Source organism: Haliotis cracherodii, unplaced genomic scaffold (genome assembly GCF_022045235.1).
Source record: "Haliotis cracherodii isolate W230 unplaced genomic scaffold, xgHalCrac1.p SCAF_4, whole genome shotgun sequence".
NCBI classification, from domain to species: domain Eukaryota; kingdom Metazoa; phylum Mollusca; class Gastropoda; order Lepetellida; family Haliotidae; genus Haliotis; species Haliotis cracherodii.
This window is the reverse complement of record NW_027266297.1, coordinates 42677428-42821606: the sequence shown is the minus strand read 5'-3', so window position 1 is coordinate 42821606 and position 144179 is coordinate 42677428. Positions and strand designations below refer to the sequence as shown.

Here is a 144179-nt window from a genome sequence, read left to right as displayed (position 1 = left end):
GAAGATTTATGAGTTTTATTTGGATGTTTTAAACTCTCTATTTCTTACAGCTTTTTAGACAACAGAATTTTGTAATGTACATACATACATGTCCCTTATATAGATTAAACTATAAGAAATAATACAATGTGGTGCGGTATGAATGGGTTTTTTTAATGTTCTTTTGACCACTACCTTAGCTAGTGTCCTACCTTGTTTTTTAATACTCCTCAAGCTTCATCAAATTACAGTGCTTCAGATTGCCAGGAAGGCGTGGGTGAGTGAGTGACCCGTCAAACAAGAAATCACCCTCCATTCTTAGCAATTTGGACATATATTTCTTTCCATCATTTCAATGATACTGGGACTTTGATGAATAAGGTATTCAAGGCAATCTGAAGCACTGAAATGTAGATCATTATTTGTCAAAAAGTTTGATCATCAATTGTACATCTAATTCAAATAATGACCAGATGTTATCCAGTTTGTTCTTGAAACATGTTTTCATGTCTCAAGTTATTTTCAAGTGAAATATATTTTATCACTTTGAAGTCTAAGATTTTTTCTTTACTTTCGCTGATGATCAAACTTTCACGTTGTTTTATTTTGTTTGTAGTCTTTTGATTTCTTTTGTTGCATGTTGATGTTTGTGTGTCTGTTTTCACCCAATCAGGTGGCAGAGGGCAAGATTTTCAACGATGTGTCGGCATCTGTTGTAAACTTTACCGACAAAGTAAGTTATCATGTTCATGTTCTACACTTGTCTTTGACCCTGCTTCTTTTTGTCTGTTGTAAGTGTTGTGAGCTTTCTTATGTATACCATGCTTGTTGGAGGAACTGACTAATGGGGATCAGATGGATACGAGGGCTGGCCAAAAAAACCTGACTATCTTTCAACTATGGGCCATAACAAAGTGAACTAGTCAATGTAGTACATTGTTTGAGTAGTTCATTGCAAGTGTATTTTGTCTGTTGAGGCCGTTTGTGTATTAGTGACAACCAGTTGAACGTGATAGGAGTCCAAATGGACACAGAAATGAAACAGAACGAGTACCGAGCAGTGATCAAGTTTTTTACTTTAGAGTAAAGTACTCCCTAAGCATTTCATGACCGCATGTCACAAGTGTATGGTCTGGGGATAAGTACCCTAGCTATTCGGATGTTAAATGTTGGACAGCTATGTTTAAAGCTTGGAGAACAAGCCTTGATGATGACCCTAGGTCTGGACGTCCCTCAACTTCAATCAATGAAGATTCAATCAAGGAGATAGGAAAACTTATACTGTTAGCTAGACATATTACCATTGCTGAACTTGAGGAAGAAACAGGTCTTAGCTATGGATCCATTGAAACTATTATTCATGAACATTTACAGATGAATATGATGTCTGCTTGTGGGGTGCCAAAGTTTCTAAATTCTGATCTTAAGGAAAAAACTACTGTCATTGCCTGGGGAAATTCAGAGCTAATTGAGGAGGATTTCGTCAAATTCAAAAAGAAATTACTTAAGTGGGTGATGAAACATGGGTCTACAACTCTGATCCCAAGTCAAAACGTAGGCACCATTCCACTTCTCCGGCACCAAAGAAATTCAAGTCTTCAAGATCAGTGAAGAAAGTTGTGGCCACTGTATTCTGGTGTGGAATGTGACGTTAAACCCAATTTCACCTCACCTATGAAGTGTCCAGCGGGAAAGTGATCAGAATTGTCCTGACTGTCCAGATTATTCTAACGTGTTATCCTATCCTGATAAAGTCCTCCTCCCTTTATGGAAAAATTTGGCATGAAGTGTCTGCTCACGAATTCAATATCCTATTTCAGCATTCAAAATCTTAATCTAAGATATGTTCAGCCCCCATAAAGAAAGCCATTTGTCTCTGAAATGTCTCAATCACACAAGCAGAGTCAAGCTCTTAGATTGTTCACACTTGAGGTTAGGGTCATATTGACCCATCTCAGGGCACAAACCGTCATCTTGAAAGTCGTATTACTTCCAAGGATTAAATCATCAAATTCCAATCTCTTCCTAAAGTGATTACACACATGATGGTTCTGTTATCAGGAGAACAGCATAGCCTGTGAATCCGAATTGTCGGGAGACCTTAGCAAGCAATCCATATCACAGCAGAAATGGACGGCACTAACATGATTATATTCTTTGATGACAGTGAACAGTTGCCATGGTTCAGATCTCATGGTGCCATGGTTCAGAGGCAAATTGTGGTAGAACAGCAACCTTCAGAGTATTAATGGACCAAGTACACCTTCATCTGAATAATGTTGTCATGAAGCCATATGCATGGTAGCACACTGGTTACAGCTTCTCAGGCCCAACACTTTGGTTTGAATCCCATAATGGTACATGTAGTGTGTTCCCAACCAATACTTCAAGGTAGAGGACGTATTAGTTGAGACTTTTTCTTATACTTATAGTTGTATGCAGTCATATTTCACATGTTGTTTCATGATAGGTGGTAAGTAACACTAGCATGACTAATTTTTTTAAATTTGCGGTACAAGTAGCCGGGTCATTCGGAGCATCATATCTGATTTCTGTATCTCAAACACAAATGAATTGAGAATCACACACTCTAACATGTATGGGTGCCATTCTATCTGAATCCAAAAGGGTGTACTTAAAAGGGAAATTTGTGTCTGTGTGTGACAGAGATACAGTGTTCCCTCGCTATTGCACTCTTCAATATAGCGCTAATTCGGTTATAGGCGGTAAAGCATGGCTCCCCAAATTGACTAACATTTTTAATAAACTCAAGTTTTCCAACGACACAATGTTTTCTCCCATCTCAAAAAACATCAGCTGATCACCGCGTTTAGGTGAACACCGGAAATACCAGTCAACAAATCCAAACTGAAGTACACAATTTAATCCTATTATTATAATACCTAGGTATAAAAAAATTGTTCATTGTTTATCTGGACTAATGTTTACAATAATTTTATTAATTTTATTCAAAATTTCATTCAATAATTACAATAATGTTTTTTTGTAATTTGTGCAAAATCGTATACGAAGTGATCGGTAGGTCACACAACTTACTGTTGTTTACAGCAACCACAGTCAGATTACCGCTATTGATGCCTTGAAATGAACTTAAGTTGCAAGAGAATGGATACACATATCATAAATGCCTTACCATGACTCGCTAAAAGTCATATTTGAGGCAGTTTAACTATTAAATGTCAACATAAGGTTTTCTCAATCGAAATACATGTAGCGCGGGAAGTCCCTACGGTGACAAATTGTTCAGTACGTAAAAATATCCTGCATACCACCTGTACCAAAGTGCTACTCTTATGGTTCTTATAATTTTAAATATATATAGTGAAAGCTGCAACTAAAATAACACGATATTGGAATATATTATTCCTGATAAGATAATAATTTCAGATACAATTTCTTCCGACCATTGCATCAAAATTCTTTGAAGTTATATCATTGGGTACTTTTTAACTGAATCACTGGTAGATTGGGAGGAAACACGTGGACAGCTGATTGCTATTTCCGGCTTAGTTTACGAGAAAATACACACGGTAATCTCTGCATATAAAACAAAGCCTTTCAGAGCAGGAAACACAATTTAAATGGTAAATCATCATGTCTAGTGATGTTTTATATCAAATTTCATATTTTTATTGACCAAGTTTGTTATACCTGTTTATTCACTGGAATTCGCTGAAGGAATACGATGTGTCTTTTTGAAAGCGCACATTAATACTCGATAAATCTTTTTTTTACACAATGATTCATAAACGTGCAACGTAGATCGTGTTAGGTAGGCAGAGCATGTAAACTGTTTTGTTGGTCATCTACCACCTATGACTCAGCAGATCATCTATAACGCTCATTAATTATTTGGACCTTGAAGGTAGCATTGTAGCGAGGGATCACTGTATTGTGCAAATATACCCATATTGAATAGAGATCACTGACATCTCATTTGCTCATCCTTCATTTTGATTGGGTCACATGACATGTTCTTCTACAGGCAGTTGTCATATCTTGACGGAGAGTCAGGTATCAAGTCGAAAAAATCAAATCAAATCAAAGTGTCAAATCTGATTTTAATGAAATTGCCAGTAACTTATGTGTGGCTGGATGTATACATGTTTGTCATGCTTGAAATATGAAAGACTATACATTCACATGCATTTGTATTAAAACTTAATATCATATCTACCGCCTCAGTGGTCTAGTGGTTACATAGAGTGTCCGCCTAGGAAATTGAAGGTCTAAGGGTTCGATCCCTGGCTGTGTCTTACAAAAAGACGTTAAAAAATGGTACCTCCTGGCACCCTATCAATAAGGGGCTAAAACAAGGACTGGTCGGCTCTGAGTCAGTATACTGTGCCTAAGTGGGTATTCAGTGTTGCATGGTATCTCAGTGAGTGAGTCAGTCAGTCATTCAGATAGTTGGGTTAACGCCGCTTTTAACAGTATTCCAGTTATATCACGGTGTCATAATAGCTCAGTGGGCTAGCACTATAATATCAGCATTAGCACACACACACACACACACACACACACACACACACACACACACACACACACACACACACACTTCACCTCACAACTAACATCACAGCAGTGCCATTTTGAAACTGATATTTACAGTTTTTTGCTTCATCTATCTGTAATGATCTGTTTTGGAAGCATATTATGTACAACTAAAGGTTAAGGATATATTTGGATGCTTTATCTATCTCTCTCTTTCTATACTAGGTTTAAGTCTTATGATTCAACAATACCAATTTTAGGGGTCACAGACATCATTTATAATATCATCAGTTCTGTTAGTATCATAATCAGTTATTTTTGTATAATATATTTACTGTTGTCCTACAATTGAGATGACCTACAGATAATGTTACCAAGAGAAATTTCATTACTTATGTCCGTCTGTTCTGAATAAGACTTTTATAAATTAAATCAAAAGATGTTTTTTTCCTCTTTTCACATGATAAAGCCATATCACTATGGGGTACATCAAAATGGGAGATCTACATCATTCCCATATGGGGAATGAAAACAAGGTGTTCAGCATGATGAGGCAATGCTTTCGCCATGTAAAGAACTTGTTATTATACACTGAGTAGGTGGTGATTGTCACTCCAATAGTTGTATTATGGCAGATAGAAGTCGTTAAATCTGGACAAGACAAATCAGTGGTTGATAGCATGAGCAGCATTTACACACAATCAGCAATATTCAAGCTATAGGACGGCGGTCTGTAAATAATCAATTCTGGACCAGACAATCCAGTGATTAATATCATGAGCATCGATCCACGCACTTGGGATCAATCAGACATGCATCAACCAAGTCAGCGAGCCTGACCGTGACCACCCAATCCTATTTTAGTCGCCGTTTACGACAAGCATAGTCACCTTTTACGGCAAGCATGGGTTACTGAAGACCTATTCTGAATCTTCATGGGTCACACACAATCAGGAGACACATTGTAACATACTGATACCTGTTTTAGTCAGTTAAATTTAACCAACAAACATGGGTGCTGGGTATGTTTCCAGCCCCTACGTGCCAAACGGGAATGAGTTTTCAGAATACTCTTTGTGATGTGGCACTGTAACCAAGATTTAGCAACAACAGAAAGTACAGGTGGACCAGTCATCGAGACTGGCCCTGCACTGACTGTATGTGACAAATTATAGGTGAACCCTGATTATGATAGCTCTCTTGGGAGTTGTGATGATGGTCAATTTAGACTGCCGTCCGTAATAATCAAGCTGTTTCATGGCAAACCAGTGGTTGATAGCATGAACAACAATCCACACCATCTGACCATGATGACACACAATCAGCCAGGTCACACATGGAAGATCTTAGATAATCAGTTCTTGGACAGGCAAACCAGTGGTTGATAGCATGAACAACAATCCACATCATCTGACCATGTTCACACATTGTAACCTCTTTAAATTATAAGCACCTGGTGCATAAATTGTGACCTTTTCTATCTTGGAATCTCCAGAGGCACCTGTGTAATTTTCTGTGATTTTTGTTGACTCATTATGGCCTCCAACATGACAAAACAACTGACTCCTGTGATGTGATAAAAACACTTTCAAGGGCAGCATCATGGGCCACAAGTCACTCTGTCACTCACCTTGTTAAATAATGAATGCATTCCATTTAAAATCCCAATCTTCAGATACCAATTGATTTAGCTTTGTTATACAGTTTTGTAAATAATGTATAAATCAACATATCTTTGTTTTAACAACTGGGGATAAAAAGGATCTGAAAACACTGACTGTTAAGGAGTTGGCAGCTGGTACATAGTTGCATCTCCATGCTGAGATGCAGCAATCCATGTACAGAATGATATGTTCGGTGTCCTTGTTATCTTACACCCCTGGTTGCTGTGTCATGTCAGTGTTTCCATATCATATTTAACATCTGCAGGCTTGATAATCTCATTAATAACACCTGACAACTTGTCCTTCTTACGATCTATAGGTCCTTCATTTTTTGTCATCTCTATGATTTACCGTATGTAATGTATATATACCAGTCTGCTTATTTAACATCTCCAGAGCATTTCCATAGCATGTTATTTTCCAATTTGTTCTTGCCTTGGAAACTCTGGTGAGACGTAGCAGACAAAATATTAGTTTCTTTTATCCATGTGAGAGTTGCAAGACCGTCATTACTCATGCACATGCTGGTTGTGTGGCTGGCCAAGGTAACTTAGTAGGTGAGGTGAAATTGGGTTTAAGTTCAAGATAATTGCACTTGTATAGTGACTTGCATGTACGTGTGTGTGTGTGTATGTGTATGGCTGCTTGTACTAGACCGGACTGATGCCGATTTATAGTGCTAGCCCACTGAGATACCATGACGCAGTTTAACATGAATACCCCACTCAGACACAGTATACTGACTATGAGCCAACCAGTCCTTGTTTTAGCCCCTTAATGCCGAGCGGCAGACAGGGTAACAACAAGTACCATCTTTTAACGTCTTTTGGTATGACGCGGCCGGGGATCGAACCCAGACCTTACGCTCTCCGGGCGGACTCTCTATGAATAGACCACGGAGGCGGTCTTAGTACCGCAGCTGGCTGTGCAGAGTTGCATCCATCAGTCCTTCATAAAAAATATTTTGTATATGTTCCTCCATCTCCCATGAATACATATGGTCAGTATGTTCTGTTACGTAGTAGTGATGCGTGTCTACATTGAGTCAAGTAATGAAATTCGTATGCATGAATTTTGTCTAACTCTTCAGTTGCCTGAAATTGAAGCAGTGTGTAGAGTGGATGACCACAAACATTTGTGTAATGTAATCTGAACGCTCATTGGTCAGAGCTCTTGCTGGTTTCCCCCTTGCTGAAACCAGGTAGACTAACAATTAGCATTTATATAAAATAATTGTAAATTATTTTCTTCTAAAGGACCATTCCTTGTCTGCTGTGATATCAAGGTTTAGTTTGATCTAGACTTGCCTAGCTTTTAGTAAAAACAAATATCTATATATAAATTGCACAGTCGTGACGAAGGACTAGAGACCAGGCTGTGGCTTGATTTGTTGGTTACAAGTAGTAACAACACTACAAAGCTGCTGTACCTTTTTCTGATGAAGGGTTCTAATATTAACCTGTTAATAAAATACCCTGGTCATCGTAGTGTATACAAACTTGTGAAGATTAACGAGGAGTTGCATCCCATAGCTGAAAGAATGGAATCAAAGGCTGTGGGTTTGGACCCTGATTACCCTGATTATGACCCTTGGCTTATGTCAAGGACTGTGACAGCACTCACTTGAATAATGATGACAGACAGACAGACTATCCAAATATTGAATACCCACTCACCCAAGGATAGTGTCAATACTGTCTTGTTCACTTCAGACAAGTGGATGAGTGCCTCTTTTTTATTTTTAAAATATCACTGTTTTGTTTGTTTTGGACATCACCGAAGCGTTCAATGTTTGAAACTCACATCACGATTGACTTGACTGTTGTATTTACGTGAAGTGGCATGATTAACCACTTTTAATTCACAATTAACTCAATGTCACTAACAGTTCAGTTCTGTGGACAGACGGGCAAAAAATACGTTTAATACGGTAGTTACACAAATAACCTCCTGAATGTAGTATGTCTAAGTTTGACCCCTGATAGATTAAATGATTATGAGTATATAGTGTACATCCTCAAACATCTCGAAGCTCTGTTCTGACTGTAGTGGGATCAACTGTGAATGATAATGCTAATTTTACTGTTTGTTCTCTCACAGGTGAAGGACGGCTCCTTGATGAATGACGTCGGCAGCTCAATGAGTGGATTTGCTTCCAAGGTATGTATTTTATTAAGGGCCGGGTCAGCTATAGCTAGTGATTTCTCCTGATTTAAATGGATAAGTCACTAGCTGTAACATTTTCCCTGACTAGGGCACAGACACAAAAGGAATGAGTAAGGCCTGGGTCTCTTGTAAAGCCAGCCTCTGATATATAAGCCATGTCTAAAAGTAAACAAGTTAATAAATAACCGGGCACTAATTAGTAGAGGAAGTATGGTATTTCTGTAGGCCTTTGTTGGAGCATCAAATGAGGTTTTCTGTTCTGTACAAATGAGATAATGACACATGTTTGATTTGTTTATATATAGGCTGAGTATTACTTCATACACAGTTCTTGTACATAAAGTGCACTTATCCATTGGGCTAAGACCTTAAAAACAATGCATTCTCAGGCAATGATCTTTTTTCCTGAGTACTAAGATATGTTTGCAGGGGACATTTTTCCTACTAATGATATAGTGTTATAATGCATGAGTTAGTTGCAATACATTTTGTGTGATACTTTATAACTTTGGTTTTGTGATCGAGTTTGTTATTTAACGCTGCACTCAGCAATATTCCGGCTTTATGACGGCGGTCTGTAAATAATCGAGTCTGGACCAGACAATCGAGTGATTGACATAATGGGCATCAATCCACGCAATTGATATGCGATGACATGCACCAACCAAGTCAGCGAGCCTGACTACGAAGTACAAAAAGTTACAAATATTGAGACCCTAAACAAGTCATTATGAACTTGTACTTGATTATGTATATGAGCGTGTATTATTGTGTAGAAAGGTGATATACTAGAGAAGTAAACTCACACCTTCATTGTGTGCACCTTGAGCGTGGGTTCACTAAAGTAGCATTACATCCATCACATAAGGGTTTCCACCCATGAAGATCCGGGTAGTGAACAGGTCTTCAGCAACCCATGCTTGCTGTAAAAGGCAACTATGCTTGTTGTAAGAGGCGACTGACGGGATTGGGTGCTCAGATTCGCTGACTTAGTTGATGCATGTCATCGTAACCCAATTTTGTAGATCGATGCTCATGATATCAATCACTGGATTGTCTAGTCCAGACACTATTATTTACAGACCACCGTCATATTGCTAGCATATTCCTGAGTGCAGCATAAAACAACAAGCAAAACTTGTGGCTTTTCTCCCTCATCAAGCTGATGTTCCATGAATTTGGGCCTACCGCAAATTCTGTTCAAAGATGTGTTAAACCAAACTCACACATTCATTATTAACATTTATGCATATAGGATGAAAGAATCTGTCACCTCTTGCCTCAAAAATATTGATCGTGATGAGTTTTATTGAAATCCATAGACACCGGCAAGAGTTATGTCCCTTTAGCTGTCCAAGTTTTGTGGGTGTCAGCTGTGTGACCTACTGATGACTGAGTGCTTTGCATGATGTTATGTCACATACCTACATTGTAGAAGACTCAATAGAACAATTTGTTTGTATTGTTGACAAGTAATGCATATTGTGAATTTCACTCATGGCTTCACGATATCCGTGTCCTAATGGTCGGAATTATTGATTATGTATGATTATTGCAATAAAGATGTAATGTGTAGCATGAATTTGTAGAAGCCATAAGGATATTCATTACCATTATTTAGTGCTTAAAAACTTAAATATGTTCAGTAAAACTGGCTGAATTATTTTGTCCATATTTCTGCTTCTTCTTTTTTTAGATTGAGAGGTATTTTATTGACATTTTAAACATTGTCTGCAATAATGTAAAACTAAGTATCAAGCCATTGTCCTCTTTGTTCATCCTGTTATGAAATACAAGTCATGTTAAGTTTCTGGGACATTTCTACGCCCCGTCATCACAGGAGATAAGTGATTGTAAATTCTTGGCGAAAATTGTTCAATATGTAATAAAGCTTATGCTAAATGAATTAATTTGCTTGATATTGACCTCATTATGCAGATAATTTAACAATGTCAAAGATTTAATACAGCCTTGTGTATAAAAAAATTTGGGGGACAGTTTTTTAACTTCAACATTGTATGTAGTAATCTTATAATGACTAGCTTTGCTTAGGATAACAAAATACCCAAACAACAGCTCCTTGATGGAAGTAAGTTGTTGAGATTATTTAATACATGTATAACTCAAGTCCAGAATATTGATATCTACACAGCTACAACCAATACATCAAACCAGTCACTTCAGTGATCCGATATTGCATGCAATACCTCCATAGGATTTCTGGAGCTTGAATTTCAGCTCCCTCTTATTAACTGTCAGCAGTAACATGGACCCAAAACAGCTCAAATTTATTACTTTTCTCCACACAAGCCCATCAGTTATGCATAACTATATATGTGACGTCAACAGTGTGAGCATGTCATGGCTACCGACAGAGTTTTTTGACTTACATCAAGGAAAGAAACTGATTATCAGCTTGCGACCAACAATGTTTATTTCCTGTGTTGATGTATCTTTTCAAATGTTAAGGGCAGTCTTCAAAGAAAGCTACTCATTGTTAAAAGGGATGGCTTCAATATATTTCTTCTCATATTTGAATGGTACAAGTCATGTGTCACCAGGCTGACTTTTCCAAATCAGGATCTGGACATGTGACTTTCACAAGTAGATAAGCGCCTTTATAGTCTGCAACGTCTGACAGAAAGTCAAATGAGCTTGTTTTGATGCACAACATGATCAGTCATATGACATTACACGCAGGAAGTTTACAAACAGCAGCCGATTGTTCTGATGCAAAATAATTATCAGATTAAGTATTTTAATGTGCATTAGTGAAAAAGTAAGTTTTGAGGTATGTTTTCATTACTTTTTGAATATATTACCTCGTGTAGCTCATTCATAACATAACTTCAGCGACAAGTCGCGATTACTTTGTTGTCTTCAGTGAAGTTTCTACCTTGATTACGTTATCGAGCAGCTTAGTGGCTTGAAAAGTGATGAGGCTAAGAAACAAGTTCATGACAATATTGACAGTAAAATATCAACTAATAATGATGCCAAAAGAAAAATTCAGGATTTTTGACTAGGCCACCAATTGGAACTAAGTACCTTCCATTTTGGTGTATTTTAGGTCTACTGGCTCAATTTGTCTGCATGACCGATGATCAGGCATTCAACCCCCATAGGAGTTCATATCAGTCTGAATGTAAATCGTGTTTAAGTTTTGAGCCAGTTTGATGTAAATCATTCAATACTCACTTTGTCTGTGAGGTCATGATAATTTAATTACATGTGTATGTTATACATTTTATCCCACCCACCTCACTACAAACACCCTTCCCCACATCACATTATTGCTCCAAGTACATGTACCTGCAAAATAAATTGCAGCATGTGTTTCCTTCTATCATTACTTGATGAAATACATACCGTATTCGATGTAATAAGCGCCCAGGGCGCTCTCAAAATTAGGAATAGCTTATTAGAATATTATTTTGGTGAAAAAAACCACAGAGTTGAAAGATAAATTTCTGTGGGCGCTTATTAGAGTGGGGCGCTTATTACGTTGAATACATACATACATACATACATACATACATACATACATACATACATACATACATACATACATACATACATACATGTGAATCACAGCTGCTGACAATTATTGTAGACGGATGATTACAAAAAAAATAGGAATAACAAAATCCCTCTCTGACCTCACATTAAGAAAAGAATTGGATGTGATCAAAAGTATAATTGTAGGATGTTCATTCTTGGAGTTAATGGCTACTCTAATTACACAGGGATTCTAGGGGCACTAATGACAACATCGAGACCTGCACTCATAGCCCCTCTAAATTGTTGTATGTTATAGATTTGATCAATCAATGTCTGCTTAACTGATTAGTACCAAATGCTTTTTAAAGCTATTTTTTATAGGCATTGATCTGTTCATGTACATGTACTTGATTTCCCCAATTATATTGGGCCAAGTTGTTAAAGGTGCTGCAATTTGTTGTGCAAAGTTGTGTCCCTTAGGGGAGCCAGGATTCTATGATCCTGTATTCCAAAAGTAAATGTCAAAGACCTGCATCAATTCAGGCTTTCCTCCCACTATAAGCTTAGACACTATGATAAAACTAGATATAAGGAAGAGAATTTATGGATGTCAATTTCTTTATTATGAGGAACACAATGTTTCAGAGTATATACTTACTCCTTCATCAGGTGAATGACTGCTATGAGGCAGAGAACATATATATGTACATGTAAGAACAACAAAAGTATATAACATAACAAAAGGTGGAAGAAATTCTCTTCCTTATGTATATCACTTCTAAATGCCTTTCAAAGACTTGAAAACTAGACGTATATTTAAATCAAGGAAGGAATTTGTTGACAAACTTGACAAGCATTTAAGCTATACTCACTCAGACCTCTATATGTTTCATTTTGAAAGTTTTGTTAATATGTGACATGTAATAATTGTTAAGGCGCAGTGTATTTATGTCCAGAATTTACCAATCTTATACTTTATAAAACCTGATGAAAGTAGGCCTTGTTGAGATCTGTAGCAGCTGCGCTTTTCTACAGTAATTCAGAATAAGTTTTTGAATTTGTGATATCATTTTTAGTCACACTGTATTTTATCAGTTATGAACAGCCCAAAGTCTTCATACATTCTCAGGAAAAAAATAATTTTGAAAACTTAACCGTTAGTAGTTTGGTCACAATAAATAGGAACTTGTCAATGTCATAGAATGCACATTATCCAGACATACAACAGAAGGTAAAAAATGTGAAATGACTTTCCAATGAAGCACGGTCCTGATGTGATTCACCCAATACCTGAAAATATACCAGGATAAGCGCCTATGGCAGATTACATATTCCCATGTTACTGACAGTTAAAAAGGCTATGTCAATTTCAAGATTGCATGCAATATCACTCATCTGTGGTACTCGATTTCACTGTGATTGATAGATGCAGTAATGTACATGCCCCATGTGTGTGTAATTGACTGTAGTTTGTATCATTTGTCTTCCACTGACTAATGTGGTCTTGCAATCTGATACTGTGGATGACTGATCAGTCCTAAGGCCAGGCATTTTATATTTTTCCAATTACGGACCCACCGACTCTAATTTTTGAGAAAATGTAAAAAAAATAAATCAGATTTCCATATATATTTTTCCCCACCAAAAGCCGCGTATTCAGTTATTTTATTTGTTATCATCATATTTTAGTAAAAAAACATGAATTTACTGTTGTAAACTTGTAAACTGATACATAATTGATCTTTGTTGATCTCGAAGCCGAACATGAATAGCCTCCCTTGACAATTGTCCTTGTAAGTTGTAGAATTTTTATTGTTACAAGGGGCTTTTATTGTCAGAAATGGCGGTCTTTTGAGCACAGAATATGTTCGTAAAGTATGCCAGAGGCATTCTGCATTTTAAAAAAATGCATCTGGCTTCTTCTTTTTTATTCCCTCTTCCAACCCTGGACTTTGGGCCGAAAAATCTGTAATCCTAAAAATAAAAAAAGCCTGGCCTAACCAGTCCCATCTCTGACCTGCCTGCACCATGAATCACGTGGGTCAGTAAGCATCATCTATCATACTTCGTACATTGCTCACCATGCCTCGTTCATTACATGTCACAACACATTTGACATACCACTGTCGTCATCAGGGCCTGGATCATTAACCCTATGTCATTAGCTTCCTCTTTGCTAAATGAACAGTGCTAAATAGGCAATTTCCTTTATTGATGTTTGATTGTGATGAGATTTTTATTGTTTGACTTTACTGAAGCCAGGGATTTCCGACAGTTATGATTGGAAAGAGAAATTACATTTGAAAAAAAGAGAGTCAAATACGAGAAATTAGATTATCCAGTATAATGTTTTAATCTGTGGAAGGATAAAATTGAATCTTTGTTTAATTGTGCAGCTAATTTTGATTATTGATGTTTGTGATTTTAAGCCTTTTTTGCAAATCAATAACTTTTCTTGAAAATGTGTCTCCAATTCAACATCTGCATTGTTCATATTTGTGGGGTTCTTAAGTTCACATTTTTAGCATTTTAAGGATACTGTGTTCGATTCCTTGAGGATTCATGATTTAACTGATACGCTGATCATGGTCCAAGTCCCAAATTCCACTCAATTATCACCTTGATCTGTCAGCGCCATACCTGTGCTTTCAAGAGAGTGGATTAACACTGTGTCACGATGCGCTTACCTTCCACATTAAGCTGACATGGTGTGGTTTAACGGAAATACGTTTTAAAGCAGTTTTAAACCCAGATCTGTCAAACACATGTTCATACTCTCGCTCTCACTCCATCACTCTGACGCTCACGCTCATCCCCACCCCAACACTCAGCTGGGTAGTAGCCCAGTGGTTCTTGGTTCATCGACTGTCATCGTTACCCATCCACGTGGGTTGTTGCTCATAATGTCAATCACAGGCTGCCGTCATTTAGCTGGAATATTGCTGAGTGCAGCGTTAAACATCAAACACACAATTAAACGGACCCAAGACTATTCCTTGATTCAGAAGATATGACATGAAGAAGGGATATGTAATATTGATATGATATGACGCCAGGCTTTGCTTGCCAAGAAGACTATAATGTCCCTCTCACATTGCCCATAAAACATTTACATTCTTTAATCAGCCCTTCCTCTACAACATGTCAGTATGATATGTAATTAATTAACTTTCCTTACTGCTCCTCAGAAATACGTACAACCTTGGCCCCTGTGCCAATCCTGAGGGTTAATGAATTTCACTTCACTGTAAACAGGCCAGGGGGAATATTTGAAAGCTCAGTGTTATGCATACTCTGTCATACCAGGAGCTAGACTACTGATAGTGTGAACCAACCCTGACCAGACTACAATGAAATTAGTACCATCAGAGTGAAGGGATATCATTTGCTACGTGATGAATTACCAAATTATGGGCCAAAGTCGGTGGAGGTGTAAAATGGTTTGTGGTTTTCTCTCTATTTCCAGATGTAATATTAGCAAGCTACTTTATCATTCCAACCAGATTTTCCAACACAACTGCCTGGCTTTGAATTCTGTTTCATCCACAATTTGTATGATTCAACTGGTGCCTGTCGAGCTTAAGACTGCTGTGCAGGCTAACTGTTGAGAATAATGACATTTCTCTTGAAACAGATGAGGACAGAAAAAACGCTGAAGCAATTTTTTTAACTGACGTGTAGATTTACTCTTAGTCAGCCACAAATTATTCCTAGTTTAAAGTTTTTGACTGTATAGTTAAATGAAAAACTGTGTAATGTTTCTAACTTTCTAGGTTTGTTTGTTGTTTAACGCCGCACTCAGCAATATTCCAGCTATATGAAAGCGGTCTGTAAGTAATCTGGACTAGACAATCTAGTGATTGAAAACATGAGCATCGATCCAGGCCATTGGGATCGATGACATGAATCAACCAAGTCAGCGAGTCTGACCACCCAATACCGTTAGTCGCCTCTTATAAATAGTCGCTTTTTACGGCAAGCATGGGTTGCTAAGGAACTATTCTACCCTGGATCTTCTAACTTTTTAACTTTTAAGAATTTGAATCTCAATTTTTGCTTTTTTAATTTTTTTTCCAAACATATTTAATTTCAAATGAGCTCGCGTTTGGATATATAGGTTTTTATTAACATATCCTCTAGATTCAGTATTCAGTTGTTGATTTATTTGTTTTTCTAGATTTTGTTTGATCTCATTTAGGCCCAGGGTCCCATTCCACAAAGGTCTTAGTGCTAAGATGATTGTACTCCTATACTTCAACATAGGTTTACAATAGTCGATAACAGATCGATTTGTGGAAAAGGACCTTGGTGAGTAATTTCTACTGTTGGGGTTGGGTTACCAGGGTTGGACTGTACCATACACTGGGTTGGACATTGCAATTTTCTGTGCAGAGTTGCATCCCTAGGATGAGCCAGGATCTGATTGTCATTAGTTCATTTCCCAAGATTGCCACGACAATGATTCTTAGTTAATGAGCACCATACACATGCTTGTGGGTTTCACCAAAGTGGTGAACGTCTACGACTTGGATCACTTTGGGTGTTCCTCCCATATAAAGCTGAATTACTTTTCAAAACGGCGTTAAATCCAACTTATTGATGAATAATAAATCACTTAGTGTGATTTCTCTGCAGTTCAGCTATAACAGACGCTTAGCAGTCTATCACCCATGCAGACATTGAAAAACAAGTCATTCGGTTTCATATTAGCTGTGCAAATGTAACAGTTTTGTAGTTTGTAATGTGAGAAGACAAGGATGATTGTTATCATCCATATTTCTTGTCACGTCTGCTTTTCCTCAAGTCCATTGTGTGAACTTACTTGCAGCTCCTTCCATAAGATTCATGATGCCACCCTCTGCGATGCAGTTCCTGCATAAATATAGGATTTAATTAGGAGATAAAATATGTTTTCTGCGGGGTTTATTGAGTAATCGATGCCTGTGAATTTCATTGGGAACTGATGGCGTCAGCACAGACAGATCTAAAAAGACATAATGTTTTTTGACATTGTAATTTCTACACTCCGACAAAAGAAACGTGAGTACCATACATGTTGGTAAATATAATATGAAGAATTACTCATATTATGAGATATGAGATTGGTTTGATGCACAGACGAAAATAGTGGTATTTTGTGCAAACCGACGCTCACTTGTGACGTCATAGATCCACGACTCGTGAAGCACCATTTGTCTCATGCAGGGTAAGCGTGTAAAGTTTTGGAAATCATGTGCAGCATATAGTGATAAGAAAAATGACACTCTGTGGTAACACTTGACCGATTGTTAGTTTTGTCATTAACATGTACACATTGGAAACATACTTCATTATATGTTTCTATGGATGTTTCTTTTGGCAGTGAGTGTATATAAGATATCAGTCATTTTCTGAAGCATGCACTGTCTATGTGAACTATCACAGCTGGGAGAGACATGACTCTGGAATGATATGACATTACTCTTCAATACGATCATGTCATGAGACAATGAATGACATTACTGGCTCCCATTATAACTGAATCCATCAGGTTTGCAGCATATTGAGAGTAAAACTAAATATAAAGTTGTTCTGAAAAATATTTATCACACTCAATATTCAATTTATGTTGTATAGCTACTTTGCCAAGTTGAATGAAACAAATGCAGTGAAAAGTCAGAAACTTTTTAAGGACCCAATCTCATTTGATTTAACAACAATTTTTAACCAATCAGATTGCAGCTCACATTCACACTGCTCTCCATTTTTGAAATGTGTGTTCTAACAGACATCAGTGGAATAGTAGTTCATCAGTATCAGTCTCGTCACTGTGATTGATGGATTGGGGGGGTTGTTTTTTATTCTATTTGATGAAGCTGGTAAACTGAAGTCTGATGAATGCTTCTTACTTAATGTGCTGATCAAGAAATATGTGAATTCTGTGAACCGCTGTGACAGAAGCAGGGCTCGTTTCCCTACATGGGTACAATATTTGAATCCCATTTCTGGTATCTCCTGTTTGTGATATTGATGGAATAGTGCTAAAACCTTTGTAAAGCTCTCTTGTAGTACCTGTGCCGACAACAACCCATTCAGTGTTATGGATTTATTATGTCTCCCCATAAATGGGGGTTTGGCTTGGTGCCTGTTGGCATCAACATCTCCCAGCCATAACTTGAAAACCCTTCAGTGTTTTTAGGTGAATGCTTCATCAGCTTAATTGATGCCTTTTGCTATTTTGAAATTTTTCTAAATGATATTTTCTTATGTTTCTCTCAATTTGACTACTTGACTCAATTTGACAATTTGACTTTCTCTCAAACGAGGGTAAGGTTGGTTTCCAGGCCATCACTTGATAAATATTTAACAGACGTCAATGAAACTTGGCATATGCATTGCTCATCAGCTTAACTGGAGCCTTTTGCAATTTTGAATCTTTTCTAAATTATATTTTCTTGTGTTTCCATTGAAACGATTTTAATTTAGTCTCACTCAAACAAGGGTAGGGTTTGTTTCTGTGTCATAACTTGAAAACCTTTCAACAGTTTTCACCGAAACTTGTCATATGCATTGCTGATGAGCTTAACACACAGTAATGTTGTATGTTGCAGTTGACTGCAGCCAGTACCAAGGGCTGGAGAGACCTGCAGTCACTATGGGGTGAGCCCAAGACCACCCTCGCCACTGCAGACACCAGCCCAGGGGAGAAGACGTCACTCCTAGGAGCAAAGGGGTATGGCAGCAATGCGTATGTATCATAGCTGTGGCGCTTGATAGAGGACCAATTTCTAGTTGTAAATTTAGAAAGGGATACAGATGTTAAGCTACTCCCATGTTTCATCATTTTTTGAAGCTTTCAGAGCTCACCTTAAGCATGAATGTCGATTTAGACCTTATTTGTCATTTCTGGGTTTACAGATAGATTTTTGGAAATAGAAATATAATTAAAATTGGAAATCAGTATGTCTTTTAAGCAGTCATGTATAGTTTAGTGGGTAGGGTAAACTAATTCAAATGCATGACCTATTAAAGCAAACAATTGTTACACACATATCCCCTTTTATACCATTTAGGTTACAGGAATCAAATATTGCTCTATGCTTACAACACTTTCATAAAAATTCTTTTTATGAAATATAGTTGCATACTTGGCAGTAATATACAATGACTCATGATTTTATTTGTGTTCCACATTTGTTAAATTTTGCAAGAGCCATAAACCAAGTAATATTAGCAAAACTCTGGATAGCAACTAGTGCTAATTTCTATCTCTGATGTTAGTTTGAAAGAAATGCTAAAAAGACCATTACAGAAGCATATAATGGTGCTTTACTGTGAGATTTGTTTAGGACATGTTGTTCTGTTAATATCTAGACTACAATCATGAAACATTTTCATTTTCCATAATTCAATTAGGCCACCAGAGCAGCACTTGCAAGGAATGTGATATCAGTAAGCAAATGAAGCATTCGTAATATATCAGAGCAACTGTGGCTTCAAATAAATTGCTTTATATTTTAACTATCAAAAATATTGTGACAATGTTTGTGACGGTAGGACCTGGCCAGTGTTTAAAATACAAAAAATTGCCAGGCTGCCATCAGGACCCACTGACTTTGGAAGCTGCAGGCCCTGACTAAACTCTTCAGGCCACTGCAGCTTATCATGACAAATAAATTAAAAAGTAAATTTTCTGAACGTCATAAGGACCCATACAAATTTGAAATCTAGCAAGTACCAATAGGTTGAAATAAGTGACATTCATATTTCATGCAATATCGAGGTGTGATTCGATTCGAGTGTGCAATCTTGAATAAGGACCAAGATGGTTGGTGTCCTTCCTTGTCTATATGTATATGGAGGGGTGTGGGTTTTTTTCTATATGAATATATCATGCTATACACGCTATCATCGAGTTCCTGTGATTAATCAGCATTCATTCACTCTTTCACCATGGGGATACTGGGTTAGATTATGTCCCCAGCCTGTCGTACAAGGCGACTAAGTGGATCAGGTGGTCAGGCGCGGTGACTTGGCTGATTGTGTGTCATCATACCCTGATGGTGTGGGTTGATGCTCATGATGTCAGTTACAGGATTGTCTGGTGAGGGACTTAAATATTTACAGGTTGCCGTTATATAGTTGGAATATTGCTGAGTGCAGCCTTAAACACCAAAGTTAAGAACACTCTCTCACTCATTCATCCATGGTTCCTGATTTCATTGCTACTCTCACTGTTGCAGTGACCCAAGCAAGAACCGTCTCCTGTCAGATGATGATGATTCCTGGGGAGAGAGCTGGGGATCCGAGTGGGACGAGAAGAAGAAAAAGAAACCAGGGCAAGCCGATTGGTCAGCAGGCGACGATGACGAACTTGAGGCGTGGCTAAACAACGATGAGACCCCATTGTCCTCCACCTCCTCTTCAAAACAGAAGTCTAAAAACGACAACTGGGACGACTGGGGCAATGACACAGGGGGGAATTCCACAGCTAAAAAGACAAAGGAAATTAAAAAAGCTTCCAAAAACAAAGAAGAAGGTTGGAAAGATGTAGACTGGGACAGTGGGTTTACATCCCCAGCCAAGCAGAAGGAGCCCTTGGTGGGCAATCTCCTGGACCTCGGGGAGGCCTCTGCTGGCAATGACAATGGGGGTTGGGACAATGACGTGTGGGCTAATGATGATGATGATGCGTGGCAGAGTTTAGAAGTGGACTCCAACAAGGGCAAGAAGGCCAGCTAGACTTGCCAAAGTTGTTGATATGCGATTCATTTATGTGAAAAATATTGTTCTTTGGCTCCTGCTGTGAGACCAGTTATCAAGGATTTAACTTAATCGTCTGTTGTCGAGATCCACTGTGTCCCTATTTGGCAATGGGTACTCCAGGGTCGTCAGGCCAAGAACCTTGTGGACGATGTTGTTCGATGTTTTCCCAAATCTTCCAGGATGTTATCTGTATGCTGTACAGTATTTGAAGACACTGTGTTGCTGTACTGTGATCAGTGTTAGCATGCCAAGCATTCAGTAGCTAATGGGACTCATTACCAAGCATCTCACAAACATCAGAGCTAGTCTGGTGTTGCCATGGTTGCACTATAGTAAACCTCAGTTGCCAAGGTTACACTTCAGTAAGCCCTTTGGTGTCCAAGGTAACTGACTATTTAATTTCAGTCGGCTAACAACTGTAGTGATGGTAGGTCAAACCATACATTAGTGTAATCAAGTTCTCATAATACCATGGTTACAAGGTCAAAGTTCACTTTAAGCACTGGTCAGATAAAGTTGCTTGCCAGTTCAAGAAAAGTTGACTTTCAACAAGACGTATTCTTCAGGAAAATGTACTGCGATTCCCTTTCCTTTGTTTACTTGGGAGGGGCCGCATTTTGTGATGATTCCTCATACACTGTTATTGGTGTTTAACACGAAACAAATGTTTCACAAGTTCAGGATTCTCCTGTCATTTTAAAATGTTTTCTTTGAAATATATTAGGAGTATCACAGATGGATAGCATGGATTATCAAATCTGACTTTGAATAATTCAGATTTTGACATATATATATTACATGTATTTTGAATCACCAAATGTATCCATGGTATGCAGTAGCAGTGGGGTAGCCTAGTGGTTAAAGTGTTTGCTTGTCATGCTGAAGACCCGGGATTAATTCCTCACATTGATGCTGTGTGTCAAGAACATTACTGGTGTCCCCCACTGTCATATTGCTGGCATATTGCTAAAAGCGGTGTAAACCCAACTCACTCCCTCACTCCATGGTATGCAAGCAGTTAATGTGAAAACTGAAGAACAAGTTACCTGTAAAGTCTAGTCAAAAAGCAAACACAGCTGGTTGACAATTGCAAGGAAACCATCTTTGATAGACTATTTACTACCACATGTTCCGTCAGTGGTCAAAATTAAGTATGAAAGGGAAGAGTTTTTGTCATAACCCAAATGTTAAAACATTAAAAATGTAAGGAGTCCCTAGATTCCAATACTACAGGAGGAAATCACAGGGCATTATGAACACTGTCTATGACTTTTAACTGGAAAGTTTCGACTGCTGAGCAGTTAAAGTCTGTACATAAGAGGTATACATCGACTTATATACCACTCAACTTTTGATAGGGATAATCAGATGTTATTCTTGTTAGATGTATACACATGGCATATTATAAGAATCAGCCTTGTGTTGTGTTTCATGGAAAGGTAAATATCCTTATCAAAGGTGGGGCAGTATAGCTGGCACGCGAATGAAGACCTTGCAACATATATCAAGTTATTCTAAATGATATCAGGTGATTATGAATTATATCTAGCCATGATGATTGATATCAAGCGATTTAGAAGATGTCCTCTAATACTTTGATGTATCAATGAACTCTTTTAAAACTAAACCCTTGTAGCTTCCATATGAGAGGGAATGAAATCTCGTTACCGTGGTAATGTCACGTGTTATCCCCCTATGGTGTTTGCATGCATCGATATGAGGATGTCTGCTGGTCTGTGGAGAACTAGGCGAGGGCAAACTGGCACCATATCATTCCTTTGTCTGCAAATATAATGTTATGCATCCTAGTATACAATTAAGATAATATTTACCATTAACTATGTACAACAATAAGTGCGATAATATTTTCATAAATATCTAGTGACATCATAGTGAAAAATCATTTGGGCATTACTCACACTCATCTTCGTCATGAGCATTTAGCTACTTTATATAATGGCCAGCAGACACCCTTAAGCCAGTGGCCAACACAGCCAACATCGCCAGTACTTCAAGGTCTTGTCTACACTACTTTATTCCATCACTCGTGAATACGTATGGCAGCTATGTTGTGTTTTCACTATTTTTGACTATCGAATCATGTATAGGCCTGGTTCTGATGAGAAGGAAGCTTGCAAGTCCTACAACCACTGCTCTAAAAGCTTACAGTAGCAATGTTTGCTTGACATGGGTTCATCATGTGCCATGTAGCCTTGTGGCTGCCGGGGAGCTTATTACGTTGAATACGGTATTGACTTACTAAAACTTGACAAACGTCACTTTTTCACTGCTTAGTGGCTGTAGGTATCTAGGGTGATGGAAGAATTAGTGCATACAAACCTGTGAATTATATTGACGTTGCACAGCAAACTCTAAAGTTTTGAAAAGCTTCTCATAGTTTCTTCATCCAACCTTGTGTGTTTCTTAAGCAATTGTTCACATTATTGTATTGGTATAATAGTGAAATGATGGGCATGTTTGGTTGTTGGTTTGCCAAAATTAGTTGCAGGTTTCACAAATTCAGATGTTAAAGAGATGTGATAGCTTTAATATTGCTTCGTAAAACATATGTATTTGGGGACCAAAAATTACCCTTTTTTATCATTATTGTCCTTAATGGTTCAAGATCAGAGTTGCAGTTATTTCATATTTTATATTTTGAGTTCAAATTCCAAAATGTCCTCTTTGTGACTCTGCTCTGTGACAAAAAATTACATGATTAACACAAATATATTCAGTCTCTTCATTCACCACGTATCAACCTTCTTTTTTTTCTCAATTTGGTTTTGAAAAACATTTTTAGACAGAAAAAATATATATTCACAGTGCAACTCTCTTTTCTTGATTATTATTAAGTTTAATCCCTGCTTTCAAGCATTATTCTGTCTCCCAAATAGAAATACTTTGCAGTTCATAAGAATTATCATGGCTCATGTAAAGTTGTTTTTAAGAAAGAATTTTGAAAAATTGTATGTACATAGTTTTACTATTGGTTTTTCCAACAGTTCCTATAAATATAATATTTTTGTAAAATTCAATATAATGGAATTATGGAAATTTACTGTAATCTGTTTCTATGGAACTGTTGAAAATTGTTTTCAAAATGAGAGGTTGTGACAGCAATGTGTCAATTTCTTCTACCATGACACTCTACCTTGTCAGTATGGCTCTGCTGTAGACAGAACTCACTGTTTGTGCAGTAGTTGACTGCTTTTGCAAGTGTAAAGTTGATCATCATTACTATTTGTATTCATCACCATCATTAAATGCTAGGTTTACAGGGATGGTTTAGACACAGAAGTTTGACAATAAGAAAGTAATAAAATAATTATAACAACTACATATTTGCTATAAAATGGGTTACTGTTTTCATTTGTAAGATCCAGACTATGGCACTTTGAGGATGGGTGAATCTTTGTTTACTCGAACTCCCATCTTTACAATATTGTATTTACAAAAATACTAAAAGTAAATCACCGTAACCAATTATTTTGGATTTGCTTGCTTACAAATAAACCAAAAAAATCAAAAGCCACATAGTATAACAACATTGTGGGTAATTACCATTGTAGCCTTCTCAACTTGCGTACCCCTACGTACCTCTGACTGAATGCAGGCATCACATCTACATGATGGATAATGGACGAATGTGCAACAATTCGCATATTGTAACATAGACAAGTATTGCCATTGTCAGCCTATGAGACACACTAAGGGCAATATACATGAACAAATGCAAATTAGAAGTCACTTGAAACAGCATATTTAATTTTTTAGAAAGGTATGCTTAATAACTTAATTATACCCAATAGACGCAAGGGAGAAAGAATATATTGATTACTGAAAGAAAATGATCTATATGGGGAGTGAATGATGTGAACAAATAATACTCAATGGCTGAATAATGCCCTGATGGTGTTACTGCAAGGTTCCTGGAGAATGCTGTGGTCATTGTGTACTTTCACCAGCACTCAGCTTGTTTGGAACTTCAGATGACATGACATATCGGCTTCTCAGGGCTTCGAGTTAACATGGTTTCTCAGTATTTTAACTCCACACACAAAGAATTGTTCCTGTTTTAGGGGCCAACCATTTGATATTCTGGTTTGGGGGTTATCGAAAAAATAAATTTACCCCAAAAATTCTTGAAAAATATACTTATGCTTCAGACTGTTCAAAAGAAAGAAATTGCCAGCCACAAAAATAACATTGTTGCAAGGTGTTTTTCTGAGGTTCTTTTATTGTAATTATACAATATCTGGTTTTGTTTCTGAAGCTGATAAAATGTCGAATTTCAATACAAAATGCCCACGAAGTATCAAATGCTCTGTCCCTTGGTACGACTGCAGCAGACAGGGGTATTGTGTGAAGTGAAGTATATGGATTTGTGTAAAGTTGTCATTAATGCTGAATCTGGTTATTTCTTTTACAATATTTTCATGAAGCATTTTTTCCCAAAATTATGTTACATGTTACCTTGCATTCTAGTCATACAAGTACAGATTTTGTGTCTCGGTTTGCCAGCATCATACCTGTTTGCATGGGTTTCCCCAAGTTGTAAATTTCTAGGACCTGCAACACTTTCAGCTGTCTCCCACTGCAAGCTGTTCAAGGCACTGTTATACCAATCCCAAGCTGTCCATTCACAGCTGTCAACCCTCCCAGAGTAGCACCACAATGCTACAATTATTTCCTGATCTGTGCAGGGGGCACGGGTGGCCCAGTCATCTAAGTCGCCACAATTCACTGTGCAGAGTTGCATCCCTTGGGCTTGCCAGTCACCCATGATTGTGGGTTCCAATCACGGTTCGCCCCGATTATACTTCGAGGGTTGTCATCATCATACTCGTGCTCGTGGGTTTCAACAAAGTGGTAAACGTCTGAGACCAGCATCACTTCGGGCTTTCCACCCACATTTAGCTGACATGCCATGCCATAACTGGAATACTGTTCAAAGCAGTGTTAAACCAAACTCATACGCTGACACACTCTTTATCTGTGCATAGATTGTGATGGACAGAACAGTTCGATAGTGTGACTGTTCCATTCATGTTAGATGACAGGAGTTGTCTCCCTTTGACCAGGAGCTTCTTTCAATAGCCATATAAAGTTATCACTGACTCATAAAATTGTTTTATTTTATTTAAGGGACCACAAAATTTTCAAGCTAGCTTGTTAGTGAATTCAACTTGGACAATCTATGAAAAATGTATCTTGTTTTCAAGTTGTTATTTATGTGAGTAATCTAGAACAGTGATTTGAATGCTGTTTCATGTTTGCTAAGTTATTTGTTATGTGCTACAATTGTATAAAGATTAGAATTCTAAGTAAATCAGCACTGCACATTGCAAAAGGATGAATTTTACATCTTGGTGTCATTCATCTAGGTTTCATTTAATATAGGTGGTTCTGAGACATTAAGACACATTTTCTGTGATTAAATTATGAAAAGTTATGAAAAAATACAGCATTTTATGGACTGAATGGGTGAATTAGGGATGTCATGATATGCCTACCTCTCATTGCGATACATGTCGCAATACTTAAGTCACCATGGCATTGTCAGGTGTATATTCAAGATGCAGTGATACATTGGTTAATCTTGACATCCTTTGTGTGAATGTAGACGCAATTATGTTCAAAGATATATTGTTTAGATCAAATTCCAGAATTGCCTGTTATTCAAATATACTATATCATGTGATTAGTCTGTATGTTCATTTCTGAAATTGTGTATATATTTTGTGTTATCAGTGAGAGAATCATCCTATATTGATTGACAAAGATGGTAAGTGCTGCTTGTAACTGCTGAAATCTAATTGCTACTCAAACTTATCAAGATGACAAGTGTGTACCGGTAGCTAGTTTTATGGACAGGAAAAACAGAGAGTACAAGAAATGATCGTTAATTCTAATCCTTCCATATGCAGAAGCAATCTCATTAATTTTTTTACTCTGATACGATACCTCACTGCATGAAAATCTGACAATCCCTTCATAAATCACCTGAGCTGAACCCTGAGCAAAGCCTGACTGCCTAATCTCATTGAAGGCATGGGGTGTTGAGCAAAAGGATGTCAGCTTTCTGAAAGATGTGGCTTCATTTCTTACAGTTGTGACAAATTTCAGTTGCGTAGAGCTGTTGATGTTTCTTTACCACCTTCATTAAGACATTTATATCTCAATAAAAGAAAACCCACACACGACACTAGTATTCTCTTGATAATACTTCATATTGAGTGTAGGTACCATAGTGCTTTGAAACAAGGGATGAAATATCAACAATATAATTCAGCTGCCTTTATTATTTTCTTTCCGAACTGACCATTTATGTTCATTTTCGAGATACAGAAATCAGATGTGCTGCTATGAATGCATCACTTGCTCTTTCTGAGAATTCAGAAGTCTAAAGGCTGACTGGCTTATTTTGCTTTTTTGAAGTGTTTTTAGGCTTCAAATCAGAGTTAAAGATAGATTTAATTTTGATTTATGTTCATCGATTCCTTTGTGGGTTTTTTTGTTTTGTTTTTATGATATACATGTTTGCACCAGTGTCAACTGGTAATGAATATGGCCAAATTAAGTGTTTTTTAACTGCTGAGCAGCAAAAAGTTATTTAGTTTTGACAAGTTCTTAAAGTACACTAGTTTACATCACAGGATGACCTTAAAGTGCCAAATTTCTCTTACAACTAGTTAACCATACTTTCTTTGGACAAGTTGGGGCATTTAAATTAACTATCATGAAAAAGGTTTTAACTCTGACAAAACTCATAGAAGAATGATGTTGGTAAGTGTGCAATTTGTGTTCTAATATGAGAATTCAATATTTAATGAGATAAATGTGTGCAATATTTCAACTCCCACTCTATTGATGCACCTTAGTCTTTGTGCAATTGAAAAAGACATGTTTACTCTAGAATTAGACTATTTTATGATTTAAAGTTTTGCCAGCATTTAAGTAGACCAAAATGGTATCTTTATATATATAAATTGTTTAATTTATTGTATAAATGGATAATATTTTGTCAGACTGTTGTTTATATAATAGTTCATTTATGATGGCAAGGTTCTTTCTTTGTCAAGGGTCACTTGTCTATTTTACCTACCATAAATGTACATATATATAGGACAAGATGTGATATGCATTGTAAGATATCAAATATGATTGTAATATGAAGGTCACGTTATTATAGCAATGTTGCGTGTAATTTGTTCATTGCGGAGAAAACATTGCTACAATGGCAAGTAGAAATGATTTGTTTCAATGCAGGTTTTGAGAAATGGAAGATCAGGATTCTGATGGCTTATCAAATATTCATCAAGATATTTCATGATCAGTTTTGGTTCAAGGTAAGAAACTACAACCCACATGCAAGAATTTCCCAAATGCTTTTTGACATGTGCTTCATCACTAAGATAGTGAGACGATGTACTAGTATGTATAAGTATTTTCTCATTTGAAAAAGATTTCAAATACATGTTTAATTTCAAAGATCATGCTTTCAATTTGGGCATATGCCTGAAATAGCATGCATCAAACAGTGTGGGATATTTAACCCCCATATGTTTTATTAATGGATCCATATGTATCTAAATTCTTAACACTCATCAACATACCATATGTTTGCTTCAGAAAAACTGGAACTTTTGTGTTTTCTTGTATCTGGTTCACAAATGTTTTAAAGTCTTGCTGTCCATGCTCCATCCTTCATTATGTTGCCCTCATTATTTTTTAATCATGAAGCTATGAACTGTCTTGCAGTGTGTGATAAGTTTCATGTTGATGACAAAGCTACCTTCCAAAGCCTGCACCAAAAACAGCCATTCCTTCTTGCCCAGAGTATCAGTGAGTATGTACTCAAGCTGTCTCTGTAACATGTCTGTACATACTTGAGTACAGGATATAGAAAGAGTAATGTCATCGTCTGTGTCGTCGCTCCAACCCTCGTCATCATGCACACAGCTGCCGTTGCTTGCCCGTTCCTCTTGTGGCAAGCCAGCAACAATAAACAAGGGTTTAGAATTTGAAATTGTGTTTGTCTTTTATGTACAGCAAAATTTATCCTTACTGATAATGGTAATAGAAGGCCACTTGTATCAGTGCAAGGCTCCACACTATGTACACTCAATGCACATGTAATTATCACCCCGGTTACAGGATTAACCTGCTTTCCAATTGCATTCTAAGCTGCATAAACAGAAAGAGATTTTGAAGTCACTTGAAGGAGAAGACACCAAACGTGACTTTCAGTGTTTGGCATCACCAAATCACTTGCCCAGTGCCATCACCAGCCCAACCCTGAGTATTTTGGGTTAGGTCTTCAACAACTTATTCTTGATGACCTGGTTGATTTGTGGATCCTTGTACTCATCACCTGGATTAATACTTACGATACCTTCACTGGATTGTCTGGTCTGGACTCAGTTATTTACAGGCCCCTGTTATATTGCAGTGTTAAACAAAAAACATCAAGTGATTTGTGGCCTGTGTACTATACTGGTCAGACAAAGACTTAATGTCAGAATATGTGTTGGTGGGTACAATGTGTAACTCAGGTCTTTGGCACAGGAGTCAAGAAATTAACCAAGGAGCAACCCCACAGACCGGGTATGTTGTATCAACAAGAAAGTCCATTTCCTATGACTAATCTCATTGGAAAGAAAACGTGATCTCAAGAGTCTTGAGTATATAACACACACCACTGGTGTACAGGTTTCAGGAACAAGAGCGCCAGCATGTCAAATTTGAACATTCATTGACTGAACCAAACTGTTTGGAGGAACGTCTTGTTGCACAGAGGCTTTAATGATTTGAAGAGTTGGTTTGAGGAACCATTTACTTTACAAAGGAGCTAAACATGGTTCTCTGTTGGATGCGATTCCATGTAAAGAAAAGAAAAAAACAACTAGATGTACTAAATATCTGAAGCTATCCACACTAATAAGTAATTGACTATGGCACTGTCCACAAATCTCCTACAACAATATAGCGCTTAATGACTGGTATTTGTTTGCCACTGTAAGACTGCCCTCAGTCTCCCATCGCAGTCACGACCACCAGACTGGGCGTTCACGCGATCCGACTCTAAACACAGGGTACGTTAAGGCGAACGTTCTGTACAGTAAAACCAAGAAATGTCTTCAGAGCATAGCTTCTTGGTTGTCTCTATGTATATGTCAGTTTCAAAGACAAATGGAAATTACATTTATGAAAAATACCTGCCATATTCAAGGATAGGGCACCTCTATACGTAGTAAACAACTCATAATACAACTTGATACCAAACTTTTCCTGCCGTGATCCCGAGTGATCTGGCAGGATGACTTGGTTGACTTGGATGTCATTGTACGTTGCTCATGTCAATAACGGGTGTGTCTGGTCCAGACTTGATTATTTACCGACTGCTATCAGAGAGTGCAACACAACTGTGAAGTTCCTGACTTGTGTCCCGTTCGAACCTACACTCTCAGAGTGAGGCACCTAATCGCCAGCACACTGAGTCAGCCATCTAACCCAATCAGCCACCAATGCTTCCACAAAAAGTACATGTACGACAACTGGTAGTACAAATCATGCACTTTGGTTGGTTGGTTGGTTTGTTATTTAACGCCGCACTCGGCAATATTCGTGCTATATGATGGCGGTCTGTAAATAATCGAGTCTGGACCACACAATCCAGTGATTAATATCATGAACATCGATCCACACAATTCGGATTGATGACATGCATCAACCAAGTCAGCAAGCCTGACCACCCGATCCCATTAGTCGCCTCTTACGACGAGTATGTACATCTCTCATAAGTGCAGTTGAAGTTATGAGGTGTTTTGATGCCAAACAATACAATTATGTATTATGTAACTGTGATAAATCAAAATATTGTTTTAACATCATGAAGTGTAGCATTATAGGATAAAGTGTAAGGTTTTATAATTGAAGACCATTTGGTGACCGCATGTTGTTTGATGAAGTCACGCAAGTAGGTGTGGTTGTAAAGAAAACTAAAACCGAATCTGGGCGGTTTTGAAACTAGTGTGACAAGAAAACGTGTAAGGTAATGAAGACGCGAGGTAACCAACCCAAAATGGAGATGGGACTTAAAATATAACTCAGCTGGATTTCTTGACTATACAAAACCACTTTGCGCATCTGTTCTAGTTAGTGTGTTAGATATTTCAGTGGAAAGTACCTTCAAAGAATATATTTTGGTTTTGCTCCATATCCATCGCGAAACAAAATAAACGGTTGTCTGCATTATTTGCCAATTTTATAAACTGCACCATGTTCAGCCCTTTCATATGTAAAACAGAAATATTTGGTTGCAATTAACTTGTGATGTCGCCCTTATGAATGAAGCTACATAAGTTACAAATGCACCAAAACAAGAGTAGGTTTGTCAAAAAAGACGCTCAACAAAGGTTCCACAAACTGCTTGTGTTTTGGTGAATTGTGAACATTCTAACAATGAAGCATCCGTAAAATGTAATTTTTACGCCATTGTGAACATCCCAAACTGATCATCTTTCGTGGATCCTTTAAAAAGAATCATTTTTTTAGTCAAAACCGATATAATGTCCCATTGATTAGTTTTCAATTCTACCCGGTTTACGAAGACAGAGTTAACATGGATTTAAACTTCTTCATTCTGTCAATTGAAGCAATTCATAAATCCATTCTTTCTTCGTTGATACGACGGCTTCCAAAATGCCACTTGAGGGTATTGTACGCCGTTCTTCATATACGTATGTCGTTACCATATTATTGATATTGAATAAAGGCAACTCGTCGATGTTTGTTCCTCCCAGAATTCCATCTTCCAGAGGCAAGGGAGTTAACTAACTGTAAAAGTCTAGTTTCCACTGGACTTTTAAAGTCAGTTAGCTCCCTAGCCTCTGGAAAATGCCAGAATTCACGGATCTATGTTCGCTGCAGTCACAGGTATCAACATCATTTGGAAAATAAAAAAGTTAAAATCGATGAGTCAACTGGTCTTCATTGACACAAAAGCTTCTAAAATGCATAAAAGATAATGTCTTGAAACTGGGCAAACGCAACGGCACGTTGCAAACGTCTTTGGTGTCAGCTGATGTTTTGCTTTTGTTTGTTTGTTTGTTGTTTATCGCCGCACTCAGTAATATTCCAGCCATATGGCGGCGGTCTGTAAATAATCGAGTCTGGACCAGACAATCCAGTGATTGACATCATGTGCATCGACATACGCAATTGGGATACGATGACATGCATCAACCATGTCAGCGAGCCTGACCACCCGATCCCGTTAGTCGCTTCTTTCGACAAACACAGCGTGTGGTCAGCAGGGCATAGAATCGATACCAGACGTTTGGATCAGCTAAGCAGCGACAAGCAGGTGGTCGATTGCTTACACAGCGGGAAGACAGGTTCCCCTGATTGTAACAAGACGTCATCACTACATGACTGCCACCAAACTCAGGAATGACCTGCAGAACGCCAGTGGCATAAACGTTTCTACTCTCCGTGAGGCTGGTCTCCGGACACAGAGGGCATGCATTTGCATTCCACTGGCCCGACATCCCAGGCAGGTACATTTGGATTGGATGGACAAGGAATGATCTTTTCGTAAGTTTTTGACGTTTCACTTTTGGTCAGATACTCATATTTTGACGGGTGATCTGACTGATTATTGGTCACATATTTGTTGACTTTGTTCTTTAAAAGTTCATGAAATATGTACATTTGACGTATTACCTTTGAAAGTTGTGATCCTTTGCAAACTTTGAGTAGTATATTTTAACTGTACCCTGCCATGTCATGCTGTTATCAGCAATCGCTAAAATGTACGTGCAAATATGTCAACCCAATCTTTATTAAACATAGACCCACATCGTACGTTGGACAATAAGTCGCAATGATGTGGTACTCATCTTTATATGATGTTTTATGCCAAATTACTTACTGAGTTTATTCTAACTGTTTAAGTATATTCTTCCAGCTAACCCAGTACTGAGAGATACCCTTGCTGATAACGTGGATCTACAAACATTCAATACTGATATCTGAAGTGTTATGCATAGACAAATACAAGTACATTCCAGTGTGTATTTGCCCGTTCCTGCCGCTTATGTTTTGGTCTGTTGTCATTGAATGACTTTGTTTGTTGTTTAACGCCACACTCAGCAATATTGTGACGACGATATGAAAATAATCAAGGTAGGACGAGGCAATCCAGTTGTTGACATCATGTCAGCGATTTGCGCAATTGCGATTCGATGATATTCATCAACGAAGAAAGAGAGACTGACCTCCCGATCCCGATGGTCGCCTATCAATGTATGACCTAACATGAAGTAGTGAGTGAGTGAGTTGGGTTTTACGCCGCTTTTAACAGTATTCCAGTTATATCACAACGTGTCAGCTTAATGTGGGAGGAAAGCCCGACGTGATGCAGGTCTCAGACGTTTACCACTTCGGTGAAACCCACGAGCACGGGTATGGTGCTGACAAACCTAGAAACATAATCGGGGCGAACCGGGATTCGAACCCACAATCATAGGTTTCTGGCGTGGCCAAGGGAAGCAAATCTGCACAGCGAATCGCGGCGCCTTAGACGACTGGGCCACCCGTGCCCCCCGTGCCCCCCATGAAGTAGTGATAGGGTGAAACGTATGCAAGCATACGGCCTTTCCTTCAATTGTTCTAAAGTATCACACACTGGACTTACACTAAATTGGTATATACTTGGTGAAAATACTACATGAATGTGGACGAGTGACGGCCAGGGAAGACCACCTATCAGTTAGGACTAGGCACAAAGGGTGTCGTATTAACTTGATTCCATGTGTCGGTGTTGGCAATAACAACGTTATTCAAATATGGACTAATATGGAGCATCCTCCTACTGATTGGTATGTCAACTTGAATTTTTTATTATGTATGCTGTGGAAGCATATGCCAAAAAACGGACCAAAAAAGAAGAGGAAACTGTTGAAACCTTAATCAGAAAAAAAGAAACCAGTGAGACTGTTCCATATTTAGATCTATGGATATAGAATTCAAAGTGACAAAACACTATGCACAAGACTGAATGACAAGAGGGATGACTTCAACTTTCTTATAGTCAATTTCCCCTTATGTCGAGCAATTTTCAGCACCTCCAACCTTTGGTGTTTACATTTTCAAAACTTTTGGAGTGCAATCCACCATGCTCTTTCTACGAAGATTTCAAAGAACGTTACACAACTCTTGCTCAGATGTTGTTGATCAAGGCTACTAAGACCACAGTAAAGCGTTCAAAAAGTTTTATGGTAGACACGTGGAGGACATTTCCAAATTTGACGCACCGTGACAAAAATGATGTCCGATGCAATTCCCTATTTGGACTTGTGCCATATGTTTCCGTGATGTTTCAGGTGAACAACTGACTTGCCGTTGCATGTGTTTGTGCCAAGTACCAACCTTTGGGGCAGAATACGCACACCTTTTCGCGAACACCTGGTATCAGCACTATTTGATAGTTATTCATAAATGAATGCTCATGACGTAGTCAGAGTAGTACAATTGACTCTGCTTTTGGCAGAGATTTCTTATGAATATGGAAAGGGTTTTGTTGCTCTTATTTATTCACACTGTTGACGTATGGTTCGTCACATACAAGTTTAAGCACTTTATAAAATAAATATTTGTCAGACAATTATGGGATATGTTAAAATAGCTGACAATTAGGCCTCATTCTTTTCTTATACTTGAAAGTCTTGGCCTCTGACGTGATTACTTTTCGCGATAAAAGGCATCCCATTTTCTCACTTCTTTAGAGACTTTTTTATATTCACATCGCAACATAAAGAAGAAGTCGGACAATTTGCAGCATTTATTAGGAAATGATTCCACAAGACAATAAAACAAATAAAGCTAGACATTGTTGCAACATTGTCTTACAGCATTGACAGGGGGGACTTCTGTTTGGTTTGAAGCACTGCTCGATACACAGTTAAGTTGGGAGAACAGCTTAGTCGAGTCTTTCTCGTGCTGCAAGAAAACACTGGTGTAAGAGGACAACCCTGTCACAGACAACCAATCACAGCTACAACTACAACCTCGATTATCCAGTGTATTGCATCTCCATTCTATTATGATAAATACCCTGGACCCATTTGCCACCAGAGCTTCGTTTCGGAAGTGATATCGTCACCCCCATCACTCATATCTCTAACAGGGCACAGCATATCTCTCGCCCAAGAGAGTAATTTCAAATGAATCGTGCCAAACAAATTTGACTCAAAAATTGTGGCGAAGGGTCCACCGTAATTATCACATTTACGAGAATGAAAATATAATACACTGGGTAATGGAGGGTGTTACATCAATGGAGCTTCTCTTTTTAAAATAGTCATGTTGTGAGTCAGCTTTCAAGGGTGTTAATGCAATTTAGTAATAGTTGAATGGTATGCGTGAACCGAATGCCCTTGACATACCACAGTGCCAATTCTTTTTCATCAATTGTAGATGTGGGTATGACACGAGATATGCCACGAGTGTTTTGCACTGTACAGAAACTGAAATTCTGACAAAAATAAATATGTATAAAACTAATTCCCACAATCTTTACTAAATATTCTGTTGAGTTGCAAAGTAAGAAAGTACAAATGCTATTAATTTAATGTACCTTAAAAATATTGTTCACAATATATACATATTAGCATAATGTTGAAAATGAATGTTAAACGAAGAATGATGTCAAATGGAAAAAGTATAAAAGACAAAAAAAATACCTGGCTACTTGCAAACCTATAAGAAAACAATATGCCAAATAACAAGTTTAAGCACAGACTTAACTTAAAACGCACTCAAATATCTATTTTCAAAATTAATGCCCATGCTACAAACATAGAGAAGAAGAAAACAGAGACTTGTAAGAAAGTTTACACATCTTGGATATTTGATACCAAATAGTATTAAATGTTATATATTATCCTATTTGTTACATTGTACTAAAAACAATTTTCGGCTTTGTTTTGATCAAGAGAAAAGCTTAACACACAGTATGTAAGTAGGTCATTGCAATTTTCATTGAAATCCACAACAGGGTTTCTCTTTAAGATAGGTTGTTGAATAGAAAACCAGAACCTAACAGAAGTTGAAAAAATATGAAAATAGAAAAATTCTTCAATACAAAGTCTTCACACTCGAATGTTGAAACATTCACAATAAAATGTTTAGAAAAATACAGAAATTTCGATACGTCACGTCATAAGATAACCATAAAAACAGCTCTTATAACTTTTTACACATCTAAAGTATTTATTCGTGTTCGCATGTACCATTTTGTAATTACATAGAGACTATTCCAGATATCGAATTCATTTAAAGTCATTTGTTTTCATCTAAATAGTTATTTTCTTTGCGATCACCTTAATTCCAAAAACAAGGAACGTGACATGTCATAATTTCTATAAGAAAGTAGTAAAAAAAAATTCTGTTACCATGAACGATGAGAAAAACTGTTTCAGATCATGATATGACCTTTTTAAGATTGAGGTAGTTTACTCTAAACTCGGATTTGATCTATTCTTATACACAATCCTAAATGCTCTTTTGCTCATTTAATGAGTATAAAATGTTGATTTTGCTACATGGTTGCAATATTTTCTATGCTTTTTGTCATGTGGTGCTACTGCTCCTATCACACATGGTAACAGAAATATGTTTCAGCAATAACTTACCTCTCGGGTGACGGTGAGTGAATGGCACCTGAAGAATGTCAGAGTATATTGACAACGACGACATATGTAAAAAAAAGTAGAATTAAGAAAGATAAGGTTACATTGGCTGAAAGCACTTATATATATTTTTACAGACTTAAAGCACTACATTTGAAATGTAGTAAACATGTACAAAGACAAAAAATTTATGCATGTCACCACAGATAAGTGTTTTGAGACAATATAGTACTCCAAGCCCTTGCCACTCATTTTAGAGCTCCCCAAAAGCGATGATCATGTTTTGTTTACATCATATCCATTGAGAAGCGTAATATAAAATGGTGTAAATTCAACATAGGAGAAGACAAACATCCACCTCACAAAAGTTTTTATTTACATATGCGTGTGTCATTTTTTCAAGGCAAAATGAAAAAAATACATTTTTCACTACAAAACAACACAGCTTAATCATTTCTGAAAGGGGCGGCATTACAATCATACTCTTCATTTGTTTCAAATTACTTTACCATAAGTTGTACCTCAATCAAATATCTAAATAATATTATATGCAATACTGTATCTTACCCGTAAGGGGAATGAAACTGGATTTATATCATATGTTCAGTAATGAAAAATGCCACTAGTGGCACCAGATTAATCTAATAAAACCCTAACTAGATTAATCTAATAAAACCCTAACTAGTCATCATACTTAACAACAATACCACTTAAGTAGTGAAAACTGTCACACTATCAGAACAGTTCACATTTGGGGCCTCGTTTGTTTCATATGCTAGCGTTGATGAAATATCAGTTTCTGTTAGGTTAACGATCTTTCCCTTTCTAACTACAAATTGAGAGAAGATCATAAATACTGCTAACGTACATTTATCAGATATAATTTTATTGTGAAAAAGAAATATGATATGACAATGTGAAAGGTAAATATTTAGGAAGAAACATATTTGTAAGTACCGGGCTATCAAAATATGTTACATATGATAAAATGTACATACTTATAAGTATACAATGTTCTTCAATCAAACGTAACTTTTGTAAACAAATCACATAACAAACAAACATTTTAACATGAAACATTAATATACCATATCACAGCAATTGACATTATTGTACACGAAAGAACAGCTACTGTCATGTACCATTGTATATGTATATATTTAACATTTGTACATAACCGTCTTCATAATCAAAGATGTTGTAGTGCTACGCAACCAAACGTGACCATTGGTACAATATATGTAACAGATGTACATGGCGGTCTTTATAATAACAGAAAGTCCTAAACCGTATCTTGAAAAATATTAATATCTTTTCAAAATGTTGTTCAGCTTCTTAGAAAGGCACTGGTATTAGTACCCAAATGTCTGTTGTTGTTGTTTTTTAAATCTATACTTTCTGGGGTTTCAAATATGTACCCTGACAAACAAATTTCGATAGCATGTCATAACGGTTTATAATGTATGTCAAAAGATAAATAACTTCCTTGTTTTTAATTATCACAGGTGTCCAAATATTTGTACCTAATGTCCAAACTCCAAAATGTGTTTTGTTAATTAGGCATTGATACGACACCACACAAGTATTATATTGTATTTTATGTTGTTTCGATGTGTATAATGTTATATTCTGTTCAATATTCCCAGAACAAGAAGATTCAAACAGGTTGCAAATGTATGATATGCATACTAATAATCTTCATATAAACGGTTATACCGGAGCTGAAATTTCTGAACGAAGAATCTTTCGAGGTTCAAACGTCTGTTGTGTGAAGCTTCAACTTGGCTGCAGCATTCGAATCTAATAGCAGGTGCAAAATGTTCACAGTGTCAATAAATTAACTCAACTGACTATATAGTCCAAGCAAATAAATAATGAGTTGTGCCCAGAATACACTAGCTCTAATGTAACAAATCATTCAAACTTAAAAGCTGTATCTGATGAATTAAAACATTCTCTCATACGGAAGTAACGTTAACACCATAAGATGTTTTGTAGTAAGTCAACAGAACGAAGAGTCCGACTGACGATCTGAAGATTGTTTACACATTTTGGACCTTTCCAAAATGAACATGAGTTTGAATATTTGGTTTTCTGATACTGGATATTCTAACGCTTGATGTGAGGACACTTGATTGTCTCAAGTTCATGTTTCTGCTTGCTATGGCTCCGGAATGCCCATTCCTTGCATCTGAGGTGGTTTTTAACGCCCAGCCTGAAATAGCGATGTTACTTGTTAAGTAGCCCGTTAGTACACAGCGCGTACACAATTAAAGAACAGCCAGCAGAGCGCCTTGCAGCATCCCCCTTGTTTGGAGGTTCTATGAAGTCTACGCCGAGCAGATTGTGCAAAGTGTAACAGGAGTGTTCACAAATTGTGCGTTAATCAGCAGCAGCGCTACATCAAAGCATTGTGCGCTAGAAGGTTGTGATGGTCTGATTGCCTTTCAGTACACAGTTTTTGACGAAGACTTCATTAGTGTTACGCGCAGGTGCTTCACGTTCGTTAGCCAAAATTGCATATCCACGATGATGTAGGTGTTTCACATGCGTGTTGGACAGATGTGTGAAGCTCAGGTTATCCAAGTCGCAATATCTTTATGTTATCATTAACAACACGCTAACTTCAAATACAGTGTATTTTGCCATTAATCATGAAAATCATATCTCATGCAAATATGGACATTGTAAACATAACTACAACCAATGGAAAGACAATGCATTAAACTACTCTAAACAAATAGTGTTCACAGTGGCTAAAAATAAAATATATTTCAAAAGGCATGCTTCGTTCTTGGAGGTTAGTCTGAGGATAAGTTATTTCTTTTCACGGATCAGGAATGGTACTCAACATACGGACAAGTTGTTTAACGTCATGCTACTAAACGACACTAGCACTTATGAGGCTTAATTGAATCGAATTTACCTTAATAGTGAAAGCAGTGTATGGAACCTCAACTACTATTATCATCACCGCGACACATTTACATGCCTGAAAGAAAGAATTGCATACAGAGAATCTGTATTGGAAGTCTGGATTACTTTCTGAGGGAACAAGACTAAATGCGGGACATATAAGAGACATATTATCAAAGAAGTATCACAATGAAGTACTACAAGAATAATTAATAGGACTAACTACATTTAAAGTAAGATGGACACTTACTGAACTTGTTGGGTCATTTATCAGTATGATAGTAAGCCAACTGTGCGAGGACAACCGAAAGTGACCACAACAATTATTGTTCTTGCTTACCGAATTCTACTGAACAGGCTAAGTGATGAATGTCTTGTTGATTGCAGGAAGTTTAAGGTATGCTTGGAAAATTGTTTTGGTGTTTACTTCACGGCAATGACACTCTTGTTATTGGCTGGATTGAAGAAAATAGTTCGCTTTGATAGCGAAGCAAAACAATATAATCTTTTAATACAATTCATTTTAGATTTTCTAATTTACGTTTGATGCGAATCAATTTTGCATAAATTTTAAGATTGGTATGTCTAGTATAGCAAAAGAGCTTTCACACACTTTTGTTAAACGAAAATAAGATCAGTGTCCAAAAAATGTCATAAATGGTCCATCGTAATTTCTGATGCATGAATATATCCATCTGAAGAATGATCAAATATTATTGTTTTATACAATTCAAAGCGTATTCCATGAGAAACGATATATATCCTGTATATATAATGTATTATTTAATGCACATATTGTACATTATACTTAGAGGAAGAAACATTACTTTATTCACTGCTTCAACGCTATCTTTTTTATGTACCCCAACTTCCAATACAGACACAGCAGATTAACATAAGGCAGAGGTGAAAGCGAAATAAAATATATTCATAGTGCAAGTCAGTGATGAAAACATGACTAAATGGTGCAAGACATAGACAGTAAGTAAGGTGATATGAGTTTGGTTGAAAGATTTCGTGTGATCTTTGATATAGAATTACTATGGACAGTATACGAAACTATACATCACTTCATCAGATTATGTAGTTTAAAGTAGCACTATATAACTAGGTAGGCATAGATAGCATATTTGCTCATACAAAAACGCACAGTGATATCTTGAACTCAGCATGCCTTTTGAACAATGAACCGATGAAAGGCAAACGACAAAGTCATTACTTGTTTTTGAACATATTTCAGGTCAAAGACATCGAGCTTTAACAACCAAACAGTTTTTCCCAACGAGGCAGCCCGACAAGGGTATACCAATTTTAGGTTTATCTGCAAGGAATATAATAAAACATTATCTGTTAGAGTAATCTATGGTTAATCATGTTTTTGTCAAGGGAAAGATGTGTCCAGTGACCATAAAAAACGTCGCTATTCTTAGTGGCATTAGAAACAGCTAAAACACATATGTTTTGAAAATATAGACATGCAATATCTTCCACTTCTACATCAAAACAAGAAATGTATTCATTGTTGCCTCTGTTAAAGAAAAAATGAATTCTGACTTTTTTTACACTTTTAGTCTTTTAACTTTATGTTTGTACATGAACATATTCAACGACCACCTTTCCATTCACAACTCGTTTCGCTTGTCTGTGGCCACTCACCGATGACAAAATGATATTGGTGCTTCCAAACTATCCATCTCTAATCGTGTAGCTAATGTTTTTGTAAACATCCCAAAAGCAATTTAAGCAATCCTACGTTTGCATCTGATCTCAAAGGGTTATTTGCTGAGCCTATGCCTCACATAATTAAATGGGACTAAGCTGCTAAGGCGCCTATGCGATCATTGTCCATTGGTGCTATTAAACCACACTTTGCAATGGATATTTTCTGGGCTTAGAATCCTGTCACATCTTGAGGGAGAGGCGGAAGATGAAACTGCATGGTTTAAGATTGGGCTTACGTTTGTGAATGCTGTGAATGTGGGGACAACATCTTCTTTATGAATAGAAATTTCGAGAAAGAAGTTACATTACATTTTCTAAACAATTTTCATTTATATCGAACCTTTGTTAAAGCAGCAAGATTGGACTCGAGCTTGTGAGGACAACATCTTCTTTATGAATAGAAATTTCGAGTAAGAAGTAACACCATAAACTTTATAATTCATATTGAACCATTGTAATAACGGCAAGATTGGGCTAACGTTTGTGAATGCTTGTGAGGACAAGATCTTCTTTATGAATAGAAATTTCGAGAAAGAAGTTACATCATGTTTGAAAAACGATGTATATTCATATCGAATCATTGTAATAGCGGCATGATTGGGTTTAAGCTTGTGAATGCTTGTAATGACATTATCTTTTTTAAGAATAGCATATAGAAATTTCGAGAAAAAGTTACATCATGTTTGATAAACTTTATACATTCATATCGAATGATTGTAACAGCGGCAAGATTGGGCTTAAACTTATGAATGCTTGTGAGGATAACATCTTTATGAATAGCATATTGAAATTTCGAGAAAGAAGTTACATCATGTTTGCTGAACAATATACATGTACATTCACATCGAACCTTTGTAATACGTTTGATAGTTAAAAGTGTTGAATTGTCAAACATTTATCAGTTATGATACATATTTCACCTTACACTTTCAGATATGTTCATATGCGTTATGTATTAAAGTGGTTTACATAGCTGATTTATCCATTACATATAATGATAACGTTTATATGAGGTAAGTTAGATAAGTCAAGTTTGTTACTGTCGATATCAACGATGTTATTGCGTCAAAACCACCAGATCTAAAGTCGCTAAGTAATCCTTATAAATTTATATATGTGTTGGTATGATGTGAGTGATTATGGTGTCTTTCTCACACATAAATTGTGCATAGCGTACATAAATACGACACTTGTGTATTTGGGTGATAGGTGGAAGTTTGAAAGAACAATCACAGTTTATCTGAAACCTTCATGTCGTTTTATATGATATGTTTTAAAGCTGGAATGCCATAGGTCAAATTGTTTGATGCTATTAAAAGCATAGGCCTCACTCCTACCGTCATGTGCAGAGTAGTTTGTGTGGCCGTGACCTTGACCTTCCCTACAGCAAACCCGACATGCAACTTTGAACTCTCGACGGAAGTTACCTGAAAAGAAGAAACCAACATATTACGAACACATTTACGGAATACCGACAACATAATATGCAAAACTCAGTGAGGTGTCCTTTGCAGAGGCATATTCAATGCCTCTGCAAAGCTTTCAAACAGTTTTATGGTAGACAGTAGAGGTGTCCTTAGTTAGAGTCAAGCGGGGCGCAGATAGGAGATCATAGAACTCACAAGGTTGTTGCCAGGACCATAGAGTTGTTTCATCAAGATTACAACATTCAATGCCTCTGCAAAGCTTTCAAACAGTTTTATGGTAGACAGTGAAAATTTTAAATGGAAAGAATTATGTCTGATGCAATTCCCTATTTTGACTTGTACCATATGTTTCCGTGTTTCTTCAGGTGAACAATTGACTTGCCTTTGCATGTTTTTGTGATGGGTGCTTATGATAAAGTCGGAATCGTACAATAGTATGCTGATAGATTACTTCTGCTTATTGAAATGGTTATGTCGCTTTTTATTTAACTACATATTACGATAATATACATGGTAAACCAGGTCTCAATGCACAAAATACACAACATCTCGATATTTAAATAGTTCAATTAAAGTAATAAAAAATCATGTAATACACACAACATCACATGAAAACAGCATCTCAAATGTCACATTTTGTGTGCAAAACATGTGACCTTTAGGTTATTCGATGCAAATTGATTAGAAGGAAAGCTAATTGAATATGCTGTACTCGATGCCAGCGGATAGATAGTGGTCACTGCAACTTGTCCCTTAGGCATGTATAGAACATGGGTTTGTCCAAGCAACTTGGCACCATCAATCAGGGAGCCACCAGCGTGATCCGTTTCAAAGCAGATGTTTCTGCGCAGGCACCACAGAAGTGTGCAGCCAGTCATTTGGCATCACTCAGCTATATCGGAGACTGACACCAAGTCTTCAAATGTCGTGTCCCATGAGTAAATTTTCTCGTCTGTACAAAATGTCATCACTATGTTGTAACAATTATGCAAGTAACCTTTCGAAAGTTGGCTTGGGGGATGTTTAATTCATTAAAGTCTGGGAATTGAGCAAAGGACAATGTTAGATTTGACACTTTGATATGTGCTTTTACATAAATACATAAACTGGTGGGTCGCTGTGGGACTGCATGAAGTGAGACAATGTGTTTCATCTTCCAGTGACAAGGCAGTCGGGTTCGTGATTGTTGTACAGACAAAGAATGATTCTTTAGGGATATATAGGCATCTCCACGAATGTACCAAAATTGAAGTTTATGTGAGTAACGTTAAATAAACTTGAAATTCGTGAACATTTTTTTATGAGACAAGAAATGTGCATGGACAGTTCACTGTGTAGTCATCTGTTAAAACAAATGAAACCGTTCAAGCAAATGAGAGCAAATAGCGTCGTGTTGTCCACGAACGTGAGTTGTTAAGAAAGGGCAGCCCATTGTTTAAAAAAACGGTTTTACATTATCTGTAAAAGCTACTTGAATAATACAGGCAAAGGCACCAGCCGAATCGCCATTTTGTTCTGCGATGTGAAGCATTTTCTTTTGTTTGATGGTGAAGCATTATGTCTACAACCCATTGTGTATCAATCTGTTAATGTGATTGAAACTTACGAGCAAGATCATAGCAAGAGCCAATAAGACGGTTCCAATTTGACTGTGTTAAGTGCATGGTGTGTTGCTGAAAGGATGACAGTCGAAACAGTATGTCATGACAGCCTCTTAAACTGAACTGAAAACCACAAACTGAGTTGACATTCGATTGAAGTTCCCCAAGAAAGGTGTCTACGTCTTAAAATGACTGATCGAAAGAGGGTAAACCAAGAGACAAATCTAGGAAATTCATTTCGAAAAAAAAGTCTGATATCATCTAATTTAAGTCTGTAGACTGTATATGTACGTGACATATGTGACTTTGGAGAAACAGTCCAGGAAGCCATTACACAGGAACAGGGAGCCATTAAAGCCATTAACCAGGAACAGGAGCCCATTAAGGCTATTAAACAGGAACATGGACCTATCAAAGCCATTAAACAGGAACAGGAGCCCATTAAGGCCATTAAATAGGAACAGGAGCCCATTAAGGCTATTAAACAGGAACATGGAGCTATCAAAGCCATTAAACAGGAACATGGACCTATCAAAGCCATTAAACAAGAACAGGAGGCCATTAAAGCCAATAAACAGGAACAGGAGCCCATTAAAGCCATTAAACGGGAACAGGGACCCATTAAGGCCATTAAACAGGAACAGGAACCCATTTAAACCATTAAACAGGAACATGGACCCATTAAAGCCATTTAAGGAGCCCATGAAGCCCATTAACAGGAACAGGAACCCATTTAAACCATTAAACAGGAACAGGGACCCATTAAGACCATTAATGCAAATGCAGTCAAAACACAAAGCATTTAAAACCAAACCCCACAAACTAAAGAGCGAAGAAAATGGGTTTACGAAAGGCTACATAGTTAGATATGAAGACAATTAAGAGGTAAATAAGAATGAACACAAGCAAATCTGTGTAAGTTTCGAGAAAAGGAAATACCTGGTGATACACTTGCGCGAGTCACCTGGCAGTATCAGAAGATGACTGTGCACAGTGGGTGAAGGTAAGCGGACCTAATCTCAGTGCAAAGTAAAATTAGCAGGTACATATAAACAAGCCCACACTTAACCTTGGCTAATGAGGCAGAACTCATTCTAAAGTAAATGCTGATGTACCGGGTTTTACACTCACAGCTCATGAAGTTGTATATGACGGGGTTTATGGCGCTGTTGAAGTAGCAGAGGAAGTGAGCAATCATCAGGACAGGCTTGGCTACTTCTTGAGCAATCCTCACATCAGAGCACCTGTAATGCAAGGAATTCAAAACTTAAACGCCAGAAAATAACCAGTCTCGAATTATCTGCCGGAGCAAATTGCATAGGGGATAGAAGGCAAATAATCATGAAAATTATATAAATAAATTACTCAAATTCGCTGCTTATGTCCTATTAAGAATAAAAGCACATATTAATAAGAACAGCATATCATCGGCAGTAGTGATCTAATATGCTGCAACTTGCAGTACATATTTATGTCCCTCAACTACATGTTTCGTATGGTTGTAGATTCGAATCTAGATTCCCAACGAGTACGATCTTTGTTCTGTCAGCACCATACCCGCCGTGATGGGACAGAAACAATATGTTTCCTATTCCAGCCCAACCAAAATAATGCTGGTCGGAAGGTGGGTGTTTGGATCCCCTGCCGCGTTATACCAAACTGCATAAAAGATGGTACTTGCTGATCGCCTGTCTGGCGTTCGTCATTAAAGGGATAATGCAAGGACTGGTCTGCTTGGAGCCAGTATACTGTGTCTGAGTGGGATATCCAGTTAAACTACGGCATGGAATCTCAGTGGACTGGCACTTAGTGTGCCGGAATTAATCCGGACAAGTTGAAGCGGCTACATACAGCCACACACAGCCACACACAGCCACACACACACACACAGCCACACACACACACACACAGCCACACACACACACACACAGCCACACACACACACACACAGCCACACACAGCCACAAACAGCCACATCCTAGAGTAGGAGCTTATGTTCGTTAACTGACAGGCTCTTGATATAAAATTAGAAGAATACACGGATGGCGATGACAGCTATTGTGCAATTCCACAAAGAGAAGAAAAACATGGTTTAAGGTCAGGGCATCTAAAATTAGGATTGACCGAAAACACCACCCATTTTCCTTCCACTGCAAGCCAACATGCCTTGTCATATAACTGAAATTCTGTTCAGATCAGCCCCTCTCTCTGTCAGGTAAAAAGCATCGATATATATTTTAAATACAATTACGGTTATACAATTTAATATGTGTTTAATGTGTACTATTTTAAAATATGTGTTTTGTATGCGTCATCCAAATTTCTTTTAAGGGAGAAAGTTTTTAAAGGTTTCATTACCAACGTTTTCAATGCACTTTTCTTCTCTTTGTTTCAATAGTCATCCTTTTACAGTAAGTGTGATTACGACTCAAAATGTCATTTAGGTGTATGGAGTTAGTCGGTTATACTGTAGACAACACATGTGAACTCTAAAACCAATGGCAACTCGTATCTATATGTGTAACAAAACTCAACCAAATGGATGCGTCAACAAGCAGGACAGACAGTACGTGCAAATGAAGCGGAGGCAGAGGGTGTTCGCGGGGAAAAATTAGCGTAGAGCGTGGGGTCCTTGTGTCCCGCACAATAACCGTGGAATGTTTGCGGAGAAAGTGATCTGAAATGGGCAATGAAACAAAGCGTGGAAAGCTTATAGAAAGGGGGTTACTGCAGATCATCTGTGAGATGTGTTAAGGAACATTTATTACAATATACTACGCCGGTAACATATTACCTGACAGTGATGTGTCGGCTCTAGTTTGTATTGCATTTTAAATATCGCATCTCACACTGGTCACACTCACATCCTAAACCAAATTCACACCGACACCCACACCCACACCCACACCAATCCTTAACACCACTGTACTTCGGGCATGCATGTGTAACATCAAGATGTAATTACGGGGCTCGTATTAATAAAACAAAGTGTTGTTACCTTAACAAGAAGAGGATATAGACGGGCAAGAAGCAGATGGCAAAGATGAGGACAACAACGATAAGCATCTTGGCCTTCTTTTGTCGGATCAGAAGTTGAGCTCGGGGTACGCTAGCAGCCGCAACTGGAAGAGAGAGAAATCACGGATTAAATGCGAATGAGTGAGTTTGGTAAAATAACTTTGATAAGTATTGATGTGGGAGGAAAGTCCGAAGTGATGATAACCCTTGAATAATAATCAGGGTAAATCTCGATTTCGAACACACGATCATTGGTTTCGGTCACGCCTAAGGGCACAGGAGTGGGTGAGTGGGTGAGTGGGTGAGTGGGTGAGTATGGTTTTACCCCGCTTTTTGAAATATTCCAGCAATATCACGGTGGGGGACACCAGAAATTGGCTTCACACATTGTACCCATATCGGGAATCGAACCGGGCTTTCGGCGTGACAAGGTAACGCTTTAACGACTAGGCTACCCGACCGCCCCAAGGGCACAGGACGCCTTATACGACTGGGCAACTCGACCACACACAGGTGAGCTACACTATCTTTTCTCAAACTGATAGTAACGTGGGCATATGAGAACAAGTCTACTGGCATTTCAAGGCCATCTTCCCGAGGCAAGGGAGTGCAGTTTCCACCCTCGCCGAACTGGGCTGGAATTATGGAGTTATATTTCGACTGTACTAACGAGTCTCTGTATATTCCTACCAACGTCGCGTAACGAAATCGACATCCGGTTCATAATCAACATGGCGACTGCCGTGCAGATTTCGGTCGATGCAGGATTGGAAAGCACGTGTACCGTCCACAGATATTTTGTTTTATTTTTTCTTGTATTTAATCAAGTGATATGACTCGCTTCGAGAAGTAAGTCGGCAAGGGTGGAACCTGGACTCTGGAAGATGTTTCAAGACGTCAAGACAGGTTAGGTATTCATCCATTGTTAACAGGAACATGAGCGAGTCAGTCAATGTTGTGTAACGCCGCAGTGAGCAATATTCGTCGGCCTTTCGATGTAAGTTAACGGTCATTTCCTTTTTATTAAATGATATATTTAATTAAGATAATTAAATCTAAAAGGTTTCCTGGATACTTCATGTTCATTTATAAGCTCATGTTGTCAAGCCCACGCAATAGGCATCTGACAACCTAATCACCTATATGCGTCATTCTCTCCATGCAGTGAGTCCAGTTACTTTTTATCTAAGATACATTGTATGTGGTCTACATTCATTGCTGTGAACTTAAAAAAAAAAAAACCCTAAAATGCAAGCCAAGCAAATTTCTTCTTCTTTGTTAAATCATGCATTGAGTTGAATAGAAACTTAAACACGACTCTAATTAAGTGTAAGCATGGCATCGAAGAAAATGCGTAATGAACTCTTGATACGTAATACTTGCAAAAACTAAAAACAATTAAAACTGTGCGCGATATATATCCAAACAGTTTGAACTCAACATACCTGTCAACAGAGGAAAAAATCACGATATATACTCTGAATTCAAATACACATAAAAAGCTAACTCTAAATGGCTTTTGCCTACACGTTTTGTCGATGCTAAATGTTTTAGGCACATGTGAAATATTGAGATGAAAGTGTAATTACCAACAGTCATGTATTTGCTTTAGTGAAATGGCAAGGCTGATATTAGAATCTGTTGAATATTTATTTACTTCTTCACGCAGATACGCAATAATGTTTATACAAGTTTTTGTATATTAATTTTGAGCACGAGGTCTTTATGGTATTGTTGACCTACGTGACTGAAATCATCCCAGTTAAAGGATCGATGACGTTTATCAATAGCAATCAACATGTCAGAAAAGGGACATGCGTAATAAGTTGCAGGGAACTAGGATGCGTGTTTGCTTTTGACGACTAAGAGTCAACAGTGACGGACAGCTTGACGGATGGTCGCGTGATTGATGAAATCAGACAAGGGTTATCCCATTTCGCCCCGATTGACATATCTTTCCAAATGAAGTGTTGTGTTATCGTACGTTTCTGATTACACGCCATAATCAATTTGTACAATGCATGGAAGTGTATATCAATATTATATTATATTTAATTACATACAAAATTAATTACCTTGTCGTTACCGTATGAAGTCTGCACGTAGTAAAAATGTGTGTTACAGCCTGAGATGAATCACACTTCAACTATATCAAAAGCACCGAAACCTGGTCAATGCGGACCCATTTATTCAGGAAACCCCTCGCTCTGTGAATCGTGACATATCAACAAAGAAGAGTGCTGTCCAGATTAACCGCACTCAGCAAGTTTGTTGTTTAACGCCACACCCAGCTGTATTCCAGCTATAAGATGGCGGCCTGTAAATAACAGCGTCTGGACCAAACAATCCATTGATTGGCATTGCGAGCCACTATTCACATCGCTGTGGTACGATGAAACTCCTTCCAACAAGCCCGACAATCATCCATTATGTCGCAACTTACGACCAGCATTGGTTGCTAGGACTAATGCTAACCCGGAATCACCACGGGTCCCTAACCACTAGCAATGGGATGCTGGACACACATTCTGCTCCTGGGTCCCCCATGGGAAGAAAATGGTCATGTCTGCTGTTAAAACTGAATGAACGGTGAACTGAATCTGTAAAGATGAGAAAAAAGGGAACTTTATAACGAGTATACCGTCGTACAATGCGATATCAGTGCTAAGGTGATCGAAAGTCCGCTACCTTGACATAGACTTTTGACAGTCGTAAACGCTATGTGTTTTTTTGTACAACCCGCACCCTTGCGAACAAGATGAATAACGTGATTAAGTAATATCCACGCATAAAGAGTGTTTACATTTAGTTTGCCTTACAATATACATTGAATATGTCGAATACAGCGGGCTATGTTTTATCCGACATTCTGTCTGAACCGACACCCTTCCTTGTCACGGTAGATAGATTGTCGGATTGTTACAACGTCGTCTTTGACAGCGATGACTTCATGGTACAACATCCACAGTTTTTACAACGTCACATGCCCCGTTACACAGATAAACAATTACTACTTATAACCATTTGTGCAACAAATCAAATGGTGATACATTGGACCGCCGTTGTGTCTACCTCGATGGGTTCTGGTGAAATGATCGACTTATCCGAGTGTTCGACACATCCGAAAAAGGTGGAAATAGTATGTGTATTTTGACATCGATGGTGAGGCACGGTATGTTTCTGTTCAACTTGTAGGATAATTATGTACTAGTATTTGCCATCTGGGACTACGAATTAAGTTTGAGGTAACCGACAAACTCGACTGATCCTAATTGGCGTATCAAAGGTATATTTTAATAGAAGGAATTGAACACAATGCGTCCTGATTATGTTTCAAGGTTTGTCACCACAATACCCAATATCGTGGGTTTTACCAAAGTGGTAAATGTCTAAGACCCGCATCCCTTCCGTCTCCCCTTCTACCTGGAGCTATTACTTCGTGATATTAATACAATATTATGAAAAAGGGATAGCTGAACCCAATTAACTCACTCACTGACTACCTCTTTTCCGAGTCCGTTTGAGCAGTATACCAAGGCGTGTCGGTTTAACGTAGGACGAAAGTCAAAAGGGAAGCAACCAATCGTAAGCGCTCTTTTCCAAACGGATCTCTCTATACATTGTGTGCTTTAGTTTAGATGAATGGGGATTAATCTGTATTCAGTTTCAATGTTTTAAATGGTCAGTCATAGCTACCAGAGGGTCCAAAGATATCCAACTTTGACCCCTATCAGCATTTATGGGACATTTTGCTGTCAGTGTCACTGTGATTTTCATCAATCGATCAGACCATGCTGATAGCTTTTGTTTGTAAAGTCATACCAAGTGGGTATTATGTAGCGATTTATTCATATAATTCATAAAGCTATCTGTCATGGTATGAAAAGAATGATGAGAGAATAACAAATTATATAAGCGTTGCACAAGGTTTTGCTTCGGTACATTGATTTTCTGATCAAAAGATTACTTTATTAAGCTGCATGAAAACATACATTTCCTGTTATGGCTTTTATAAATGTATTGATCCAAAGCAAACAAAGGGAAAATCAGAATTCATAATACTCTTCAGTCATCAATATGTCATTAGTTAATTGAATATTCACATTTATCAAGAGATACATATCATGTTTTTCCATCCTTAACAAAACAATTATGCTGTCTTTGTTTTGTTACCTACCTTCTGTTTCTTGTCTAAACGTAATGAATGCCATTAAACAATAGCAGATAAATATGTGCAGTGGAACCCAGAATGGTATTAAAGGCAATTCTGACTGCACCTTTTTGGTTTAATAAGCAGATTCGTCCTAATCAGAAAAGTGTTTTTATTTTCTGAAGGAACATATGTGTTAATTTGTTTATCAACTAGACGTTGAACGTGTTTTACATTTGAAATTGCATCATATTTATACAAAGAACTTGAAAACACAAGAAAAGCAACACTGGGAAGACGATGGATACCGAGGGGGGTGACAGGGAGGGGTCAGAAATTGAGGAGCAGTGGCATGTAAACAGAAACGAAAGTTGACATTGACAAGATAACAGAAATTTCAAAAAATTAGATCATTGCAGATTTGGCTAGTCCCTGAACTTAAGGCTTGTTCTGGGCTCCAATTGGATTTGATTTTATTTTTTTATTTTGCAGATATAATATATTTTTAAAATCGATAACTTTATTTCTGTGAACAAATGTCAGTCTAATATATCGTGCCTGAGTGGGGTTTCCATGTTAAACTGTGGTAGTTCAGTGGGTTAGCGCTATTAAAGTCCAAAGACAGACAGACGCATGCATATGCATCCACGTCGCTGTATAAGTGCAACAATCCTGAACGCGACATTAAACATGGTCTTCAAATACTGTCAAAATGTGGGGAATCGAACCCCGATCTTCGGCACAACCCTACAATCCTTAGGCTAACGCAAAGCCCCTGTATACATTGTAGTAAACTCAACACGTCAGAGAATAATCAGTCCTGAATACTTGCCGTTACAGAGTCCATGTAAGAGGAAAAATAGTCATGCATGGATCACTAACAATCAGTGATGACACCAAGTGTTCACGAAACAGGTAAGCATGTCCTGATCTACCGGTAGCCCCCTTTCATTAAAAAAGAAAGTAATTTAAGGAAGTGTGTAGACTCCATGTAATGGTCTAACACGGGCGCCATTATATATCTAATCAAGACATATGGGTCATGTGTTTAATAAAGGATTAAAGCAATCTTACAATAAATGAACATTTCGTCCTTAAACTCCTTGTGTAATTTAGTTAAAAGCTGCCATCAAATAGTAGCATCATATATGGTCAATAAAGCATTATACGAAACGTGACAGGATACCAATTCTCAATCCTACAGTTAAGCCATGCTTTGCTTCGTACACGTCAATTTGTGTCGAATACCAAATCTATTTCCCCAAGAACAAACAACAAGCACCATTGACGTGATTGTGTTTCAGCATTGGTCTAAAGATAATAAACAACGAAATTCCCCAATGAGAATATCCTAATGCAAGCATACACACGGAATCCCAATAACACAAGACACAGATTTTTGAGATCATGAGTATCTGATAAAATGAAATACACAACAGTATGCAAGTCCCGCTCTTACGATACCCCATAGTACTGAGAACTGAAAGTTAATACCTCTGTTTTGATACAGGAAGATTCTCTACTGGTTTGGGACTAGCTGGGACTAGCTTGTAATCACCTTAAGATGACTCTCTCAGTGAGAGATTAGCGTTTTTGGTGCATTAGATCAAGGTGTCACTGGCTTCATATTCTAGATTGGAGCGGAATTTTTGTCACACAATAGCCATCTGTTGTTATTCGGAGAAGACAATACCCTGTACAATCATTTCAATTAGATTTATGAGTGTTTAACAAGGACAGATGCTTTTTGGAACTGGGATTGCATTCAACATAGAGCAGACTGGGTGAAAGCAAATATTTGCCTTTGTTGAAACTTTATTACCAGCTGACTGAGTTATGCTTTTTGTACGTTTACATGTTTAGTATGCTTCAAAGGGGAAGGTTTGCATCCCGCAACTCTCATTTGGATCCGGATCACCAGATCGTCTGGGGTAAATCCAAGTAACTCACTAAATGATTATCTCTGCAAATGGAAGCGTATGACAGTACAAATGCACAGAGCAGAGTGAAGTAGGCTTTTTCCTGGTCTATACTTTCTTTAGCCAGGCACTTTACTTGAATGAAACCTGCTTGGATTGCCTTAGCACCCATTTAAAGTCTCACAATGGTTTGCTTGATTTACTGAACCTTAAACATTGAAAAAATCAGAAAAAAATATAGTCAGAATGTATTTCATACCGCAAATAAAATAATTCAAGAGATGTTCCTATGCATAAAACAGTTTTTTCGTTATTACATATTATTTATAAGGACACAAGCACAGGTCAAGCTTATTGATGTTATCAACTTCCAATCAAAATCAAACTTTAAGATAATTAAAAAACAATGCATTTCATTTTTTTATTTTAAAATCCCTAAACCCAAAGCAACAAGGCCTGGCCTTACGTGAATACATGTTTATTCAAAGACGACTGTTATCTCATATATCTTCAGACACATATGTCATATACAAATGACAAAGACACTCATTTCTCAAACGGTACTTGTCACTCAAAGACACTTAGAAAACTCATCTCATCATTTTGCGCCGTTGCCAACTCAGTCGTAACGAAATGATGTGTATATTTCGATATGAGTGATGGGGTCGGTGTCATTTCACAGCAATTATGCACCCGATTTCTTCAAATCACTGTCAATAACAATATCAGTAGACGCCTACGACACTACTCCTTACTTCCTTGTGAGTATAGTGTTTCTCATTAGAACAGAGATGGGGCAGAGATCTAGAGTCAGATGAGGGAGTAGTTTACGAAAGTACATTTAGATTTATGCAGTGATATTCATTATGGGGACAGTGATGAGTTTGCAATGAAATACGATATTTGTTGTTGTGTGATTTGGTTTTAAATTTTAAACAGAATAGGAGGAAGCCAATAAACCCTTCCCCTAATGGCTCGACATCTTAGACACTGAAGCAAAAATGTTTTATGACGATGCTGATACAAATATATGATAGTAATAGACTAAAATAGATAAAACCAATTGTATGGGATATTTATGCATGTCTACTAGAGTGGGTGATTGAAAGCTTAACAACAGTATTTCATTTATATCAGCTTGATGTTGGAGGAACACTTTGGTGAAAGCCACAAACACGGGTATGGCTCTCCGATGATCATTGGCTTCTGGCACACCTAAGAGACCAACTCCTGGTCTAGACGATTACATATGAATACGCACTGTTCCAGTAGGATCATCCGATGTGCCCTAATGAACTTTGCTACCACGTTGACTCAAAGAAGAGATACGTTTTTCAAAAACTACGTCCATTTTGCTCAAAATACATGTTTATGCAATTTCGGTGTTTTTAAATATCATAATGTATATTATTATTATATTATTACATGGGTTATGTTTTGGTTGGTCTGTAATATTAAAAATTACGATGTACATGTACAGTAAACTACGGTTATAATGAACACGCTTATAACGAACTGACCGATATAACGAACTTATTTGTAGTCCCGTCTATGTGTTGTATATATGCTGTATATATGCCTATAACGAACTACGGTTATAACGAGCTCAAATAAGTGGTCCCTTTGATTTCGTAATAACCGTAGTTTACTTAACTGTATTCGTACCCATTTGTTTTCAATGTTCCTGGCTGATTTACTGTTGGATTATGTTTGCTTCTGTCTTACTCTACCTAATATCAAACAAAATTCTACCAGAAAGATCAAACGGTAAAGCATTTATGTCTAATTCATCAAGAGCCCACCATCTACGCTGATCATAATCAATCATTAGTTCTCGAAATAAATGTGTCTCTCATTGTATCGTTTGAAACCCGAAAAATAGGACATTGGAGCATTCCTTCATCAAGTAAACGATTTCCAATTTAGGATTTCTCAAGTCCAATAGAACACCCCTCAAGAGACAATGGCCAATTATATCACGAATTACTATCAAAGGTCAATCATTCCGAACAGTAGAAAACCCATCTACACTGAAGGGATGAGTGTCGATTATTTGGTCATCTTGGGCCTTTATCTGTCCTCCCAGATTAGAGTTTAATAACGTTTCTTGTACCAGTGCCAAAGATGGTCAACGTCTCACATGTTTCAATTGTTCACGGAATCCTTAATGACATCATTGATTTGTGGAATTTCTCAGTTTTTATAGATTTATTTCCTTTACTCTAATGCGTCCCTCTTTTGGTAAACTTGCATTTTGCATTAGTGATTGCATTTGCGTGCTGTAGGAACAATGGGTAAGACACTATTTGACATGTTTCTAACATTCTGATATTCATGAAGGCTCACTATTTAGCACCTTCGTGAAACTTACTAACATCAGTCTCGTACTATCGCATCAAGGATCAATATATTGCGAGTATTGGATTCAAACCACGACCAGGGCACCATAGCATGAACATAACTGTGGGTGGAGTATCACGCCGCTTAAACATTACGTTTACCATATTATTGCGACCACAGCGTAAACATCGAAAAGACCGCTGTCCATTGGTGCAACCGTTTAGAATATTGAATAGCACCAGCGATACACTCTACCTGAGAACGTATGTACAAGAACCATATCACGTTACACCGCAATTGTACAGATTGCCAACATATAGCTTGCATATAAAATTGTAACGAACAAACATTCCATTTTTTTCATTCAGGGGGTACCTTCTGTTGTTAGAAACTTGCTACGACAAGGTGTTTTAAACAAATATGAATAGTTTCGTACGTATATAATGTGTCCTATTGTCTTGATTGCATTCTGTGAAAGCGTGACTTGAAGTTTAATGTCTCTTGTACGAACGCCCACAGTGAGGCAAGTCAAAGGCGTTTAAACGTTGGAAATGAGCGTGGAGCAATCATTATCTTGGATTTGCACAATCAGCAGATCTAGAGTTGGGAGCTGGCAAACCGGGTGTGAACCTGAGATTAGAACAAACAGTTCGCAGGTCCACCTAAGCTTTTGGGGAAACATCTTCACACAGAGAACTGAGGAGTCGTAATCGGATAATTTCGAAAGAAAATGTTATGGCTGGTCTTGAAAGTCGAGCTGTTACCTTTCAACAGAACAGCTCTGTACTTTTCAGCAACTGATCTCAAATGTCAGTATGGTTGAATATCGCATTCAAGCATTCTGATACTGATGATAGCATCGTTCCCGGCATAACGGAATCTCAACACTGGTAATTACTATTCTTGAGAAGAGGGGAATGTTTGAAGAGTGTAACAAACAAGCACTTACATTTTTGTGTAAATTGTGTGAGTGGTGGCTTCTATCGGTAGGACAGTACAAGCTTACCCCCATTGCAAAAGCTGGCGTCATCATTGATCTTCAGTGATCTCTGATCCATCACTTACACTGCTGTCGTTTGTTTTATGCACTTTTATTTAGACGTATTTAAAATATGCATACATTGCTAAATTTAAATAGCTTTTCTGCGATAAACGTAATAATTAAATTTTAACGAACAATATATTTCTTTTTGGCTCTCAAAGTGCGAAACTCATTTTAAATAAAGTGATAGAAATTGTCAGTGCCAGAGTGTTAATTCCGCTTCACAACATCAGTCAATTTGTTTGAATATGAAATGAATCTTATGGAACGTAATTATAAACATTATGTTGGCAGAAAACCTGACAGATATGTTAAAGTTCTTAGTTCAACTGTATGTAATTTGATTATTAAATGTCTAACAGTCTTAATATTTAATGGCATATTGAAGTACCATATATTAGTTATAAAGTATGATTGACTTTTAATCAAGTTAAACATCCATGACGTCAGAGTGTAGATTTGGTGTTTGAGCTTTCCCAGTGGACGTTCTTACAACGTTTTCATTTAGGGAATTCATAAATGACACATTATAAAAGTTTCATATTTCACACATGTAGAATGTGTTTACAAAAGTGTGTATATGAACAACAGTCGATTGCACGATTCCGACTTTTTGAGAAGGTGTTCATGAAGCACTACCAAATACTGATGATACCAGGTGTTCGCGAAAAGGTGAGCCGGCTTCGACTTAAAACATGGGTACACAGAGGTACTGGCTATACTCAGAGCGAAGAAGGAAATGTGTTTGCACTGAGATGGATGCACTTCCAATTCTTCATTGCAATTCAACTACCTTGTGACAAACTACTGCAATATCATATATATATATATATATATACACACACACACACGCACGCACGCACGCAAGCACGCACGCACGCACGCACACACACATATTCAATTCATTTTTTTTTCATTTCCGAAAACTTTATTCTTTTATTGTCAATACAAAACATCTGCTCGGGCGTTTCTGGGGCTTTGGTCCTGCTTCACACTGAAGCATGTGGTGTCTCCTTATGCAAGTTCCTTATGCCTCTTCTTCGGCCAGCAATGAATGGGTACCCGGTAGGATGAGATGGTAATGCAATAGTTAACTTTCAACACCACACAGATGGGTTGGGTTGTATACTCCCCAGGGAACTGAGCATGAAAATCGAGTGCACACTGGTTGTCGCAGTTTGTGGTTTTGGAGGACAGTTTAAAAATGTGGATATTTCCAGACACTTTTCACATCATGTAGACTGTTTTTCTACCATCGTCGAAAAATGATTGATACTTTTAATTTACAAAAGTGGTCAATCAGTGAACGTTTGGTTCTGTTCAGCCATGAGTGGATGAATTTGGTTTAGCGCCGCCCTGAACAGTTGTTTGATTAGGTGTCTGTGACGTTTACCACTTTCGTTACACCCACAAGCCCGGGTACGATAAACGAAGTATCATAATCATAAAGAATCAGGTATAAGAACCAACAATCAGAGGATCCTAGCACGACCAAGGGACGTAAATGTCCGCGGAGAATATAGACGATCGGGCTACCGGTGCCAGTTTATCCATTGAAAATATAAATATTTTCTGCCACATAGTGAAGAGCACGTGTGCGGATAACACAATCAACCACGACTACAAAGCATGAAGATAGAACATTCGCAATACATCTTTGTAAAAGATTAAATTATCACTTAATTGGAACATCATGAAATGTGTTCTATATTTTCATTTGACGTAACTCAAAGAATTTCGCATATCGCGACTCTGTGAAAAAAACATCTTCATTGTGTGGTTGGCAAATGTTATCGAATCTAAACTCATGGTTGAAAAGGTTTCAATTATCCTTCAATAGAACCGCGTTGTCAAATGCATTACCGACATGACGTGCACACATTAAACAGCGGTGTTTATCTGTGGCATAAATGCAACATGGCCCAACACATCGGACACTTATACAAACAGTTATAAGAGTCAAAACCAAATATCCCCATGGAATGTGTGCAGTTAATGTACATGTATAAATGTTAACCAAAATAGAACTAATGCTGCATTAACAGCTGCATTATCGTTGCCTGGTTCACCATAGAACCAACCGCGTTCAATTAGAGATCTATTTGTCGTTAAATACCATCATATGTGACCTGTGTTATCTTAAATAGACGTTCGTTGAGTGATGCAATAGATTAAAAGGTATGCTTACAAACGGATTCATATAAAATCAAACGATCGATCACTGTCGATATTGTTGGCGGAGTACTTCAGGGGGTTATACTGTGGTGTTTTGGAATGAATGTTACGTACGCACAGTCAGCAACATTGCGTCTATTTTTACAGCTCCCTGTGAACGATCGACTCGAGGCCAGGAAATTCAGTCGTCGAATTAACTTACAAATGTTGCAGCACATAGCCGTACCCTTCGCAACCAAGGATGACAAATCTACACGCCACAATTCGTTGACTTATGGCCCCTGGCTGTCCCGGGATCCGCTGATCTCTGATTCACTCTGATTGTTTGTCAGCACCATACAATAATATAAGCATAATAATCATACCATAGCGGTTCTCGTGTGTATACATGTATTTTGTGACGGGTGCCACCGTTGGGACAGGCTACGCTTACCTTTTCGCGAACACCTGGCATCATCAATATTAGATAGTGATTAATATAAACAGCTTTGATGATATAGTCGGAATCGTACAATCGACTCTGCTTTTAGCAGATATTTCTTATCAATCTGAAAAGGGTTTTGTCCCTTTTATTTTCATCACAGTAGATGAAACTTTTCATCACACAGATTCGTTGGGTTTGTCTCCAACACTCAGCAGACTCACTGTAACATAAACTGAACCACTGAAGCGGCGAACAACCCATCCCACACTATCACTCATCTTTCCGATTCATGTGGGAAGCAAACGTTAAGGATTCTCATTAGTATCCACACACATCCCAGCGCGATAGGTTAATGCCAATAAAAACACGATATCGTTTGAGTAAAAGAGCTTCTTATGAAAGATAATATAACTTGGTTTTATAGTGAAGCCGACCATTATCTTTCGGGGCGGTTTATTTAGTAGTCGTTTTATAACTTGTATGGTAATTAGGTCGACCATAACGTGTTATCTGGTACACGTCTTGTAATTACACCAACATTGATGCAATAATGACATCTTCTACCAAGGTACATTCCTTATTTTGACATTTATGTTGTCGGATGTCCTATGTTTTGCATGCATGGTTAACAAAACTGTTCTTTGTAACAATGTGATGCATAATAATAACCCTTAAAGGTATAATCATGCGCGTTGGCCTTGGCTGAATCTGGTTTTAAGAGTTGAAAGTTCAGTTAGGTTTGAAATGTTGAGAATTTAAAAAATAAATGAATAATCAACCATGTTATAATATTAGTTGATTTTTTACATTGTTATGGTTATTATTCTGACTACAAGTATTTTAATTATACGATTTTATCTTAACAATAAGATGCTTTCTGTGAAGACTGTCTTCTCGATTAAAACCTTTTCTCAACATTACTCGTTTTTACACACACAAAATAATGTGTATGTTTAATGTTATCCAAATCCCAGAATAAATATTCTTAACGACGAATGAAAAGCATAGAAAAGAGCGGTGAAAATGCCAAGCGCTCCAAAATGTGTAACTAATAGTCTCTTAATGCGAAACAATCCACCAAATGCATATAGCAAGTGCGCACAGCCCCCGTCTGTCAAAGAAACCGTCACAACCATTTAAAGAGTATTAACGAGAGACTCGAGCAGGAATCTCGTCATTTCTCGGTCTAGACGTGAAAGTTGGCGAGATTCACGTGTGAGTATCAGGAGGAGGATGTGTTGACATCTGTGTGTTATGTGATTAGGAGGAGGTAGCCTGTGGGAGACAGACAGAGTGACTACCAAAGTGGACGATTTCAATACCGCGACAGTTGTGGTCTAGACATTGAAACGTTTTGTGATTTGAGGGTTTTACTCCCTTATAGATGATAAGAATTGATACAATTCGGAAATTATCTAAATCGAAACGTTCCTATTCATATATAAGGCTTTTAATATCATTAAGGCCAAACTGGGGATGGGGGTTGAGGGTGAGGGATGTGGGCAAGTAGGGCTGGCCCTGAAGTGTAAGGTGCCGCAATTCGCTGTGCAGAGTTCTGTCCCTTGAACGTGCCGGACAAACATGATCATGGGTTCGAATCCCATATTCGTCTTGATTACGTTCCTGTGTTGGACTGCACGATACCCATGCATCGCCTAGATTCGATTACATGATTTATAGGTGGCCCGGATTTTGCTGGAATATGGCTGACTGGGGCGGAAAAACATCATTCATTCACCTTCGTTTCTGTTTGACAAGGTTGTGCAAACACTAGTGCCTCTTGTAATATTGTTATAAGGAGGAGTGAGTGAGTGAGTATGGTTTTACGCAGCTTTTAGCAATATTCCAGCAATATCACGTCGGGCGACACCAGAAATGGTCTTCACACATTGTACCCATGTCGGGAATCCACCCCCTGTCTTCGGCGGGCGGAGCGAAGGCTTTAACCAGTAGGCTATCCGACCGTTATAAGGAGGAATTCCCAGATCGACATCAAATGTATCAAAGAGATAACATGACTACACTCTTTGGTTGACCAGAAGAACTTTGTCGGATTCAAGAAAAGCTTATGGTATCAAATCGAATGTGTCAATAAAAGTCAATTTCGTGTGTTTAAAAAATGTAACACTGATAATGTCAGTTTCACGTTTTATTACCCATTTCCAATCCAGCGATAGACTTACTGTCACCTATTAATTTAATATATGAAAATCAGTTGACATATTGCTTATTGCAAATTTGACATAATACAGTTAGGAAGGGATATAGTTCACGTGGTAATCTAAATGTAATTTTGGAGTCATAATACATAATATAAGACTTCATGTTGATGAACGAGTTTGATAAATCTTAAAATCTATGAAATTATGTCAACTTGGCGCGTGGTAGTCATACCGATGAACTCATTGACGAATGTAGCGCCACAATTTATCACCTTTAGATATTAATATGAATGTGTTAACAGATACGTATCGAATATTATTGGTGTCCATATAATTTTGTTTATGATGCTATCGTTTTAATTTGTCTCTTTTTGCACTGATATATGGATTCGGTTCAACACTCAAAGATGGTCATCTTTCTATTGGGTACATGCTTCATTTCTTGTACAAAATGATAGTCTAAGCACGATCTTCAATCTCAAAATCATATATTTTACTCCAATGGGATACATATCTTTAAGATTGGTTTCATTTTTCATCACCTCGATTCACAAATTTCGATTTGTACAAATGAAAACCCACACAGAACACAAATGTGTTTGATGGTACTCCCCTTTGGCTGTAGACACCAGGGCTCTCAGAAACGACAGGATATATGAAACAATTCTACTTCGGAAATTGTCATTTTCGTTCTATTTTGAAGTACAGAGACGTGATGGTTTGAATGATTCAGTCGAGTATTTAGAAGCCTCGACGCTGATTGGCTGATAAGAATGTTCACCTGACACGACCTCATGAGGAAGTGTTCACAGATCTTCACGCAGAGAAGTATCGTATCGCGGAAAAAGACCGGATTTTAATGAGATAGCACAATGCTAAGAGGCCTTGCAATTTCGTAACCGGAAACGGAAAGAGAATAGTATAAAGAAGTAAATGCTTACCTGTCGATTCATTGGCTGATCCACTTCGCCATAGGCAAATGGCTACTTTTGCGTATGCGAACGTCATAATTAGCAACGGAATGAAGTAGAACAGCACGAGTATTGATAATAGGCTTATTTTCTCAAACTTCAGATCCCAGCTTGGCTGACAAATTGTAATATCGTAATGTTCATGGTAAACTGTTTGTAATACTACTAAATCTGGAATGGCAGCTGCGAATGATATTCCCCACAATAACACAATGATCCGTTTAGCTCTCACAGACGTCTGTCGGAACCATAGGGGACGACATATCGCCATCCATCTCTCCATTGATATAGCTGTCAGGGTCAGAACGGACACAAAGACTGATACTTTCTGAAAAGATAAAAGGACAGAACTTAGTAAAAATAATGTACATATAGCTTATAGCTAAAACGGAAGCTCAGCAAAATTAAAGTAAAAATCAATACTTTTTACGGTTTCATACTAGCATTAATTACAAATCTGCCGATTTGACAATTTAACACACTAACTAGATGTATATGGTGATATTTTCGCTTGAGCGTCCGTAGCCGTTTCCCCAGAAGAAAACTGTGCGGTTTTGCTCAGGTGCCGTTTTAGCCTGCACCCACACATACTTGTATATCAATTAATAATTTGGCATAATTGTATATATAAAATGATATATCAATAAACAACTGTTATAGCATTAAAGCAGTTAGGAAAACAGCAATCAATCATGAACATTTTAGAAATTAATATCACTGTACATCAATATGTTATACCAGTAACAATGCATAATCGCAAACTAGTCATCAACAGTAGTATCCTAATAATCTATGTATGAGTGCGTTGTATTTTGTAAACGCAACCGTAAAGCTGTTATAGTGCTTATCATGAGTGACTCCGACACTTGAGTTGTTGCCTTGACGATCCATGCAAGAGTAATGTGCAACAAAAATTCGTATTTATGCAGTTGATGCACATTATCCGGTGCAGTAATGACACGGATGTTCTGTAGTCGTCAAAGACGCAACAAATACATATGTATCAAACTGTCACAATTTTCACATGAAAAAATCACTGTAATTATACTGAATTATTGCTAATGCTGTGTTGAATTTTTAATCCTGTATTCACTGTGAAAACACAATGGCATATCCCTAACGTCTAACCCACAGGTCTCTGTATGGTAGTACCATATAAATAATGGGGGTGCGGTGTTAGTTATGTTTAAAAAATGATTTGTTTCAGAATAAATGAGAAGACAAAACAAGATCATTATCGCCCTAAATAATTTCGTGGTTTTCCCGGGGGCAAGGGTGGCCCAGTCGTCTAAGGCGCCGCTATTCGCTGTGCAGAGTTGCGTCCCTTGGGTACGCCAGAAACCTGTGATTGTGGGTTCGAATCCCGGTTCGCCCCGATTATGTTTCTAGGTTTGTCAGCACCATACCCGTGCTCGTGGGTTTCACCGAAGTGGTAAACGTCTGAGACCTGAATCACTTCGGGCTTTCCTCCCACATTAAGCTGACACGCCGTGATATAACTGGAATAATGTTAAAAGCGGCGTTAAACCCAACTCACTCACTCACTCATGGTTTTCCCAGGGAATTGATTGTTATACTTGATCGTTGTCGATAAGATAACACTTGTCACAAGTCCCAGTTCTTCAGGAACCCTTTTGTGCAATACCACTCAAGTCCTTCAGAGCCAGAAAAATATTTACGTTAATATTTTGAAATATTGACACGTATACACCCTACACGTGTTTGTTTAACACATCCTGTACCTTTTACCTGGATTAGCAAATCTCTTGGTACTTCAACCTCTCTTGTATAACAGTACAAGGAGCGTTTTCAAATTACTCGGTCACGCGTTATGTTTACAGCGCATATGTCCCCACATGAACTGTCACAACATGTCTTATCGATCAGATTAACATGATAAGGAGCTCAATTCAATTCTCTTATTCTCTTATGGGAATAAACAAACAGGTTGTTTTGCAGTCCTCATTTACGCCTGCGTGATGCATGCCCTGTCAGAGACTATATCTTCAAGACATAACATGGTCTTTCCTCTAGAGTTACGATGGCGCCATTCGTTTTGATTTGATTACGTTATACCAGAGATGATACTGCCTCGTACAATAACATAATGACAGTAGCTGCCAAATCATCGGAAAAACATATATGCTGCCAGTTTCGATAATGACCTGTGGTTATAATGTAACAGAATCATACAAAGAAATAAACGTTGATATTACACCATAAATGGGCGTTTTATGTAGAAATTAGATAGTTTATAGTTCGATTTGAGACCAGAACCAGTGCAAAAAACAATGATTATACAGTCCCACATGTAGTAAGGATAATCGCCTACCGTACCATGCATATGCCCGGTTTCTATGAAATGTGATTTGAAAGCTGCAATGGCTATTTTTCATTCGACTGGTTGGTTATAAAAGCTACTGCTGTTCAATAACAACCTCGCTTGAATTGTAAGGCCCCGTGGTGATTAAGGGTACAATTGCTCCCAAGCTACCCATTGTCAAGTATATTCATATTTGTAGGCCATTTCTGACAGTTTTAGACATAAAGCCTGTTTAATAAATTTAGCACAATTTATAAATACAAGTATATCATTGCTGTTGAGCTGCATTTCGCATTTGGTTATTGTAGATAAACCATCGTATTTTTTGTAAAGATCTATCTCTGTTTATAATATATTCACTACAGTCAAAAAGAAAATACAATTCATCTTCAGCACTATTGCTGTTACACATTTCACATAACATACGTTCACCATCTTTACATGTAACATTACAGCGTAGAGGCAGTTCGTACAGTCTCAATAGCCGCAAATTCCTTCTATATTATCACTACAGTCAATACATAAAATTCAACGTCCAGCAACTATTTTATGCATCTATACAACATATGAGAATCAATTATCTTATTGAGTATACATTGCTTTTCACAATCTACAAGCCTCTGTTTGAACATCCTAATAAATTGCGAATTGTCGCCAACATCCTGGCTAAATCATACAGAACCAAATTCGTGCATATTTACTGATGACTTTATATGTGATGCCCAGGTACATCTACCAGCAGAATCTAAGTTTTTCAGTAGAATATAACATCGAATGGGGTACCTATCGAATACCGTACGCATTTAATATAATGCCTAGGCTTTTCGTAAGAGGCGCCTGGGTGGATCGGATGTTAAGTTGATTTGGTTGATGCGTATGGCGCTTCTCATAATATCTATCACTGGATTGCCCGGTCAAGACTCAGATATCTCCAGACTATTAATAGGTCGTTTTGTTATAGCCTAAATAAAGCTGCCTGCGACTTAAAGAACATTCACTCATCCACTTTTATTGCATGAACATTGTGAGGGTATTTATGGCGAGCTTTCGCCTTTACATTTGAAAAGATGTATTCGTAAAAAGCTTTCCCAATAAGTAAATAAAGTCCACACCGAATAACAAATTGTGAGCTTATGTAACATTTGAAATGTTAAAGTAACACACTTCCGATTAGGTTTTGTCCTACAACAATGTGACAAAGCCCCTATATCACAAAGTAAGATGAGGCTCATTGGCAAGAAGCAACAACACGACAACGGCCAATATGGAAAGTGAGCCCCCCTCGTCACAACGTGTTTCCGAGAAAGTAAGTTTCCTATTTTGTTTCCATGATATTGGTCACAGATTTCTCATTTTGATGCCAGCTCATCTGCATGTAAAAACCTGACGTGCAAACCTATTATTTTCGGAGCGGCTTGTAAACATGTAAATTGCCTGGACACCCAAGAGAGGTAGAAGCGGCGGAGCAAATCACAAACTTAAAGAGAGGTCTACAACTGTAGGTCTGACATGAATTGCACTGATACATTTTAGTTTCTTCTTATCTTTTTCTTTCCGTTTGTTTGTTGTTTAATGCCTTAGTCAGTAATATTACAGCTTTTGGACGGCGGACTGTAAAAAATCGATTTTGGACCGAATTGATTGACGAGCATTTTCACCAGGTACACCCAATTCAGTAAGTCTCTTTGTTCGTCAAGCAAATCCACTTCAAATTTGACTACACCTGACATGTCTACTCTAAATATAACTACATCTCTTATGTCTACTCCAAATACGAAGACACCTGATATGTCTACTCCAAATATGGCATCTCTTAATCTGTCTACTCCAAATATGAGTGAGTGAGTGAGTTAATGTTTAACGTCACATCGGCAATATTTCAGCCATATCGTGACGAAACAAAATCTGACATTAACACTATATATTAAACTGTATAAAATTCTGCCGACGAAGGGAAGTATAATAACTAGAATATCACAGATTTTCGTAAAACTAGTTTGAGGACATGTAATATATAACTAACTTTGATCGCCACCAACTGAAGGTTGATCACCGCGTTCGGGACCATGGGGACTTACAGTACTTTTGCTACCTGCATGGACCCCAGTCGGATTTACATCATCCCTTCAGTTGTTGGCCATGGCTGACAAATTTAGCCAAACATAAAAATAACACATATGCTACGATTAAAAACGTGGAAGAAATAAATATACTTTGAAAGACGTAGTCTTACATACTCCAAATATAAATACATCTGATATGTTTACTCCAAGTATGACATCTCTTGATCTGTCTACTCCAAATATGAATAAACCTGATATGTCTACTCCAAATATGACATCTCTTGATATGTCTACTCCAAATATGACTACACTTGATATATCTACTCCAAATAGGACTACACTTGATATGTCTACTCCAAATACACTACACTTGATATGTCTACTCCTCATACGACTACACTTGACATATCTACTCCAAATATGGCGACTCAGCAACTACACCAACTAACACTATTCCTGATATGACTACTCTCAATAATATAACTCCCCACCATGACGACTCTCAATAAAACTATTTCAAAATACGACAACTACTTATATGACAAGGCCCATTATCATGATTTCAGGTATCAGTGATATTTTAGTGGCCATAGAGAGAACGGAATCTTATTCCTGTACGCTTCGGCAGTGCGACACATTATATATTTAACTAAACTAATTCAATTTATCCACCAATTACTGGAGTATACTTGCGTCTTATGGCACAATAGAATAATGCTTTTTAATAGTACATGATACTTATGCAAGTAGCTTTCTCAGAAGTGTTTGTAATGAGATTTGAAGCAAATCACATAAAACAACATCGTCGGACGTGAAACAAATCTCCTTCAGTTACCTGAAGCAATGATATGCAGTCCGAGGTCTGTCGGAAGAAACTTTGGATGCGTGCTGCTTTGATGTTCCTTGTACTTTTTTAAATTGATCAATAACAGATTTTCTTGCTTAATTTTCTTTACTCGCGTCTGAATATTTGACCCAGCAACAAACCTACTTCTTGCAGTAAAACCGTACTTACAATATAGCACCATGTACATATACACCCCTGGGACACGTTATCCCTCCGGCTATCGTACCACTCTTACTATAACATAGGCCACCCGCCTTCATGGTGCAGTGAATAGAGTGTCAGTGGTTCGATCACCTAGCTGTGTCATATCAAAAGATGTCAACAAATGATACTTGTTGTTGCCCTGACTGGTGCTAGACATTGGGGGGATAAAATAAGGACACACTGGTTCGGCAAATATATTACGTGTCTGAATCGTACGGTGTCTCAGTTGGGTAGCACCAGTCGAACTCGAACAAGCTGCCACATACGCACGTGCTTGCACCTCCCTAAATGAGTGAAATAATCTTGAACGCGAGCGTTAAACCCAATTTCACCTTTCAATAGCATAGACCTAAGGCAGTCGTATCATTAAGATCGCTTAGTGGAACGATTCTTGAACCAAGAGACCTTAGCTTCGTACCTCTCTACTTTAACATTGACTTATGACAGATGTAGAGACAGTTATAAACTTCGAACTATATTTCATATAACCGTAAATAAAATCATACTTATAAAACATCATAAAAGGTATAATCGGAAATCTTTGGACAATTCCAGAAGAGGACGTACGGTAAAATATGTAAGTATATTTTTCGATGAGGTAGCATTCGTCGTACATTAAGGTCAAGACCACCAAAAAGCTGACCCCAGAAGAACATACTATACCTAGATACAAGTCATCCAGTTTGATAATATAACATATGTCAAACGGACGAAGTGCCGCGTAAATGACCTTATTTAATCATTCTGCAAAGTAATATTGCCTGAACTTAGCTCCTCTTTAAGAACAAGAAGAAAAATACAATGTAATGACAATATCTCTGCTGGTGTCGTATTTGCATTTTCGATAATTACAACTGAACGCTTCCGTTCTGCAGAAGTAATCATCTCATCAAACATCTCGCATGGGCATCATCAAAGAAACTTATTACATTATCACTTTGACAAATGTTTATTAAGGTGAAGATTGTTCCCGCGAAAATTTCAGTGCATATAATTTATTTTTTTAAAGTAGTATGATAGCAGATAATGGTGATATTCGTATCCTGAAATGCAATTTGTCAGACAAATTAGTTTGGGCGGTTTTAAGACAAAGGTGATTAATGGCTGTTTATGACGTTAGACATTGTCATTGAGCAATTAGATGGAATTATTGATGGTTTTACGTTCAAGTTAATATGGAGGTTGCAGTCTTACAAATATAAAAAAGTGGCCTCAGAGGACACTTTAGAAAGGTTTGGTGCAGGCTTTTCCGCAGACCCGGATCAGAACAGTTCCAATATTTCCATGCTTGTCGAAAGAACCGACTGAAATGGAACTCGGGTGATCAGACTCTGTGATTTGGCAGATCGCATGGCATCAATGTCGTGCAACGATGACATGGATCGCTACTAACACTTTCATCGACTGAATTTCTGTTCGAAATTGGATTGAAGGCTTTGTTAAAACTGTAATATTGTTGACTGCGGCGTTTGACAACACTCACTCTTCTTTTCTATTGCATTCTTATGTCAATAAAGAAATGCCAACATGTCCGCATGCTACTTATCAGTGTATGACGCTGTAATATATGGCCACTTACAACAAGTTGTAAATTCCATTTGAAAAAATAAACCCCATGGCACAAACACATCAATATCGTTCAGGTCATGTAGACAGGAGACACATAGTGATTTGAAATATTGTATGACCCAAATTACTTTGCAAAATAATTCAATTCGATATATTTATTGGACATCACCTGTCATAATCTGAATCAACCTGTTTTAATATCATTGTCCTTTCATCGATAAATACACTGTCTGGTTACTTAATCAATTTTGCCATTATTGTGTCGGACGAATAAATACATTATTAAGGCGTATTATTATCGATTGACACATAATCGATGTTGATTGCAGTGATACATTTTCACAACATTTACTCGTACGAAATATATCTAGTGTTTTGGTATTGATTTACACTTAAAAGTGTCAAGAAACGTTAACGAAGTATACATAAAATATTTTTTCATCCATGCCATTGTTTCCTTTGTTGAGTGTGTGTCTATAGCCACTGCATTGGCAACGAAATGTTACACATTATCACTGATATGTCAAAGACACTTTATCCATAAAAGCGCTTTCTTTATACCAATATGACACATTCTGTTCTGTTATCTCTAACGATTATTTCATGTAGATTCACCTTTGCACTCAGAATACATTTGCACAAAAGCAAATCTCAAAGCTTATAGCACAAGAATACATTAGCGAAACGCAAAGCTCAAAACTGGATAAAGCCAGAAGGTTTAAGTGATTTCCGTATCAACATTTCCCAGAGACAGAAGGATGCCGGGACTACTGATTATCAAACAGACACTATTCCAAAGGCACAGCAAAGTTTCTCCCTATATAATAACGTAATTATCGTGCAAACAATATATCACTCTGTGTAATGTAATGACTCATATTCGGTATCATATGTGTCCATTTCGTACCCAGTTGGTCTCTTCTGACGATAACTGCAAGGCTTACGTTGCAATTGGGTTTGTCGTTCCTTGTAAAGAGCATTGCTAAACTGATGTATATCGACTAAAGGATTAAGGGTTATAATCGGGCAATCTTTACGCCATGTCGTAAAATGCATCGCATCCCGTGGCCCTTTTGGTTTCAATCTTGTTAATATATCTACTCTGTTATTGGATAATTCGAATGGATAGACGGGATGTGGTAATGCTCCAATTAATGTACTAAGTTGCCACAATATGTGTGGGAGTGTGTGCGTGTATGCATGGCTAACTGTTTGATTTGGATAGATAGATAGATACATGCATACATAGATTTACAGACAGACAGACAGATGGATAGATAGATAGGGAGATAGATAACACTGAAATCACACACCGTTGTTAAATTCTTAGATCAGCTATCATATACATGTTGTTAAATTCGTGATCATTTCAAAACCACGTCATTCATTTGGTACAATGAACACGTGTATTAATATCAGCTTAATATTGAAAAGTTATTACTTCAAGCACGTGGCTTGATCCATTAACATTCTTATGTGTGTTAATAATATACTGGTGCAGTGTATAATGACGGTAGATTCATGCCATACAAATTTGGAACGAATGACTCTATGGCTGGCTTGATGGTGATATTGAGACAATATTGCTGCAAGAGAACGTGGAACTTAACTCAAGCATTAATGGAACAATATATACTGATACACGAGAGAGGAAGAAATATTGACAAATATTGTCTCCAGAGTAAAACAAATAACGGCCCGCGGTGGTATAGTGCATCTTTTGTATTGATAGACATTCCATTTAGAGTTGTTCGAGTCTTGTAGGTTTTCTCAGAACAATCCTCTTGACGCTTACTTTTTGTCTAACAAAACTATCGCCTATGCAAGTTTATTGCTTGTATTCATAAAATTATCTTTGCCAAATCTTTGGCTTCAAGACATTTTCAAATTTTCACTTCGGCTTGTTTAACCCGAACAGGCTAGATTTAACAGGCTATTTATCAAAACGTGAGAACATATCCTTCCGTTGGCATTGTCTCATACTCCTTCTATTCCACAAGTTGGTCATGGCTAGGAAAGAGTGTGCGTAAACATGTTATATAATAAATAGTGACATTGGGAAAACCGTTCTGTGATCTTCTGGCCTTATACATAAAACATATTATTTAAAACATTATCTAGACATTCAGTGGGTCCCTTAATATACAGTATCTGAATGGATCTAAACATCATGCGACTGAATGGTTTCAAGCGTCTGAACGTTTACTTTTACCCGTCACTATTACATATATTCATAATTCATTTAACAGTTCATTCTATTTTTAACATTGTGATTGAGTGAACATGTATCTTCTCGTGTACCAAGACATTAAGTAATGTGAGATCTTACGCAAGAAACAAAATAGTAAACAAGCAAAAAATAAAAACGAATTATTCAAATTGTAGACCAGCTTTTGCGGAACATTGTATCCACAAGAATGATCTTGCGACAGTGGCAAAAATCTGACGCCAACTGACGCCGCTTCAATAAGGTAACACTCACGGCTACGTTTCATAGTAAGTTTCTTTCATTTAACGACTAACAAGTGAAGGTACACAGAAGTACTTATATGTCTTCATCGTGTATTAGTAATTTTCTCCTCGTGCGAAGTCAATTGCCTTGCCATTTAATCACCATTCATATTTATAGGGTTTCTAGTGCAGTGCTTGGATGAAGTAATATGCCGATTGTTGAACCATTGCCTTCCATTCACACTCAAACACCATGAGTTTACCATTTGGTACTTTTTATGTTCCCCCAATTCCTTTGTCCAAATTTGCATATAATCATGTTATCAACTTCCCGAAGCTCTATATATGAAACTGGCGTGTTCAATTGTGCCCAACAATAACCTCAAGGCTATCACTTTTGCAAAGTAAAAAGATGTTTACCAATTGTTGCTTTACTCAATTTAGACATATAACAACTGTGTTTATACGTCAAGGTAATAAGTAAAACAAAACATCTTTCTGGATATATCATTGTTACTCGCCGTTCCTTTGTGTCTTTTGCTCTCTGTTAGTAATTATATTCGCTGAGTTTTTCAGAAAGGTACAGAAATCTTACCAGCTGTAAAAGGATCACCATACAAGAGATATGATTCGCGCATTGTTTCAGAATGAATAGCCGCTGAATGTCATTGTACTGCGAAATACAAACTTCAGAAAAATGAATGCATGCAATACATCGATGAAATAAGTTGAAATAAGTGTCGCTGCTTGTGCTAGTCCGGACTAATGTCGATTTTATAGTGCTAGCCCACTGAGATACCATGCCGCAGTTACACGTGAATACCCCACTCAGACACAGTGCACTATATTTAGGACAACGTGATCCTTATGATACTAAACATATGGCAAAGTTAAAGACCAGTCAAATCAACTACAAGTACCACCTTTTAACGTCTTTTGGTATTAAACGGACGAGGAAGTCGAATCCACGCCCTTCCACGCTCCGGGCAGACGCTCTACCACTAGAACACGGATGTGGTCGTTATCCAAACAGTAGATTAACAGACCTATACCAGACAATAATCAGAGGTTCCGGCTTTAAGCCCAGATCAGTTTATCAACAATCTGACCAAACTGGGATATGGTGGACATGTCAGACTTTGTAATCATGAGGAATAATTCACGGACCTCTACATTGTAGATGCATTTCTCAGTCAAGCTCAATAACATAGTTGTACATATACTACAATGTTGTTTGAAACTATTGGAATGATAGTGTTATAGTAAACAGCCCCACGCTAGCCCCCACAAATATGATGCTTATTATATTGAAGGACGACACAGTAGGTAAATACATGTAGTTGGGTTGAAGTTTGAAAAAACCTGACTCGGACTCCTAGTAATGACCTCATATTGCAAGCTGTAACATGTTCCGTAGGACAAGCATTCTAATCCGGGATCTCCAGTGTGCTGATTGTAAAGAAACGGTAAAGAAATATTAAAACGTGTTTGCTTTGCGTGTTGCATTTGTTTACTATCAAATACTGAACTTCTTTGATGAATTTGCCTTTTAAAAAGGTAATTGAATGGCTTTAGAGGTAACAACTTATTCGGAATAAGGTCTTGAGAAATAAGCTTATTTTTTCTGAACGATCAGGAAGTAACGAACACAGATCAATTAAGATAAATAGAACGTGGAAGTTTTTTTATGTTTTGTTATCATATTTACGACAATGAATCCATAGAATAGTTCAGGTAGTTGGTTCTATATACCAGATCTATTATACTGCCGAATAGCTCAACTGCAAAGCCGTATAAAGTCTGCATGCTGACTCACATGCACGTGAGTAAAAACGTTGTCAGAAAAATAATTATTTACCCTCCTGTGTCGGTTGGAATTTAGTAATATGTTTTTCTCTACCCATTTTTTCCTTTTATATTTCCGAATTCCAACAAGCAAGGATGTGAATTAGATTTGATTTATTTTAAGGAAATACGTCTTTTTTAAATGAAAGGGTATGAATCTGGGCATACGGGACTTACGTTGGTAATGGATCACCATATAGGATTTTATGTCGGAGGATTGACCTAAATTTGGTATCAGTCCTAATACGTTTTCGTTAGAAGTCATACATATCTCGTGTTGGTTTTGTCTACTGCCGAATTTAGAAAAGATATTGCTATTGTTAGAACTTGTCAGTAAAGTAATTGAAGTGGCATTGTAATGATCCATGTGAAACATGGTTCATTATTCTTTTAAATGTTAATAATGAACTCGCCAACCCAATGAGTTGTTCATTTGAATATTGTAGGTGTGAACAATATTCCGTTAGCTATCAGGTTAGTTTGTAGGACAATGCAGACCTCTTAGTGGTTGTCAGTGAACGTATATTCAATGCATTCAACTGTTTATTCATCTTACAAAACGATTCAATACTTTGTCTAAACTTATGTCCATCTTATCTTAATTTATTGCTGTTTCTCTATTGTTTCTTCTGGCCATTGCCCATATAGTAATTGAATGTTTTTAATATCACGAGGAGGGAGTTCTAAGTAGGACAACTTGTAAGAAATCAGTTTCACTTTTGTTAATGAATAAGACATGTTTAAACAAAGTAAATGTACGTAGTCGATGATGAAAAAATAGGTATTATTTTTTCCTTGATCATACAAAAATAACTTAATGTCCTTTTGACTAATGAAATATCATAAATAAAATTAAACATAGAATTATAAGGACAAGAAGAATTTAAATCATCCCCATTATTTCAAGTCCCATTATTTCTTATGTTCGAAGTTTGTCATAATGTCAGTCAGTGAAGACCATACATGCCAGAAACATACCGGCATATTTAAGATTGTTGATGTTTGTTACGAAAAGAACAACCATCATGCTTTTTTTACATATAGTGCGTGAATTTGTTTCTCCGACACATTTGGCATTATTCCCGCCATAACACTACTGGGACACCGTAATTATGGTTTTCACATTGTGTGTGTGTATATATGGTGAATCGAACCCGGGTCTTCGGCGTGACGAGCCAACGCTTTAACCACTACATTAGTCCCACCTTTACTTACAGCTTTTATCTCAGATCATTATGGTTATAAACACATACATCTCAGTCAATACGTGATTACGAAGCGCGTGTGATAATAAAGTCTCGCGAGATTTAGGAACTCTCGTGAGACTTTCCACGTTAACACTGACACGGGGATACTGAGTGGCCTGCCAAGTTAAATCCTGTTTGTGAGATATGGGTGTGACTTTATCGTGAAATGATTGAATTAATAGCCAAAAATCAACCATCTCTTAAGGTTTGAGAACCTTTCTCTGGAATAAACCGAATTAAGCTATTGCGTGTAGCTGTAATGGAAATGCAATGTGCTACTCCATTTCATAGGTACGCTGATTATTCTGTTTAAATGTCGTACATTGAGACTGAAAAATGAAATACACACTGTTAATGAAAAGATTCGCTGTCTGCCCAAAACATCAAATGAGTGAGTGTTATATAGCGACCTGACAACTCAATATTGGAGAAAAAGCCAAATCAGTACGGGTCATTGGTATTTTTTTCTACTTTGAGTGAATGAGTGAGTAATGTTTTACGCCGCTGTTAGCAATATTTCAGCAATTTCCCTGCGGGGGACACCAAAAATAGGCTTCACACTTGGCCTTCGACGTGACGAGCAAACGCTTTCACCACTAGGCTATCCCTACAGGCAGACTATAGTGTTGAAACTCCAAGGGTCATAGTCGGGGCGAATCGAGAAGTCTATTCCATCGCCGGGCGATATACGATAGTTTATACGCAAAGTAATTTTAAAATGAGCCAGTGTGAACCAACAAAACCCGCGACCTGCGGTTTGTTGGTATCAGTCAATGTGTGTTGTGCTTTACGCCACTTTCAAACTAGATTAAAAACAGAAATGGACTTCACATATTGTCCCCATGTAGGGAATCGAACCGGGATCTTCAGCGTGACAAGATAACGTATAGGCCAGTGCCTATATTCCGGCTCGTTGTGTACAAGAGCGCGTGCGGGATTTGGAGCTGGAAGGTAAGCAATGTAGAGGAACATGAAACTCTGCTCTCCGTTTAAGCTTATCGCGTCTAAGCATGGATTTCCACCCACCAAGTACTTGTAATGGTGTTATTGAAATGTTTCATGTACAATTTTCTGATGTTGAAATATGACACTTCAAATGTCCTAATTTCGAAATGCTACACGTTCATGTCAAAGTTTCTAGTGTTGAAATGTCAAATATTGTCATCTGGTATTGTTAATTTAAAGAAAAAAAAGAAAAAAAAGTTACCAATAGCAAACAAAGATATCAACCTTTTATTAGCTTGACAGTTCGAAAACAAACTAACATATTGTTGATAATAAAGCACATGTTTGCAACCAAAGTTAACTCAATTAACCTAGGACTATATAACCACTGGTATATTATCTATTTATGTTAGACTGTTATGTGATTGGATTACTGGGCCTGCCATAACGTCAAAACATGTGTTCAGATAATCACTTGGCATAAATGTAGGACAACGTGATACTTATGATACTAAACATATGGGGAAGTTAAAGACCAGTCAAATCAAAAGCATCCTTCACTTAGATACACCCGATCTACATTCCACGCTTAAACATATCCAGACCTTCTTAATCATATCTGATCAAATGGCAAACACTCATAATTAGAGACTTCTTAAACCAGACCAGAGGCACTTGGCCATATTCTCAGTGATGCTTGAAGTTATAATAGTACACGAACGAATACTCATCAGGTACTTGCGTCATGATTAACACGATTAACTATTCATTAGCTTTAAGATTTAAACAGAAGAAAATATCTTTCATGAATTTTAAATCAGTTAATTACACACGACCTTAAAGCATATTAATCAAATCTGTGAATGACATGCAATGATTATACATTTATGCATTCTTCAAACAAAGCCGGTCAATGATAGATTGTTGACCAAGGACATTTACATTATCTTATGGGTGGGTGTGTTGTTATATAAGTTTTAGGAAGTTGATTTTGTCATTACAATTAAGGCAGGGTGTCCTTGGGGCACTTCTACCGACGTGAAATCCAACACTATTACTCTGGTGCCACCACTGGTGGAATGGGATGTGCAGATTAAACGTAATCTCACACGCAATTCTGACATGCAATTCCTCATGGTAATAGCGGGGAATGGGGAAGGTATGAGCTACGCCACAGTTGAAAACAACAATGATATGCCTCTATTGTATTTGTTCCGAGGCACAAGAAGAAAGAATATTCCCGTTTTTGTTCACACATTTGACTTGCTCTTGCGTTTTGCGTGCGTTTGTGACGGGTACCACCGATGCGGCAGGGTGCGCTCACCTGGTATCATCGCTAATTCATAGTGATTCATAAACAAATGATTATGACATCGGGAAAAAATAATGTGTCCCAAAATAATATGTTGTAAAAGGAAATTATCCGGGGGAAAAAGTAAGTAGCGACCGAATAAATATCCTGCCTCCAATATTCCCAAGGAAAATGTTTAGGTGGGTCTCGGTGATGACACCAGGTGTTGTTGTATCGGTCCAACCGTGATCAAAGGTCAACGTTAGGCCCGTCTAGAAAGAGAGCTGTTACAGACTTTAGGATAGAGGCACTTTAAATTGTTGTAAGTCATAAGGGTTGAATTCCGGGGTGACCGAGTGGTATTTGGCCATTGTTGATAGCGAGCTGAGAGAAAGTTAATCCTGTTCATGCATAAAACAGGTGGGATATCCATTCTCAAGTAGTCTATACTCCAAAATGTTTGCCCGAAAGAAAGATGTTTTCGAGTGGCACTTCATGTGCAGATGCCTGCATATACTTGGTAATGAAACACACAGGTGTTTCTGTTGCGGTGTCTATAGGTATTCCTACAACGTTCATTCCACACATACATTCTGTATTTTTATTAACAGCGATTGGAATCATCCTGCTTCTCTGTGAACGAGGGATAGATAACCAGCCAAACACGAGACACTTTGTAATAGGTAAGGTGGAAATTACACGTGTCCACGTTTCAGAGCTATTTCTTGCCCTTCGTCAGGTACTCACCTGGTATTATGTATTCACCTGATCAATGGGCACGAAGTAGGCCCGAAACGTTGTCATTCAGCGATGCTCTTTTGTGTTGTGACCGACGTTGCAAATGGGGACGTTTAATAGCATAATGGCGGACGTGATCGTCGCCAGGCCAAACGCTCTGGTTGGTTTCCAAACATTGCAATACTATGTTATGCCCATTCTTGGTGTCTCCCGCTGCCATACATTTATCGTTAGAGGCGAATAAAAAGACCGGATGGCTGACAGACTTTATTGATAGCGTGTCGTCGTACCCCCACCGCGTCGATCCATGCTCATGATATAGATCACGACATTTTCTGCTTAAGGCCACCGTCATATAAGAAACAAACAAGTCATATTACTAGGATAAAGTAAAACCCGCTCAATCACTACAGAAAATAGGTATTTTCTTGTTGATTAAACCAAAAACCTATTCTGTTTCATTGTCTCGTATATCCGGAATCCGTGTCCAGTAATGGATGCCACAACATGAATGAGTGTTGCGTCCAACTTCACTCCCGTTTTTCAATTGCAATTTATAGCTTTAGTCTGAAATTCGATAATCCTTTGATTGACCCATAACAAAGGTAGCTGTAGTGTCATTGTACTATCGCGTTTCAGCACACCATTTGAGCCCCTCTCAAGCAAATACACGCGTTTAATTGGTTGTTTATTTATGAAGCAATCTGCTGGATTTCTCTTTTCTAGACTAACGGCAGCCCGCCCGTTCACACTGAATACATTACACAGCAGTTCACGTAATACCTTTAACATTATGGGCATCATGATATATTGTGGGTTATTACAATGAGTTCAGTGGTTTGGAAGTAACACATGGTTCGTTCAAATCTTTGATTAAGACATGCTAAGCTGCTTGCGATGAAAGTGTGTGATTGAAACCATTTGCATAGGAATATGTTCATAATGGTTGTCAACCTAAATGAAATTTGCGTTAAGGTTAAACAATCAAATCGAAGAAGGCTTGACATTTATAATGGCCCTGGTTGTTTTTCATGTAAATACCTTGTCTTTTCCAAAACATAAGAGGCCCTGTGGCAATTAGCCAATATAAAATCGTTTTGCGCCATGTTTTCAAGTGAGTGACTGTTGTTTGACGCCACAGCGCACTTTCAAGATATACCACGACGGCCTGTGGGGGTAATCGAAGAAGTACTGAGGGTAAACATGAACAGTGATTTACGCAATCGGGGAAGAAACCCTTATTTGTCAAGTCACGAGCTCGGGATACTTTGAGACTATTCTTTCTCTGAATTCTCATGGGACCCTTGTTTTAGGCGAGTGGTTAGTATGGTTTTTACGCCGCCTTTCATAGCAATTCCAGCAGTACCACGGCGGGGAAAGAAAAATGGCCTCACACATTGCAGGGATATGGGGAATCGAACTTGGGCGTTCGGTGTCACTAGGCTACTCCCTCCCCATTGTTTTAGGAGAAACAAATGAACATTGTGAAAGCTACAATCATGCCCTTTTCCTTCCTACGTTTCCTAAGGTGTACATTTATCACATTTGATATTATTGTAATTAGGTTCTTGTTATACGTTGATAATGTCTATTTATTCATCCTTTAAATACAATGTAAAACAATAGTCATTCTTTCACGCCTCATTCGGTATGTACATTGCTTGAGAAGGTATTGCCACCATACATATAAATCACAAGTGGTATCGAGGTTTTTGACGCTGTCCCGCCTCAGCGAACCCTTCCAACAAAGGGTCATCCCAGTAATGATCTTTTTGTGCCCCCACTCATAAATCGACTGCAGCAATTACACCTCTCCGGAAAGCACCGATAGATCTTTTAACTAACATTATGTTATACTTCTTCAAAGACATCTTGCAGCAGATCGTTGGTCGATTGGACTCTGCCAGCATGCCATATGTCTTTCAGGCATGACTATCCCAGCATCTAAACTGCCGCGCAAAAGAAGTTATCAGCCATGTTTGATGATGGCTAATATGAATCAAACAAGAAATGGTTATTCGATGGTGATGTATTTAATAAGGGTATCATAGTTGCGTTAAGGTGCAGTGTTTCGGTGAGTGTTTTTGACCTAGTAACGTTTTGACAACGTTTTAAATGTTTTGGTCAAATCTAATATTCAAGTGTATACTTTCTTCTGGCCGACACTTTACTTTAGAATTTCTTTTAAAAATCAATAATTTCAAAGTTGCCTAATTATATGCATGTTTATATCGATGTTGAAATTTCACGCCGCTTCAACTGTTTCAGCCTGATTAGAAGTCCTTGTGAAGAACCCTTGTGAAACTCATGTCATTATGTATCAGATTACATAAGAATAGATAATAGTTTCTGGCTATGCCTTTGTCCCCCACACGTTTACAATTGTGGTAATTCTTAAAACGGGTTGGTTCTAGACATGGCTGATCAATTTGAATCCAGATCTTCTTCAAAGATTTCCATTGCAATGTGTTCATGAAAACTGTTACATGGTTTTAATAAGTATACTCATGTCTTACATGAGTCAATCGTTATTTGTTAAGTACACCCTACGTTCACCACACCAAATAACCACCTTCCTTCCAATATGCATCTTTAGACGTTTCAAAAGAATTAACAATAACCATGCATCAGAGAAACTATATGCTTTATCGGCACACGATCTCACAACATATCAATCAAGCCTTCAGCAATGGTTGTTTACTCATGTTGACCTGTTCAGTTTAAGATTTTAAGAGCCAGATGTCTTTACCGAAGCCACAAAAAGTAACTCCCGTCTTAAAGAAGAGAGACAGGTAACGTGATTTGGTGGAAGTTCCCTTCTGGGGATTCAGTGTAATTGTGATTGATGTTCCCTTTTAATGGACGTGGGTAACCAAAGACGTATAACTGTAAAATTGTAACTTAATCAGAGGTAATGATTTCATAGTTTCCCCCCACACGCCTTCTTCAAGGCGCAACACCCAGTTCAGATACTTGTCTAACTGGTACTGACTCCCAAAGGGAGATCTACAGCCATGTATTTGAATATAATCAATGTTATGACAGAGCCGTATGTTGTTCGATGTTGCTGTGGTGAACTGCGTAGGGAAATTGAGGAAGGATTTGAATAATTCAGGGCTACCGTTTCCCTACTCCAATTGTAAATACGACTTAGCGATCTCGTAAGCGTTTCTGTTTTATTTTTATGGTAACTAAAGTATACAGGTACAATACAATAAGTTCATGCCGTTCACAGTGATGAAGATTATGGCAGGTAGTACATGTATTTATTTCTTTTGGGCTTACACTAACATCAGTGGTTCATAACCCGTATAATTTCATGGATAGTGTCATGGATTTAAGCAACGATATATAATGTATGTCGATATCTGTAATAGACATTGAAATTCTTTAGTGTGTTGATTTTTTTGGTTAGAATAACATGGTTTTGAGAATAGCCGCCCCTTTAAGAGACCCTTCAAGGGTAATAAATATAGAGGAATTGTTCATCATATCATTTTGTGGATGTTTTCTCAAGCGCAGAACAAGTCAAAACCTTCACTGTCGTAATATCAACATCACATAACAGCCTATTTGGTGAAATGCTGCAAAACAAAACCATGTCAATTATTCATGAGGCCACAGCTAGAACCGTCTCTGCCTTTAACTAAAAGTAGGTGCTGCTGGCCGAAGTATATCTGAAGTATCCAGAAGCATGTGACCCACAGGGCATGGATCTCTACTGTGATATCAGCCACTTTCAGTGTCGGATACGTGTAGGGAACAGGCAATTTCCTTTAATTTTTAGATCTTCAGTTTGGCCCGGAAGACATCACATTAAGATCTGTCGTGGGTGATCTAAGTGCACCTTCACTTTATATTTTGTCGTGGCAAAAAATTCGACCAATATCTTTCAGATATAGAAAAAATATGCAAACTGTATGTTCTATCAGTATGCCTTCTCCATTATTACAGAAAAACTTAGAGAAGGAAGGTATATTTATCATTAGTTAAAACAATCTTAAATATGCACACAAAATAAATATTTAGAATCCGTTAGAAATGTTCCAAGAAGCGTCAGGCAGTTTGCAAAAGATATACCGTTGAAAACAACACCGATTTCATCAACAGCGATACATACAGTGGAAGGCAAACCCTTGATCTGATTCCTGATGGCGACTGTGAAGAAGGTCGATATTTACCACACACCTATACAAATTGACTGAATGAACTGTCAACACCAATGCCCACAGACGGAATCTTTTAGAAACTCAGTGTTGCCTGTGTCTGCTATGTCAGCGCACTGGCTGCGGTTAATACATCAGAAGGTCCTCAAGGAATTGAGATGTCGTCATGCGTTCATTCCAAAATGTATGGGATGACGCAGGTCTGGGCTGATAGCTTGTTAATAAGGGGGAGTGGGTTTGGTTTAACACTGTCTTGAACAGTATTTCAGTTATATCATGGGTTCGAATCCTAGATTCGCCCCGATTCACCCGAGACCTGCATCACTTCGGCCTTTCCTCCCACATATATATATATGAAATACTGTACAAAAATATGTTCATGGCATAAAACACACCCCATTCATTCACTGATATACACACACGCCCTCGCGTATCGCCATACAAGCAATATTCTCCATTATCAGAGGTTACACTGAGACGATCCCAAGGCTGACAGGGGATTATTAATCTAACATAGTAACGTTTTTAATACCATTTTTTCAACTGGTACTTGTGTAAATGACCATGATAATAAAGGCCCTTTTTGTCAAAGCACAAATTTATTCTTGAAATCAATATCCAGATTCTGGATAATTCTGATGTAAACGCCCTGGCAAGTCATAGTGTGAATTTATTGAATTAATGCCCACGCTTGGGACATACTTTGACCTTTGGGCTATCAAGTTGAAAGTAAGCTGTCAATTAAAATCAGAAATGCTTAAAAAGCTATCTCACCATTTTCAGAAGATAGTAATTCTGACGTTTTTTCAAACTTTTTTTGAGAATCGCATGAGAATCGCTTTCTGTCGTCAAGAGACTGCACTATCGTTTTGCAATGGACAGAAGTAATAATAGCCGAGTCACAAAACGCTTGTAATTGAATTGATGCTTGCAATTGCATCGATTATTGATTACAAATGTAGGACATAAAGAAGATATTAATCATTACGTTATCAGATACTTCCTTGATATTTTCAACTTGGTATGAGTGCACAAGTCGTCGTGCAGAGTTGCGTCCCTTTGGCACGCCAGAAACCTGTGCTTGTGAGTTTCAATCACGGTTCGCCCCGATTATCTTTCTAGGTATGTCAGCACTATACCCGTCGGTTTCAAAATAATAGTAAAAGCCTGAGACCTGCATAACCTCGGTCTTTCCTAACGCATTAAGCTGGAACACCCTATGACATATGGAATACAGTTCAAAGGGGCGTTAAATCCATGTCATTTGATTTACGATGCATAACGGTACAACTTTCTGTAATACGGATTATTTGAAACATCTTGCCCTGGGTACCGAGGATGAGTCTGTTAATCATAACCGAACTGCTAAAGTTCCATATCTACAATATTTAAATTATTAAAAGACAAAATTAATTTACAAAGTATCCCCATGTCACCAACAGCAAAATATAACGGTCAATACTGCCTGGAAGCAGTGTCGTAAATGATCTACAATTTCTTTTGATTTGACCGAGAAATGAAAAACAGATACACTAAAGGAGTCCTTGGGGTGTGTTATGTTTCATACACTTTTCTAAGAGAACCATGATATATTCTGTGTATGTACGCTTGTTAACAATAACCGCATGTCGAGCTTCAGCACTCAGGGGACTGTGAGCAAATTCACAATTTCCCTCGGTGTTCCTCATCAAAATATATTTTTAATCCGAGCTAAAAGGTTTTTCATGGTATTCCCTGTGCAATTAAACAACACATGACCAATGGCGAGCTGGAAGATTGCGATTTGTAGTTTTGCACTGACAAAATGTGAACTTAAACAAATGTATTAATATAACTAGTAAGACCTGGTTACCTTACCAAATATATTCATCGTGTTTTGTTTATATCACTAGCCCTGAACATGAAAAGAAAGGAGAAAAGAGTCAAAACACTGAGGCGAAAATTCATTCATGTAAAAATACGCTGGCGCCAGGTCCCACCTGATCAAGCTTGTCTCGTTATAGCCTGATGGCGTTTTCGGTTACGTTTGGTGCTCGGCACTGCGTTAATGAAGAAATAATTACTAAAAAAGATAATGGCATGTGTGACATTCGTGAGAAACTGATGATAATGGTGTTTGCTGAATTTGTAACAAATTGACGGTGGTGTTGAAAGTTGCCTATTTTTAAGAATGCCTTTAGTCTGACGTTTGCTGACGATGAAATGGTTGCTGCTAATGTTGTGTTCTTCTAAACAATGGCGCCGTTTGAGTTTGCTGAAAGATACTTCAATATAGTGTTCCTTAAAACAGCTGACTAGGTTGTTGCTAAAAAGTTATCTGATATATACCCCCGTGTTGTGGGTTTTCGGACGCTTAAGAAACATTCGAAGATTTCTCTCTAATCACATGAACACACTGTAAAACATCCCATTCACTTATGAAAGAAACTTTCTCCCAAAAACAAGACGTCATCTGAGTATTTAAAATATCTGTGTGATGAGTAATCGCGAAATACATGGCCGTAAACCTATGATCAGACGATAATGTTGAAGAAATGCTGCTGTCTACGTAAAGAGCCCTCACATTCCATACCAATAAACATTAACTATCGATACCATTCATCAAGGTCAATAGTCCAATATTAATTGCCTTTAACCATCTCAAAAATGAAATATCTTCCGATTTGTTGTACATCTGAAGAAGGCCCCAATTAACCATTCCTTTCGCTTCTATGACAAGGATGTAGTAGCGGAATTGAAGGCATCCCCCGAGGACCAAGTACGGTCGTAGTACCGAGGTGTTATCAATGGGAGCTGTTAGTCTCCCTGTGAACTGCCATTCTCTCTGCTTCTAGAAAGCAATAATAATGAAATAATATAACGTCCAGACCCATATATTATTCACAGGCATCACGTTTAAGGAGTAACACGAGATGTTTGTTTCCTCGCAACTTCAGCCATATTGCTGTAAATGTCTTAGACCTCCCGAAGTCGTTTGTTGTCCATGTCTAAGATCTTTCATAAGTTGTTGAAGTTCAGTAAGTGAATATGTAGCTGAGAGTAAGAAACATCTTTGTCTGAGAAGACTTAAGAGCAATTGCATGTCGAAAGAGATATTTATTTTCTGAATGTAAATATTATCAGAGGGGCCGGTGAAAGGAAGGTCGGCGGTACAATCCCCGGCCGCGTCATACCAAAATACGTTTAGAGATGGTAGTTGTTGTCTCCCTGTCTGGCGCTCAGCATTAAGGGGATAAGACAAGAACTGTTTAGCTCTGAGTCAGTACACTGTGTCTGAGTGGGGTATCAACTTTAAACTGATGCGTTCTTTCTTTTGGCTATAAAACCGACATTCGTACATCCAGCCACACCCCACCCCCCCCCCCCCCCCCACCCCCCCCCCCCCCCACCCCCCTCGGCTGCGCACGCACGTACACAGTACTAGTACAAGCTGGGTGACACATACGCGTTTGTTACTCGGGAACGATACCGTCCTGACTATTGTTTTACCATCATTTTATACGTTGTGAGGCTGTCCATATCGATTAATATTAACAATGCGTCATATTCATGATATACAGGTGTACTTTATATGGTAAACGGGTTTCATAATTATTTTACCCTACTAATGTCACACTGCGTCGTACTGGTGTCATAGTAATGAACTTTTTACACTGGTAGCTTACCCTACATTGGTGTCATGGTGATATCATACTTACGTCATACTGATGTCATACTTTATGTCATACTGATGCCATACGGGTGTCATACTGGTGTCATACTGATGTCATACTGGTGTCATACTGATGTCATACTGATCTCATACTGGTCATATTTGAGTAATACTTATGTCATACTGGTGTTATATTCCTGTCATGATATCGATGACACACCAATATTACACCGACATGAGACTGATGTTATAGACCACTTACACACTGAAAATATCAAAATCATACACTGACATCACACAAATTTCGTGACAGCAATGCAAAAAACACGAAAACATGAAACGATTTAAATGTTATTCCCTTAACAGAAGTTGTCAATATCAAACAGTTGAAAATACCAACGAAATGTCACCGATACTTCCGCAATAGGATACAACATGTATGTTCTGCTAGCCTTACTACTAGCCTGCACGTAATTGTAATTAGGAAAAGTCACGGAAATAGTAATAATTCATACATCAAATGCCAATCACAAAGTTATATCACTTCAGGTCTTCCGCATGACGTGGTAAGAAGTGATTGAGCGACTGAAATTTTCTGTGATGACCATACCAGATAGTGGCCTATTTAGAAGATTGATATCAATGGCTCCCATTCCAGGTCCTTCAATTAAGAGACATTAATACGAAGATCCATATCACTGCCTACCCTTCTTGAACATTCAAGATTCATCGATATATTCCACATCTTAATGTGTTGATTCTGTTCCCGAAACACTACGTTTGAATTTTTGGATGATTTAAAGTTCGCCCACCTTTCAAGTAGATTCAAAAGCTATAAATGTCATCTAAACAACACCGGCAGCACCGTCTGGTGAGGAAAGGTACCGGTCACTGTGCATCTTCTGAGGGCTTTTGTAGAAGAACCCTAAAGGTTAGTGAGAAATCCCTCGAGCAAGATTCCTTTGGTTATGTGGGAGGTGTCACGTCGAAAACAGCCGTTAATCCCGTGGACAATCCGCCATAAGACGGTAAGTGAGGAAAGGCTCTCAATCACTTCAGTGGGGAGCGCGGGGACAAGGGGATGGAATCTTGATTGGAGTGTTCTTGGGATTTCAACAAATCTGCATTTTTACACTGCCAATGTGTAATATCGATTTAAATGCAAAAATGGATAACGGGTTCTCACATACTCATCTGAGCTGGACTGAAGATGTAGTCATCAATTTAAAGGGAGCATACGGCCAAAGATCTGGTAGCAATGTATCTCTTCAAGGAGCTTAATAATTAGAGGCCACCAAATGCTGTCCGTTGTTTTGAACAAATGGTCAAAGGGATTTTTTGAAAACTTGTCCACTTTCCGACCTTTCCATGAACGAATATGCAGAGAGCGGATAATATTATAAATGTTGAACGTATTTTATAGTATAACATATAGAGCATTATTTCCGTGGAAAAATCAACATATACCTGATTAATTTATACAAAATACATAGAATACTGTTGTTGGCAGTTCTGTATAACAATGATCTGGAGAAGTTGTACATCAGTGTAAAAAATGGATCTCATTAATTTTACATTTGTTGGATGCGAATGAGTATAAATATCCCTTTATCAGTGCATTGTCTTCATACACAGTGAAGAATTCAATCGATTTATGTCCCAAAACATGAAACTTGATTGTTATTTAACCACATTAGCTTCATGGTCAAATCTGGAATCTGGCATGCGTATCCCTATAATTTCGTAGATATTCGTAAAGTGATAAGAATATCATGAGTATAACCGCGGTACTTCAGATATCTCCAAATAAAATAAAGCCTCGTTAAACTTGAAATACCATTTTAGACAAAGCCACTCACTGACCCCTGCTGAATCCTTAGCGACCTGATGGCACACCGATTGCCTCGAACAACAGATAACTCGATCCAAAGACCAAAGTTCTTCGAGATAACTGTTTCCCTGTAGGTACAGAAAGGTGCCATTTGTCCCATACAATTCCACTTAACGCATCAGACCATCTTATTGAAGTAGGATGCCTTACGATGCTAGTACACTTGTTTACAAAAGGAAGCTTTCCTCTAATCCATTAAATAGGCCTAGGGAAACTGCAAAAGCTTTCCGCACTGGTTAGTAGAGGATTCAATGAAACCATTCTGGTTCGTTTCCTTCTGTGGTAAGTACCCTGGAAAAAGTACACGTGAGACAAGGAACATGCTTTGGAGAGCAAAGAAGCTCTTCGTTGAGAATGATGTCTCTTAGAGCCTTGTGTCCTCTCGTATTTTGGAGCTTCTAATTACCGCCTGATTATAGTAGTTCAACGACCGACCGGTAATCCCGCAGATTAACGGGTTGTGAGTGTGGCATGCTCTCCATTCGCGTATGTCCGACGCCCTTCGCATATGTTCAGTAAGTATCCATTATTGTTGGAATCGTATTGTCGGAAATAGAAGAACCCCACTTATCCCATTTTTGAGCGTTGTGTTTAATGTAGTGAGATGTTCCAGGAGATGATTGTTAACACCGTAATGGGGGCATTAACGTCGCTGCTGAAATGTGTCAATAGTGACAAATGGGAAGAGATGACTGGGATTAGATACTGAGATTTTGTTTCAGCAACAGTTTCATAACACGCTGGTACCAGTGTCAGAGATGGACTGATACGGTGCAGGAAGCCAACTCAAACAGACCTGATACCTTTAAGTGTGAAGAAAAAAGGTTTCAAGTTTCTATGAACGTATAATTAGGTAGCAGAACAAGAATATGATGCAAATCAAAAGATGAAACCTCTGATTCAAGGAGGGAGAAAATTCAGTGAAATCTCATTAATCCAGGCCATACCGTCTTCGTTGAATTCGACCCGGTTAACGCATTTCTGGATAAGAAACAGAATTAGGAGAAATCCTCCTTCCTTTGTTACCTATATTGATAGCTATATTGGGAGTAACGAACCGTGGGCGCGGAGGGATGTTTGAGTGTGTTCAGGCGCCCCAGGTGTGCGTGCGTTCGTGCGTTCGTGCGTGCGTGCGTGTTCATGCATGTGTGTCCAGAGTTATCGGGGTCCGGAAAACGAAGGTTGCCAAAAGTATTTGTTGGCCAGGATTTTTTTTCTCGAAATAACGGGTTTCGAACCTATGGGGTTTCTCTGTGTATGATTGATTTGATTGCGATATGTTATACAACAATAACATTATGATTGATTTAATTGTACTTCGATATATATTAATAACGTTATGATTTATTTGATTGCAATACGTTATATATCAATGATCCATTTGAGCATAATATTATTATTATACTGGCCTTGTAATAGGTCCAATGTCAGTCTTAATGGCCCTCGACAGGCTCTATTGGCCCGAAGCAATCCCGACGGCCAATACAAGCAGTCCATGGTCAATTCATAAGAAGGTCAATATGAAAACACCCATTTAAAGAAATATTTATTAATCGACTATATGTTTCCAAATAGTACGGCAAGGTAGTTATTTGACTGTGATAGTCCCGTTTCCACCCTTGCCGAGCTGGGCTTGGACTTCTAGGTTCGATCGTAGCGCCACCAGTGCCTATGAGTTATTTACTATATGTCCCTCCAATTAACCAATCAGATTCCACCTCACATATCACTTGCATTTGCTTCACACAAAACTGGAGGCGCCATTCAAGACGATCTTGGCCATAATCAAGATCTATATTGTAATCATGAAATATTGTAACGGGTCTTACTTCGCGAAATGCATCAATTCACGCGTGCAAGTTGATTAAAAACATGAAAAGATTTGGAAAATATCTGTTGAAGCTAAGTTGTCGGTACATATGCTTTGCAAGTCCTGCAGTCGACCGAAATCTGCATGGCAGTTTACGAACCGGATGTCGATTTCATTACGCGATTTTGATTAGACTATGCTTATACTCGTTAGTCCAGCCAAAATATAACTCCATAATTCCAGCCTAGTTCGGCAAGAGTAGAAACTGGACTTTAATAGTTAGTTAACTCCATTGCCTTTGGAAGATGGTAGAACGGCAAAAATGGCACAGTTATAAGAAAACAGGATCCACGTTCTAACGAAGTGTAATGACAGTAGTCTACGCCTTGTTGTGATTGCAATGTCAATGCAATCACGCTCAAAAGCAGTATTGCCCCTCTGATACAGGCCGATATGAGGTCATCTACGGAAGGGACATTAAAATAGATTATATATCAAATGACCACTTCTTAGATTCTTTCAAGTAACTTCAAGCCGATTATCCTTTCATTCTTGTCGCAGCATCGTTATTTTGTAAATCAATAACGATAGAGGTAAAAACACCCCTTTTACACCAAAGTAACCTCTTCCCGAGAGAGGACAGTTTCAATAGTAAGTACACTATTCTGTTGTCACGCAACGGCGCTTGGTTCTACGTTGCACGCTCTTGACCATTAAAGTAGGACAGCTTCATTGTACATGGCTTGTCTACATTTATGAGTCAGCAATCAAAATGGAGAAAACCATCGTCATCATAAGGATCTGGAACAATGCAACATTCCTTTGCTAGTCGTTGCACGGAAGTAAACACAAATGTTTCACATCCCTTAGTGATTTAACGTACTCATAATTGTTCATTTGGATGAAAAGAAATATTTCGAAACAATATGAAAAGGTAAAAGTGATTTATTTTCAAAGGAATAATGAGACTTGTACCAACAACCTGTAAAGCTCTCAAACTATGAGCTTTATAAGATTAAAATACCTAGACTGTAGTTGAATCTATTTTATCAGTAAAGGTAGCTGCTACAAACAGACCTGAGGAGAACTATTTGCATAATACTGTGAGTGAATGAGTGAGTTAGGTTTAAAGCACGAAGTGATGCAGGTCTCTGACGTTTACTACTTCGGTAAAACCCACGAGCACGGGCATGGTGCTGACTAACCTAAAACGATAACCAGGGCGAACCGGGTTTCGAAACAAGTCATAGGTTTCTGGTGTGGCCAAGGGACGCAACTCTACACAGCAACTTGTGATACCTTAGACGATCGGGCCAACCTAGCTCTCTTGTATAAAACAACACACGAAAACAGGGATCGGGTGTTCTTCGTAACTCGGTAACTCGGGTGGTTGGATGTTATCGTCCCGAGATGGCGGAAATAGTTGATCATAGCTTCAGTCTGTGGCTTGTCTGGCCAAGAATCCTTTATTTACATGACTCCGGCCGTAAACAATATTCACTCGTTTTGCCACGTTACAACAATTGTCAGGATATTTCCTTGATTTTCTTTCAAGGTTTGCTACACTAAAATATGACACGAGGCCTTCTACACTATCCATAAAATATGACATGAGGCCTTCTACACTATCCATAAAATATTAAACGAGGCTTGCTACACTGTCTATAAAATATGACACGAGGCCTTCTACACTATCCATAAAATATGACACGAGGCCTGCTACACTATCCATAAGATATGGAACGAGGTCTGCTATACTATCTATAAGATATGAAACGAGGTCTGCATCACAAAACCATAAAATATGAAACGAGGTCTGCTACACTATCCATAAAATATATTTGAAACGTCAACGCCAGAGAATAATCCGTCTTGATTACCTGCCGATACTCCATTGGGAGTAAAAGAGTATATCATATGAATGGGTCAGTGATGACACCCTAGCGTCGAAGAGTTACTTGCATTACGCGAAGAGCAGTGCGTGGAAACTATTTTTATCCCTTCATTTATGTTGTCACTAATTACTGGGAGATGTGCCAAACACATTTGCAACAGTTATCCGCCATAGGAATGCCATTTAAACCCACCTCCGCGCCTATGATCTCTACCGAGAAGAATATGAGCGGGTTCATGGTTGCCAGCTGTGTGGAACGCGCACTGCCAAGCTTGCAGTATCTGCCATGGTGATTATTTACATGGTGTATTGAAGACACGTCGTAAAGAATAGAGATGAGTCAATCCATGCTTTTCTAGGGTTGCCTTTTTTACACCAGTGCCAACGCTGCCTCGGAATTTCGAAAGCGAACTAATCGTATAACGGATGAAGAAATGATTTGTGAAAAGATAAAAAATTAATATTTAAGCAGAAATAGTAACTGTTCACCATCAACTTACTTTGTATTCGGAAGTTATTGAAGTTATGCCTACTGTATGTATAACAGCAAAGACGAAAATGATAAAAACATTCGGTCTAATTAAAGTAAGTACAAATTAGGACATGAAATTAGCAATATGTGTGTACCCAAAAATAATATATTTTGGTATTTAAACTGACGAGTTCTGTACAGCTTGAAGGGAGCTTAAGTTCTTTTCTTATTGGTTTTGTTATTTTGAAGAAAGATTTTGGTATAAGTTCAAACATTAAATACGTCATTTTGAATTTGATCCAATGAAATGTTTTCTGACAGGTAATGCTTTGGAGGGCTATCTTAGAACCAAATGAAATGCGCAAGTCGATAAATGTAACTGGAATATGTCAGCAGAGAGTAACTGTAACAATGTATTCCAAGATAAGAAACAGCACATTCGTGGCACTGATTGTTGCTGTTTACAAACTGAAGTAGTTGGAAGAATGATTTTGGATGACACATAGAATATCACCTTCGTGTCGGCACGCCATGGAGTTTTCAACTTATATCGACTAGTGTTAAAAAGGCACTAAGGTAAGATTGTCTATGTATCCTTTAATTCGGTGAAACTTAGTGTTCCAAAAAGAATTATTATCTGATATGGTCTATATACTCCTCTTGTTCCGAATTACGGATAACTTGATATGTTTCCATAGTATCAGGATGTCACCGGAGATGTATGCCTTATTTATGGCCAATAAATTCTTATGCCTCATCCACACTTATTCGTTTGTAATGTATAAAATGAACCCCCAAAGGTATGAAGTTACGTCAATTTGTCATTTTTGTCATTAACTGCTAGAGTAGAGAGCTATTCCAAGATAATATATACATGTTCTTGGGACATCATTCACAGAGCGATTTATTCTTTAAAAAGTTAGAATTCCCTTAGCTCAAGAGTCGTCAACATTTCATGGAATAGCCATTCAAACAATTCAAGTCACGGGCGGGTCTGTGAACCAATGTACTAATGTCTCTGTAGTTCAAGTCACGGGTGGGTCTGTGAACCAATGTACTGGTGTCTCTGTAGTTCAAGTCAAAGGTGTGTCTGTGAACCAATGTACTGTTGTCTCTGTAGTTCAAGTCACGGGCGGGTCTGTGAACCAATGTACTGGTGTCTCTGTAGTTCAAGTCACGGGCGGGTCTGTGAACCAATGTACTGGTGTCTCTGTAGTTCAAGTCACGGGTGGGTCTGTGAACCAAGGTACTAGGGTTTCTGTAGTTCTGTTCTTGGGACATCATTTACAGAGCGATTTATCCTTTAAAAAGTTAGAATTCCCTTAGCTCAAGAGTCGTCAACATTTCATGGAATAGCCATTCAAACAATTTCCCTTGATATTCCCCATACAAATGTCATCGAGCGACAGTAGGGCAAATTCTTGGATGTGTTTACCTTGCATCAAAGATTATCATAGCAGGACAATGGTTTAGTGGGAGAGCGTCGGCCCGGAGAGCGGAAGGTATCATACCAACAAGACGTTAAAAGATGGACTTGTTGTTACCCAGCCTGGCGCTCGGCATTAAGGGGCTAAAACAAGGACAGGTGGACCCGGAGTCAGTAAACTGTGTCTGAGTGTGGTGTTCATGTTAAACTGCGGCATGGTATTTCAGTGGGCTAGCACTATAAATTTGGGATTAGACCGGACAAGTGCAAGCAGTTCAAGTCACGGGCGGGTCTGTGAACCAATGTACTAATGTCTCTGTAGTTCAAGTCACGGGCGGGTCTGTGAACCAATGTACTGTTGTCTCTGTAGTTCAAGTCACGGGCGGGTCTGTGAACCAATGTACTGGTGTCTCTGTAGTTCAAGTCACGGGTGGGTCTGTGAACCAATGTACTGGTGTCTCTGTAGTTCAAGTCACGGGTGGGTCTGTGAACCAATGTACTGTTGTCCCTGTAGTTCAAGTCACGGGCGGGTCTGTGAACCAATGTACTGGTGTCTCTGTAGTTCAAGTCACGGGTGGGTCTGTGAACCAATGTACTGGTGTCTCTGTAGTTCAAGTCACGGGTGGGTCTGTGAACCAATGTACTGTTGTCTCTGTAGTTCAAGTCAGGGGCGGGTCTGTGAACCAACGTACTGGTTTCTCTGTAGTTCAAGTCACGGGCGTGTCTGTGAACCAATGTACTGGTGTTTCTGTAGTTCAAGGCACAGGTGGGTCTGTGAACCAACGCGCTAGTGCTTCGATGGTCCAAGGCACGCATTGTTTTGTAGTTCAGGGCACGGATAGGTCCGTAATCAAAGGCCAGGGTGTTTGTGGTACAAGGCACAGGCGAGTCTGAGATCCTGTTAATGGTGAGAAAGTCAAGTTGCAAAACCTTAGTTCCCTTGGTCTCTTTGCTATAAATTGTCATGAGAAACAACTAATGCGGGTAGAAAGTGCAGATAAGATGGTGTGAGGGGAGATGTCTGCCGGTAAATGCTTGAGTATGGTCCAGAGATCCTGTCAGATCATAACCAATACATATGGTTCACTGTCAAATCCACTAACCCATTGTGCATGTGATCACCTAATTCCTATTTCAGTCGGTTCTTACTATAGTCATATGCATAGTGTACTGAAGACATATTTGCTCCAGGGTTTCATTGAGAAACCCAATCAAAAAGATACATTAAATAGGATGAAAACTTGCCAATTAAGACATTTTCATCAGAACCGGCTTGTACAATCTTTAAGAATGTACTTGTACTTTCAGATGCAAGGATGTTGATCAGAATGCTGTCATATAATCTAGTCTATGTTCAGTGAAGCCTCGTTAATTCTTACACAAATAACTCGAGTTATCATCAATGGAGATATCCCTTGGGTGAGATCAAGCAATGTTCCCTGTCATGTATCGCGACAATGAATTGCATCACAATACTTTGCAGACCATTGTGACGTCGTCGGTAACCATGACATCACAATCAAATGGCATCCCTTTACGCTTTACACACATAAGGATGTATGCCTTATTTATGACCAAGAAACAGTTATGCGCCATCCACACTCACTCGTTTTTATGCATAAAATCAACCACCAAAGGTATGAAAATTTCTCACTTTTCCGGCACAGACTCCATAAGTGGATGATATGGGATCTGTAAATGAAGTTATGTCGATACTGGACATGTCCGGACAATTCGTGTGGTCACCACATCACTTTTTAACGTCAAATTGGGCAGCAGTGCATACGAAACGTTTGATACATCGTTAGAACACTGCCAAACAACATTCAAGCACTCTGTACATATAACAACCGAGAGCGTCCTCAGCATAACAACCTCACTTCACCGTTACAACGACGTGTAAACTCTTCGTTCGTGTTCAACCCCTAGTATTGCTATTAGGAATGTGATACCATGGCGATAGCAATAATTAGATCCATTTACTTCATAAACGCCATTGGCCATTGTACGTAATCGTGATATTAATTCAGAAATGAAACACCACCCACTGGATGAATTCCTCAACGAAAGTTCCTAGTTGAGATCAGTTATTAAGTGGAATGCCGTAACAGAATAGCGAGGCAGAGTAGCCCTTCTTTAATCCGATAGTATCTCCCGAACCCAATATGTGTGGTCAAAAGTGTGCACGAAGTGTAACGGAAGAAGAGCATAGTGTTATCCAATCAGATATGCACGTCCCTTAAATCATCCTTTAGGTTCCGCGTAATTGCTGGGGGAATGCTCCCAGTGTAGCTCGAAACATGCACTCATGGGATGACCGGTTTCATATCACTAAGCTGGTGCTTGTCTGGAGATTTGACAGGAACTTGAAACCGTATTATTGTCTTTTGGGACATCATTACTGTAATGCCCGTGCTCGTTAACACTTATTGAGTTTTGTTTCCACCTCCAGGCTCGCTTTCAATATTGGAAAATTGCAGTCCCACATTCGACAGTCGAGAACATTAGAGCAAATTACCAAACTGGACCGCTTCATCACATGTTAACAGATTCATATTTTATGTGATGAAGGATGTTTCAGTGTTGCAGATATCACTGTCTGTAAAATTAAAGTAGGATTAAGCTCGGCTAATTTGATCCCTTGTCCCTAAAATAGCTACTTCACCTGGTGTCATCACTATTTTATAGACACATAATCTATGATATAGTCGGAATCGTGCAATCGACTCTGCTTTGAACAGAGATTTCTTATGAAGATGGAAATGGTTTTGTTAACTCAGCAGTTAATGATGCGATAATTACACAGAGACAGCGTCTCATTTTCACACATCGCTTAATTTCCAATGTGGAAATTTAATCAGAACATGGACACCAGGCAGTGTAGCACAGTTACCGTCTGACGTAGCCTGCACAAATGTCTATGTTATTCCGGATTCATTGTATTTGGTAAATTGGTTTCGACGTTGTTTTGGTCCACTGTGGCCACGGTAGGGAGCTCTGCTGTGTGTCTATGTATCAGGATCACAATAAGGTGTGTCAACCAAATACTACTTGCAAGTTCAGCGTTTGAACGGATAACGTTACTATGACACCGCCTTTCATACAAAAGGCTTTGGTTTGATGGCTCAGAGGTTCGTGTCTAGTTATACAGGTTTTGATGATCACGAGTTCGAATCTCAGATGTGTCATGTCTATGTTTCTTGATCCATTACAACACAATTGCGCCTTGGTTTCCCGAGTGATAAAATGTAACGACCGACACCCCTTGTGCTTCTCACATGAGCTGACAAAAAGATGAAACAGATATACTTTTCAGGGCGGAAATCCAACTCGGACACGACAAACATGTGACAAAAGATGCTCGAGGTAATTAAAGAATGATATTGTCATGCGTAGTATCATGTATACAAGTAAATGACACAGGCTCTCTGAACAAATGCAACGGAGCACCTTTAGAATACAGTACCACAACTTCTCGTGACGACGATCTCTGCCGTAGGTCACATGTCTCAAAGACAAGCAGCCAGTTTTTGTGAGAATCCGTCGGACGCGAAGTAAATGACACAGGACCTCATAACTAATACAACTTCAGACAGGCCTGGCAAATTGTACCACGTGCAGCTGTTTAAAAGATAATACCAATGCTAGTCCTCATACCACAGTGTGATGCTTCAACAAGGGGTGACCTCAATACAGGATGGTACGATTGAACACTTCCCACTTATCCTGAAAATGGGCTCATAACACCGTAACGCAGCCATAGCTGTTTCCACTACATCGTCGGTGAAGAGGAAATTACGTACAGATTTTGTCCCCGAGCAGTGGTATAATTGTGTCCAACGGCTCGATGAGAGATATCACCCAGGCCGATAAAAGGATTTGTTCCCATTGTCGTTAAAGCTTTCCATTTCGACAGGTGTCTCATATCTCGGCTTATATTCAAAAATGTAAAACGTATTTGAATTAACAGATGCTAACAACTATTTCAGACTGATCTGTACTAGAAAATATTATGCTTTATCGTATCTATTAAATTGTGTATTTCTGAATGTAGGTTTCACAGAGGTTATATTGTTACATAATAAATACGTATATCTCTTTGTTAACGTATGATAGCGCGATCTATGCTAAGGCAACATTTTAGACAATATTTAGTTCATGTTTTACTGCACTGGCACATCAATAGGTGTAAGCATTTGTACGGCCGAAATTTGTAATGAAAAGAATGTCATGTGTGCATTTTAACTTATGGATTGTAGTGATTAATGAACTTATCATTTCAAAAGATGTTGTTCTAAAAACCTCTCTATAAACGATATGAAGTGTTATGTTTTCTGGAATAGTTGGAAAAGCATCTATGGTTCCTATAGAAACATAGTTATTCCAGCATCTAGCAGCTCCCTGCCGGTTACTATTAGGAATATCCACATACACAGGATAATAATCGTTAATAGATTCGTTAATCCGGACGCCTTCATTGGATTCGTCCGAATAAACAAGGTTTCACGCTAACTCCCATAACCAATCCCATCAGTTGTAATGATGTTATGGATAGAATTGTCACACTACCAGATTCGCAATATACATTAAGTTCTTTAGTAGTCACATCACTGTTTGACTGTGTCTGGTGTCCGTCATAAATAAGCGCAATTGCTATAATATTCCTTCCGGCGACACAGAACCAATCAAGAAGACACACGAGTATTCAAGTGTTACAATGAACCAAGGTTAAAACTTGCTCTAGGGGAATTGTTGTAATCAAGACTAATGCTAGTCAATAGCGGGCTTCATTTCCGCTGATGTACACCGAGGTTGCTGAACCCAATCTGGGTAGCTGTGTTCGAATCTCATTGGTTGAATGATAATGATTTCTTCAGAGACTTTTGATGAGTAATACAGTTTTTGTGAGAGATGTGGCTGATACTTTTTATTCCGCAAGAATGAAGAACGGAATAAAGAAAGGATGAGTGGGTGAGTATGGTTTTATGCTGCTTGTTCCAGCAAAGTCACGGCGGAGGACACCTGTAAATGGGTTTCCCACATTGCATCCATGTGGGGAATCGAACCCGGCTCTTCAGTGCGACGTGCCAACGCTTAAACCACTAGACTACCCACCGTCCCAAGGAGTGAGTAAATGAGTGTGGTTTTTATGCCGCTTTTAGCAATATTCCAGCAATGTCACGGCGGGGGACACCAGAAATGGGCTTCACACATTGTACCCATGTCGGAAATCGAACCCGGGTCTTCTGCGTGACGTGCGAACGCTTTAACCTCTAGGCTACCCGACCGCCCCCGCCCCTAGAACGGATGACGAAACTTATTTAAACTTACTTAATTAAAAAAAAACAAGTTCTTCATTGATTTTCAGATATTAACGCATTCCATTACATGTACTTTGGGAAATTTATACAATCGGTGTTAATGTTCAGCTTGGATGTATTGTGATCCTTCGAATCTAACTACGTAAACCGATGGGCGATAATGAGCGACGTGGGACTTAGCTTAATCCCTCATGTTGACTGACAACCCACTGTAACGCAAAACAAGACCTGTAGTCGACGTGATCTGTCGAAAGAATTAACGTGTTACTGTAATTTATATCCATCTGTTTGTGTTGGAGCTTGACTCTTATTTTAACAATATCTCGGTCATGTTACCCCGTTTCAGCTTAATGTTGAAGCCCTTAGGGATGTAAATTGTTGACTATTGCCACCTGAAGATTGCTGCAGGACCAACGATCATACTATGGGTGAATTTTAGGCTAAATCCAAGCCCGAATTATGATTTGTTAAGCTTATACTGCATAGAAAAAATTGTCGTCTCAGATACATGGGTCAATTGTGTAGTGATGTAGTTGATAGGGTGTCTGTCCGAGGAACGGAAGGTCGGGGGTTCGATCCCTTGTCGCGTCATACCAAAAGGCGTAAAAAGTTCAATATTGTTGTAACCCTGCCTGGCGCTCGGCATTAAAATCATAAAACAAAGACTAGTCTTATACTCTTTCTGAGTGGTATACTCAGCTCAGCTCACCTCAGCTAACCTCAGATAAGTGGGCAAACCTTTTTCCTAGGTTAGAATGAGCTTCATCGATTCATCTCATTCATCACAAGAGCGAATCCAGCTTTGAGATGGTGTGTAACGACGCTTTCACGCGTAGTTTAATTTTATAACGGCGTGACAGCTTAGTATTGGAGAAAGGCCCAAAGGGACGCAAGATGTAGACGTTTGTCGCTTTCACTAACCAACCAACTCTGATACGGTGACATCGGTTATATCCCGACTCGTCAGCCTGATGTTAAAGATAAACCCTTAGGGACGCAAGTCGTTGACGTTTGCCACTAGTGATACCCGATCAGTTATAATACTCAGGGATCAGCGGATTAGGCATTGAAGGAACCCTGTGTTGATCAGCGGATCCTGGCACGACATGTCAATTATGGCGTTTCAGACACATTCGCGTTTCATATTTCAATTTACGGGACAGCAATGGCAAATTCAGAGAAATATGAAGAACAAATAAGACACAAATCAAGTACAATGTACGTTACCTGTAAATAGTGCACAGCTTTGCACATCTCGTGTCCAAGTGGCCAGTTGCCGGTTACATCAGAAATAACAGTAGGTGGCAGACATATCAAGATAACCAAAAAGTCCGCTAGAGCCAGGTTGACTAGGAAGAGGTTCGTCGCAGAGCGCATCCTGTGGTTCCTCCATACTGCAAACCACACCAGCAGGTTCCCTACAATGCCCATAACGAAGACGCATGTTGAAAGTAGTAGGATGATCCAGATGAAAGGCTGGTTCTGCCAAGGCTCTACATCAGGGTAGTCTTCGTCAGTGGTATTAGGAGAAGCATTGAAGGAACCCTCTGTTGAGTTCGGGTAGATCATTTCAATCACTTCATCGTAATGCTGTTTTCCGTGCATTTTTGGAATGATGTTTTGTTTCGTTCTATTCCACAAACTACAGAATATCGCCGATTTCCAAAATATATGACAAAAAAAGCTTTGAAGAATAACTATCTATTTGACTTTTATAACGTGCAACGCTTATCCATCATTGTCTGTTTAACGGACACATATGTAACCATGCCGACAAACTTTGAGAAGAATCGGTCCTTGATAAAACACATAATTGAAAAATCCAAAGAAGAACACTCAATTAAGCCTTCACACATACACGTATTTAATACAATACGGTAATAGTCCACGAGGTATTGACTGTTGGGCAGAACACAATCTAATAGAATGAACGCACTGCTCTCGCTGAAGACTACACAGCTAATACGTTCGCTCAATACTGTTCTATGCAGGCCTGCGCTTCATCATACATTACGCCAGCACCCAATGGATACTGTCGCCTTCTCTTGCTTCCTCCGAAGCCGGGATGACTGGCTGGGTCTGTGATTGGTCCAATGAGGATGGGTGAGGCCAAACGAGTGGGACTAAAAGTCGTGATGTCATAATTTACCTTCTGTTACAACATGCTGGTTCGATAGGCTGTCCACAGTTGGTCAATCTATATGGGAGGCTTCTATAACGGATATGTTTTGTTAGTAATTGATTTGATCGGAAAATGCGTTGTTTAAAAACTTCCTCCCAATATGTATAGAAAACGTGTAGGTCTTGTTTTGCATGGAACCAGATTTGATCAATAGGTACGTCACGAATGTTTGGTATATGCGTGATGTTGGAGCGTGTTCTAACTTTGTTATAATATCTACCGAGGTGGTAAACGAAAGTTTGGCTTGAAATATCTTCTATGATTTATACTTCTGAACAGCTGTGTTCTTTTGTTTGTTACAGTTTGAATGGTTCAGGCTATGCTCCTTTGGTTTGGACTTTTTAAGCTGCTGGGTTAATTGTTGTGTAGCAGAGAGGACAAACTGAGTGATATGTTACAAATACGTAATACGTTACAGATGGAGTGTACCATTTGAATATACGATATGTTACAAATACGTAATAGATTACAGATGGAGTGTACCATTTGAATATACGATATGTTACAAATACGTAATACGTTACAGATGGGTGTACCATTTGAATATACGATATGTTACAAATACGTAATACGTTATAGATGGGTGTACCATTTGAATATACGATATGTTACAAATACGTAATACGTTACAGATGGGTATACCATTTGAATATACGATATGTTACAAATACGTAATACGTTACAGATGGGTGTACCATTTGAATATACGATATGTTACAAATACGTAATAGATTACAGATGTAGTGTACCATTTGAATATTCGATACGTTACAAATACGTAATAGATTACAGAAGGAGTGTACCATTTGAATATTCGATATGTTACAAATACGTAATAGATTACAGAAGGAGTGTACCATTTTAATATTCGATATGTTACAAATACGTAATACGTTACAGATGTAGTGTACCATTTGAATGGTCGATATGTTACAAATACGTAATACGTTACAGATGGAGTGTACCATTTGAATAGTCGATATGTTACAAATACGTAATAGATTACAGATGTAGTGTACCATTTGACTATTCGATATGTTACAAACACGTAATACGTTACAGATGGAGTGTACCATTTGAATATTCGATATGTTACAAATACGTAATACGTTACAGATGTAGTGTACCATTTGAATATTCGATATGTTACAAATATGTAATATATTACAGATGGAGTGTACCATTTGAATATTCGATACGTTACAAATACGTAACATGTTACAGATGGAGTGTACCATTTGAATATTCGATATGTTACAAATACGTCACATGTTATGTTACATCTTAACCTGGATCGATAATCAAGTTCTTTTCAAAACTAAAAATGATCCCCCTGATTTAACACAACCAAACCAAAATCTCACAATTTCACAAAGCACAGCACAGAAACAACTGCACACCACGCCACGCCACGCCACGCAACGCCACGCCACGCCACATCCACTACCAACAGGACACAAATCATTGCATCCCCGCACACCATCAAACTTTGCTTCTAAACATGAAGTACACATGTACTTATGCGGCACCGCCCCGCACCTCACCGAACCTGCACCGCCCCGCAACGCACCGCCCCGCACCGCGCCGCGCCACGAAACTCCATGCAACACAACGCCTCATCACAGGCGTTTTAGCTAGGTAGGATCTATCCACAAAGAAATGATAATGTTGGCTTAACACCTGTTACCGCAATCTCTGTATACAGCGAGTGTATGAGAGCTATCAGCGACGTTATAGTTGGTTTGACATATACATCATGTTACAAATGAAAACCTATATGAGCTAAATGTATGACAGCATTCGTCAATACATGTTCATTATATAGTCAATATCAATTAACTTTTACCCAGCTGTTTCAACTGGGGCAGTATGCCTACGGGTGTTCATGTCATGGTAATTATAACCTCTGAAGCTATATTATAGATGTGGAGTGGTGTGGTGCCACCTAAGTAATTAACGTTATGTAGGGTGCAATGATGTGTGGCCTGCTTGGTCTCTCTTTCTGCAATTACACGTACATGTACTATTAACGAGACTGATTAATGAGTGATTTCGGTAATTCCAAATTGGGTGTGTCGGAGTCGGAGTGCGAGACTGTCGGATTGACAGGTCTAAATAATACGGATTTAATCGGTTCCCATCTTTAGTGTCGGATAAAGCCGATTGTCGGATTAACGAGTGTCGGATTAACGTGACTTGTCTGTACTGCGTGAAAAATTTAAAGAGTAGTCGGTTGTGTTACTCAGAATCCCCCAAAACATAACAGTTAAATTCCAAGAGTGTCAGCAGCCGTCCATATGGCGCAGTTCAGAGATTGGAACAGTCACAATGCCAGATAATTTGCCAGACATCTGTTCGTCCAAGAAGCGGAAGACCAGGAAATACCGACCCACGACATGTTACTTCATTTGCGTAACAGATTTCTGACGGTGGCGTCTTTGGTACCAATATCAGTGATGAGAGGACTGCGTGTTGCAAGTATCTGAGCCTGTCAGCGTCAACGTCAACGTCTTATGTATCGTCTACGCTGGGCGAGAACCGTGCGACGTTGATCTCTATAGCGGCGGGGGTATCATGGTTTGAGGAGCTATTAGTTTGGAACAGACGACCCCTTTGGTCACACCGGGGAATCCGGCTGCCCAGAAGTCCAAAGATAAAGTCTTACAGTCGGTGGTCCTCCCTTTGTTACAACAACAGCGACGTGTTGCAACGGGACAATGCCAGACTACACGAAAAAGTCAGGGTGTGCACTTTCCTTTCTACTTCAGAGTAGTTCGAATAGGACGTGAATGGAATAACTAAGCCATATCAAGCCTCAAATTCATGAGACCAAATACGTACCTTTAAAATGTCAAAACATAGGCACGAAAATAGACTTGTAATATACACAATGGTATTAATGTACGAAGGGGATGATGAAATATAAATGTTATGATCGGTCGTCAGAAGAAGGATAAACTATGAAAAATGACTGCCAGGGATAGGCTGGGTTCGGAAACAAAACCTAACGCTTCAACACAGGTGAACCATGCAATTCCTCAGTTTGTGTAGGTATGGGGCTCATCTATACGTTTTTTGTTCCACAATAACACATTAGCTCTCCATTCTTGCTTTAATGCAGTATTTGTGATCACACTGGGAATGTGTCGTCTGCCATGTGGTGAACACATCAGGGCTGTTGGCATACTTCAAACTGGTAGAATGCAGCGAAAAGTAGCCAATATGTCCATGTGCCTCAGTCGACTTTAGAACAGATTTCTGCAGACACATAATGTTAATGATCGGCCCCGCACATGGCGTCCTATGTCAACAACAAACAATGTTTTCAGTTAAGTTAAGATTCAAGCTGGACTTTCTAGATATGTGTGGACGCGTCATGCGAATGTCCACGTAGGGCAACTTGCAGTAAGGGGGTGGCTCTGTAATGATATGAGGCGGGATCATTATGACTGACAGAACGCCACTGCATATAGTCCATTGAAGGGCCACTGGACAGTTGGACAACATACTGGTGGTACCGTTTGCGCCACTGGACAGTTGGACAACATACTGGTAGTACCGTTAGCGCCACTGGACAGTTGGACAACATACTGGTAGTACCGTTAGCGCCACTGGACAGTTGGACAACATACTGGTAGTACCGTTAGCGCCACTGGACAGTTGGACAACATACTGGTAGTACCGTTAGCGCCACTGGACAGTTGGACAACATACTGGTAGTACCGTTAGCGCCACTGGACAGTTGGACAACATACTGGTAGTACCGTTAGCGCCACTGGACAGTTGGACAACATACTGGTAGTACCGTTTGCGCTATGTTGGTCAACGTTTTGTTCTTCATGACGATAATGCTTGTGCCCACCGTGTACGTATCGAATCTGACAACCACCAGCAGTAAAACATCACCACCAAACAAAGGCCAGTCATGACTCCTTGACCTTTCCCCAACGGAGCCCGTCGGGGACATAATCGGGACGGGTACGCCTTCGTCAAAGGCCACCCGCTATGTCAGCTGAACTAGGCCATGCGCTCCGAGAGGATAAGACACCCTTAAATTGCCACGCCGTATAAATGAATGTTTGACCAATCATGGGGCATGACCCATTATATATCAAGTCGTCTCAAGCAATCATTTTTTACCACACCCCTGTCGTCTTTCTTGTATGTTGGTTGTTTGTTTCCTCACAACACACCGCCAACATGTCATGTTACATCTAGTCCTTCCTCTTTCTTATCCATCCAGTACCATTACTCGATGCATCTTTTCATTTGTATTTCTGAAATCATTCCTTATTTTCGAATATCACCCACTATTTTGGAGAGTAAATATTGAATTTTGATATATATTCATATGTTTTACTAACTTAACATATATATTGACTTAACCCACCACCACAGACAAACCCACCCAGCTCTCAACCTCCCACCCACAAGAAACGTGTCGTGTTTTCACATATTTATATATGTGCTTCACCTACACAAACACAATCATACTTTCAATAACACAACCCCTCGCCCGCCGCCCACCTCACACCACGCCGTTTGACCCTCTGGGTAAGAAACAGCTGGGTACCTGCTAATTGTTGCCATAACAGGAGAATAGCAAGCCTGGCTGGTTAGGTCAATACAATAAATATCCTTGTTTCTCGTAATTTTTCAGGACTGAGTGAGTAGGGAGGGCGAATTTGCGTTTTCTCTCTTTACAAGATTACAAATTTCAAGACTTGATTTTGATGTACTTTTGTATCTATATGCAGGAAGAGACGACCTAATGCCATTGCGACCATGACAATGTTCCGCTGCCAATTTGATACACTTTGAAAGGCATGGGAAACATATTTTAACCAGCCTCAATATATATGTTTGGTATGAATATGGAAATGGCTTTTGTCGCACATATCTAAATATTTATGTATTTTTTCTGGTTGTTGTAACATGCAACCTGGAATTGATACAGTACCTCAGTGTATGGTGCAATGCCGTATTCATGTGTTGGTACTCTATATCCCGTATTAAACACAGTATCTCATGATTATTGTACAATATAACTTGTGAATAGAACAATAAATCAGGTATATAATACAATTTGCCATGTACATGACACAATGCGGTATGTAGATCAACGTATGTATTGGTACAATGTCTCATGTATATGACACAATACCTCAAGTACATGAATAAATACCGTATGAATAAGGTACAATACCTCATGTATATGAATAAATACCATATGTATAGGGTACAATACATCATGTATATGAATAAATACCTATGTATAATGCACAATACCTCATGTATATGACAAAATACCGTATCTATAAGGTACAATACCTCATGTATATGACACAATACCGTATCTATAAGGTACAATATCTCATGTATATGACACAATAATGTATGTATAAGGTACAATACCTCATGTACATAAACAACACACCGTATGTATAAGGTAAAATACATCATGTGCATGACAAAATACCGTATGTATCAGGTACAATACCTCAAGTACATGACAGAATACTGTCTGTATAAGGTACAGTACCTCATGTATATGACAAAATACCGTATGTATAAGGTACAGTACCTCAAGTACATGACAAAATACCGTATGTATGAGGTACAATACCTCAAGTATATGATACAATACTGAAGGGTCATACATACAGTGGCTGAGAACATGCTCAACAGACTGAATAGCAATGGTTGATTAACATGTCCTGTCAAGTCTGTATTCAAGCCATAACGTAGCACAAGCAATATGGTGAAAAGTTTTCCAAAAGCAAAGCCTGTTATGCAGGATTCTATCATACGATTCCATTACAAATCCGTATTTATTTGAAGGAATGGTGCGGGGAGGCTCTCGTCAACTAATGGCGGACTGAACATGCAGAGTAAAGCATTTTAGGCACAACTAATGGATATAAATAGTTCCAACTGTGAAGAAACCTTATTTCAACACCCACTAGGCTCATTTCAAACTGATTTCAATGGTTCACGCACTGAGAGCACAACACGAGTCTTGGACGATATTAACAGGCAACACGTCACTGTATTATCTCAAAATTGGAAACGGATGTTTTTCCATTTTTTTATGGAGATGACTATTTGACTCGATCAAATACTCTCACCGACGACAAATTTGAAGTGACAAAAAATACCTTTGTGCTCATTATTTCGACGAAAACAGTTATCAGACGTTCCCCTGCAAAAAAGAAAAGCATATTTGCTTGTAAAAAGTGGTCCTAATCTTGATATTGTGTTAGTGTTTACAAGCATAACCACGACCTGATCCGACATATTTACGACGGACAATCACCCGTATTGATTATATTCATACAATCCTGCTGGGAATTATATATCTTGCATTTGAGTAGCGAGAGATTGCACAATACAGATTATATCAACCAAAGTCAATAGTTAGAATTATCATTATTAATCTCTGCAAACGTTCTTAATACGTTTGTTCAGGGCTGAAGAGGCAGATATGAATGGCCATGTTTGGCTTGTGTGGTGCAACGGATTGCGTGATCGCATAGTATAATCACGACCGGGATATCTGCTCACAATAAAAACGTTGAGAACGAAATCATTCCCTTGTGTAATACGATGCATAATATATACTAAACCAAATTAAAAACTTCACAATATTTAAATTTTAACATTTTGACCAGTTATCATTGTGGGCCCTTATTGTGTATTTAAACAGTAATGGCCACGTATCGTCTTCAGATAACACCCGTTTTTTGTGCAGGTGAATCGTTCAAAATCATGTGCACAACACTATAGTGGCAAAAGTGTTTTTTCACGTGCAACTGGTCACGTGGCCATAATACCGCACGTGTTTTCAACCATACTTGTTAGCATTCATTAACAAAAAAAGAAAAACACAAGAAAACAAAAATCTTTACGGCCATTTGTCATGCCAAGCCTTTCAAATATGCCACGTGAACGTGCCATCGGCATGTTGCAAACGGGAACGTCCGTAGCTGAAGTCGCAAGGACGATGGGTTGTAGTCGACGGACTGTTTATGATTTACAGACGCATCTACAGCAAACGGGTACCACCGCTGATCGCCCTCGGCCAGGTCGACCACGTGTGACGTCACATGCAGAGGATCGTCAGATTGTCTTACGTCACCTCCGTAACCGATTTTTGACGGCTACATCAACCAGAAATGAACTGTTTAGGGGTAGACTGAGTGCGCAAACTGTTCGAAACCGTCTGAGAACTGCTGACCTTCAAGCACGACGGCCATACTGCGGGCCGATTCTGACTCAATTACACAGACGTCAACGTCAATTGTGGGCACAGCGACACTTACGATGGACTCAGAGGAATTGGTATCAAGTCGTCTTCAGTGATGAATCCCGATTTAATCTTAGAATTGCTGATGGTAGGGCGAGGGTGTGGAGGCGCCGTCATGAACGTTACGACCTGTGTTGTGTACAGGAAGTTGACAGATTTTGGAGGTGGAAGTGTCATGGTGTGGGGTGCTTTCTGTGGCAATGCACTTTCCAGGCTTCTTGTCATCCGTGACAACCTCAACGCTGCTGCTTACCGCGACCAGGTACTGGCACCAGAACTTCTGCCTTTTAAGGCAGCACATGGACCCGGTTTGATCTTCCAACACGACAATGCCAGACCCCACACAGCAATTCAGAATGCGGGGGTCAACGTCATGAACTGGCCGTCAATGCTATGGGATGCTCTTGGCAGAAGTCTGCGCTCTCTCCAGAACCAACCACAGAATTTGCAAGACCTTGGCACCATTTTGCAGCAACAATGGCGTCGTCTTCCCAATCATTTGTTCACAAGCATCACAAGGTCCATGCAGAGGCGTTGTGTGGCAGTTGTCAACGCACATGGTGGCCATACACGCTACTGAACTTGTGTGCCATCAGATTCTCGTGCTTGGGACTTATGATTTAAACTGTTAATGTTATTACCGAATACCGTAGGTTCTTGGAACAAATTATGGTTACCACCGTTAATTAAAATCCTTCTTTGGACATTAATGATTAAAAATTACCTTCTCTGATACATTTGTCCGTTTTATATCATACATGGGATTACTTTTAAAAATGTGAAGTTTTTAATTTGACTCAGTATAGTTACGGTGTCAGAGAAATACAAATATTATACCCATATGAGTGAGCTGTAATCGCACGACAGAAACAAAAGATTATTGTTTGCTTAAAATTTAGAAGATGCAATCCCTCAAAATGTCTTAAAATTTACTTTAAAGAAATGTTGCCAGAAAACTGTTGTTCAGCACTACCTGGTATCATCACTATTTGACAGTGATTCATAAACACATGATTATGGTATAGTTGGAGATTTCTTATTTATATGGAAATATGGGTACAGTGTACATTACCGCTTAATGATACTTCAGTGACATTTTTTAAGCTCAAAGTGAGTGAGTGAATACGGTTTTAGGCCGCTTTCGGCAATATTTCAGCAGCAGTAATGGACTTCACGGATACTATCCATCTAGCTGTGAAAGTGTTGAATGTCGATGGGATTTTCTCGGACGATTTCCCCTAACACTAGGACCCCCGTCTGCCCGGAAAGCAGAATGTCGGTGGTTCGATCCCCGACCGAGTCATACCACTTTACCCCACAATTAAGGAAATAGACTAAGGACTGGTCGGCTTGGTGCATGTACGTCGCTAAATAAGTGCACAGATCTTGAAAGATGCGACGTTAAAACCCTTTTCACCTCACCTAACATGATTTAGAATGTTATTTTATGGATGATCTTAAAAGAAAATGCTCGGCTTATAAAAACATTTGTCAAAATGTATCAATGAACATATTTACTGAGAGAACATAGTTTGCAAATGACATAGTTTGAATTTGGTAACTACAGGTTCCAGTATCTACTTTGACTACGATATCATGATCTAACACTCTTACCTACACTAGTTTATATACGTCAGCGTGTGGACGCATTTGGATGTTGGTAACAGTAAGCTTTGATATCTGCAATTTTGTTTATTCGCTTAAGTGCTTTAAGACGTCATCAAATCTAGTGGGGCTAGGATAGCCCAGGCTTTATGAACACTCTGACCTGGTTATTAGTCAGCGCTTGTGGACCCCGGGGTGAGTCTACAAGTTGGTACTGGACACGGTTAACACCCAGTAGCAATAGGTGTCCATGTATATTGACCTGAATACGATCCTTTGTACCTTATGGTCAAGGCTATAGCCCCATACTAAACACGTTTCAGAACATCAGGACGAAACCTTGCCGTCTCTGAAGTTAGCCTTAAGCAGACTAACAGATCGGAGTTAAGTCAAGAGGCCTTGCGGGCCAGTCAATATGTTTGGGAAAATAGTCTAGCGGCGCTTTGCGTGGACAGTCGTGAGAATGGCTGAAGATGATATTTGAGTGATACCATGATACTATCCCCGAAGGAGGCACCAGGAACTCTCGCTAGTAATGGCAATGTCAAGCCTTAAAGTATCCGGCCTGTACCTAACCGATCACCTTCGTATCCCCTCTATCTGTTCTTAAACTCTTGTTTAACCTATGTTGATTCAGGGCAATAGTCCACCAGTGACGGAGATCGTCTTCTCGATGAGTCCTACTCATCTTTTGATGGCTAAGGGCTAATTGCGTCAATTCCAGATCATGACGCTATGATGAATAATATGGCCTGCTTCACCTGATGTGGAGGTGTATAGTACTGTACGGACTCAAAGTCTGATCATCTCCCGGGATTCACAAGTAATGAAGGATGGAAATGTCCATTTGATGACCACAATGGCAACAGATATAAAATGTCTGGTGCATGTTGTGGATGCGTTTTTATATTGGGGATTGGGAGACAGAGGACATCCCGAGCTTCCCTCTTAATGAAACACGGAAAAGGAAGTTTGGCGAAACCCCATTATCAGTGGTTCATATTGGGAAAGGGAGGTCACTCTAATTTCAAACGGGAACTATCTCCGTTGTTTTCGTATTTACGCTGTACGTTGTTGTTGGGACAGCTATTAAATGCCCTATCTCTAAGGTAAAACATTCTTAATTAAATGTTTGAATGCATTACGTATTTATCTTTCCATCCGTACATCTTCTTAAATTGGTTTACTGCTGATAGCCATGTTCTAAAATGTGGGCCCACATTTTTTCCGTCATATATGATGATCGAAACAAGTAAGCCCACATTTGTATATCGCCTAGCTTCGTAAGGTTGATAAATTAGTGAAGATAATCAATTCCTAAATGTGGGCAGACGTTCTTCCGTCATATTGATTGAAACAGGAGGGACCACATTTATTAATAGCGAAATTCCACTTAATTATGAATAACCATTTTCAAAAATGTGGGCCCACATTGTTCCCGTCATATGTAGTGATCAAAACAAGTGGGCCCACATTTGTATATCCACTAGTGGGTGATTGCAACAGGAGGGACCACATTTATCAATCGCTAAGCTTCATTAGCTTGGCTTACTTATAACCATTTTCTAAAATGTGGGCCCAATTCCGTCATATAGTGATCGAAACAGGGCCCACATTTGTAAATCGCTGGGCTTCATTGGGTTGACAAAGTCATTCAGTGGGCTCACATTTGTCATTACTTTGCATGGGTATGTAGCATTATATATTATTCTCATTTTGTAATATTGACGGGAAACGTCTTTGTAAACTATTTAGTGTGACGAAAGGCACACACAGTCTTTGAAGTTTGAATAACGTCATCATAGCTGACCACACTCGTTCCATAATAGTTTTGCAAGATTAGTTACAAAGCAAGAAACAAAGATCTACTTCAAATTAAATTTACAGAGGCAATACCACTCATTCTACTTTTTCCAGTATAACACATCAATCTAATCATAAGTGTTGGTGGCGATATAAGCCTGAAAATATGTCTACACTTGAATTGAACTCGGAAATGATACAAGCCTATTACCTCAAACTTTTCCCGAGAACTTGTTCCATAAAAGGAATAACTCATGCATATTAATGACCCCAGGACCTAGTTTTGCGATGTTCGTAGAAGTGAGTTCTGCTGTAGTGTCTTCGCATTTGTACATTCTAATCCAATTATAAGTCATAATACTTATTTTAAATAGACAAAATAGTTTGTATTGCGGGTTTATTTACGTAGTACATATTCTCAACCATTCGCCACCACTCGCCCCTTTCCGTAACCTGCAAGAAGACTCATCACCCTATCGATGAATGTTATGTGCAAAAATACGACAAACCAATCAGAATGCGCGTATGATTTTAAGTTCTTCGTCAAAGAATCTCTCAGAAATAATTTTTGATTTTACATATGCCTTCCATCTAAAAATATACCCAAGACAAGTTAAAAATGTTTTCAATCATACTGTATAATTCCGCATGTCCTGATGTGCTTTAAATTGCATCTGAAATATATATAATATATGGGGAAATATATGTGAACTGTTTTAGGTATGCTCGTTTGCGCTAAGACGGAACCCGGTCACAAAAGTGGCCACGAGAGGGGCACGAGTCGCTACTCGGTTTGTCCAGGAATAACCCGAGTTGGTCACGAATTAATGATTCTCAACAACAAGTGCGTTTAGTTTCGAATGTGGGCCCACCTCGAACTTCTGATTAGGCAAACGGAGTTAGCACCCTTCTCGAACCAGCGATAATGCGGTTTCGCCAGAAGTTTGATAGCCTTAATGTCTGCTGAGGGTAAAATGCATATTCCTATTTTCTGAGGAAATGTAGAAAAGTGGAATTCTCAATCACGTGTTGTGATATCAGATAGTCATTCTATTGTTGGAACGGCGTCACATACATCCGACTGTGACGTCATGATATATAACGATTCTAACTTATAACTCTGATTATATTTGATGAATTTGCTTTGTTTTGAACATCAAACAATCAGCTCAATTTATTTACAGATTAAAAAAGAATGTGAAGACTCCCAAACACTGCAGCCCTCTGCATTACCCAGATTGACAGAAGGACCGTATTCCGGGCAGCAAACCCGGGTACGCTCTGTCGTTCAACAGAGTGGGAGGTACCAAACCTAAGGCACCTAGGTCAATGGGGTACTTGGAATGCAAGCGTGACATTTCGAAAGCGAGGTCCGCATATTTGCCATGTTTTTCCTGAATCTTGTCCATCGCTTTTGTGACAAAATGGACAAATAATTCAATGATATGAATGATTTCATTGGGTTTATCAACAAGGAAAAGATCGGGTTTGTTAGCCTGGATACGCCTTAGGCTATATACGGGCCTATTCCAAAGAATTTTGTATTTATCATTTTCCATGACGCATTTTACGGGTCGTACCTCTGTGTCAAAACCACAAGCATGGCGGAGACGGTTATAAAATAATCGAGCCACTCCATCATGTCGCTTAAGATACTGTGTTTGTGCCAAAGCTTGGTATCCACTGACAATGTGTTGGAAGTCTCATTTAATTCATTACATAATCAACATTTCATATATACATTTTGATGCAAAATCACACATTGACGGTTTCGAGTGAGAAGTGACTGGTCCCGAGCAGAAAACAGAAAGCCTTCTGTTTCACTTTTCAGGCCAGACGACTTCATCCAAGCAAAGGAGTCAGCGGGGCTGCTTACCTTCTCAACACACTTCACATACACTCGATGCAGTTGTCGTTCATATAGCCTCGCCTTGAAGAACTGAGTCTTGGCTGATTTAATATGGCACTTCACTTGGTTGACACTCATTTCTGTACCACCCAGCAGTACAGATCCATCAACAAAATCAACACTGACATTGAGATTATTATTATTATTATCTTCATTCATTCTCTTCTCATCTATAAGCTGATGAAACACTTGGTCCTTCTGTCACAGGAACAACTAATACTTTGTTCCACTGGGTAACGTAAAAATGTCAGTAAAGCAAACATAAAGCCCACTTACTGCGGATTTATTATCCAGTCTATCTCATAGAGAACGTGAAAACGACTCTGCGATTACCCGAGGTGTTAAACCTCAAAATGCCAGAGCAATTCTCAACTAAATCACAAAATGATTATAACGTTTCTACACCTGTCACAAGTTGAAAAATGATTATAGGTTCGTCGTTATTTTCCAGACAATTGCTACTTCTTGGAATTACCTCATAAATACAAAACGAAATTTTACAAAGCGAAATGAAAGTTTTCAACTGAGTACATTTTAACTTCTTTATGTGCCTTCAAACCAGATTACCGTTTTAATGCTTCAAATGTTAGTAGTCACTACATACGAAAAGTAATCTATCGTAAATTTTATGTATTTTATTTGGGGGGTTTTATGTGAAAAGGTCCTCCTTTTTAATGATGATTAAATCCGGCATTTTGTTTAAACCATATCAAAATGGACAATATCTCTTTGGTGAAACGAAATCGAAGTTAAGATTTCTTTAAACAAATGTAGTTATAACGTAACGATTTCTGATCGAAAACTGATTATTGGTTGAAGTTAGACACGAGGGTTTGCAAGTTTGAAGATGCATTTTACAAAAAGCACCATAGCTGAAGGATACATGTACACCAGAGATGTGTAAATGGCGGCAAGAAATATATAAGTAACATCAGTACTTTTGTGCACTTATAACGACTTAACTATTTCTATCCCTAGGCTCCATTTCGTGAGAACCAACTAATGAGAATTGGTGGTCGAATGTATTACAAGGATGTATGTCATCGAGCTCCGACGGTGTGGATCGTTGTTTATGCCTATTACAAAGCATTTGTTTTCATTGCTATTGTTCGATGACATGAAGTTATCCGTACAACTCTATAAATATCACTTATTAAATTAGTATAATTTACTACTTAAACCACACTGTAAAAACGTGTTAAGATTGTAAACGCATACAAAACATGTTTAGAAATGTGTTTCAATCCTAAACGGTATGCACATTTGATGTGTTCTATCTAAACATATAAGCCTAAACGCCACCTAAACACAACATACTCATAATCCAAACATGTTTAGAATTTAAGCACATTTAAATATGTTTAGAATTATAGAACACCCGTAAACATGTTTAATGAGATGCATATCATCAGGTTATAAGTCAAATACGGATGAGATTTACAACGAACTTGTTACATTTTAATGTAAAAATGTACAAATAAACCAAGCTCATGGTGACTAGGAAAATTGACACTTGTGACGACAGGGTGATAGCGACGTTTCAAATTAATATCTCATACAAGAAACTGACAATGACAGTATGTAGTTAGTGACGATGGCCCACCTAGTAAAGCATATTGACTGATTAGTAAGGTCTGCGAACATGTTAGTGTGAGTTGGCAGTGAAATTAACTAGGCAAGTTAGTAAACTTTATATACTATTCTTGTCAGTGTAATATAGTTGGAATATATTATAAAAGCATAAGATATATGTGGTTGTGTTGAAATTATAAACGAATCCTCTCGGACATTCTGACTAAGGTCAGTTCTAAAAACATGCGACACAGCACTTTTGCCAATTCAGTACTTTAAAGTACAAGGCTCCTGCTCTTGTGGTGGAACGGAATTATATTTGTCATGCGCATGTGGTATCTGGAATCGTATACAGTTACATGGACATACATTGGTTGAGGGATGGGCGTTATTATCTTATCTTGAATATCAGTTATATTCCTTCTTGTACATTAAACGCCAAAGGCGTAGGGGCAATTACTCATGGTCTATATGCGACATAAACAAGGTACAGTGTAAATATGAATTATCAACATCTAAGTTTGATACCAGGTGTTTGTGAAATGAACTTCAGAAGATAGCCATTCTGTGTCTGTGTGAACGTCCAAACTGTATATGTGTTCGAGATGATATCCAGTTTTGTTCTCCTCATTGTATGAGCTGCAGATGCTGTAATACATTGAAATCTGGCTACAACACCACATTAACATTAGGGAAACCATTGTGGCACTTGATCACAGTTTGATTAATTAAAACTAAACCTTATGAGTTTTATAATAATGAGAAAACGTTATAAAAATATGAAAAGGACATCCTGTGACATGATCATATTCAATACATATCTTGGGTCGTTCGCCAGAACATCTAGCATTAACACATGATTGTTATCAATAGCATCCTTCACAACCAAAAAAAGGCCTTTCAAGTTTGAAAATATATCCTTGGGTGTTTTTCAAGTTATATGTATCTGAAATGAAGCCTATTTTATTATTCTAACTGACAAAAAAAAATACAAATATGGGAATAACGTTTTCCATGACAAACGGCAATGCTTGTCCAGAATATGATAGATGCACCATCACATCATTATTGAATAAGAAGATCTAGATAAGCCTTCTTCTTAATAAAATTGTAAATTGATTCCAAGTAGAGCTATCTATATTCATCGAACAAACTAATTAATGTGAAATCGTATACTGTTCTTTTGGCTTGTAGCCTTCCAGTTCCGAAGAAGCTCAGATCATGTAGTTATAACCAGCCTAACATTTTTGAATTTGACACCACGGCATTTTAATGCGAAATGGTGGTCTTGTGCATTGAATACATATCTTACATAAGGCGATGTTAACGCTTGCGGCGTGGACAAGGCAAGTGGCTTTGCTCGAAATACTTCTCTGTTCACCCAGCTGCAAATGGGTGCCCGGTAGTATAAAATGATGATGTTCAAACCGTATTTACGCCACAGTGAGCGGCATTTTCAATGCATGTTCTCCGGGTAACAATGCCTTTGATCATTTCCATTCCTTGTAATTCTTTACATTATCGCCTATAATGAAAAAAATCTATTTATATATATGAGAATAATTCTAATACCCATGGGCATTAACCCTAGCTGTAACCAAAGACTCGATGACACTGATGTATTTCTCCTGGTTATCATTGGACTGATCATATTGTTACCAGATGTCTTTAATGTAGGCCGTGTAGTAATTGAATGTGATCGCTTATATGATATTAATTCAGAAGGACGTTATGCACCTATCGCTTACAATCAGACCACTGACTTCATTATGATGCCAGGACGAAGTAGTTTACCGCCTAAGTGGCTGTTCATCTATTGATTTTGGTAGGTCTATACAGTTATTGGTGGACAAGCAATTGCGTTATGCTCAATGGAGATATTCTGAGATGATTTAATCAAAATATCGATTGAAGAAACTTTTGATTTCATACATTGGTGTTATTCTTGTTCTATTATCTAAAATATATCACATACCATGACAGTTACTTAATATAGTGTTTGAATTGTATAATTACCACGGGTACTTTGTCTCTAGTACCAATCCCAAATTGCTTGGAAGAACACCGTTTGCATATATTCAAGCATAGAAAATATCAATGCGGTGTGAAGGTGGTTGAACAATGGACAAATGTAAATGCAAACGATTTGGTATTTATTCCAACTTTCAGTTTTTAAGCTAATTGTGATTAATGTTTCTTGTAAGAGTTTACTTCCTTAATCCACATCACTGTGTTTCTCAAATTGAATGACCGACTTCGTGGAGAGCATCAGCCGGAGAGCGGATCACATGGCCAACTCGATCCCCTTGCCGTGTCATACCAAAAGGTGAGAAGAAATGGGGTTTAACGTCGCGTCCTAGATTATTGCATGTATGTAGCGAAGTGCATGCACGTCTCTGTGTGTGGCTGCTCGTACTCGTCCGGACTGATGCCGATTTATAGTGCTAGCCCACTGATATACCATGTCGCAGTTTAACATGAATACCCTCCTCAGACACAGTATACTGACTCCGAGCCGACCAGTCCTTGTTTTAGTCCATTAATGCTGAGCGCTAGACAGGGTAACAACAAGTACTATCTTTTAACGTCTTTGTTTCTGACGCAACCGGGAACGAAGCCAGGACCTTCCACTCTTCCGGCGGACGCTTTACCACTAGACCACGGAGGCGGCCTCATACCAAAAGACGTTAAAAGATTACACTTGTGCTCGGCATTAAAAGTACTGCGTCATTTTATCTCAGTGGACTAGCATTATAAAACCGCCATGAGTTCGGACCAGTACAAGGAAAACTCTCTCTCTCTCTCTCTCTCACACACACACACACACACACACACACACACACACACACACACACACACACACACACACACACACACACACACACACACACACACAAAACACACGCACACACGCACACAAAACACACACACACACACACACAAAACACACACACACACACACACACACACACACACACTATAATTTTGCAATAATCTTGAAAGCGTCTATAACCCAAATGTCACCTCACTTTCATCTTTCAATTTATGACAGTTTAATTAAGAATTGATGAATGCCTTAATCTACACACAATTTTATTTAGTATCTTAATACTTAGATCTACGCGTGACTTCATTTATACACTGACAACCATACAAATGTATTTAAATATTTAATCATCATTGGATGAGAAATGTCTGTTAAGAACTACCTCAATAAAAGTCTGATTGACGGCGCGTCGTCATATATTTTGCATCAGCTACAAGACGTCAAAATGACCGAAACGATAAACGTGACCGAAGTTGTTTATGAACCTGTGGCGGTTACATGTGTTAATCATCATTGATCAGTCTGCCCATTATTGGACGGTGACTATAAAGATATAGATCGAATAGATACTAAGGTTAATTCATAGATTGCTTTAGCTTGCCACTTTTATTCTATACACGGATTGAGTCGATACTACGATAGTTTGGATGTGCATTTCTTCGTTTTGTTCACTGGGATGGGCCGAAGCGAGGATATTCGTGAACGAGCATGCAGAAACTGACTTTTCTCAATGTATGTGAAAAACTGAGGTCAAGATTAAATAATCAAAAACAACGCTGCTGTATGCATTCACGCTTTGGTTATCCAAGGAATGAATCAGTGGTCAGTGTTTACGTCATTTCAGGCATACAGTCTCGTGAAAAGCGTATGAACTTCATATTGCGTCGTTCATACACTTATGAACGTCAATTTCGCGGTCATGTAACCGACCTCTCGTACATTGGTAAAGTCGTATATCGCGTAAACTTCACATTAATAAATTATTAACTCTTACACTGATTGAGTGCTGCTCATTATTTAGAATTTAGAATAGCTTCAAACTGGTATTATATTGTCGCAGTGTAACTTAACTATTTGAATGCAATGATATATATTCATACAATTGTCACCGTAGCCCTGGACTTTACATGTCTTTCCACAATCGATTGAACAAAGACCATTGCTTGAACAAAGGCAGCATCAGTCTCGGGACAACGACAGCTAGTGTACAGCATCTGGGAGGTACATTTAATGACAAGAGTTGTATCTCCACCAAGAGAATGTTTATGCCTTACTGTGGTGGTATGGTAGACTGGTGCTTAAAGCGTTCCCTCGTCACACACAAGACTTGGGTTCGATTCGTCTGGATGTACCGGGATTAGATATATTTAATCCATATGTAACTTAATCTGAAATGTGTTGGCTGTCAGTGAGTTGTTTCAACTGATCGCTTTGAAATACTTGATGATGTAAACATGCGAATGTCATGCGGTGGTGAAAGATGAGATTCACTAGTGTGCACACACACGCGCGCGCGCGCGCGCACACACACACAGAGGCATAGACACACCGCACGCTACGCATATATATATGTATGTATATGTATATATAGCTGATGTCTCCACTTGAGATCGGGAAATCCGCATAATATTTCTACATGTCGTCAACTAATGCAGACAAAAGATTACTTGTGGACAAATAATCCCGATTATATATACACACAAAGGGTGATGGTGTCGGAGAATCTTTAACTATAGACGTAATCTCGAGCCATGTGAAAATAAGGATTATTTGTCCACAAGTTATTTCTATTTGTCTGCATTAGTTGACAGCATGTAGAAATATGATGCAGATTTTTCGATCTCAAGTGGAGACATCAGCTCACTAAATCTATTGTGCTGTAATGATCGTGTGTGACGTGATGGACGATAGATGACGTCATCTGCAATTATATGACAATCTGTTCAGATGACGTCACGTTGCTATGTGCTGCCTCGCAAGCAGTGAAAAAAATAGAATAAATGGGTCATTCAGCATGACCGAAAATAATAATTCTCACGGAGGATTACTTAAGGTAAGTTCTGCGATCTTTCAACAACGTAATGAGTTATGGAAGAGACCCGTGTGGAATCCGGGTTAGAAAAGGTCCCCAACATCGGGCGGTCAGTATCGATGACCTGATTGATTGCGTGTTATCCTGCCCTGATGGCCTGGTTAATTGCTCATTACACAAATACATGATTATTTCCAGGCCGCCGTCATGTAGCTGGATTTTTATATTGAATATATAAAACGAACTAACAAACAATTCTGGAGATTCATCTGTACTGATTCATGACGAGTTACAGCAGTCAGAACATCTGCAGAATGACGAGCCATGGTCCGTCATTCCTATCTGCTCCGGAGTCATACAGCTTCAAATAGTAGGTGCTGCAATGTATACCTATTTCCCCACAGTCAGGAATCTGCATTGAGCCGTTTCCATGTGTTACTATCAGGCCCAAGGAGAAGGTAGTAAATAACAGAGTGACTGTCAAGAAGCTGCAATTACAAGTGTTAAGTGTTTTACAGAGTATTGATGTTCCTCAGAAGAAAACATGAAAAGATAGACATTCCAAATGTCAGATAGCAAAACCTATTGGCGATTCGTGTCGGATTTCTATGCGTTTAGGCTCTTATAAATGTTGTTAATGTTCGTTTTTTGGTAAAAGATGACGCATTAAAATATATTAAAAAAGCGAGATGTGTTGCTTACATCGTTTGACATAACTTGGCTTCTCTGCTTCTTAGGTCAAAAATATGTAATCAATTGGATACAATAATATCAGATTCCAGATCTACAAATGTCATTTTAGTAAGACGTTTATCTCATATTTCCCATTGTCACAGACGCTTGCTGATACAGTGAAACCTCACAAAGCCCGGTCGATAACTCTTAAAAAGTCTACAAAAGAACATTTCTCCATGAGAATGGTTCGTTTATGCGGAAATGTGTTTGGCGTTTTTACAAGGAACAATATCAGTATCATCCACATTGCCGATCTTTCCCCAGGCCAGGTATCCCTGTTTTTAAAAGGGTAAAAACACTGTCTGTCAACCAGCCGTCCGTGGTAGCAACCAAATCTGCGTCCCACACAATCTGTGTGTTTATTTTTAATTTGAAGACATCTGGCAAATAAGATGGATAGGATAGATGCTCGTATTCCCGTAAAGCAGCCATTGCAACATGACTTGCTGTGAACTAGAGCATTGTGCTGACGGAGGAGAACACGACGTTGAAGTTTGCCGCGACGCTTTGCTTTGATTTAATCAGTTGGCATTATATTCACCATTCATACTTGTTCGTTGTTGTAAATAATCGATGTGCATTATGCCTCTGCTGTCGAAACTGAGGGTGTCCATAATTTATTGGATCTGGTTGCTGTCTACGTATTTGTTTTTGGGAGACCTGAAGTGTTTCCACTCCGTGTTTTCGTTGTTGTTGTTGTTGTTTTCTATCGGGGTCATGGGGAAGAATCCAGGTGTCATCCACTGTTACACAAACGAAAATCAGCTGGGTTGCGATTATATCTGGTGATGTCCCGCATTATATCCTATATCTATGAACCTATTGGGAACAAGCCATTGTAATGGCCAAAAAGGTTTGTTTCTACTGAAACCCACAGTAGAGGCCTGTATTCATCTTTTAACTCGCGGCGTATAATATTCCTCAGAACCAAGCTGTGAACGGCATCAATCATTCTTTTGCGGTGCTGGCTGCTGGTCGACCAGAGTTGGAGTCATCGTGCAAATTCTCTCGCCCACACTGAAATTCCTTCGCCCAACGTTTAGTTGTGGCATATAGTGAGACATCGTTTATCAATTTCCATCGGTGATTGACCCTCTGGTGTCAAATCAAATCTATATCAGGTTTCTCCATTTCAATACTAAGGGGTAGGGTACCTCAAAGTCTAAGTCAATTATCAGCATGCATGTCACTGGACTGAATCACGCCAAATTGTAAAAGTTGACTCAGCAAACACAGGTCAACATGACAACAACCTAGAAAAATATGATATCCTCTCACTTACTTCTTCACGAACGAATTACAAACTGGTGTTTATGCAAACCTAACCTGAACAAATATGTGGATTGCAATTATATTACACCTGTTCAATGATTCTATATATATATATATATCATACATCTAGATGTATTGCTAAATGTATAAATAGGACATATAAAAGCTATAAAATGTGATAGTGAAATATTAACTGTTATACTATTTCGAAAGTTTTTCTTGACACACACTAGCCCCAGGAGATATAATGCGGTTTAAAGTTGAGAGGGTATTTTTTATTTGTCAAGACAAGAACTATTGATACCACAAACTCAATATCTAAATGTAATTAAATAAAATATAAATCATACTACGCATGTATGAGATCTGAAAATCATTCTGTAAAGTATTAATTGAGCCATATCAATGACTCATTTTAAGATAAATACCTGACGGAGTGTGGAAACACATGAGTGGCATTTGTAGATATCACTAGTTCGATAAAAGATGTAACTTGTCGAACTGATTAGTTAGCAGTAAATACAAATTATTTTTTAAATACACAATACAAAGCCCCTCGTACATTCACCTCGCACAATCCACTTTCCGTGGTCAATTTTTATCGTTCATCGCCCACAATACATTTTTCGACCGGCATGCCATATATACCTGCTTATTGGCACATTTTAGTGTGAATGCAATCAAAGTACTGACATATTGTGTACAATGTGCATAAAACCTAAGTGCTTACATATCGTGTACAATGTGCATCCATCCTAAGTGCTTACATATCGTGTACAATGTGCACCCATCCTAAGTGCTTACATATTGTGTACAATGTGCAGCCAACCTAAGTGCTTACATATCGTGTACAATGTGCATCCATCCTAAGTGCTTATATATTGTGTACAATGTGCACCCATCCTAAGTGCTTACATATTGTGTACAATGTGCAGCCAACCTAAGTGCTTACATATTGTGTACAATGTGCAGCCAACCTAAGTGCTGACTGCAAGAAAGGTTTTATACGCTACAGGTTCTACTACACTAAATCAGAACTGGTTGTGACAGTGCCTTCAGTACAGATCAAGAGACATATGCAGGCTGTGATTGGATGATATTGTGTAAGATTTGTATGTCTTTTAAAAGCACATCCATCCAGTAATTAAAACTGCCCATATTTTTCAATATTTGGTGCTGACTTTTTGAACAAGATGATATTTTCAAGCAGGTGATATTTGGTGCGGAACTGGGGTTGGTGTGTTCAGCTTCCTGTACTCGGAAAAGGAGCTGGGTAACCTAGCCAAAATTTGTGTTTTTATTGCAGCTTTAAGGCCAGACTGTGCACATATGTAAATGTAATGGCTGTTGAATGCCTAGTTATTTTTTAAAAAGCTATAACGTTACTATAGAAGTCTATGGGAAAACATTTGGTTGTGTGTAACCTATAGGCAACGCATTGTATCAAAACTTGACACAACCAGCAATGGTTATTTGTAAATTTTTCATGCAATTAAATTTATCAACGTATCTCAAATAATTGTTTTCATCAATTATTATTATAATTAGTAGTAGTAGTAGTAGTAGTAGTAGTAGTAGTAGTAGTAGTAGTTACAGATTAAAATTAAAAATGCAGCAAAGAGGGTTTGGGTGATCCTGGCGCAGTCAGGCTGGTTAGGCTCATCACAAGCTCAGGGTCCTTGCCCCTCTACACGCAACCCAGACAGCGAATGGGACTTCACCCAGGAAGCGCTGCCTAGTCGAACCCACCCAGAACTTGTCGGAGAATGTGAAGACTCCCCAACACTGCAGCCTTCTGCATTACCCAGATTGTCAGCAAACCGGTAGCAAACCCGGGTCCCCTCCGAATGTCAGTCAACAAATTGGGAGGTACCAAACCTAAGGCACCGAGAACAATGGGGAGTTGGACAACTTGGTACTTGGGATGCAAGTGTGACATTTCGAAAGCGAGGTTTGCATATTTTCCATGTTTTTTTCTGAAATCTTGTCAATCACATTACTGTCCGGGGGGGGGGGGGGGGGGGGGGTCGGGGGGCTCGGTGGCCCAGTCGTATAAGGCGCCGCGATTCGCTGTGCAGAGTTGCGTCCCTTTGACACGCCAGAAACCAATGATTGTGGGTTCGAATCCCGGTTCGCCCCGATTATGTTTCTAGGTTTGTCAGCACCATACCCGTGCTCGTGGGTTTCACAGGAGTGGTAAACGTCTTGAGACCTGCATCACGTCGGGCTTCCCTCCATAATTAAGCTGACACGCCGTGATATAACTGGAATACTGTTGAAAGCGGCGTTAAACCCAACTCACTCACTCACTCACTCACTCACTGTCAAAAGGCACAGAAAATTCCATGATATAAATGATTTCATTGGATTTATCAAAAAGGACAAGATCAGCTTTGTTGGCCTGGATATGTCGTCTGAGGCTGTATACGGACCTATTCCAAAGAATTTTGTATTCATCATTTTCAATTACGCCCTCTACATAGTCTGGATTGTACCATGGCTGGACCTCCGTGTCAAAACCACAAGCATGACAATGATGGTGATACAATGATCGAGCCACTCCATCATTTCGCTTAAGATATTGTGTTTGTGCCAAATCTGGGAATCCAGTGACAATGGGTTGGACAATCTCATTAAATTCATTACATAATCTATATTTCATATTTACATATTGATGCAAAATCAAACATTACTATCAATCATATTATTATTATTATTAATTGGAGAATATTTTCATGATGTTTTTATACAGGACATATCTAAGGATAATGACCTGTCCTCGGTATAGACAAGAAGATAACGTTATTTTCTCAGTGTCTGTGATGATATCCGACAGAAGCTTTTAATGACGGTGTGATTGGCCACACCGATGTCTAGCCACATCCAAGTCCTAGTGATTCCACGCTAGACAAAGATATACCATGGGTTGGCGTTCCAATGTGAGAAGAGCGGCTAGTCATAATGCATTATAACAATTCACAGTAGAAGGATTACGACTAATACATGACATTAGAATGAAGAAAAATATACCGTTGGTACGTGTTCGATGATTGTGTTGTACGTAATCCTAGACACCTGTCTGAAAGGCTTGAATTCACCTTAAATCGGGGAACATGAATGGTTTATTCTCTCTATTTATCATTAAAATGTCAAAATCAAAATGCAAATTATAAATCTTCCTGAAATCTTCCATGACAAATCAAGATTAAATGAGTTTTCAACGTGATAATAAATAGACTATTTCTATTGCGTTATTTATGCTAGATGCCATAATTACCCCGGTCAGCATGCACTCGATTTTCATTCTCACCTCTCCAGGGAGTTTTCAACCCGTGCTGCCAGTGTGGCGCTAGGAGGTTAACAATCATATTTCCATGATATCATCCCACAGGGTACTCATTCACAGAGGCACATTTCGTACAATATCGCTTGCCTTAGAAGGTCCGAAGCACAAGAACCACTCAGAAGTCCAGCTACTTAAGACAATTATCCATGCAACCATTTCCCGAGACCAACGTTGCTCAACATCGCCTGATTAGTGACCTGTGACCTATGTGCAGTACACATGACCACGTCTCGCCACGCAAACACGTGAAATAACAAGTTTCTTCAGCGAATTCCTTTTTCATCAAAATTGAGGCAAAAAGTTTCTTTCAAGAATGGATTATTTCTGCAAGAATCTCAAAGATTCTCAAAGAATCTCAAAGATTCTCAAAGAATCTCAAAGGTCTTCTCTCGGAGATGAACGATGGGTGCCTAAGTTGACTTTCCCATAGTCAACTATCCCTTTATGTCGAGCAATATTCCAGAAGCTCCTACCGTTGGTGTTACACATTTCACAGCTTTTAAGGAACAATCGAGCATACTGTTTCAACCAAGACCGTCATACGAATCTTGCTCAGAAGGTATTTGATGAAGATCACAACATTCAAGGCCTCAGTAAAACTTTTATGAACAGGTTTTATGGTAGACATGAGGAGGATATTTCCAAATTTGACGCCTCAGTAACAAAAAAGATGTCCGATGCAATTCCCTATTCTGACTTGCATCATATGTTCCCGTATTTCTTCAGGTGAACAATTGACTTACCTTTGCATGTGTTTGTGACGGGTGCCACCGGTCGCGTAGGACACAATCACTTTTCGCAAACACCTGGTATCATCAGAATTTGATAGTGATTTATAAACACATGCTCATGATATAGTCGGAATTATAAATAGATATTTCATGTTATCGTCTCTTGTTTCTCGTGTGTTAAAGAAAAAATAAGCTTTCTGTGAAGTTGTTATTGTTGATGTATATATCTGTAATTGAGTTCAGTACGTTTCTGAGCTTATTGAGATATAAATGTAAAAACCGGTTTGCACACTTTGCTTATCTACACAGTGTGCACAACCATTTTTACGTTACTTTATACCTCTATAAACGCAAAATATATTGACGTCAATTCTTAATTATCATACACGAGAACCATAAATACGATGGACACATATTTACTTGATGTTTTGTGACAAAGGATAACAAAACCATGTTAATACAGCTTATTCGATAATCATATAACCTCGAAATTAAAATATGCCTCGCCACAAACGAAATATTGCCTAATGTTGGACTTATCTCATTCCACCGACTCCATCAGGCCGTGTACAAGACATCTGCACGGCTTCAACATCACAAATATTGTCTGACCAAGACACTGATCATATTAACACTGCTATATTTACAACACACCTTGGAGCATGGGCTGTTGGTCGACTGAGGCACCGCGTTTGTTGAGTTACGTCCCCTAGTCGAGCCAGGATTCATTGGGCGTGGATTCGAACATGATTATGTTCCTTGGATTGTGGGTACCATACAACATTCCTTTATATTTAGTTTTATTATGAAAGATGAGGCAGATTCATTGTCATATATTTTAGCACGTCACCACGGATGTGTGTATATATGTACGTCTGCGTTCGTATGTGCGTGCGTGCGTGCGTGTGTGTGCATGGTAAAGTTCTTATAACTAAACTGCCCAGCAAAAGACAGCATACTTTTGAAATTCACACTTCACTCTGCTCATTACTGTGTGCTATGAAATTGCGATCCCCATGTTTCTTGAGACGTCATGTGCACTTCATTTGCAGTGAGATACTCATTGATTTGATTCATGTATCAAACATGGATATTTACTTTCTTTTGCCCGGTAGTCTTTAAATGCTTGTACACATGACACACAAATAAACATTTCCCAGACAGGAAGACAGACATACTCATGTAATGTTCAAAGCTAATACATTTAGCATAATGTTCCTCGCCCATCAGAAAGAAACTTGTTCTCCATACCTGAACCCTTTGTCTTGGTAAATGTTCCCTTCACATTTATTGCATAATGTTCCGTCACATTGTGACACGTCTCAGGAGTATTAACAGAGTGTTGCAAATACGTCACGGCCCGTCACGAAACTGACGCGGCATACAATATTTGGTGAGGTCGTGCACATAATCCTAAGGGATACGTCAATGCAAAGTAGGTTTGACTAAGTAAATAAGTAGTATAAAGACATGTATGAGGGTTTGTCACTAAAGACGTATATGCACTGTTCACGTTTGAGATGAGCTCTGTCACAGATGCCAAAAAAACATGGCACGGCCATTAACTTTCAGAACTCGTAGAACATACAGACGACGACCCTTTCGTACTGTATAAGCAAAATGGTGTCTGTGGTTTAAAGCAAACTGGTTTAAAGTGGCGTCTACCTTTTCGAAATGGGCGTTGAAAGGGGAAAAGTGTTACGGTTTTGGTCCTTTTACGGTCATGTATTTTGTTTTGTTCTTTTTCCAGTTATAAGTCCCTGAACGTTACAAGCGATTTGTCCAACCTGGCTCTGAACAAGGGCAGCGAGATGTGTCGGATGTGATTGGAATATTAATATGGCTTGTCTTTTTTTGCAACAGTGACGTTTAATAAAAATCCTTTTAGTTCTATTGAAAAGGTCAAAGACTTATTGAGAAACAATATTATGTTGATCAACTTTGCGACTTTAGACCAAATGCACGTACTTCAAACACAATCCAAATATATTTGGAGATATACACAAAGAAAAATGTTAAGCACACCCTAATATATTTCATAATACATTCCCGTTGTTTGTAACAGTCATGGAAGATATAATTACGGAAAGAATAATGTTTTCTCGAAATGATGTGATCAGTCATGCGGGGGGAAAGCTCACGTGCCATGCATGGTATGCCCGTGCAGCATGCTACCCTCGAATATCTCTAAAAGCAGTATACCCAAACATAAAAATTGCTTTTTTAAGCTCGGTTTTTAACAGTTATTCCATGACATTGTGTGACCATGACACGATGGCGATTATCAAACGCCACAAGATGGCAAATAATTGGCATGCATAACGCAGGAATGTCTTGTAATGCCATTGGTCGGAAATGGGGGCATCATCACACTGTCGTAAGCCGTTTAGTCGAGAAACATGCTCAGATTGGTGTACAGGACCGTCCCAGATCCGGAAGACCTTCTGTGACGACACATCGCGAAGACAAGGGCCTTCTTCGTCTCATACGCCGAGAACCCCTTTTCACAAGTACTCGTCTGAAACAGCTGTGGATGTCCAATCGTCGTTTCAGCGCCTGATCCGTCAGGAACCGGCTGAAAGCAGCAGGACCGAGGGCTAGACGAGTCATAAAACGTCCCTTGTTGGGAGATCACCACAAAGCTGCTCGTTTAGAATGGTGTATTGTGAGGCAGAACTGGAATCTGAGAACTTGGAGACGGATCCATTGGTCAGACGAAAGTCGCTTTCTGCTCCACGTCACTGATGGAAGAACGGGAGTTTGAAGGCACCGGAACACGACCTCCATCCCCTGGAATATTAAACCGACTGTTGCATACGGCGGGGGCTCGGTAATGGTTTGGGGTGTATCTCTCATGATTGCAGGTTGGATTTTGTCACCAACCATAAGGGGCAACATAACAGCGGCTCATCTGGGACGTTTTGAGGCCATTCGACGTTCCTTATTTTGACAACCACCCTCTTGCTACTAGACCTGAGTACATGGATGACAATGCCAGGCCTCATCGTTCGCATGCAGTCGTTGATTACATGAGGGCCAATGCAATGACGACTCTATCCTGACCAGCAATGAGCCCAGATTTGAACCCCCTTGAACATGTTTGGGATATTCTGAGGCGGCACATACAGGCACGCGATCCTCCTGTACAAGATTTACGCCAAATGGATCATACCCGCTACTGATCTGTTTCACGCGTCATGTCAAGTAGAGACTCTAAGGAAAAATTATACATGAAACATCAAACGTAACTCGTTTACTTCATCCTGCAGCTCGATACATTTTTAGGTATTGTCTAAGATCAAAGCCAGTACCTGTGTTAACATGGTGGGTTTTCTTAGTAAATGTCAATCCCAACTCACCAATATCTTCTTTATTTGTTATCAAATGTTTGTTCTATCGATGACATTGGTATCGCCCAGCCATTTGTCATCGTTCAGAAATACGGATGTGCTTAACTTTTTTTCTTTGTGTATATTACCTGAATATTATTATTGTAATATATTATTATTGTAATATAATACACATGACATCAGTTGTTTTCGACTGGCATTTATGTGAAGCCTAAAGTTCATATGGTTTAGTCATGCAAACATTTAAAGAAAGAGTTTTCAAGTTAAGGCTTGATCATACAGACCTTGAGTATTTGTCTCTATCAGCTTTATCTTTGGGTTCTGTGTGACAAACCTTGAAGAATACTACTGATACCAGTATTGTTTCCTTGCACATGGTTAAAGCGCAGTCATAAATAATCCAATAAAACGAATCAATTTGTACCAGCCAATTGATATGTCCACATGGCAATTCAATGTGAACAGTCATTTACCTCCCATACATTAAAATATACGTTTCCAATATATATTATTTCCATCATCGTAATCATCACTACTGTTAACGACAATGTATCGAAACATACAAGACAGGGACATTCGTTCTTATTGATTTATTGAGTGAGTAAATGTTTGTGTTATGCCGCAGTCACCAAGCAATATTCCAACTTCGTCACGGCGGCTTGTAAGTAATTGATCCTTGGCCAGACAGGCCATGATTGTAAAGCTTAAACAGCTATTCACCGTCAGGGTATGACACTACACAATTATCTAGATCACACATTGTAACCATCCGATCCTCATTAGTCGGGTCTTAGGGGCTCATTCACCCGGAATCCCCATGTTGACGGATATACGCGTAGTCACAGTTGATAACACATGTGAGAATTTTTTTCGTGGATTAGAAAACTATTTTATCATGGACAATCGATGTAGTTCTATGGATTTACAACTTCTTTTTTACAATGTATCCACATGTCTGTAACCTCCCTTCACATTACTGTTTATCACTTGATTGATAACTTTGTTAGTATGTACATCGAAACGTCGCAGTCATTGTAATTAAGAAGTGGATATATCTATAGAACTATATCCATTAATCATCATACCAACTTCTAAATGCCACTTAAAGAAGTTATTCAAGCGTGGGGCTTACGTTATGGGACTATTCAATCAATACTTTCAATTCTTCAATTCTTTCATTCGCATGAAAACCAAACAGGCAACTTGACTTTATTTGTTCTGGATCGTTTGAAACAATATTTTTTTTAAATGTATGCATATCAACATTAAAGTGATACATATCTTTGGTAGATTTGGTAGATACTTAATTCTAAAAGCATCAAAAGTAGCACAGTAAAAATCGATATTCACCTGCAATACCTCGATCACCTAAAGGATAGTTTCTCATGCATAAATCGATTTTTTGCCAACTACCTTCATTTATTTCTCAATCGTAATAGTCCCCCTCCAAACCACTAAAATACTTCGAAGTTATAATTCGATAATTGCATAAAGATAGTTTACTTTTCTGGTTCTTACATTCTTTTATATTTTCTTTGGAGGTTATATATTGAACTGTTATTAACAGTAGATATGAAATTTTGCTGAAACATATTAATAGCACAAAACATACATATTAAACAGTTTATATATCCAACTGTTTGTGACAGTCAAACAAAACTAAAATCAGTAGAAATAGTAGATATCTAATATATATTTGAAGCCATTTTGTTATTATCTACGTTATCTAAATAAAGTAATCAACATGTCGTACGCTTTTGATAATATCCACCACTACGAATAAGTGAGTTGATATGCATTGGATAACGCCCCATATATTTACACATGAATAAGATATCTGCTCATATGGGGCCAAAGTGTCTAAATTCTGATCTTAAGATAAAAGGAAATGACATTACCAGAGAAAAGTTAGAGCTAATGGGCGAAAATTTCGTCCAATTCAAAAAGAGATTTGTAACGGGTGAGGAACATGGGTCTTCATACAATTTCTTCTTCTTTTAACAACTTTGAAACCTTGATGTTCAGATTTTCAGAAAGTTTACTCATAACACTTGCAAATTTGTAAGTCTGTCATTTAATACACACGAATAAATCTTTCCAAGCGAAATAGGTAATTATATTCCTCTGTAATTATCGGGATTAATTATGTCGCCCTTTTAATGAAACGGTATAATAATTGCCGTCATCCATAAATCCGGAAAACATCCACTGTTAAATATCTTGTTCAACAAAGAAGGTAGGAAGAGCATTATAATTGGTTCCGAGCACATTATCAATTCCAGGTGATTTTCCAGTTTTTACATGCGTAATGGCGTATTTCTTCTACTGTTATGGAAGATTCTAATACAAGCTCTTCAACCTCATTTACATGTATCTGTGCAGGGCTGTCAGTTTCATTTTCTAAGCTGTTAAGAAAATATTGCTGAAATGATCAAACCGACTATCCCTATTAATATTATAAGACATTTTACAGGTATTTGAACTAACTCTTTCCAAAAAGGCTGCTGAATTTGTTCTTGTTGCATATCGCCTTTGTCCTATGATCTGTTTGCACTCACATTTCCAATATCTACAGGTACTCTTGTATGTGTTTCTCAACTTACAATATTGTATTCGGGAAGAACAATTTTAAGTGTATTAAACTACTCTTGGCTTCCATCTTGTTGTTTTAGTCCGGTCTATAAATATTAAACTTTTTTTGTGATTAATGACAACTTTCGTTTTGATACATTCTGTTTATTTAAGTATACAACTAACAAAATTTCCAAGGCTTCGTTAACGACGAGTAAAATGAATTTCTCTGGCAAATGGCAAAAAAACATTGTATTCACCATTGCACTGCCACGGAATATAGTTCAAACAGATTGAACTTCAGCTGATGTCTCCTCCATGGTTACCAATAATGTGTCAGTTGCATTTGCACAGTTGCTGGTCGTAAGGCCAGAGAAACCCTGCTTATTGTTCAGGGCAATTTCGTTCAGGGCAATTTGAGGTTTCGCGGAGATACATGATATCATCAAGATAATTGACCTATTTCCGTATGTGGTTACAAATGAACCAAGTGCCTTTGTACCCCTGAGAAAGAATCTCCTAAAAAAGAAAACACTTGAAATGTGCGTGGAAACTGTTCCCCTTCTAACATTGCATAATAGGGCCAATACTGTCCCGATTACTACAGCAAGACTCCGAACAGTACAGGGCAATACTGTTTTGCACACTGACGTCATATTGGACCAGTATCTTTTTTATGGCAGTGTCCAAGTGCTGGCCCTATTTGGGGCCAATATAGTTCAGCCTACATTAGCCCCATACCGCGTAAGGACATTGTCCAATGCTGATTGTATGCATGGCTGATATCTTTTTGCCCACCCTGGACCCATTCCGTATGTACTCGAACTATATGAAATGAAATTTATGTACAACCAATAGGTTTAAACCACTTAGCCTTTTACTGTTGGATTTAAAAACAACTTCAAGTGGCAGTATCTTATTAGTAAGACGTATAAAGGCTGACACAAGACCAACGTCACAATGTCACAATGTCTTCGTGTCTGAATGCTATAACCCCGATCAAACAATGTTTTAGCAAGAGCCATATGCCACTCTTTGTAAACTACGTGGAAAGAACTTGCTCAGTTGTATCTCTAAATTTCTGAAATGCAGATATACCAGAGGCTGGAGCTGCTGGAGTATTGTTCTTCATGAAGAGAGGGTTGACTATTGGAAAGACAGGTTCTCTGCTGCGAAGGACAAAGGGCATAGTAAGGGAGTTAAGACAGCTTAGCCCCTTCTGAGATCTGTTGTAAACGATATAATGACTGGATGTACACATCATCATTACCTTCTTGGTTGGACCTTATGGTGGCATTTAACCATCCTAATCTGCAGATAGATTTAACGATTCTTACCACCCATTCATAACATGTTCACCACTATTTTGCCTTTTTACGCCCAATGGAACCTGTGTCGGTAGATAATCGAGAATATGCCCTGGCGTTGACATATTATGTTGTTGAAGAGTATATATGAAAAATGAATTATAATCAGTTATATCGTTCAATCTTCTTTTTATACGAAAACAATCTCCCCTTCAAGACGAATATATTTGAATAATAAATACCCTGCCCTGCCCTGCCCTGCCCTGCCCTGCCCTGCCCTGCCCTGCCCGCCCTGTCCTGTCCTGTCCTGTCCTGTCCTGTCCTGTCCAGCTTCGTACCTTGTATTTGCTTAATTCATACAGCATTTAAGTTGTATATTTACGAATATTTCACAATTCTGGATCCCCCGCAAAGTAATTGTTATATGCACGCATTACCAATAATTTCAACTAATACAGGCTAATGGACTTAAATTCAATAGTGTAGCCATAGAATATTGAGAGAGACATGGAAATTCATATCCATGCAAAAACATGGAAAACGGGTAATTATCAATAGTGTGTTCGTCTTCGTAATTATGAAGGCATTTACCAAGTCAGATTCACGAAATATCTTGTGTGACATTGATATTTGGAATCAACTTCCGAGAGTCCACGGCAATGACAGCTTTGCCGTGAGCATCACAAAGGGAGATCTAACTATGTCACCAACGTCGGCCTTCCCTCAGTCTGAGTCTTCTTTAAACCTGAAAACGATGCTGATTTGACCTTTCCTCCCACATGAAGCTGATGCAGGAAGAAAACGTCTTTCCAGATCCTGTTATTATATTCTATTACCACCTAAAATTCTGAAATATATCCTGTGCTTAGATAACAATTGTATCTTCATCTTCGCCACAATAAAGAGATCCAAAATAACACAACAAGAGTGGTGATGGTGGGATTTGTCATTTGATGTTCTTCTGACACTTTTTTGCAACCACATAACTCACATTTTCTGTAAAACAGAGAGAGACGCGATAACGGAAGAAAAGGTTTACCACCAAAAATAATTCTTACTTTTTATGTGTACATAATTACTGATCACACATTCAACACATGTGTCCTGCAGTTAAGAATATTTACGTTTTGAACGGAACATTTGTTCTTTAGGTATATATGATCTTAAGAAGACCCTTTCCTCTTTGGATTTCCTGTTTGTTGGTGCTGAAGAGTTCCTTAGTGAAATAACATCAATGAACGGCGTTACTTTCTGTGACTCGGTTCCACGTTTATTCTATCACCAACTCTCACAAAAATGATAAGGATGTAAATTACAACTCTTAACACCAGCTTCCTGATGAGTTGATCTTTCAGGTAACAGGAAGACTACAAACCTGCCTCTATTTTGAAAACACAGATGATCAATGTCAAGGACATACAGTATATGTAGAAACCGTCGTAACGTGGATGGTTGTGTTGTATCAATCTGATAAACAGGCAGCACAAATCAATCAAGATTGCATCTGATGACCCGGTCACAGAATGACGCTGAAGGTAAACTACTTTAAAAATTACGTCCGACCGTCAAATGATCTAAATTGCTTCTTCGTTTAAACAAGATAGTCTGGAATTTGCTTGGTTTTGGGTTTGTTGTTTAACGCCGCAATATTCCAGCTATATGACGTCGGTCTGTAAATAATCGAGTCTGGACCTGACAATCCAGTTATTGATATCATGAGCATCGATCCACAAATCAGTCAGCCAACCAAGTCAGCGAGCCTGACCACCCGATCGCGTTAGTCGCCTCTTACGACAAGCATAGTCGCCTTTTACGGCAAACATAGGTTGGTGAAGACCTATTCTACCCCGGATCTTCACGGGTCTCCTGGAATTGGTATGTTAAAGCAACAAATACTATTACCATAATCATAATAAACCTTATTTTTTTACAAGACATTATTTTCAGCGTGTTTAGCATGTTCAGCTAATATATGTGTTCTTCAAACAATGAGGCAAAGATTTTTCCAGCATTATCTGGATCAAAATTATTTTTTTTAAATCCTTTTAGGAAACGTGTTTTGTCCCTTAAAAACGTCAAAAAAAATATTTCCATAATAATAAGAAATATCTGCTAAATGTAGAGTTGATTGTACGATTCAGACCATATCATGAACATGTTTATATCATGAAATTTGACATGTTACATATGTTCCCGTGTTTTTTCAGGTGAACGCTTGTCTTACCTTTGCAATGTGTTTGTGACGGGTGCCATCGGTGGGACAGGATACGCTCACCCTTTTGCGAACACCTGGTATCACTATTATTTCATAGTGATTCATAAACATATGCTCATGGTAAAGTCGGAATCGTACAATCGACTCTGATTTTAGCAGTGATATCTCCTAACTATGGAAAGGGGTTTGTCGCTTTTATGAATCAGTATCAAACAGTCGTGATACCACGTGTTCGTGAAAAGGTGAGCATATCATGCCCACCGGTGGCACTCATGCCAATTCATACTATTTGGATGAGTTCGTACTTAAGGGTGATGGCATTCTATTAGTGAAAGTGAGGTAAAATATAGAAAAGTATTTTATTTCTTGGAAAGTGCATAACAAATCAAAATGTGATAGATCTTTAAAAATCTTCTTTAAGACACATCAAGGTCTAGGATGGGAATATTTATCGATGTGAGTCAACACAATTGGAATCAGATTAGTAAAATCTTGAAAATAATGAAATTGATATCCTTTAGAATATCTCAGAAACATGAGAGATACGCCAAAATATTTGAAGATATAAGAAACCATAATGTGACTTTGATTTGTTCATGGCATTGAATTAATTAAATAAATTATATTTTCAAATATTCTTCAATTATTGTAAATATTTAATCATCATCTTCTCAGACATATAAGGGGCCAGAGACTTGATATTTTGTCAGGAAATGAAAAACTATAAGGGAGTTCAGGTTCAGTTATGACACTTAGTTTTCTAAATAAGTTTTTAATTCTAAAGATTAAAAACAAATGAAACCAAACCATAGAGAATATCAAGCTGAAACAAAGACAATGATTTCAAATAATATTCTAGGCTCCATCCTCCCCATTCCGTCTCTTACACGGGTGTTGGCGTCTTGTTGATATGATTTGTAGTCTTTGTTGACGTACAATATTAAATAATATGACAAAATACCACATACGTTAAAGATTACCAAACAGTACCTGTCCTTGTATTCCTCGAGTTGTAAATAGATGGAAACATGTCATGATCATATCAAAATCAGACATTTCTTCTCCGTCCACTGATAGCTGCCAATTCCTGAGCCAACAATAACGTCAAGAATGCATGACTTATTTTAAGGATGAAGGAGCAAAAAGTCGCTCTGAAACGTCGTGACAAAGTATAAAGAAGTTCTTCCAATTTCTTAATGCCTATCAGAGACTTAATAATGTCAAGCTGAGATCAAAATGTTCTGTGTTTACAACAAACAGTGGCAGATTACTCTATAATATCTATATTAAATTAAAACATCTTTAGACGTCCATTTATTGAATTTAGGCTTGGATTGTCTCATGATAAATGAAGGAAGAAAAGTGTCCACTGAAAACAAATCGAAGAGGCTATGCCCATTATGTAATTTAGCTGTAGAAAATGAAATTCATTATATTTTTGTTTATACGTATGTTGTGATCTAAGAAATAATCTAAAACCACAACGCTCTCTGTCAAATTATCCTGTACCTGCTTTTATTTCTCTTCTCTCTTCAAAAGATGATGCTGTCATATAAAAAAGCTGGCTATATATGTTAAAAATGAAATTTCTCTTAGAAACGAATATGTAAAATTACTTATATGGCCTGGAGGCCTTAAAGGCAATAAATATATTTGACTTGACTACATAGTGTATTTACTACATGCTCTACTGCTACATATATTACTTAGATAAAACAAATGCGCAACAGACTAAACACATCAGGATTCAGAAATACAAACGAAATTAAAGGCTTTCGAAATAGTCAAAGATTTAAAAGTGAACGAAACCATTTCTCAAAGGTCATCTGACCTGTCAAGGAAGTTCTAGTATCAAAACATTCAGGTCACAATATCAGTGTACTTTCAGGTTTTCTATTGATATGAAACCTTTTTACGCTCGCTCTTTAGGGTTTTCTCAGATATCTTTTGGCATATAATATCGATACCGTCACTCTGATGCTGTGACTGTTATTTAGGGATACGCGATCTTGAAACGTCCCCCTTCACTTTAGAGTTCCTGTAGATTTACTATTCCTTTGCTAGACGACATTCCGGAAGTGGTTAAGCTTTCAGTAGGATTGAATCAGCGCCGAGTAGTCTTTGCAGTTGAATTCGAATAATTGGGTGTCAAACATGACCTCATTTTAGGAACACATATGTTTGTCCTATTCGATTCTTAATTGGATCTTTCATCCGGGTCTGTGTTAACTGAGCTTGTTTACTGCTGCAACATGAGTATAAAGAATAGAAATAAGAGGTCATTAAAACAAACAGTATAACTTATATACGTATTCATAACAGTGTAAAATACACATCTTCAATATGAGGGCCATGTATAGATCAATATCGATTTCATTTACAATATTGTGTATGATAACATAAAATTAGGGAAACACGTATGAGCAAAAGACAATATTATATAAATGTGTAGAAAGCGTCCAATCGTGGATGGATATGTGGTATGTTTCTGCCTAACAGGCATTTTCGATTGTGTGTGAATGGTCCAAATCTTGACACAAATGGGTGTTCTACTTTCCACTGAAGGTGAAGTAGTTTAATTGTTGCTGCAGACACACGAACCAGCTGTACACTTCCTTATTCAAACATTATGGCTTTGAAAAACATTCTGAGATAAAGGACTTATAAGAGCAGGAAGTGTATCTTTAGTAAAATGGCATATATGAACTGACTATTAAACATGAGAACAGAGATGGAGAAATTAAACACCAGATTTACCAAAGACTTAACTCACAAATGACTGTAGCAGATATATGAGTTATTCGCAAGCGTGACTGCAGATATTGTAAATACTTCCGTCACATCTCCGTTCACTGGATCCTTCGCTTAACTTTTGACTTCTTCTCCGAACTGGCTGAAGGTTTGAGTCTGAATCTTGAGAGGGTTGTCTAGTATCATAATTGGATTCTTTGAAATACAATACGATGCATAGCATTTTGATTTGTAAAATTTAAAAAGTAATGAAATTGGTTTAAAAAATCCAAAGTCATCAAGAATGTTCTTAGAAACGGAAAGACTCAGCGAGGGATAACATGGACGTGCATTTTCATCATTGGAGAATTACAGGTTTTGGATAAACTGAAGCTATTTTCATATTGATAAAAAGTATATAGTGATAATTAGATACAAATACTACTTCATGCGTATACCTGTCCAAAACATGTGTACCCACAGGCATGCATCATGAAGCAAATTGTCCGCCGTTGGACAAAAACGCTGTGATTCATTACGAAATTTCTATTTTGCTGACACCAGTAGTTACGATTTCCGTGGACATTTTATAGGCTTACACGGGGGTGCAGTAATTCAGTTTAGTGCAGATAACATAGCTCTATATTGGAAACACTGTATATTTATTATAATGACAAACGTAAATCTGAACTCTTTGGTGTAAGCAAAGGAAATAAGTGAAGCAACAGAGGTTGTGTCTAATGTTTTCAGTTAAATTGTTGTTGTTTTTCGAAAGAGGGAAACACACTGCCAGACAAGAGCCTTTAAACAAAGCATATCGCTGTATGTTTTGAAACTTTCTTTGTTTCATTCAACATACTTTACATGCACCTCGTGCAAAAGGTGGCCCTTAAGAAAATGAAGCAAGACTTGTGTCGTTTAGTTCGAAATCGAATAGTACCAAAAAGTATATACTCCGACACGTTGTGTTCCTCATAACAACGAAGTTGACATCTTTAAATTCTCCCTTCCTCCGTTCACCTGATAAAGGAATAAGGAGTTGTAACACGTTGTGTTCCTCATAACGAAGAAGTTGACATCCATAAATTCTCCCTTCCTTCGTTCGCCTGATAAAGGAGTAAGGAGTAAGTATATACTCCGACACGCTGTGTTCCTCATAACAAAGAAGTTGACGTCCATAAATTCTCTTCCTTATGTGTGTCACTTCTAAATGCCATTCAAAGACTTGATGCTATTGTGAGGTATATAAAAAGGAAATGGTATTCGTGTTCTATGTATCCACAGGAACAAATTTTACATAGTCTGAGGTTTCTTTGCTTCTTCGTTCAAGAAGCACATTTGAAAAAAATGGTCTATGTCGTTCTGACCGATAATAGCAAAAGTTTTTAAAAGTTAAAGTTTGCTTTTTAAAGTGTATTACTTGATTTTGATTATGTACATATGGTATACAAAATCCCTAATGTATACAAGTATATTATCATTTTCATTCGAGAGTTGAGTTAAAAATTCTGTTATCACTCCCTTTGATGTTTTGATTAAGGTACATACAAAATATAAACAATGACACACATTTATATACAACTGATAGTAGTATTAAGCATGATGTCATTGTTTTCTTAATTGTTACCATGTACATTTATAGTGTATGACCAATATCACTATGATTTACGTGATTATGTAATGCTGGCTATAATGTACACCACTGAGTATATGTACACTATGCATGTAATTAGACTGTGGTTTATTCGAATGGAAGATGTATCGATCTGTACGACTTTGATACAAGAGCCTGATATAGAGTAAAGATATGACTGCGGTTGATATGTATGCAGATAGGTATATGTATGAGTATGTACATGTATATCTATATAAGTATGCCATTGGATTACCTGTATGCACGTATACTGTAAGAACAATCTAATTACGGTCCATATGATTGGATGATGTACAGTTGGATATTGATGGCACACATGACTGGAGTATGTAATGATGGTTACTGTTTAAATATACACTGCGCGATCTAATAGACTGTGATTTATATGAAGACGATAAAACGATTTGCATGACTTTGTTTATTACTATGTATAATGCACAAGCAATTTGGGAAATAAAACAAATGTTTGCATTATTTACTTAACATTACTTTGAATGTCAGCCCAGCATATCTTGTAGTGATAGTTTTTTTTATATCGCTCACACATCGTGATTTTACGATTATTTCAAAACGCCTTGAGAAACAGGTTCCCACGTTGAGTACTTGTTATGTTTACGCACACATGATCAATAATGTCAGCTAATATAGGCTAATTGGCATGTAGCTATAGAATATTGACAGAAACGTGAAGACAAAAAACGCCTTAGAGAAAGAAACATGTGCAAACATTTCGAATATGACTGAATATCAAAAGTGTGTTGGTCCTGAATTTGTCTATTGCCAGAATCCAAGTAATACAGGCCGTTTCTTTACAAACGTTTCCAGGGTTTGGAGCGTGGTTCTCACATGCCATATGTCCCGGAGTAGCACTGCCATGATTACTTTGCTGCCTTGTTCAGCATGTTTGTGTTCATGAGTCGATTTCGGTAACCACATATCTTCGCAGTGTATGATAGACCATGAGAATATTGATGGTTTTAAATAACCCTAAATTATAATTTAATATTCATTTCACGAAACCTCGAGAAAAAGGATTCTACACACTATGTTGTATTGATGTTCAAGCATAGATGTTCAATGAGCAAAAATTACTGAGGCTGATAGGACATGGATTATATTGAAAATGGCTGTACAATATTGGTAGATACATGATGGCACTGACGCTTGAAAATATACGAACAGCAAGGATTGTAGAAGAAACGTGTCGCTCAGTGTTCTATCACTGTTGTATTGGTTATTGTTCTAGATATCACCCACAAGGTGTATGTGATTGTAATTTGACAAGTTTGATTTGCTTATTTGTTTTTTCGCTTTGTCCACTTTCTTGCTTGGTTGTACGCAGTTATCACTGGTGAGTGTTGGCAACTACATTTTCACACCTTGAGCCGCAGTTCGTCATATCTTTCAATGATTGTTTCGTATCGCATGCAAATTGAAATGTCATAACGCCCCGAGAAATAACAGTTTCCAGGCTACGCAATTGTGATGATCAATAATTTCAGCTAATGTAACTTAAGAGTACAAAACCTATTCAGAACAGGTATAGAATCATGACACAACCATGACGACATGAAAACTTTGAAGAAACAGAAAAATATGAAAGCAAAGGGATAATTAAATGAAATATCAAATAATTACGTGCTTCCTTTATAGCGCTGTGGTTCAAGGTAATTACAACATTCACCTTGTCTGATTAAGAAAATATCTTGTGTGATACTGGTATTTGGAAGGCAACTTCTGAGAGTCTATGACAATGCCAGATTTCCCGTAAGCATCATACAAAGAGATGTCTGCGAACTGCAGACACTGAAAGTTATTATCTAACTACGTCCAAAAAGTTGGTCAGGGTGAGAGGTTTCTTTAAACCTGAAAGGATATTGATTTGAGTTTTCGTCCCACGCAAATGATGAACGACGAAATTGAAAGAAAATAGTCCTTCCTGGTCCAGTTATAGTCTTCGATTACTTTAAAAATAATTAACGTACGCTTGGGGAAAAAAAGTCTCTTCGGCACCTCATTGAGTGACATGACATTTATATTATTTTTACTTTGTCAAGAAACATTGTTATGCACTGTACTTAAAACATGCATCAAAGAAGAGACATGCGAGGGGTTAAAGGTTTACTTCGATGGATTGCCTCCTAACATTTAGCATACAGATATAAGCAACAAATTCCTTTCCATAATAATAAGAAATCTCTGCTGAAAGCAGATTCCACTGTACGATAATATATATCACAAGCGTGTGTTTATGAATCGTCATCAAATAGTCATGATGCCAGGTGTGGGCGAAAATGTTAGTGTATGCTGTCCCACCGGTGGCATCCATCTAAAACACATGCGAAGACAAGCCAAATATTCACCAGAATAAACACGGGAACAAGTTAAAATAAGGAATTGCATCGGACATCTTTCTGGTTACTAATGTCTCAAATTGGGAAATGTCCTCCACATGTCCACCATGAAACTCACTTAACACTTTACAATGACCTTTTGAGCAACTTTTGAGCCGGAGTCGTATGGTACTCTGTGATATCTTCGTAGAAACTGGCCATTTGAATGTTGAAGTCATCCCAGTTGTCATGCAATCTTGTGGAGAGTTACTTATAACATGCATCTTTATGCATAGATCTAAATATGGAACAAGGTGATGAGGCGGTTTCAGGTGTGTAAATATGACATATGAGATCGCCGATATACCTGAAGCAAGTGTCAAACTTGTTGACCAGCTTCTTCGTGTATATGAATTGTAATTCCTTCTCGGATTAACAAAGTTCCCTTCTTTTGATTTTGCCAATCCGAGCAGAAATTTCAATTCATATGCATAGATGAAACATTTCAGCAGGAAGGGAGCTAATTGGTGCCCATGTGGATGCCTACCTCTTGCCTAAATGTCCCAATTCTACCATGACAAACTAAAGAAACAGCCTTTACACAAGCCTTTACACAAACTATCTCAATAAATACGCAAACGAATATATTGAACCTCTATATGATTTACTCACATATAAGAGGCAATGAATGTTTGCAGGCCGGCTACATCGTGTAGTGGTATCATTTGACACCCTAAAGAAAATGAAAAAAGCCTTGTAAAGTTTAGGTCAAAACGGCATACCACTATTATGAAATCACCAAATATAATCTCCATTTGTGACCATATGTCTCAAATTGCCAACCAACAAGGATCATTGAGAAACAAATACTATTGATAATAGCTTTGTTACAAAACTTAATGTAAAAAGTGCTCTTGATGTAAAAAAAATTGCATTAAGGGTTACCTGTTAACTCTTGTTTCAACCCTTAATGTAAAAATTACTCTTAATGTAAAAATATTTTACATAAAGGGTTGCGGGGTCACCCTTGTTACAACTCTTAATGTAAAAAATACTCCTAATGTAAATTGTTTTACATTAAGGGTTGAAGTGAGAGATTATATTTTGTTTTACATTAGGGGTTATCACTATGAAATAATACTTTTCGAACTTTCATGAAACTTTGCGGATTTAATTGATCGTTACTTTGTCTAGATGTTCAAATGATTTTTAGATTCCCTCTCTGCAACGACCACCTGGTTGTTATATTCAGGCTTCATAAAAGGGTTTATGACCCTTAACTCCTTTAACCGATTTTTATCAAACTTACTGTTTTACAAAGGTTATGTTTCGATACACTGCAAGGTAACCTCGTTACTACCCTAATACCGTAAAGACGGAAAAGAGGACAGGCAGATCAGACCAAGTTGAAGATGATATTGGGTTGTTAGAATGGTCCATTAACAGAGTTTTAGGCATCAAATAATGGACATTTTGTTGCAGTATTACGGATATGACAGTAAAGCATACACCAGAATCATATGCTATTACAAACGAAAGGAATTCCAATGCAATGATGTTTGGTTTTAAAAAAACGTCCCAAGTACCGTGCCACTTAAAGTTGATATTTTTCGGATATGAAGTCTATACCTTTTCTATAGCAGTTTAGCATATCCTGTAGTAAGACCATTGTTGATTGAAAATAGCATAAAAAATACATTAGGCATACGGCCTGTAGAGTATTTCATGTCAGTTATAATTAGGAACCGACCATTCGATCTTTTGTGGGAGCTGACATAAGCTCACCACGGAACTTCGGACCACGGAAATCGTAGTTTGAATTGAATTCGCATGACGGATGACGCACGCCGTACAAAGACGGATGGCAATACGTCACTCAAGCATTTGGGACATCTTACAATGCGACAACGCAACAATGCGACAAATGGTCAAAATATGGCGTTGTCGCATTGTCGCAATGTGGCGTTTTGGCTATTTTTGACACTTTTCGCTTGTTTTTGCAAGGGCGACAATGCGACAACGCGACAGTGACCCTTGAACTATTCCATATACAACCGCAACATATTATAACATTTTGGGGGGGTAAACGAGATTCATGCATATTTTAAAGAGACAGCCAATATTTGACACATTTCAAAACAGCGAGCGACTGAATAGAACATCTGCCAGAATCGGTTCTATGTCACTGAACCCAAATTTAAGCCCCGTTTAAGAGTATTGGTGTTATCTTTGTATCTAAACATTTGAAGTAACTTAACACCAAAACGACAACTGTGTTCCATTTCAGTAACCAATTCGTTTATTTAAAAAAAATGAAACAAAAAGTGAGACAGCATACACCCTTGCCTCACAACCATGAGGGTAACAAATATACCAGATACTCTGTTGTTAGTCTTTACATTACTGTAC

The 144179-nt window shown here is 38.3% G+C and overlaps 2 protein-coding genes across 7 annotated transcripts in view; one reads left to right on the top strand and one right to left on the bottom strand.

Moving 5' to 3' along the window:
• The window catches only part of LOC139478196 (ADP-ribosylation factor GTPase-activating protein 1-like), a 108709-nt gene extending 80107 nt beyond the window's left edge, over positions 1-28602 (top strand). Inside the window, exons 9-12 of one of the 3 annotated variants that reach the window (XM_071260570.1) lie at positions 653-712; positions 8259-8318; positions 18416-18537; positions 20048-28602. In XM_071260570.1, the coding sequence (XP_071116671.1) occupies positions 653-712; positions 8259-8318; positions 18416-18537; positions 20048-20546 (741 nt within the window). In that variant the 3' untranslated portion in view covers positions 20547-28602. Of the gene's footprint in view, positions 1-652; positions 713-8258; positions 8319-18415; positions 18553-20047 lie in introns of all 3 variants that reach the window. The other 2 variants (XM_071260569.1, XM_071260571.1) reach the window with 2 other exon arrangements.
• Positions 28603-34405: 5803 nt separating this feature from the next.
• On the bottom strand, positions 34406-100281 carry LOC139479930 (orexin receptor type 2-like). Of its 4 annotated transcripts, none has more exons than XR_011654373.1 (7): positions 99518-100281; positions 62106-62463; positions 46933-47056; positions 45066-45178; positions 42244-42333; positions 36272-38483; positions 34406-34577 (listed from the first exon to the last, which is right to left on the bottom strand). XR_011654373.1 is itself a non-coding variant. In XM_071262864.1 (7 exons), exons 1-7 carry the CDS (start codon positions 99893-99895, stop codon positions 34484-34486), a joined length of 1185 nt encoding a protein of 394 aa, XP_071118965.1. In that variant the 5' UTR covers positions 99896-100281; the 3' UTR covers positions 34406-34483. The 4 variants fall into 4 exon arrangements, 3 of the variants coding, with proteins under 3 accessions (XP_071118965.1, XP_071118964.1, XP_071118966.1); XM_071262864.1 differs by having other exon boundaries at positions 36272-36299; XM_071262863.1 differs by having other exon boundaries at positions 34406-38483.
• Between the last annotated feature and the right edge of the window lie 43898 nt (positions 100282-144179).

Excerpts from the sequence above, each read along its gene's own strand:
- LOC139479930 (XM_071262863.1), bottom strand. The coding sequence starts at position 99,895 with ATGCACGGAAAACAGCATTACGATGAAGTGATTGAAATGATCTACCCG. Across the intron at positions 42,334-45,065 it reads CATATACAACTTCATGAGCT|GTAACTTCCGTCGAGAGTTC; the intron begins GTGAGTGTAAAA and ends TCTTCTTTTCAG. Across the intron at positions 38,484-42,243 it reads AAACTACTCTGCACATGACG|GCTGGGCGTTAAAAACCACC; the intron begins GTAGGAGTGAGG and ends TCGCTATTTCAG.